The sequence below is a fragment of the Paramormyrops kingsleyae genome, chromosome 12 (assembly GCF_048594095.1).
Source record: "Paramormyrops kingsleyae isolate MSU_618 chromosome 12, PKINGS_0.4, whole genome shotgun sequence".
NCBI lineage: Eukaryota > Metazoa > Chordata > Actinopteri > Osteoglossiformes > Mormyridae > Paramormyrops > Paramormyrops kingsleyae.
The window spans coordinates 15,512,028-15,638,998 of NC_132808.1; the positions used below are offsets into that span (position 1 = coordinate 15,512,028).

The 126,971-nt window shown below is 41.7% G+C and overlaps 1 protein-coding gene and 4 long non-coding RNA genes across 5 annotated transcripts; 1 reads left to right on the plus strand and 4 right to left on the minus strand.

Annotated features, from left to right (window-relative positions):
• Positions 1 to 18,146: 18,146 nt before the first annotated feature.
• LOC111839457 (uncharacterized) lies at positions 18,147 to 20,441 on the minus strand. The gene is made up of 3 exons (XR_011981794.1): positions 20,372 to 20,441; positions 18,811 to 18,882; positions 18,147 to 18,444 (listed from the first exon to the last, which is right to left on the minus strand). It is a non-coding gene; the product is annotated as an uncharacterized lncRNA (long non-coding RNA).
• A 1,157-nt stretch (positions 20,442 to 21,598) lies between these two features.
• Positions 21,599 to 40,771, minus strand: LOC140577662 (uncharacterized). Its single transcript, XR_011981793.1, has 4 exons — positions 40,475 to 40,771; positions 26,415 to 26,735; positions 23,102 to 23,359; positions 21,599 to 21,688 (listed from the first exon to the last, which is right to left on the minus strand). It is a non-coding gene; the product is annotated as an uncharacterized lncRNA (long non-coding RNA).
• A 26,217-nt stretch (positions 40,772 to 66,988) lies between these two features.
• On the plus strand, positions 66,989 to 68,857 carry LOC140577661 (uncharacterized). The gene is made up of 2 exons (XR_011981791.1): positions 66,989 to 67,624; positions 68,537 to 68,857. It is a non-coding gene; the product is annotated as an uncharacterized lncRNA (long non-coding RNA).
• An 850-nt stretch (positions 68,858 to 69,707) lies between these two features.
• LOC111840160 (uncharacterized) lies at positions 69,708 to 81,784 on the minus strand. Its single transcript, XR_011981792.1, has 3 exons — positions 81,643 to 81,784; positions 71,126 to 71,795; positions 69,708 to 70,666 (listed from the first exon to the last, which is right to left on the minus strand). It is a non-coding gene; the product is annotated as an uncharacterized lncRNA (long non-coding RNA).
• Positions 81,785 to 87,412: 5,628 nt separating this feature from the next.
• On the minus strand, positions 87,413 to 94,441 carry LOC111840158 (CD48 antigen-like). The gene is made up of 5 exons (XM_072697565.1): positions 94,294 to 94,441; positions 91,562 to 91,876; positions 91,207 to 91,464; positions 90,581 to 90,720; positions 87,413 to 90,355 (listed from the first exon to the last, which is right to left on the minus strand). Exons 1-5 carry the CDS (start codon positions 94,352 to 94,354, stop codon positions 90,164 to 90,166), a joined length of 966 nt encoding a protein of 321 aa, XP_072553666.1. The 5' UTR covers positions 94,355 to 94,441; the 3' UTR covers positions 87,413 to 90,163.
• Positions 94,442 to 126,971: the final 32,530 nt, after the last annotated feature.

Consider the following 126,971-nt stretch of genomic DNA (forward strand, 5'->3'; position numbering starts at 1 on the left):
AGGCGGGGGACATTGAGTCCGAATAGGCCATGTTCCGCGCCTCCATTGTGGAGGCGGCTGACCGGAGCTGTGGCCGTAAGGTAGTCGGTGCCTGTCGCGGCGGCAATCCGCGAACCCGCTGGGGGACACCAGTGGTGAGGGATGCCGTCAAGCTGAAGAAGGAGTCTTATCGGGCCTATTTAGCCTGTGGGACTCCAGAGGCAGCTGACGGGTACCGGCAGGCCAAGCGGGATGCGGCTTCGGCGGTCGCTGAGGCAAAAACTCAGGTTTGGGAGGAGTTTGGTGAGGCCATGGAAAACGACTTCCGGACGGCTTCGAGGCGATTCTGGTCCACCATCCGGCGGCTCCGGGTGGGAAAGCGGTGCAACATCAACACTGTTTATGGTGGGGATGGGGTGCTGCTGACCTCAACCCGGGACGTTTTGGGTCGGTGGAAGGAATACTTCGAAGACCTCCTCAATCCCACCGACACGCCTTCTGATGTGGAAGCAGAGTATGGGGACTTGGGTGTGGACTCCCCTATCTCGGGGGCGGAGGTCGCTGAGGTGGTTAAAAAGCTCCTCGGTGGCCGAGCCCCGGGGGTGGATGAGATCCACCCAGAGTTCCTGAAGGCTCTGGATGCTGTAGGGCTGTCTTGGTTGACACGCATCTGCAGCATCGCGTGGACATCGGGGGCAGTGCCTCTGGATTGGGAGACCGGGGTGGTGGTCCCCCTCTTCAAGAAAGGGGACCAGAGGGTGTGCTCCAACTATAGGGGGATCACACTCCTCGGCCTCCCTGGTAAGGTCTATTCGGGGGTTCTGGAGAGGAGGGTCCGCCGGATTGTCGAACCTCGGATTCAGGAGGAGCAGTGTGGTTTTCGCCCCGGCCGTGGAACAGTGGACCAGCTCTATACTCTCCGCAGGGTTCTGGAGGGTTCATGGGAGTTTGCCCAACCAGTCTACATGTGTTTTGTGGACTTGGAGAAGGCATTCGACCGTGTCCCTCGGGCAGTCCTGTGGGGGGTGCTCCGGGAGTATGGGGTGCCGGGCTTCCTTTTAAGGGCTGTTCGGTCCCTGTATGACCGGTGCCAGAGTCTGGTCCGCATGAGCGGCAATAAGTCGGACTTGTTTCCGGTGAGGGTTGGACTCCGTCAGGGCTGTCCTTTGTCACCGATTCTGTTCATAACTTTTATGGACAGAATTTCTAGGCGCAGCCAGGGCGTTGAGGGTGTCCGGTTTGGTGACCTCAGGATTAGGTCTCTGCTTTTTGCAGATGATGTGGTCCTGTTGGTCTCATCAGACCGTGACCTTCGGCTCTCGCTGGGACAGTTCGCAGCCGAATGTGAATCGGCTGGGATGAGAATCAGCACCTCCAAATCCGAGACCATGGTCCTCAGCCGGAAAAGGGTAGAATGCTCTCTCCGGGTCGGGGATGGGATCCTTCCCCAAGTGGAGGAGTTTAAGTATCTCGGGGTCTTGTTCACGAGTGGGGGGACGATGGAGCGGGAGGTCGACAGGCGGATCGGTGCGGCATCCGCAGTGATGCGGGCGCTGCATCGGTCTGTCATGGTGAAGAAGGAGATGAGCCAAAAGGCGAAGCTCTCGATTTACCAGTCGATCTACGTTCCTACCCTCACCTATGGTCACGAGCTGTGGGTAGTGACCGAAAGAACGAGATCGCGAGTGCAAGCGGCCGAAATGAGTTTCCTCCGCAGGGTGGCTGGGCTCTCCCTTAGAGATAGGGTGAGGAGCTCGGTCATTCGGGAGGGACTCAGAGTAGAGCCGCTGCTCCTCCGCATTGAGAGGAGTCAGATGAGGTGGCTCGGGCATCTGATTAGGATGCCTCCTGGACGCCTCCCTGGTGAGGTGTTCCAGGCATGTCCCACTGGGAGGAGGCCCCGGGGAAGACCCAGGACACGCTGGAGGGACTATGTCTCTCGGCTGGCCTGGGAACGCCTCGGGATTCCCCCAGAGGAGCTGGATGAAGTGGCCGGGGAGAGGGAAGTCTGGGTTTCCCTGCTGAGACTGCTGCCCCCGCGACCCGACCTCGGATAAGCGGGAGAAAATGGATGGATGGATGGATGGTTTTTCAATCCAAGTTGTGGTCTATAGACAAAAGGTACTGTTTCTGGCCACTGTATCTTGTTTATAGCTATTTATGCAAGGATGCAACAATGTGTTGTAATGAAGTGGACTGTTGCAGTAAACTGGCTTTTGGGTTATTTAGTTGTTTCAAATTATATTCATTAGTTGAGCATGAACAGTTTTATTGGTTTTAAGTGCAAAAATCTAATGTATTATATTGACTACTTAAAGTTGAACTGACTTGAAAAAATTATATTAACCAAACTTGAAAAAAGTTTGAAAAAATGAAGTAATTTTTGAAGCTAAATGAATCGGAAGCTGTAGCTAGTAGCTAACTTAAGCCGCGTGTGACTTTGCCATTAATTTGGGCGACACGGGCGACACGGGCAAGAAACACAAGAAGAAAGGAATCGGCAAACGCACTGAGAAGCGCAGCAGTGATCAGTAGCTCCGCCCACCGCCCCGCTCCGATTAACATATATTTCCATGTAGCGAACTTGAAAATGAAAAGCCAAAATAAGAAATGAAAAGTCAAATTGGAAAATGAAAAGACAAAAATGGTTTTTGATTTTATTTTTCAATTTTTCACATCTGACTCATACATGAGTGGAAAATTAAAATGCAAATAGTGCTATTTCATTTTAATTTTAATTTGTGCAGGATTTTTACGCACAGACTTTGGGAAGTAAATGGCAAAGTGGAGATTGTATTTTCTTTTTATCATTTTCATTTTAATTTTATTTTTTGCAGAAAATACCTCCCATACTAAACAAGGCATGTTTATTTAAATTTAATTTGACTCCTCAAACAAAGTTGACTAAACCTCTGTACCTATGTTAATAGAACTTGCAAAATAGTGTTGACAATTTAACAATCCAAGTTTATTGAAACTTTGTACCTAGGTTAATCTAAATTGTATTAGTGTTGCCTTAACTCTTAAGTCAAAGTTAGCTGAACCGCTGTCTATAGGTTTGTTGAACTTTTGTAACTGAGTTGACTTAACTCAAAAATGTATTGCAGCATGTTGCCTTGAATTTTTGAGTTGGCTGAACATTTTTTTTTACAGTGTAGGTTAATCTAACTTGTATTAGAGTTGCCTTAACTCTTAAGTCAAAGTTAGCTGAACCTCTGTCTATAGGTAATTTGTTGAACTTTTGTAACTGAGTTGACTTAACTCAAAAATGTATTGCAGCATGTTGTGTTGAATTTTTGAGTTGGCTGAACATTTATTTATTTTTTTACAGTGTACAGACTGTGCCTCCTTGCCCGTTACAGTTGCTAGGGAAGATAGAAAGCTGACTTCCTGTTTCTTCTTACCGACTATATGGTAGAAGAATACGGAAGTTAGTGTTCAGCCATGTATAGAAGAATTACTGCCTCGTGTATCATCCTGTTCATGTTATTTTCTGGTAAGATGGTTTTTTGTTTAACTGTCCTTGTGGGTGAGCAGAGAACCATTGACTATGGAGCATGAATTCTGTTACAGGCCTTATTTAAAAAGGCCATTTATGCCTCTGTGTTTGTCAAAGTCATTCCGCTCAAACTTCCGGTTTTAAGTATTTTAATGGTGCAGTGAACTCTTCCTTGAGAAATGGTTGGATGGTAGAAGTTAATTGAGTAAAAAAGAGAATGTTTTGCTTAAAGTTTTTATTTTGTTATGGATTATGGGTTAATTAATTTCTTCTTCATATTACACCATCATGTGGAAAGAGGCATATTGTTTTTAAAAAATTGAACATAATAACTGATAAATGACAAAAAAAACCCACACAGACTGAATCCAATAATTTTTTCATGACCTTTACTTGTAATTGTTTTTAATATTTTTACTCTCTTTCAATTTGTTGAGCACATTTACATATGTTGAAAAGAAAAGTGTCTCGAAGTAAGTTTCAGGTATGATTATGAAAATTTTGTATGCAGCGCACATTCAGATGAAATATCTTAATCATATTTTTCAGGCAATGGAATTTTGTGCATAATGCAGTTCTGAAGATATATCACAAGTCATACAGTAACTGCCCTCAGTACAGAATGATGCATTACTTTTATGTAAAAAACACATATGTGTCTGTGTGTGTTTAATGTTTATGGCTCTTTTTTGACAAAAAACAGAAGACAATACTGTTTCACTTTTCTTTTTAGGGTTTAGAAATGAAAACTAGGAAAAACTAAACACTAAAAATGCCAAAAGCCTTTACTTATGGTTTAGGTTAGGGCTGGGTCGGGGTTAAGGTCATCATGTTGTGATTAGAGTTTTCCACATAAAAATCAATGGAGAGTCCCCACAAAGGTATAATTACAAACCTATGTGTGTGTGTGTGTGTGTGTGCTAAATGTTTATGGCTCTTTTTTGCCAAAGAACAGATGACAGTACTGTTCTCAACAATTTGCTTTTCTTTTAGGCTTTAGAAATGAAGACCTTGAACGGACAGGATTTTTGGGGAAATCCGTCACTTTACCATCTGGAGTGACTGAGCCTGGAACTATTACCATAATTGAATGGTCAATCTTCACCAATCAAACCTACATTGCAGGGTTTTCTGGAGGCCATGTAAATGTCCCTAACAGCCCACGTATGGAGCTCAACAAAATAACTGGGGATTTACTGATCATGAACCTGCGCAAGGAAGACAGTGGCACATATACAGTCCGTGTAAGGAATACAGAAGGTGGTCGCTGGGTTAATAAAATCACCCTCTTTGTAAAAGGTAAGTGAACAGAAAAGGGTGAACAGTGGTAAATTATATGGCCTATAAATTACAGAACAAAACATAATTTTAGGCAACACATTTAAAAATACCATTGCATCCATAAATGTGATGTGATGTGTTTTTATTAAAATGTGTTTCAGTTATTTTTAATACTTTAATTTTTAATCAATATAAACAATATGTATACTCTCCATGCATTAGTTGCTGACCTACAACTAATTTTAGTAAGCATACCGAGTGTGTTTAATTTACCCTGAAGCCTTCCAGTAAGTTGGGAAAATGTTAGTGAAGATCCACTTCTGTTTTCCAGTAAGTCATCATGCTTTCACAAATGTTTTGTTTTAAACAGCTGTGCAGTTTTCTGAAATGTTGCATTTCAGGGGTAACATTGCAAACCCCCAGCAGAGTATTGTAAAAACAATAATAACATTATGTCGACGTGTGTGTGTGTGTGTGTGTGTGTGTGTGTGTGAACAGTGCCCTCCACAATTATTGGCACTCCTTGTAAAGATTTGTAAAAACGGTTAGAAAAATAATTAGAAAAATCCAACCTTTTGTTAAAATAAATTTATTGAAAGAAAAACAAATCAAATCCTCTGTCAAGAAATAATTATTTTCAACAAAAGCACATGTGCCATGATTATTGGCACCCCAGCATTTAATACTTTGTAAAACCTCCCTTTGCCAGTATAGCAGCACTGAGTCTTCTCCTATAACATTTTATAAGGTTGGAGAATACAGAGCAGGGTGTCACGTCCAGCTCTGTCTGATCCTCATGTGTGCCACGCCCACCTCGTTACCTCCTGTTTCTGCCTGATTGTTCTCACCTGTTGTTCGTTACCCTCAGCTTGTCTTGTGTATTTAGTCCATGTCTCGTTTAGTTTCCCCAGTTCTATCATTGATGTTGTCCTGTGTAGTGCCTGATCCTGTTCTGTCTGCCCGTCTGTAACCATTAAAACCACACTTATTGGACTACCTGGCTTCTCCGCTCGCCTGCACCACGCAACGTGACACAGGGCATCTGAGTCCATTCCTCTTTACAGAATCTCTCCAGATCACCCAGGGTCCGAGGCCCTCTCTTGTCCACTCTCCTCTTCAGCTCAGCCCCCAGGTTTTCAGTGGGGTTCAGGTCAGGGGACTGAGATGGCCATGGCAGAAACTTGATTCTGTGGTTTTTGTGTTGATTTGGACATGTGCTTAGGATCACTGTCCCACTGGAAGATCCAGTGATGGCCCAGCTTGAGTTTCCTGGAAGTGGGAGCCAAATTTTGATGTAAAATGTCCTGGTATTTTATGCAGTCTATAATGCCATGCACCCTAGCAAGGTTTCCAGGGCCTTTGGAGGAAAAACAGCCCCACAACATCACAGAACCTCCACCATATTTTACAGTTGGGATAAGGTTCATTTCATTATAGCCATCTTTCTTTTTTATGCCAAACCCATATGCTAATGTTTATTGCTAAAAAGCTCCATTTTTGTTTCATCAGACCATTGAATTTGGTTCCATTCAAAGTTGTAGTAGTGGTTTGCAAACTCCAGGTGCTTAAGTTTGTGGTGACTGACAGAAAAAGCTTCTGTCTGGCATACGTTCTAAATAATATCTTAGCATGAAGGTGGTGTCTGATGGTTTTTTTCGGAGACATATTTACCCCAATATTTTACTTGGTCTTGTAATTTACCAATAGTGATCCTTGGGGATTTTTTTGCCTCTCTTACAATCTTCCACACTATCCGTGGGGGCATGGGCGTCGCTGCCATTAAATCTGAGGGGGACGTGTCCCCCTCATATTTCATAATTATTCGTTTGGACCCCCCCACATTTAACATAAAATATTGGTCCATCCAGCATTGTTGTCCACTTATTTTATTATTGTCCCAACATTAGAAATGGGCATTTTCAGGCTAGTAGCTATTTAATATCCATTCTCTGACCTATGAAGGTCAACACACTTCTCCCTCATTTGGTTTGTATGTCCTCTTACCTTTCCCATGTTGATGGATGACTAAGGGTATTTGGGCTCTGTGTTACCTCATGTTTGTATCCCTGTTAACCAGGAAGTCATGGATGACAGCTTGAAGGTTCCTATTCACTCCAATAAGTGTGGCACATGTGTTTTTGTTAAAAATAATTATTTATTGATGGAAGGATTTGTTTTTATTTCAATAAATTTATTTCAATGAAAGGTTGGATTTTTCTCATTTTTTTCAGTGTGAGATGAAGCTACTTCACTGAAGGGTAGATTTCACTGAAGCTTTTTAACAGATCTTTACAAGGGGTGTCAATAATTATGAAGAGCACTGTATATGGGCTGGGTAAATACAGGTGTTAGTTATTTTTAATGGGTGGGCCATTAGCCTATGGGAGGTATAAATGAAAATGATAATGATAAAATGTGCAAGGATCCTGCAAAAATGAAAAAGATAAAATGAAATAACACCATTTGCATTTTAATTTTCTACTCATGTATGAGTCATTTGTGAAAATTAAAACATAAAATTAAAAAAAAAACTTTTTGTTTTTTAAATATCTCTTTTCATTTTTCAATTTGACTTTTGATTTCATACTTGGCTTTTTGATTTCCCAATTTGCTTTTTCATTTTCAAGTTCATACCATGCAAATATTTGTTAATTGGACTGGTGCAGTGGACAGGGTTAAGACTCAGCGAGTCTCAGGCACTCCTCTGCTTTTGCAGTGCAGTTGCCAATCCATTTTTGTTGTGTACCTTGTAGATGGGCACCAGTGTCGCCCAAACTAATAGCAAAGTCACACAAGATTTAAGTTATCTACTTAGTTGCAGCTTCCGATTCATTTAGCTCCATAATTAGCCAGCTCAGATGAAATGGACTGGCAATTAAAAAAAATAATTGCTGGTGTGGAAAGAAGTTCTGGTGAAGGCTGGTATTTCTTTGAATCCCTAAAAATAAACAGTTTGTTTTGCAAAGGATAGGAACTTGTTTTAGGTGTTATCTTACTGTTGGTAATCACAAATGTAATAGGAATTCAGAACAGACATAAACATGGCAGTGTGTGTGTGTGAGTGACTGGTATGTGAGTGTGCTCTGTGATGGGTTGGTGCCCCATTCTGGGTTGTTCCCTGCCTTGCACCTGTAGCCTCCGGGATAGGCTCCAGACCCCCCGCAACCCTGAATAAGACAAGTGGTTACAGGAGGTGGATGGATGGATGGACATACACATGGCACACTGATGTTCCTATCGCTGCTATTCTTGTCTACTAATACTACTGCTGTATTTCTTACAGAAGAGCTTCCAGAACCCAAAATAACTGTAATCAACAGCACAGTACAGCATGGCATGTGTAACATCTTCCTGATGTGTTCATTGAAAAGTAAAAACACTGTCACCATTACCTACGGTCCAGAGGGCTTTCCTCATGGCTGCGAATTCAAACCTCTGCGCTATGTTACCGCGGGACAGGAGGCAGAAGCATGGTGCAGTCCCACACAGGATGTGAACATCACCTGCACTGTTAATGACAGTGTGAGCACCACTGCTTCCACAGTGACAATTGGATGTTTAGGTAAAATTTTTTACAGTGTTGGTAATAAATAGCAGTATTCCTCAGGCTTCCTCAGCTATGTTATCCAGGTCCTTATTTTCTAAACATCGTAAGTTAGTCAGCTTAGGCAGGTTTTACTGCTTCATTTGGCATTTGCTCCATTGCTCTATCCAATAATCTATATCTATATTGTATTTTGTGTGTGTGTGTGTGTGTGTGTGTGTGTGTGAGCGGGTTTACCTATCCTTATGGGGACACAATGTGTGTGTGTGTGTGCGTGTGTGTGTGTGTGTTTAAACATGTTGTGTTTGAGGCTGTGTGTACCTGGGGGAATGTGTCTGAAACATTTGGCTGTATCTGAATTTTTATTTGACTGAAGTTGTAGCTTTACATGTGTGAAACTGGCTTCTGATAAACTGATGTTTAAATGAAACTCTTTCATCTTTAGATCCAGTTGAGTCCCCCTGCTCAAAGTGTCCTACCCATCTTGGAGTGATAATAATAATGATAATAATAATAATAATTCTTTGTTTCATTTTAATGTACATAAAACGAGGTAAGTAAATTCATTCTAAAAAGTAAAACTGTATTCATTTATCAAAGCAATACAAGGCACTTTTATATTTACAATAGACATTGCTTTCAGATGTGCTCCATTTTAAATGGATTTAGTAAATTAATACATAATTCATTGTGTTTTTATGTTAATATTCGTAATTTGCAGATGATCTCTATAAATTCACTAGAACATCAAGGGCATTAACAGGTATGTTTCTTTAAACTACAGGTAAAATTCATTTATGTACAATAGTACAAGTTGTCTGTTGGTGTGAATGGTGTATGTGTGTCCTGTGATGGGTTGGCATCCATCCTGGGTTATTCCTTGCCTTGTACCTTCCGGGATCGGCTCTGGACCCCTGCAACCCTGCAAACAGCAAGCAGGTTAAGAGATTAAAAGACAATATTATACTTATAGGAAAAAATACAGCTCATGAAAAATTATCAGTACATTAAGATGATTTAATATATTTTGAGGCTGAATGGATAAAGCATGGCACTAAGCTGAAATATTCATATTTTATTTTCTTAGAATGGCTACCTTTTCTGCCGCAGAGATCAGATGATGAAGGTAAGAGCCACACATTGCTGTTACAGTTGTTCTCGATTGCTTTGTCATATTTCGTGAAACATACTTAACATTCTCAATACTATAAGAGCATTTCTCCAAACAGTTCATGCATATACACTATGGTTTAGCTGCAAATGCCTGTAACTTACCCAAAATAATTTTCTCATGTCTCAAAAGCAAATAATGCCACCAATGAATTAGTCAGTGCCACCAAAATGAAAAGTACAATCAGCACTGAGTCAAAATGTTTAGATGTACTGGCAAAGTGTCAGTGTATGTTTGCTCCTGAGTGCCACAATTCTGAATGATAGTCAGTCGGTTCCCACTTTCTCATATTCACTCACTGATCATTTTTCTTTAGCAAACTGGTACTTATTCATGCAAAAGACACCAGTTTCACCATTGAAATGCTCCACATTGCAGTATGTAAAATTCACTGGAAAGAGAAAGCACTCGCATGCACATGTAACTTCCTCAGATCTCAAGACACAGTACAATAGCAACCAAAAAAGTCTGTATAACTGTATAAAACAGCAATACAAAAACAACAAAATGACAGCAAAATAGTGTACTGTTCGAACCAAAAACACAACAATGCCATATCACTGGAATTAAAGAAAAATATTTTTTACATATTTGAAAATAAGCCTAGTTAACAGTTTTGCATGTAGTGGCTAACACGATAGTCACATACATGTAACGTTTTGGGTGTAAATTGATTACAGTGGGAAACCCTAGAAGAAAATTTTCATGCTCATAGCTTGCTCTACTATGGATTGGGGAGACAAATTTGTGATTCGCATTTTAGCCTCATTTTAGTTTCTATTTTATCTGATATGTTTCTCGTAAAATTCACGAGGAGAAATAAAGTAGACACAGGTGAGCCAGAGGATAGGAGTCATATTTGAGACAAACAAGAAATCTTGCCAAACTTGACTCAGTCTCTTTAATGAGCAATACTGGAGCCAAAAGATTCCCCGACATACGGCCAGGGGAGAGACGCAAATCCTGGTCTCTGGAGCCATGAGGCGACATGGCAAATGGCCTGGACCTGACGGCAGACTTTCGTTTATGTCGATATGTGTGAGTTTTAAATGCTGCATATTTTTTGAAGGTTCTTTTACAATCAGCGAAATTACATTTAAAAACTACATTGCACTGTAAAAAACAAGTAGCGAAATTACATTTAAAAACTACATTGCACTGTAAAAAACAAGTAAACTTTGACTTAAGAGTTAAGGCAACACTAATACAAGTTAGATTAACCTACACTGTAAAAAAAACTCAAAAATTCAATGCAACATGCTGCAATACATTTTTGAGTTGTCAACTCAGTTACAAAAGTTCAACAAACCTATAGACAGAGGTTCAGCTAAGTTTTAACCAAGTAGTGGTCTAAAGACAAAAGGTACTGTTTCTGGCCACTGTATCTTGTTTATAGCTATTTATGCAAGGATGCAACAATGCGTTGTAATAAAGTGGACTGTTGCAATAAACTGGCTTTTGGGTTATTTAGTTGTTTCAAATTATATTCATTAGTTGAGTGTGAGCAGTTTTATTGGTTTTAATTGCAAAAATCTAATGTAGGCCTATTAGATTGACTACTTTAAGTTGAACTGACTTGAAAAAATTATATTAACCAAACTTGAAAAAAGTTTGAAAAAATGAAGTAATATTTTAAGTTTGTAAGACTTTGGTTTGGTGCGCCTGCGCATACTGTTGCTTGCTATACGGATAACTAACGTTCTTACGTTTCGAGAATTCCATGCCTCTGTCTCCAAGCAGCATGCACGCGGTATCAAGCCTCATATTCGATATTCAGTTTTCTAGCTTTAATAACTTTTCACAGAAGTAAGATGTGACGTTTTTAATTATGTATAATATGTGTATAATAAAATCTGAAAACAAAAGATTGTATACTTGACATTGCTGTTTTGTCACTGACATGGAAAAAACTTGTTCAACTTGCAATAACAGGTCTTTCTTATTCACAGTAATTGATGGCTCAAATAAATAAATGAACAGTAAAAATGTCGTGCTGTAAATGTATTTCATTTTTAAATAGAGGTTGGGGTTATTAGTCATATCTTTTGGTATTGTAGAATTTAAGCATTTATTATAAACTAAATTAAAACATATATATTATGTTAACCTAATTAAAATATTTATTGTTCAGTTTAATTAATAAATATGTATTAAACTTACATAATAAATGTATGTAAAACTTAGACATTTTTTATGTTAGAACTCCTTAATTAAATTAGATGGAAATAGGTGTCATAATAAAATTAATTAAATCTGTCAAATTATTTTTTTGAGTGTAGGCAGGGGCGCTGTAAAGGGGGGGGGTAAACGATGACGATTCTCGGGGCCCATGACTGAGAGGGGGCCCAGAGAAGCCCCCAATAAAATTGTGGTGCTGATAGTAAAAATTATTAACTTAAAATTATTCTATTTGCTGTTTCCTGGTGTCAAAAAATGTGTTTGTTTAGGAAACACAAACGTCCGTGAGCCCCTCTCCCCCTCTCGATTATCATAAAATGGTTCAGTCCGCCCAAATTGTATCCAGGCAACAGCTTGACTTCACTTATAGCGCCGGCAGAAGTGAAAATGCCTCAAAAATCTGGAAGCCAAAAACGGAAAGAGAAAAAAATAAGACAAGTGAAAGAGGCAAAGGGTCGACAGTATGTTACCCAATATTTCAGAAGAAAAGGTGGGTTTGTAAGTAGGACTAAATTGTTAGTGGACCGCCCGTGTGACAATGATCGTAGCCTACGGTTTAAATATTTATTTACACAAATATTTAAACTAGTTTTAATGAAAATTCATGTAGTTTTAGGAAAAGTCAGGGAGCAGCAAGGCTTTGTGATTTATTTAGACAGTTATTGAATATGCAAATTTCAAAACGGTCAAAATGACGCCTTGTTCGTTCTAGTGTTAAAGATAATTACCCTAAGTTTAAATGTTGCGGTTAAAATGACTGCTGGTGGCCGTTCTAGTGTTAAAAGTGCATGATAAGGGAACTCAGTTTTCTCCCCATGTTAGATCAAGAAAACGCTGGAAAAAATAACAATACACAGTTTTAGTTAAACGTTCAATGCAGTCAAACGCACTTTGTGAAAATCATGCCTCGTTCCAAACAGAGTCAAATGAACCAGCAGCAGCAACTGGTCCGGCTGTCTCCCAACCCCTAACTTCAGCATCCCCTGAATCAGCCCCTGCGCTCCCACATGAAGAAGAAGGTGAGCGGCTATTAGTATTAGTTTAATGGCAACACATTAATGTCTGAAAGTGATACACACAAAATATAAGAGGCAACTGTAGAGGGGAAAAGATTGGCTATAGGAAATGCTATATACTTTGTCAGTTCCAGGACCCTCTTCCTGTTTGTCAGAGAGAACTGAGGAAGTGGAGGAAGAGATGGAAGAGGGTACAGATGCAAGTGAGAGACAGGCAGAGACTTAAATATATGAGAATGATAGTCAAAATACCATAAAAGTGCATGATGTAAATTAATGTAAATTAATATGAAAAAAGTCTCAGCTGTGTTTGGGGCCCTGTCAAGATTCTTTTCATGGGGCCCAAAATCCTTAGCAGCGCCCCTGAGTGTAGGTGCTAATGTGTTGATGGTATGAGTCTCTTTTGAGGCATGGATTAACTGTTTTGATGGCCGTAGTACATTTTGGAGGAGATTCAAAATCAATAGCAATGCTGGGGATTAACTCATCCAATACCCCCCCCCAGTTACATAGGGACTCTGATCCCCCCACTTTTGAGGGGGAAGAAACTAAACTTTGGTGAGTAGCATCAAACAGTTCTGGACACCTAGATATTTGGACTAGTGCATTCAAAACTGAATGACTGCATTTTGCTACAGTACTATCAAGACCCTTCCAAAATATATTGTAAAACTGGGTCCCTATATAATTGAGCGGGGGAGGAGATGGGGGGATGGATGACTGGGATGACTTCCAGAGTTAATGCCCAACATCTCTGCAGATTTTGCTGGTGATTTCAATATCCATATTGACAATACTAGTGATATAGTTGCCAAAGATCTGTTTGGGTTGTTTGAGTAGTTTGATGGTAGTGCAGCATGTAAACAAGCCAACTCATTTTCGTGGGCATACGCTGGACTTGGTCATTACAAAGAGTCTTACAATTCATATGAAAAGTTTTCCTCGCAAGAATTTACAAATATTTTTCATGAATGAGGTCCTAGTTCTCTAGTTAACTGTGCTACTGACACCTAGTTGTAAATTTTAATGGGACACACATATGTTTTGACTAGAGATGCACCGATTGCAAATTTCTTGGCCGATTCCGATTTCCGATTTTACAGTAAGTGTGACCTGCCGATTCCGATTTTTGCCGATTCCGATTTTTTTAAAGAACTGTAATGAAAGCATATGACATTCATTTAAATTTATTTTATAATAAAATAAATAATGAAACATGACAGGATCTTCTCACAACAAAATAAAAATATAAAATAAAGTGTGTTGTAAGGTATAAAATAAATTCCGGTATATAACATTAGTATAGTTATACTAACAAAAATCTTTTCCCCAATGAAATTTTTTATAATAAAAGAAATCCATAAACATTTCAGATCTTCTCACAACAGAATAAAGTGCTCTGCACCTTGAAAATGTAGAAATATATAACTAACAACTTACTAACAAATATCTACTTTTCCTCAATGACTATTATTATGGAAGAATTTTTTAAACATTAAATACACTTTCCCCTTTTCAAACTGGGCATATTCAGCTAAATTATAGCGTTTTAAGTGTCTTATTAGGTTTGTTGTTCCGAACATTTTTGAGCTTGTTCCCCCACGATGTATTTTTGCTTTACAAACGTTACAAACTGCGATCTTTGTGTCATCTCCACTCACAGAAAAGAACTTCCACACCAACGACATGTTATCACCAGACTGTGAGGACGTAATTGCCTGCGCTGCTGCTGGCAATAAAATTGGATCGGCAGACGTGAGACTGACCTGTTTCACCGATCTGGGTCGATCATACAAAAAATCAGCCAATTCCGATCACTAGCCGGTCAATCGGTGCATCTCTAGTTTTGACAGTAATAAACACATTATCATTGCTCACTGTTTGCTTTATAGGACATTAAATATTAAGTATATGCCAGCCTAAAAAAGTGAAGTTAATAAAATAATTAAAGTTGTTAAAGCTTTGAATGTGTCATATGGGTTTCGGGATGAGGGTACTGTATGTGTTTGTGGCATTTGCACATGACTGGATTGGTCTTGGTTGGGGGAGCAATGAATTGCTTTCATGGGGCCCAAAATGTGTAGGAGTGCCCCTGCCAATGACTCACGTATTGTGTGCTACCAATGTTCACCTGAACAGTCCAATGGTAATTACTCATTGCTATACCTAGAAAGTACGTTTCTTCACCACACTTCTCCATGCTCTTTGACTTCACTCACCAGTTTGCTTTTGCACATCCTTCCGCAGTGACTTGTCTTCCTGCACCTGCCACACATGGACTTGAGTGCAGGGCAGCGTTCCTGCTTCCTGTACATTACTTTCCTGTATCTGATGCACATTCTGCCGTGGTTATCATTTTTATTTTTCTGTTGTGTTTCTCTGTATTGCTTGCTCTCTGTTGTGTGTTTTTGTGCCACTGTTGTCTTCCTGTACATTACAGCCTCTCTTTGTGAGCTAAAAATCGTACTTGGTGTGAAAAGGCCTAAACATAGGCTTTTGCCTTCTTCTGCTGGTGGGCTTCCTGACGTGGCAGAAGGTTTTTATTGAGCAATTTCTTATGTATTATATATATATATATATATATATATATATAAACTTGAAGTCCTTACACTGTAAGCGCTGTTGTTATTATGCAGCACGACAGTTTATATTAAACTTCTTTGTCCATTCAGAATGTATCTTGCTATCCTACTATCTACAAAAATGAAGAAAGAGAAATGTCAAACCAAGTAGCAGATATGGGGTTATTCAATAGTTTGTAATTTGTTTATTTATAGGCAAGGATGCAAACCACATGAACATGGTAGCAACTGAAGAGGTGCCCGGACAAGTTTCTACAGGCTCGGAATTGCAGGCATTGCAGATCTGTGGTGGGTAGTGTTCCACTAATCCGATAACCACTAATCAGTGAAGCTAACTTTTTTGTATACAAGATATTTGAAAATCATTATCAGACCATTTACTATACCTTAATGTAATGTCAGACCCAACAACACCAGTGACTAAAATATCAAATGTGACAAATGTATTTTTAAAATAAATTACATATTTTTTCAATGTATTCGAATGGTAATGTTGTATATAGTAAAATGATACTCTTTTACAGAATTTTATGAGGCTTTAAAAATTGTATTTTAGTAACAGTAATTTTTAAATTCATGCTGAGATTTTTTTTAAAGCCTCATAAACTTTGAATTCCTTACACTATAGAGTATTGTAGACATAATGTTTCTTATGTTAAAAACCATATAGGACATGATCTACTACCACCCATAAGAGGGGAGAAAGGACCCCAGACACTATTAACTGGGGAAATGGAATAATTGAGCCACAGGCTTTACCCCCCCTCCTTCCCGCTCCAAATCAGACTAAAAAGCAGATCAGTGCTATCACCCAATCTTACTTTGTACTGTTGGTTTTGTGTTGTCACTGTGCTGTTGTTATTATGCAGCACGACAGTTTATATTACATTCTGAATGGACAAAGAAGTTTATCTTGCTATCCTACTATCTACACAAATGAAGAAAGAGAAATAACAAACCAAGTAGCAGATATGGGGTTATCAAATAGTTTGTAATTTGTTTATTTATAGACGATTCAAACCACATGAACATGGTACCACCTGAAGAGGCGCCCGGCCAAGTCTCCACAGACCAGGAATCGCAGCGATTGCAGATCTGTGGTGGGTAGTGTTCCACTAATCCGATAACCACTAATCAGTGAAGCTAACTTTTCTGTTCACAAGTTAGCGTTTCCACTAACTTTGAAAATCATTATCAGACCATTTATTATGCCTTAATGTAATGTCAGACCCAACAACACCAGTGACTAAAATATCAAATGTGACAAATGTATTTTTAAAATAAACTTCTTTGCCCATTCAGAATGTATCTTGCTATCCTACTTCCTATGCAAATTAAGAAAGAGAAGTGTCACACCAAATTGCAGATATGGGATTACTGGATGGTTTGTAATTTGTTTATTTATAGATGAGGTTATAATGGACAACAACGTGGCACCGCCTGAAGAGGAGTCCAGCAAAAAAAAAGAAAACTGTGATGATACACAACCAAAGGAAGCTGCCAAGGAGCAATGCGGCCAAGTCTCCATAGAACCGGAGCCGGCGGGGAGCGGCTGTTGCTGCGACACTACCCTCTCAGGAAACCCCGAGAGCACGAATGGGAATCCCTGAGTAAACGGGGCTTCCTCAGAGCGGTCCATCACAATTACAATCTTATATGCTATCCTACAAAAGCAAGATATATATAGTAAAATGGTACTCTTTTACAGAATTTTATGAGACTTTAAAAATACCGTTTTGTATTATTTTTTTTACGCTATTTCTTTTATATTTTATATTTTCGTTGCAGTATTTTCCATTTCATAAAAATGGTTTCTCAAATAGAGTGGTACCTTGGCTCACAAACTTAATTCATTCGAGGACTCAGTTCCTGACCCGAAAAGTTTGCGACCTGAATCATTTTTTCCATTTAAAATAATGTAAATATAAATAATTCATTCAAACCTCAGAAACACTGATTTTTTTTCAATTTTTTATTTTTTCCTGTGACCAAGAATATAGACTTAAATTAATATAACCTGAATCATACACAAATAATGCTAAATTAAATAAATCAGTACAACTGATCGATGAGCATACGTTTGTCGGTGGGCTGGTCGCTCAAAAGACGCCAAAACACGAAAATGAACCCCAAAACATCCTCCCAAATAAACTAAACAATTAACATTAAAAGACTGAGTAACAGTCAAAAACAATATAGTAATTTCGAAAATGTGTTTTTTTATTATACTATACATAATTTTCATATGCCTAAATTTTTTACGTACGTTTCGTGATGCAATGCGTTGTACGGCAATTAACTTCTTTGTTTGTACTGTAAATAAACAATACTCCATTATGTGTGAATGGAGAATATAACGCTTAAATAGGAGTTATTTAATAATTTAAATTATTAATGAAGTATTGTAATTTTATGTATAGATATGTGACTGTTAAAAACCATCACAAACATGTTAATCAATCACTGAAATTTCAGGTACCGCTATAACAGAACGTTCTCTCTCTATTTTTCTTTTGTCAGATATTCAACCTCTGAAGAGATATAATAAAGACATACATAGGTAGCATACAACAAGTTTTTTTATACATCCCACAGCCGTTCTTTGGCATAATGTACAAAATTTTTTCGAACATCTGGTTCGTAACCCAGTTTGTTCATGAACAGGACTGTTCGTGGGTCAAGGTACCACTGTATTGAAATTTGTTTGTGTGACATGCTGTAGGAAATTCAATCAAACATCGACTGTGTGAATGTATACAGTACATGCTGAATCTTGGAGCTGCGCCTAATAACTCTTTTGGTTATAATAATCTAGTGAAATGTGAAAACATGATGTTTAGCTTAATTTGCTTTAGAAATACCATTACATATCATAATCAGTATTTTGACTTTGGCAACCCTGAACAGGATAAGTGGTTGAAGATGGATGGATACTTTTATAAAATGGACAATAAACATATCTTGAAAATGTTTCTCCTGTCTCAGTCTTATCTGTCTGATTTAGGTTTCAGGCTTATTGTAAGCTTGTATTGGATAAGCAGTTTTCAGTCCACATGGATGGATGAATGTATGGTTACATAGATGTCTTAAGTTTTGGAATTCACATGTAGGGTTTTCAGTCTTCAAAGCACTTTCTTCAGGGGAGATGGAGCAGGTGCACAGCTACGATTCAAATCCACTCGGTCATATACCGTCTGAGGAGTGAAACATAACAACAGATCAATGTAATAAAAGGACCAGGAAAACCCATTCACACAGACTATAGGGGGATTTGTCAAAATGGTGGATGTTCAAATTATTACTTGATCACAGCCTACTCTGAGACGCCGACAATGACAACTCAATGGGTTTTGTATTTATTTAGCTCATTTCACCCTCACAGAAACCATGTCATCTCAATGTGGTGGCAAAATGATAAGCCCAAGGCCAGTGAATATTTATTATAAAAGTTACTTGGAAGAGAATGTTGAGTTTTAGTTGTTATAGTTAAGAAAGTTTACAAAAACGTTACAGGTGCATAACTAATGGTGTTAACGTTTCATAAAGTCATAAATTCTTACCTCTGCTCTTATATTCCATTCCCCAATGGTCTCATAGAGTGTTACAGGAGAACTCTGGCTCTCTGACCCATGCTAAAATACAGGGAGGGTTGGGGCGGGGGATCAGAACCAGAACACAGTTTTATAGAAATGTAAGTACATTTCCCAAACATGCAGAAATATTAACAAAACATGCAAATAACGGCCTTTCTGATATTTGCCAATAAAATGCCAAAAATATTGGCACACTAGTAGTTTTTTTCAGATTCCACCAATTCTTTCACAAAAATGTTGACATTACAATTTTTTTGATGGTAACATGTAGCCATGCATGAGCTTCTCGACTGGCATTCTGGGCTACTCTTCTGCTCACTGCTCCAGATATCAAAGACTTGATGGGCGCCTTCTCCCACTTGCTCTTTTCAGATCTCTCCACAGGTGTTCTATGTGATTTAGATCCGGATTCATTGCTGGCCACTTCAGAATAGTCCAGCATTGGTTTGAAACCATTTCTGGGTGTTTTTGAAGTATGCTTTGGATCATTTACCTACTAAAGAGTCATGACAATTGATGGAGCTCCATTCTTTGAATTTCATCATGCCATACGCAGTTTCAAGTGCCAGAGGCGGCAAAGCAATTCTGAAACATCTGTGAACATCCTCGCCCGTTTCACTGCAGCGATACTGTCCTTTTCTTTGAAGGCTTCCTTTTGTATTCTATAAACGTAAAGATCATGTGCTTCAGCAAAAAGTTCTAATTTGGTCACATAGCATTCTCCCAAAAGGAGCTTGGTTCATTCAGGATTGTTTTCAGGACTCCAGTCTGGCTTTTTATGTCTTTGCCTCAGCAGTGAGGTCCTACTGGGTCTTATACCATACAGCTCTTTCACTGAGATGCGATGAATAGGGTGAGTTGAAACTGTTATATCTTGCATCCAAAGGTCAGCTTGAATATGTTTGGCATTTGATTAAGCTTCTTTCTCCACCATTGGGGCAATCTTCTGCTGTAGTTTTTCATCAGCTTTGATGAAAAGTGACATGAACCTTATACTTCGATATGAACAGTGGACACAGGAACATTAACATCTCTGGAGATGAACTTGTAGCCATAGTCCATGACAGTTCTTTACTTATCTTTTTTTATGCTCAGTGTGGTACATGCAGACACACAAGTTGGATCAAATTTTCTATAAAACTGGTTGAAAGTGTACTTTTAAATTTCACCACACCTCACACTTTGAAAAGTTGCACATTTTTGATTTTTGTTTTTCCTTCCTTTCTATGTCTCCACTGTATGTTATGCCCGAAACATTTGTAATATCAACATTTTTGTGAAAGAATTGGTGCATTATCTAAAAAAACTGACCCATATTATCAAAATATCTCATCATTCTTTACTTAACAATGTCATCAAAATTGTCTTTTTGCTTTTCAGTTATTGGCACAGAGTGCTCAGAGCAGACTAATAAAACACACAGCAGATATACTGAAATACAACAAATGCAGAGATGACTGTACAATGATACCCACTCCCTCCTATTGAAGATGCCGTCTATCTACATGAGTGAACATGCAGGACTTACGCTTTGCCTTATACCTCCGTCATTGACTGTAGAATACACTGTTGACTCATCCCTATCCACATCTGCAGCTGTCAAAACACATCACAGAAAATCGCCCATCAACCGATCTTAAAACAGAATTTCATGTGGTGAATTTCAATCATGTTATGCAGTTTCCACAAAAAATCCATTATCACCTCCTATAGTATCAAAGTTGCCAAACAAAGTGTTAAATTCCGTTACTTTTTGTTCAATGTAAAACTCAAAAAATGTCAATTTGTTTAATTTTGGAAGTTATAATAAACACATTTATTAGTTCTTTTTTTCTCAAGATTTCACCAAATTTAGATCAGTCATGAGCCTCTGTCGGTACTCATAAGAGGGTTTTGTGCTTTTCTCAGTCAAGAGGCAATTTTGCAGAGTACTTGTCACAATTTGTGATTGAAGTTCAGCACTTCTGACAGATAAAATTCAAACTGTATGATGTTTCTGAAGCTGAGAAAGCCTGACTTTCAGCCCTCATTCCCTCAAAGGAAACACGTCCACCTCTTTAGCTTCCACCAGTGGGCTAAGCTCTGTGCCTGTGATTGAAAGGTTGATGGTCCACACTCAGCTTTGGTAGAATAGTCACATGTCAGTGGGATCTTGAGCAAGGCCTTTAACTCCCAACAGTGGGGCTGCCACTGCTGGTGGCTGCCCATTGCTGCCAAGTTTACTCTCACTCACATATGTCTGGGTGTTATGGAGAGCAAGATGGGGTAGGAGAAAAGAGAATTTCACCACTGGAATAATAAAGTGTCATCGTCGTCATCATCATCATCATCATTATTATTATTATTATTATGTGGATTTTCAGTGTTAAAAGCTAAATGCAGTTATGAATGCTTCATGAGGCTTGCTAAGATGTTCCAAGAAAGCATCCTGGGAGCAGCCCTGTGGCTCAGTGGGTAGCAAAGTTGATTCATGCCTCTGTGGTTGGGGGCTCGCATTGTGAGTCATGATCTTTTGGACTAATCAGACATGCAGCTGGACTAGTTGGCATCCCTACAGTTCTGCTAATGTGTGTGAACCAGAAGTATGTGCATGTGGCCTGTGATGGAGCGGCTCTTTGTTGCCTGGGGTAGGGTCCCCCCTTCACCCTGCCCAGAATAGGCAGCTGGTGGATGAATTGAAGAGCCTATCTTGATTTTAATATTTCTAGAGGTGGATATATTACTATTCTAATGAAAAAAGCATGTCACAGACCTCGACGTCTTCTACAGCAGCAGTACACAGCCAGAAAAATGACACTCAGGAAAACTGCTGCTGATAAGCCAATGTAGAGGTACAGCTTCCAGTCTGTAAAACACAAGGAATTGTTTTGCAAACAATGGCTGCATTGCTATTTGTGCAAAAAATAACTGGGCATTACAATAATGACAATTATCTATGTACAGTCCCGTGATACCTTGAGTAATCTTTATATCTCATGTTTCTTGTATCTTTGCATCGTACACAAGCTAATGTCACTCGCCGATGGGACAAAAAACTTTTATATGATTTTTCCAGATTGCAGGGGGCCTGCACCCCTAAACCCTGTGATGTGGAAGGGATGACTGTATTTAGTTAATATATGCTGCTTATAATGTAATATGAATCACAGGTGGGTCTAAGTGGCAGCCAGGGGTCACCACTGCCACCTAGATTAAATACATGGCCATCCCTGTTATCATCAAAATAATAAAAACAGAACATGTATTATTTTGTTTTATAAGCAAAGCCTTTGAACAGACACAGTGAGGTGCAGCCACTCCCAAAAACATAACTGGCCCCTGATGGCCAAAATTCAAAATTTTCTGGTGAAGCCACTGACATGAATGCAAGGCATTGAGTGACTTGAGGCTCATTCGAGGACCCTTTGGCTTATTTGGACACAAAGAATTCAAATGTGCTTATACAACACTTACTGTAGTTCGGACCAAGAAATCTGATTGGACAAGAGGCGTTCTATGAGTGCGGTTATCAGAGTAATAACTGCACTCGGACTTTCACATCAGATGTATCACTCTGCTTTACAGGTGTATCTAAAAACCATTACTTAGTCAGATGTAAATGATGCAAAGTTGTTCAGAGTGTATGAGCTGTATTGCAGAGGAATGTTTGTGTTGCTTGGCAACAGGCAACAGTTGGCTGGCGGGAACGATTTATTTATTTATTTATTTATTTGTTTGTTTGTTTGTTTGTTTTTCATGGAGGCCCATAAATGTTTAAATAAATAATCAGGCGAAGTATTACCTGTTGTGGCTTATTACTGTTAACTTATAAATGCTACTCGATGTACTGTTGTATAAAACAATAACGTTCCCGAAGCCTTTCAGTTGTACTCCGATATACCACAATATATCAACCTGTGGCCTTCGTGCCTCTGCCCAAATCACAGTTGTGATATATTTGGAGTACAACCGCACTCCTTCTTGCATACTATTCCTTAATAATTCATCACATTTCAATACCGCCAAAAAGCGATGACTTTCTACTCAATCTGACTTTGAATAAAAATTAACCGGAGTTTACATATGGAAATAGAGCAGTTACAATTTGAAAGGTACACAGTTCTGCTCAATAGGAATTTACAATATTAAATCAGCATGTATTGCTACATTGCAGCGGTTTTGGTTATATATACAACACTCATAATTCACTACAATGGCACTGTACAGCATAACTTAGAATGATCCTGCAGGACAGGCAGAATGTGTGCATTTCTTTTACCTGTAGGGCTGCATCCTATGGTCACATTGGTGGCCTTCTGACTGACAGCATTAACAGCAGTGCATGTAATGGAGATGTCACCTTCTTCTGGAGAGAGAAAGAAGTGCATCTCCTTGCTGTTCTCAGTGTGAGTCCCATTTCTCCAAGAAAAGGAGGATTCTGGATTTCCTGATGAGCTGCACACCAGATGAACGACACAACTGTGGTTCACTTGAAGCCAGGTGACCTTTGATTGGATGTTTACAACTGTTATGTTCTCTGGTAAATATAAAGAAAGACAGAAAGTCATTTATATTAATTATAGAAATTAAAAAAAAGATTTTATTGACACATCATAAAAGACTCATTACAACATTACTCATCATTACAATGCTTATTTGCTCATAAATAATAAACATATTCTGTATACCATCCATCTATTTTCCTCTAATCTTATCCTCTGACAGTATCAAACAATAAACGAACCCAATTATAAAACTGTGATAAATTCTTCTGAATTCATCCATCCATCGATCCTTCCCTCCATTTTTTTGTAATCAGCATTTTCCAGCATGGGGTGGTGTGATGGTGCTGCTATGTCATACTTCAGGAGACCAGGATTTGAATCTCTGCTCCAGTTCTACATGTGTGGAGTTTTCATGCCACCTTCCCTCAAAGAAAGACACACACACAGCTTGCACAGGACTTTGTCGTGCCGCCATCTATGTCTGCCCTGTGCCAGTGCTGGATCTGCTAGAGGCCTGGCTTTGGGGAGCTGCAGAGGTAGCAGGGTTCTTCTGAGCCATACCAGGCTGGGGAGTGTGTCATAAGTGGCCCTGATGAGGAAGCTCAGCCTTGCCTGGGCTGAGCTCCACATCTCCACCCAGGTAATGGTCCTGCTGGTCACAGCATCCCAGGTGGACCATTTGCCTCGCTGTTGTTGGCTCACTGCTGTAACTTTGTAGTGCTCCTCATCCATTTTGGTCACCTCGGAGATGATGAGATCTTTCCTCTCCTTCTTATTAGCTTTAGACCATCTTAGCACTGGTTCTCTCCATCCTGATCCAGCTCTACCAGGCAGCGTAAAGCCCACGATCTCCTGGTGTTTCAGCCTCTCTGTGGCCATTTCTACTGCTTGTGCTACATTCCACTTTCGTCCAGTCTGGACTTGTACGTCTTCATTTCAGAATAGTCAGGTCTGGCGAGTCTCTTAGCTCGAATAGGAGTCTCACCTTCTCCTTCTTGTAGCCCAGGCTGATTGACTGAAGTGGGAGCTGTAGCATATTTTTGCCAAAGAGTGCTGCATTGGAGAGGCAGTGGGGGAGGCCAAGCCATTTCCTGAGGTAAGGGACCTGCGTTAAGTTGGACCCCCATATGTTTCAGATTTCAACCAAACTGGTCTCAATCGTATGTCTCGCCTTTGTACCGGATTGTGCCGTTAAATTTTTTGTTTGTGCTGTTTTAGCTTCAGAGATATAAATGTTTGTTTACATGGTGACGTCATCAGCGTGAAGTATTAGCCCCCCATTTGTGTCTGATTTCCACCAGACCGATCGCAATCGTGTGTGCTGTGTTTGTGCTGGTTTGTGCCATTAAAACTGTCCTTTGTGCTACTTTCGTTTTTGAGATATTAATATTTGTAAGGTTGCCCCCCCTCCCATTTGTGCCTGATTTTGACCAAACCGATCACAATCGTTTGTGCGGCACAGCGGGAAAATACTGACAGGAACAACGTAAATGTTACTCTGATTAAGGTAATATAGTTATGGTTCACGCCATCTTCCTCCTCCATCGCAACAGAATGCAATGAATCATGGGATTGTTCTTGTTTGGCAAGGATGCACCCAATGCATCCTTGATATTTGGGGCAGAGCAAGACCAACATCCAGGGATTTTTACTGTCCTCTGATCTGGTGATCTTAGTATTGAAACTGGTCTTCGACAATGGAAGATGACGTAAAATGGGTACACAAGAGCACACATTCAGTCAAGTACGTGTATTGAGATTCAGCTAGTGTTTGCCAGCCAGAGCAGGAGTTTAGACTAAAACATTTTAACAGACGACAGGGGTTTTAGAGGTGAAAACTGTCAGGAAAAAAACTTTAAATATTAGTATATTAAATAAATATTAATATAACGATATTAATATAACGATATTAATATCGTTTTTAACGACAGGATACTGTGCTGCTTTTTCAGTATCGTATACTGTGCAACACTACACTTACCCATAGAAAGGTTTATTTGTACTATTCTCTGTATTTTAGAATAATTAAAAAGACATCAGAACTATAAAATAACATATATGGAATTATGCACTGACCAAGAAAAATTTTAACAAAAAAGATTCATCTGTTCGGGGAGTCAGCTGTAGAGTCTGTGGGTTGAGACTCAGAAGGTTCAAATCCCGAGATCAGCAGAGTGATGCCAGCATTGGGCCCTTTAGCAAGGCCCTTAACCCCAATTGCTACAGTGACTGGCTGAATCTACTTCCTCACTTTCTCCTCTATATCAGTTTCATAAGATAGTCTCCTGGGATGCTTTTCCAGCTGTCCTGTAGGAGTATGCTGAGCACTAAGATTCAAGATTCTTTATTGTCCATGTGCAATTGGGGCTAAGAAATGCTATGTCATTCAATACACATGGTACATAGGGATATGTACCATGTGTACTCAGACTTGATGCCAACATGCTATAAAACCACAGCTCTCTAAGCTCCAAGATCAGTAAGAACTGAGCCAGCAAAGCTTCAATATAAAATAAGAAAAAGCTGTAACGTCCTTTTTGGTCAGAGTCTTTCTCATGATGGTGGGTAAATCTGGGAAGGCTCTTCTAATCCTCATGACTTGTGCGCATATTAAAATGGGGCAGATGTGTGGAGGTGGAGACTCATTCACTCAACACCCTATGGTGTAAATTGAACACTATTAGAGTTAATAAATATTAACACTGTAATAACAACACTCACTGCACACTGTAAAGTGTTAAAGGTAACACTAAATGGTGTGGACCCATATAGACACCATGCTGTGTTAATTTAACACTGGCACATTTGCTGTGTAGAAGGTACATCCTACCTTGGCTCCTCTGCTTCCTAGGATACCTTAAACAGAACTCAAACTGAATAAACGATTTGAATGAATGTTAATGAGTGTATCCAAAAAAAATATACATTGTGTATAACTGTCATGTTAATTAACAATTAGGATTAAAAAATAATTTTTGAAAACATAAGATCTACAATCCCAATTTGTTATCATTACATTTTTGTCACATACTGAAATGTGACATTGTGATTATCGAAAACTCAAATAAATTACATTAATTTTCTTACCATAAACCTGCAGCTGGATTTTATATGTAGGAATCTGTGAACCATCTTTCTTCCTTCCTACACGCTGATACTCCCCACTGTCCTCCAGTCTCAGCTCCTTAACTGTCAGACTGAAATCAGGGCTCAACTGCAGTCGTCCTTTGAACTTAGTTTGATTATCTACTTCTATTTGGTCACTGAACTTTTCAGCAATGTCCATATCATTAAAAGTCCACCTCAGAGACTGAAAATCTTCCACTTTCAAACTCCCCAGGGCTGAAGGCAGCTCCACTGTCCCTCCCACGCCACCATATACTGTCAGATCAGCAGCAACACAAACACCTGAAAGAGAAAAAAAATTACCATACAAACAAAACAATAACACAAAAAGACCAAAGAATATGTTAATTTTTATATTAAGATAAATTTAATGGTGACAGCCATGGATTGATATCCTTAGATACATCCATATGAAATAATCATGCACATTCACTTTTACAATGAATGCAATTATAAAGTGACGCTTGTCTCTGAGTAGCAGAGTACTGGCAACTTCTGAGAAGTGGTGGTACAATAAAGATTAAAATATAGCAGTGCTGGTACGGCTTAATTTTTATTACGTATATGATCCCGCATTTGCACTTGCGACACCCCGGCACACACCTCCTGTTTACCCCGACCTGCAGAACTGTCGTAAACGTGGAAATGAGTTGCGTTGTGAACCTGCGGTCGGGTACTTTTCCTCAAGGACTTCCTCAAAGTTGAAATTGCATTGGCGAACTGAATTCAGATTCAACTAATAAATACAGATTAAAAGTAATAAATTCAGATTCAAACTCATAAATTCAGATTGAAACGTAAGAACATTTACAAATTTACAAATGAGAGGAGGCCATTCGGCCAATCAAGCTTGTTTGGGGAGAACTTATCTAATAGCTCAAAGTTGTTAAAATCTTATCTAGCTCCAGGTGATTTAAAGGAACCCAGGGTTTTAGCTTCCGCTACACTAGCAGGAAGACTATTCCATACTCTAACTACACGCTGTGTAAAGAAGTGCTTCCTCAAATTTGTTTTGAAATTTCCACTTATGGCCAAACTAATAAATTCAGATTCAGTTTCTAGTCACACAAATATCAGCCCATAGGATCCATCCATAATATTGGTATTTGGATTTTTTTTCCTTCCATTTTTTTCCTGTATAGATAGATAGATAGATAGATAGATAGAGACAGAGGGGGAAGGCAGAGAGGGGGGAGGCCTACACATAGTTTCTGTATTTCCATCACATGGGTGCATTTGGAGCATGTAGCATATCACTGCCAATATGACCATGCTATTGCTAGCATCATGTATATGTATGTCATGGTTTCTTAAAATATGTTGTGATATTGGCATTTCTAAAATATTCAGAAGGGTAAACTATGCTGTTCCTTGTGGTAAAATGATTCTATAAACTTATTAGCATCAATTGTACCATAAAACTATAACATGCATGGTTTCAGGGCATCTCTTATCTCTGATTTGCTTCTGTAGCATGTTGTCTTCTTTAACTCTCATTATTTTCAATTAGCACTTTCAGCTGTTTAAGCCACTAATCTCCTCAAAGTTTTAAAATAGGGAATGAAAAAATGAGATAAAGACATGCCAAGTTAGGCACTTTCCTGTAACCTCAGACCCATCCAAGGCAGTGTGAAAAATATGCAAAAGTATAAGCAGACACAGGGATGCATTTTACAACTTTGCCTTACATGATCACTTACATTTTAAGAATGCCGGCCTTTTCACTAAAAAAACTCACAAAAGTGCATCCACGACTAGCTGACCATGTCTTACTCCCTCATCTGTTCCCTCTTTCACACCTATCTTAGCCATTTTGAATGCCAAGGGACCATTCCCGCTAAATGAACCAAATGCAAAGGAAATTACCAATGCCTTAGAAGAGATGGTTTGTCATGATTTCATGCCTTCTTCTCTAGTGGACAAATGGCTTCCATTGGCTCCCATGAAACCCGATGCTCTCACTCTGCACTTTCCCTGCACTGTTGTACAGGGAAGTTTTATGAGCAGACTGAAGCAAGCCTATGCCCAACTATGCTGTGGGCACAGAAATGGATTTAGGAGACACATTTTCATCCCATCAGTGGTGTTTGGTTGAGGCCTCAATCAAACTATGCTCTTTGCCATGAAAATGAACTTAATCCCAAAAAAAACATTTCCATTACATTTCAGCCCTGCCACAAAAGGACCTGCTGACATCATTTCAGTGATTCTTTTATTAACTCAGGTGACAGTGTTGATAAGGACAAGGCTGGAGATCACTCTGTTATACTGATTGAGTTAGAATAGCAGACTGGATGCTTTAAAAGGAGGGTGGTGCTTGAAATCATTGTTCTTCCTCTGGTAACCATGGTTACCTGCATGTCATCATTGCTTTGCACAAAAAGGGCTTCACAGGCAATGATATTGCTGCTAGTAAGATCACACTTAAATCAACCATTTATCGGATTATCAAGAACTTCAAGGAGGTTCAGTTGTTATGAAGAAAGCTTCAGGGCACCCAAGAAAGTCCAGCAAGTGCCAGGACCGTCTCCTAAAGTTGATCCAGCTGCAGGATCGGGGCACCACCAGTGCAGAGCTCGCTCAGGAATGGCAGCAGGCAGGTGTGACGCACAGTGAGATGAAGACTTTTGGAGGATGGACTGGTATCAAGAAGGGCAGCAAAGAGGCCACTTCTCTCCAAGAAAAACATCAGGGACAGACTAATATTCTGCAAAAGGTCCAGGGATTGGACTGCTGAGGACTGGGGTAAAGTCATATTCTTTGATGAATTCCCTTTACAATTGTTTGGGGCATCTAGAGAAAATATTGTCTGGAGAAGAAAAGGTGAGTGCTACCATCAGTCCCGTGTCATGCCAACAGTAAAGCATCCTGAGACCATTCAGGTGTGGGGTTGCTTCTCAGCCAAGGGAGTGTGCTCTCTCACAATTTTGCCTAAGAACACAGCCATGAATAAAGAATGGCACCAAAACATCCTCCGAGAGCAACTTCTCCCAACCATCCAAGAACAGTTTAGTGATGAACAATGCCATTTCCAGCATGATGGAGCACCGTGCCATAATGCAAAAGTGATAACTACAGTAAGTGGCTCAGGGAACAAAACATCGACATTTTAGGTCCATGGCCAGGAAACTCCCCAGACCTTAATCCCATTGAGAATTTGTGGTCAATCCTCAAAAGGCGCGTGGACAAACAAAAACCCCAAAATTCTGAACTTCAAGCATTGATTATGCAAGATTGGGCTGCCATCAGTCAGAATTTGACCCAAAAGTCGATTGACAGCATGCAAGGGTGAATTGGAGAGGGTGAGGCCTTGAAAAAGATGGGCAAATGCTACAAATATTGACTCATTGCATAAACCTAATGTAATTGTCAATAAAAGCCTTTGATACTTATGAAATGCTTGTAATTATACTTCAGTTTACCATAGAAACATCTGACAAAAAGATCTACAAATGATTGTAGCATGGGGATGTTTTGGTGTTTTATTTTGTTCTATTCTACTGCTGGTTAATTAGTTAGGCATTCGTCTTTTTTTTTTTCTGTTGCTCTCTCACGGACGTACGCTCTTGTTACGTCACTAATTGGGGCTCAAAGTGCTGATTGAGTAGGTGATGTTTTTGAGAATAGGTATTTGGCCCTGGTAGAGAGATCATTGGAGTGTCGCTAGCTTCGCTATTGCGCGTGTCAGCGTGTTTTTATGGGTGCTGTGACCAGCGGTAAGCGTTCCATGGTGTAGTGTGTTCCGATGGAGGGGGGGTGGATTGCTGGAGCAGCGTCCACTGAACGCAGGCTACTGAAATGGCAACAGTGTTCTGTGTAGTGCGCTAGCTGCTGTTCTCTATGGTGTATGTCTGTGTGATGTTTGCGGTTTGAAAGGGTATAATATCGTTGCATGTGTTTGGTCCTCCAACCTGTGGGCTGTGTGTTACAAGTACTAGGGTGTTGTGAGCCAAGGGTTGGAGGGTTTCTTTTTGTTTTGTTTCTTTCTTTTCCCCTCTCCCCCTTTGCTTGCTTGGTTGTGGTCGTGCCAAGCCTGTTTAACTGCAGGGTGTTTAACGCTAAATCACCTGAATGGTGAGTTTGATGTGCGGTGAAGCTTGAGGCCAGTTTCTTTTTCACTATTCACTAGCGTGAGCATTATTGTTGAGGTTGCAGTGCATGGGTTTGATTTTTTTTTTTTTGCGTGTAGTGGTCTGAGTGCCTGCAGTTCACGTGTGGTATGGAGACTAATAGTGTTTCATCTTAGCAGTTGAACTGGCTTGGACCTGGTAGCTTGGCAAGTCCCATATGTTTTTGTTTAATGCTTTTGATCTGCTGAATGACTAACCTGTCTGACCTCCTTGTGTATGTATTTAATAAAGTCTTGTATTTTTTATAAATAAAACCTGTGTAATTCAATTTTAGGGGCCTAATTCCACCCTGTTTTGATATGCCACATTAGTTGTAGTTTACGGGGTGGTGTGGTCAGCTGTTTGCAAGGGGGTGTTACACACTGAAGCAGCAAATTTTGTGAAAACTAATACTTGTGTCATTCTCAAAACTTTTGGCCACAACTGTATATGAAGAAAGGTTGTAAAGGTCAAGCAGAGATAGGATGGTATACACTCACCTAAAGGATTATTAGGAACACCATACTAATACGATGTTTGACCCCCTTTCGCCTTCAGAACTGCCTTAATTCTACGTGGCATTGATTCAACAAGGTGCTGAAAGCATTCTTTAGAAATGTTGGCCCATATTGATAGGATAGCATCTTGCAGTTGATGGAGATTTGTGGGATGCACATCCAGGGCACGAAGCTCCCGTTCCACCACATCCCAAAGATGCTCTATTGGGTTGAGATCTGGTGACTGTGGGGGCCATTTTAGTACAATGAACTCATTGTCATGTTCAAGAAACCAATATGAAATGATTCGAGCTTTGTGACATGGTGCATTATCCTGCTGGAAGTAGCCATCAGAGGATGGGTACATGGTGGTCATAAAGGGATGGACATGGTCAGAATCAATGCTCAGGTAGGCCGTGGCATTTAAACGATGCCCAATTGGCACTAAGGGGCCTAAAGTGTGCCAAGAAAACATCCCTCACACCATTATACCACCACCACCAGCCTGCACAGTGGTAACAAGGCATGATGGATCCATGTTCTCATTCTGTTTACGCCAAATTCTGACTCTACCATTTGAATGTCTCAACAGAAATCGAGACTCATCAGACCAGGCAACATTTTTCCAGTCTTCAACTGTCCAATTTTGGTGAGCTCCTGCAAATTGTAGCCTCTTTTTCCTATTTGTAGTGGAGATGAGTGGTACCCGGTGGGGTCTTCTGCTTTGTAGCCCATCCGCCTCAAGGTTGTGCGTGTTGTGGCTTCACAAATGCTTTGCTGCATACCTCGGTTGTAACGAGTGGTTATTTCAGTCAAAGTTGCTCTTCTATCAGCTTGAATCAGTCGGCCCATTCTCCTCTGACCTCTAGCATCAACAAGGCATTTTCGCCCAAAGGACTGCCGCATACTGGATGTTTTTCCCTTTGCACACCATTCTTTGTAAACCCTAGAAATGGTTGTGCGTGAAAATCCCAGTAACTGAGCAGATTGTGAAATACTCAGACCGGCCCGTCTGGCACCAACAACCATGCCACGCTCAAAATTGCTTAAATCACCTTTCTTTCCCATTCTGACATTCAGTTTGGAGTTCAGGAGATTGTCTTGACCAGGACCACACCCCTAAATGCATTGAAGCAACTGCCATGTGATTGGTTGATTAGATAATTGCATTAATGAGAAATTGAACAGGTGTTCCTAATAATCCTTTAGGTGAGTGTATATGTACTGATGTACTGAGAGATATTTAAGATGACATGTGACATGACTATTCTCAGTGGTTCCTTATGTGCTGTTCAGGCTACAGTGAGCATCTAAAGGAAGATGAGAGTATAAGTGTTCTGGTCTGTGGCACCAGTTCAGAGCTGCTCCGTTGGATCCTAGATGTCAGAACTTGCCATAGTTGCTTCTCAGACTATCTGGCTGAAAGACTGAAGGCAGAAGTGGTTTTACAGTTATTAAATCAGACAGGTAAGGAACCTGCAGCTGCAACTACACCATCAACTGGGGAGACAACACAGTTTGAAGCAGGCCCACAGCCATCTGTGGAGAACTTCCTAATGGAATTAATCACAGACTCACTCACCTCAGATCTAGAATTAAATAATAATAATAATATACTAGAAAATGCTCATTTGCATTATATAAAAATGAAATTGACTCCAATTTGATTTGTATTCAGTAACTATTATACCCATTTCAGGTTTACATCTTACCCACTTCCAGATTATACATTTGTGCTGAACACGTACAAATGCAAATATTAGTACAAGTAGTACTGTCTTTGAACACCCATATAATGCATACAACAGGTTCCATTCACTATACAGTATAGCAAGTAACAATCACACTCATGTATATGCTTATCCTAAACAAAAAGCCTCAAAAACAATGTACTGTAGTTAAACCATGTAATAATAAAATCATTTTAAAACGATTTACCTGTATAATATTAATAAAAGTTATTGCTTAAATTCAGGTAAATACTCAAATAAAATTGCCAGTTCAGTCTAAGAGTATGTGTATATGCAAGTGCTTCAACACAGGTGCCGTTCCTGATTAGATAATCATGCTTAACATTATGTATAAAGTGGATGAATGGTTGCATTATTAATGTGAAAGTGATTCCAAACATATAATCAGTGTTATAGTTGAATCACCCTCACCCTGTTTTCAGGGTGATTGTGTGTGTAGCACATTCCCAAATAACCTGTACATTGGGGTTTTAATTTGTAACATTGAAGGGTTCTAATACACTGCTCAAAAAAATTCAAGGAACACTTTTTCAGCTGCTTTGATGTTAATGAAATTAACAACAGGTGTACTTCAGGAGCAACAATGAGACGACCCCCAAAACAGGAATGGTTTAACAGGTGGACGCCACTGACATTTTTCCCTCCTCATCTTTTCTGACATCTTCACTAGTTTTGCATTTGGCTACAGTCAGTGTCACTACTGGTAGCATGAGGCGATACCTGGACCCTACAGACAGTACAGAGGTTGCACAGGCAGTCCGACTCCTCCATGATGGCACATTAATACGCGCCATTGGCAGAAGGTTTGCTGTGTCTCAAGGGCAAGGAGGAGATTCCAGGAGACAGGCAGTTACTCTAGAAGAGCTGGACAGGGCTGTGGAAGGTCCTTATCTCATCAGCAGGATTGGTATCTGCTCTTTTGTGGAAGGAGGAACAGGATGAGCACTGCCAGAGCCCTACAAAATGACCTCCAGCAGGACACTGGTGTGAATGTCTCTGGACAAACAGACTTCATGCGGGTGGCCTGAGGCTCACTGCCTGGTACCGTGGAGCTCGATTGGCATTTGCCATAGAAGACCAGAATTGGCAGGTCCGCCACTGGCATCCTGTGCTTTTCACATATAAGAGCAGGTTCACCCTGAGCATATGTGACAGACGTAAAAGGGTCTGGAGAAGCTGCGGAGAACATTATGCTGCCTGTAACATTGTTCAGCATGACCGGTTTGGTGGGGGGTCAGTGATGGTCTGAGGAGGCATATCCATCCACAGACCTCTATAGGCTAGACAGCGGCACCTTGACTGTCATTAGGTATCGGGATGAAATCCTTGGACCCATTGTCAGACCCTATGCTGGTGCAGTGGGTCCTGGGTTCGTCCTGGTGCACGACAATGCCCGGCCTCATGTGGCAAGAGTATGCAGGAAGTTCCTGGAAGATGAAGGAATTGATACCATTGACTGGCCCACACACTCGCCTAACCTAAATCCTAAATTCAATAGAATACCTCTGGTTAATAATTTTCATTTCCGTCCAACAATGTAGCATCCTTTTGTTTCTAACACATTACCCAGTCCATATCAGTATAGATATCCAGCATGATTTTTTCCCCATTGAGATCTGATGTGGTTTCAAAGTGTTCCTTTAATTTTTTGAGCAGTGTAGTTCTGCTATAAGATGGCATATTTCAGTTAAACTCAACCCCCTAAAGAGCAAATGACAATAAATATAAAGCCAGGCTGGCAATTAATAAATATACAAAGGACGATCAATTAAAGATTTATTTTGGAAATGTTCTTGCTATTTTTTTCAGATATCTATCAGTTTATACTGATGAACCAAGACATTATGACTACCCCTATGTGAAGTGAATGTTGACTACCTTACAAAAGGCCTAGGATATATTATACGGTACAGTGTTTCCCATAGGTGTGAAATATACTTGTGGTGGTGTAGCTGGAGTAAAATGGCCGGCATTACCAAAACAAGGATGCATTTCTAGACCACATTTGAAGGAGCCTTCGAAACAGGACAGCCTTGTCACATGGCTGTCATGTATTTGGTCTATGAACATTGCCCTTGAGGGATGCAGTCCCTGAATTTGGACACAGCCAGTGACGCTCTCTCTCTGTTTCTCTACAGAACGCATGTGTGATTGTTGGTACCTTTCTCACGATAGCAGAGGGCACAGAAAGAGAATGGACAGAGTTGAGATTGTCCACAAGCAATGTAATGTTTTGTAATGACAGCTCTTCATAGCAACAATTTTGCGTCCTGCTTTTTAAAATTTATACAGTAATAGAAAAAACAGCATAATTTATCACTTTTTTAAATAACAATGTGAGATCAAAGGGTAAGAATTATAGTAAAACTTAAAAATTCCATTACCATTACCTGCCATTTTCCCAGGTTGATACCTGGCCAACTCTTAAGTCACATCTAGAATTAAGGGATTGATTAATGTCCAAAGTTCACACAGTTCAGATTTTGACCAGATTTTATGTGCCATTCAAGAACGTTTTGTGTACTTAATCAACGTGCACTATAGTTTCAGACAGACTAAGTGTGTGATTTCAGATGCAGCATGTGGTTTCCTTGCTCCCAGTTGCCATATTGTCTTGTGCCCAGGTCAAGCTCTCCCAAGCTTGTTACTCCGTACTCCTGTTCTGATGTTTGATCCTCGACTGTTTTCCTGTTTCTGATTTTTGCCCTGCGCTCTCGACACCTTTGTCTGTGATTGTTTGCCTCCTGTGTATTGAACCACTGCCTGTCTACTGAATTTGCCCATGTGAATTTTGTACTTCAGCCCTATTTGAAGATTCTGGAGTTATTGATCCGTAGTCCTTATCCTTCTTGGATTTTCCCTTTACTTGCCTCTACTGCAGTGTCTTTTTTTTTTGGCCTTATTAATAAACTGCCTCCATGCTGCCTATCTCCATCTGAGTCCAGCCCCGAACCGCACCCATGACAAAAGCACTGTTGAATTCTCAAATATCATCGATTAGAAGAGTGTTGATTAAGTTTCACTAACCACACACATAGTGCTATAGCCAGACAAATCAGAAATTTAAAGTGATAAATCAATGAGCTGTTAATATTTAATAATTAATGCACAACAAACTGAGGATTGTATGTTGTCAAACACATGGATGCAGAAGCAGAGAACCACCTGAAGCTTATACCACTATCACTACACATTTGGCTTAAACGTACATTTGTACCTAAAGACATTATTCTAACGGTTACAATTACGATTTCGATTGTTGATTGTTCTCACCTGTATTGTGTTTCCTTGTTAACCCTCTATATTTCAGTACCTAATCCTGCTCTGTTCCTTGTGGAGTCATTGACTGTGTTTTTTTGATGATTACTGTGATGTATGTATTACGTTTCCGTGCTAATGGTGCTCTGCTTGGTTTACCTAGTCCTGCTCCCTAGTTGTGTTTAGTTATTGTTTCTTTAATTGGTTAATCTGTGTTTTTTTCCCAGTTTTTGTTTTGACCCCTCATAGTTCTGTTATTTTGAGTTTCTCTCCAGCGTTCTTGTTTAATTCAATGAACCCTTGGTTGTCTCTGGAGCCACAAGTAGATCGTCACCTTCCTTCCCGCCTGCACCATGCCTGGAGCCGATGACAAGAACCTTTGAGTTCATGAGACATGGCTATAAATATTTATCAAAAGGTATAACACATTATAGCCATGTGTATTATGCATTATGAATGCTTAATGAAGCTATCATCTATTATTAACCATTATAAACATTAAAGATGTTGTTGCATTATGAATGTGTTTATAAATTACTAAAAACATGACTTTAAGCAGTTTTACAGAGTTTTGCAGTGCAAATGAAGAGTTTTGGCAAACATTATTGTTTTGCAGGTTCTTTCAATGGTTGAGAATGTGGTTACTGCTACCACCACTGTGGAAAAGCAACAGTGGAAAAACTGTGAAGGCTTGTGAAATAAGTCTCTTATCTGGAGTAATGGATGGATGGATGGATGGATCAATGGATGGGCCCTATTTTCCACTGGCAGACTTTAAAAAGCGTGATGCTGAACTGCATGTGTCGATGCCAACAAAGGAGAGTACGCTGGCAGCAGCGCGGGCAAGGAGGGATCAGCTGGCAGAAGAGCGGGCAAGGAGGGATCAGCTGGCAGAAGAGCAGGCAAGGAGGGATCAGTTGGCAGAAGAGCTGAATCACCTGTAGCCTGGTAAGGAATCTAAACTGTCAGATGTGATAACAGCCCTATTGCCTTTTATTTAAACATTTTAAAACACCTTAAAAACCGTAGGTTCTATTTTGTTTGAATAAAGATTGCACTTTTATATTTTGTGAATTGCAGACCCAAAATTAAAATAAAAACACACAAGCATAATTAAGTTCCCATTCCCAGCCGCTGCTCTTGTTCAGCAGCAGGCTTTTGTTTTCCTTGTTTTCTGTTCTATCGTGCTTGTGGGAGTTTTAATTGCACAAAAATGTTCTGAGAGCAGCAAAAATGGTTGGTTCAGAGAGAAGATCAATCCGATTGTAGAAGAGGTGGGTCCAATCAACTAGAGGAGGTGGGACCAAGACATCTGGCCCCACCTCCTCTAGTTACTTGGACCCACACTGAAGGTGATACGCCACACTGATTGGTTTATTGCATGTTACACCCAAAATATGCCTCTGAGTAAATAAGAGAGTGAGGACAACCTTTTTGCACCTTATGCTAGCGCAAAGTCTGGTTTTTCCACTGTCAAAATAACTAAATGGATTTGGATACGCCCATAAATGTAAGTTAGGCTTTGCGTTACATACAGCCCGATATGTTATGCCAAAAACTACAGCTGGGTCATAAGATACATACAAATGATAATTATACACAACCAAAAAGTCCAATGTGCAATAATATAGAGGACAAATAGTCTATCATCTTCTACATGGGGTGAGACACTCCTTGTAGAGTCTAATGGTTCGCAATAAAGTCCTCAGCTAGCACTCCCGAGTACAGTGCAGTAGTATGAGTATCCTACTGAATATGCTCTTTTGCTTCCTGTGATATAATAATAGTAATTTTACCTTAAGAGGAGGTTTTCTAGCATAATAGTAGGGCTGCATGATATCACCAGGATTTTAGATGCCAAGCAGAAACATTTTTCCCAATGCCAGCTTATTGGTACTATATGGACGTTTACTTACATCCACAATTTGGTAAGCAGGTTTTAAATAGTACACCTAAAATCTTAATGATATGCGTATTGTGACTCCCAAAAGTTAATAATCTGTAAATTCGGCTTATCCTTATGTTTATGGTCTTTCTGGGTTGCTTTGGAGCATTGCTGAAATGACAGTTAACATTTGCTAAACAACTGTAATCCCCACACCATAATGTCACTTCTGCTTGATATATAAGCAGTTACTGAAATGACAAGTTTGAAACCCTTATGAAATTTGCTTCCGCTCCCTGTCAGTGAAACTACCAAGGGGGACACGCCCTGGATGGGGAAATCCAGCGAGGGCCCCCCCTCCCACCAACTACAGGCCTGGGTGTCAGTAGTGTTTCGTAGAGGTTACATTGAGGCAATTATTACTGAATGTTTACATTCTGTACAGATACGTTTTGTTACATTACATCTCTATACAGTGAATACAGTTTTTCTTGATTGATTTGGTGAATTTGTCAAATGACAATTAACATTTGCAAATGAACGTGTAATCCCCACACCACAATGTCACTTCTGCACAGCAGAATGTAATTTCTCATTGCTTCACACATTTCCAGATGTTTTAGTACATATATGCCAATGGTTTAGTACATTTTTCATCATTTGGCACAATATTCAGTTGCTTTAGTCATGTTGGTTATGTAGTTTCTCATTGTAATAATTTTACACCCAGAACTATATCTGTACAAGATCATTGTGTTAGTCACCACATACAAAACCATTACCCAAGCTTTTAAAATGATTTAAAAATATATTCCACAAATTGCAGTGATATGTGCTTTTGGTTCCTACAGCCAGGGCTGCCGTAAAGGGGGGAGGGAGTTAGGATGTTCAAAAACAATTTGGAACATAGTTGGATTGGTCTGGGTTGGGGGCCTAGTGTGATAGACTTTCATTTTCATTGCCTGTAAACTTTACATACTGTAATGCAGAGCTCTGCAATGTTAAAACAGGTGTCTTGAATGCCCAGTAATATGAATAAGTAACAGTTTGCTAAAGGAAAACAGTCAGTGACAATGAGAAAGTGGGAAAAAATGAAATCATTCAGAACCATGGCGATCAGGAGCAGACTTACACTGACATTTTGACAATATATCTAAGCATTTTGAGTCTCATGCTTAAAGCGATGCTGATTATACTTTTCATTTTGGTGGCACTAATTCATTGGTGGAATTATATGCTTTTGTGACATGATTTAATTTATTTTGGATAAGTTACAGGCTTTTGCAGGCAAACCTTAGTATTGTGCTATATGCATGAAAGGATTTGAGAAATACCCTTATAGTCTTGAGAATGGTAAGTATGTTTCATGAAATGTGCAAAATCAATCGAGGGAAAACTTTAATAAATGTGTTGGACTTTACATTACAAAAAGTACTGCCACACCACTACCATATTTTTACTTTGTTTATGCACAATATCTCCTTATTCAAAAGATGGCACTGGCATGTCAGTGCCATCAAACAGCAGTTCTTGGCATCGCTGTCTAGCAACTGCATTGCTCACAGCCATTGGCTAAAAAGCTTCCCAAACGCAGGTGCTTTCAGGCCCTCAACCTGCACTTCAAAGTGACGCCATGAGGAGAGGTGAGCAGGATTAAATGAGACTACTAACTATGAGGACTCACCCTGAGTCAGATACCACTGAAGATGGTTGTTGCTACAAACCTATCCCATTATGAAGCTAGTGGTCCACTACATGGACAAAGCACAGTCTCCAAGATACCTGCCTTGATCTACTGTAGAGCACTTCTCTAAGTGAACAGTCCTCCTTGTATTTTGTAGTATAATAAGGCCTCCTGCACATAAGCCTGCGCTCCACTTCACCTCAGACCAGTCCCATATCCCACCACAATACAAAGGAAAACGATAGCAAAACTCGCCAGATAGCTCTTCTTCTTTTAAAGCATAGAGTAATGTACATATAACAACACCTAACAACACCATTTAGTGGACATGAAATTAAGAACTGTTTTTTGTTTTACTTATTTGTTGCTCATAAAAACTGTCTAATATAGTTTTCTGATTAGTTGCTAACTGTAAGTACCTAAAAATCTGTAATTACTCGAACAATATTGAACACAGGCACAAGAATACAATGACAAAGCCAAAACTGCTTTTTATGGGGAGTAACTCTTATTGGCACCATTTGCTTAAAAGAAACAAGTAAATTAAATGTGTATGTTTATGCACAAAGGATTTCCCAAGCTCTTTGCTACATCTTGGTAAATTTTCTATATAATACATACATTTGTTTCCTTATTATGAAATTGACTCTACCTGAAGATGCACTCAAAATACAACATTAGCTAACTTGGCCTAATGCAGATGCTTAATTTGTCCCTGTAGAACAACAGCAGCTACCGAATATTTCACACAATATACGATCAACAAGCAGAAGTTGCTAATACAGTTCAGAATACGGGCAATCTGTGCACAATGTGGAAGTTGCCCAGAACACTTACCACATATGATTATGAATAGGAGAGTCCTGATCCAGAGCATGTTTGCATGTCACTGGACTTTACACAGTTTTCTACGCTTAGCTCTGTCTCCACTAGGTGTGGCTTCTCATGATCAGCATAAGAAGAGCCACTTCCCTTGGTCTTTTGGTCAAAAGCTCATAGTTACTGATCTATAAATACCATGCAAGGAAGACTATTTTTTTTAATGGTTTGGGGTAAAGCAAAATAATGCACAGTAATACACAGCAATGCATAAAAATAAACCTGAAAAGCTGAACAACTGCAGCACAAAGTGCAGACAACTGAGGAAGTAAAACGTCTGAAGGAAGTTGAGCAACATGAGACAGTAGATCTTTAAACAGTGACTGGATATAATTCTGAAAAATGACCAGGGCAGGAAATCAAAGCTGCACTACGTTGGCCCTGAAGTTCAAAACACATTTAAGAAAATGCAAAAAAGAAAAATAATAAGAAGAAAACAATAACCAAGTTTTTGTTTTCTCAATGATTTTGTATTCTCTTGATTTTAGTGTTATTTATTTGATAGGTTGACAGGAATTATGCTACTTGACTCTCTTAGCATGACAAACCTACAGTATAAGAAAGCCAGACCAGACAATCCCTGGCTTTGCTCAAGGGCTCAGTGATGGCAGATATGCCCTATAAATGATGAAATCACCCTGCCATCCTCGGGATTTGAACCAATGACTTGCCGATCGCAGAATTGGAATGAGGTTTATTTAGCAAAGTATCTTTACATGCACAAGAAATTTGTCTCCAGTTGCCAGTGCTCACATACATGCAGTAGGTACAGACACAGCTAAGATAAGACAATGGTCACATACAATTATATTGATAAATACAATTCAAATCAATACTGAGTTGTATATGCAACACTGAAAAGGGGAAGACAGAAAGAAGGAAGAAAAGCGTGTCAGAAGGTCCCCATGGTAGAATGGAGGAGAGGAACCAAAGACAAGTAGGGGGAAGGAAAACCACAGCCAACCCCCACCCTCCCCAGGAGCAGCAGCCCATCTCCAATACAATAGTGACTGGAAACATAGTCGTGCCCATAGCAATGCCTGACTTTACACAGGAAGTTACTGTGAGAGCGTGAGTGTTTCTGTGTGGGCTTGTGGTTTCACTGTATTAGCAGAGCCATGTCTTAGATGTCTTAGCAGCATGCTTCGGATTCCCCCCCCACCGCCACTGCAGAAACTTTTTATGGTCACTAAGGCCCCCATCGACCTCGCAACAGGCATGGTGTCTTCAGCAGGCCCTTCAGCTTTTTTTCTCAACTGCTTTGCCGCATTTCTTGAAACATGCTTGTCATTCTCTGGACGATCAGAGCATTTCTCAAAACAGTTCATGCACACGGCACAACAGTATGGTTTAGCTGCAAAAGCAAAACCCCTATGAAATTTGCTTCCGCTCCCTGTCAGTGAAACTACCAAGGGGGACACGCCCTGGATTGCGAAATCCAGCGAGGGCCCCCCCTCCCACCAACTACAGGCCTAGGTGTCAGTAGTGTTTCGTAGAGGTTACATTACCCAAAAACTTACCCAAAACAATTAACTCATGCTTCAAAAGCAAGTTATTCTACCAATGAATTAGTCAAAATGAAAAGAACAATCTGCACCATTTTAACCATGAGAGCCAAAATGCTTAGATATATCCTCAGTATGTCGGTGTAAGTATGTCAGTGTAAGTGTGTCAGTGTAAGTGTGTCAGTGTAAGTGTGTCAGTGTAAGTGTGCTCATGAGCTCCACAATTCAGAATGATTCTGCTGTGCAGAAGTGACATTGTGGTGTGGGGATTACACGTTCTTTTGCAAATGTTAATTGTCATTTGACAAATTCTCCAAATCAATCGAGACAAACTGTATTCACTGTATAGAGATGTAATGTAACAAAACGTATCTGTACAGAATGTAAACATTCAGTAATAATTGTCTCAATGTAACCTCTACGATACACTACTGACACCCAGGCCTGTAGTTGGTGGGAGGGGGGGGGGCCCTCGCTGGATTTCGCAATCCAGGGCGTGTCCCCCTTGGTAGTTTCACTGACAGGGAGCGGAAGCAAATTTCATAAGGGTTTCAAACTTGTCATTTCAGTAACTGCTTATATGCCTGATCGTTAGCAAGCAAATTTCGAGGGGGAGGGCTTCAAGTTTTACTTTTACACAAAGACTTATGACATTTACAGTAACCTGCAAAATTATTGAAAATAATATGTCCACAGATATTTTGCAGCTTTCATTACCCAAGGTTAACAGAGCCTGAGGCTAAAACCCGGACACCAAATGCCCCATACCACCTACACAAACCCACTTCCTTACTCAGGATGCCACCTTGCCATCCCTGCACTCAAACAACTTTTGGAGGTATTTGCTCCAAACATGACACACTAGTTTTCAGGGAATTTGCTCCATGTATTTCAAGCATGTTGGATGGCATTTATGATCATTTATTTTCAAAATAAGCCACAGACTCTGAGATCAGGGACCTCATGTATAAAAACTACATAAGGAGTAAACTCACACCTGTCCTTCATGTAGCCCTCATTGGTAGTGATTACAATCCTCACCTGTGTCTATTTAACCCAAGTCCTAATATAAGATCTCACACTCACACTTAGTGTGTGTGTGTGTGTGTGTGTGTGTGTGTGTGTGTGTGTGTGTGCGTGCGTGCGTGCGTGCGTGCGTGCGTGCGCGCGCGCGCGCGCGCGCGCTTGCTTGCTTGCTTGCTTGCTTGCTTGCTTGCCATTGCCTGTTTCTGTGTTCCCCTCCCTGGCATTATAATCCACCCCCCCATGGTAGATTCACACAAGGACCTTGTTAGCCCTTGCACTCCTGGAATAAAGTCCCCTTCAGGGGTTTTCTTGACCCCTTGGCCCCATCCCGCACTGTGGAGGACCCCCGAAGCGCAGCACTTCTCCTTCACTTTGGTAAACTGCTGGTGGAACTCAACCTGGACACGCATCCCCCAGAGGCGGAGAAGGCCTGACACATTTTGGGAGAGGTGCAGCAGCTGCTTAAGGCTGGCTGAGCTTCTTTCCAAGAGCAGCCCGCATTCCCCGTTGTTCAGCCTGTCCACTTCTCGCAGTTCACAGCAGATCAATACACTGCATTCCTGCAGTGAAAAGCCGCTAAGCCTGCCACTTCTCCATAGTGAGATGCTGCTCAGTCCGCAGTTGTCCTGCAGCAGATCCTCCCGTCCTCCCGCCGACTCTTGCAGCAAGCACTGGCAGAAACATTGAACGGAACTGCAGAGCCAGTCAGTGTCTAACTTGCCCAAGGCCAACCTCATGTCCAAGTGGTCTGTTTCACCCACTGCTGTCCCATAGTTTGCCACCACTCAGTCTGCTGGCTTCCCAAAGCTCATTGCTGTTTCACCTGCTGCTATCCTGTAGCTGGCCACCGATCAGCCTACCGGTTCCCCGTAGCTCACAGCTGCTCCCCGCACTGCAGGCCTGCAGCCAGGAGGCGATGCATCTCCTGCACTCAGCCCTGGAGAAGCCACCAGCACCTTCTAATGACCCACTCATCTGCCGTTATGTCAGCGTCCTCCTCAACAGCCTTTCCTGGCCTCCCATTGCTGCCCTGTTTCGCCTGACCTTGCTTTGGTGCCCTCTGTCTTGCTTGAAGTCTCGTTTGGCACCTCCTGCCATCCTATCGGCACTTCATGCCATCCCTTCGGTACCTTCTACCTGTTTTCTCAGGTGCACCAGCCACCTCACTTGCCCCTGAAGCACCGGCTGTCTCACCTGCGGTTGAAGCCCCAGCTGCTCTGCCGGTTCCTGACTGCATGACCTTCACAGTGGGGGGTGGGCTGGAGGAAGCTCCACTGGAGGATCTAGAGTGGGCCTCTGGGCACTTCTCTGGACCTGCTGCCTCTGGTCCTGCATCCCCATTTACCAGATGGCATGGAAAAACAGGGCTGTCAAGCTTCCCGGGCTCCAGGCATTCAACCACCCCAAGATCGATTCTAGACAAGAATGGGAAGGACCTCCATCTCCCGGTGGAGCTGCCAGGTCACAAACCCCGCTTACATTGTCAGGATGTCCGGCGGTCCAGTGCCACTCATTCCTCTAACCCATCCATGGTCATCTCAGTGCACCCAGACATCAAGCCGTTCCAGTCCACCCTATTAACCAAGCCTGGCCTGGCCATTAACCCCAGTCTTCGATCAGCTCTACAAGGCTCTGGACACACCTGAACCACTCTCCGCTTGCCAGTGTCATGCCCAAGTTCTGCCCCCAGAGTCCATTTGTTTCCCTGTCTTTTCCCAATCCAAGCCCTTTGCTTCTGTCTCCATGTCTCATGTCCTGATCCCACTCTGTGTCTTCTACCCGAGTCTGTCTTCCCTGTTGTTGCTTGTCCCAGTTTTATCTATGTTGCTCAGGTGCTTGCTGTTCCACTGGTCCGTCCTTTTTCCCTTGTGGTTGGTCCAGTCTTTTCCGGTTCCCATAGTTTTCTTATAGTCTGGTGTCCCTGGCCTGTTGTCCTGTCTATTTGGTATGGACTGTCTCTGGTCCCTCATCTCATGTGTTCAGTCCCATCTTGGCAGTACCCCCTGTGCCCCGAGCGCATGCCTCTGGGGGGGCACAGTCTCCCTCGGTCCTGTCCTGCACCCATTTGGATAGCATACCTTATTAACTCTTGCATTCCTGGAATAAAGACCTCCTCAGACAGTTTCATATGGGTTTTTTTTTTTTACTCCTCCTCACTTCCTCAGATGTGACACCTATAATTTCAAATCCTCACAAATCTGCTTGATTGTCTAGGTAAGCGTGATGTAATTAACATAGCGTAAGCTTGTTGGGTTGCGTTGTGTGTATGGTTGACCCCAAGTTGGCAACTTTCCCACAGTCTTTCAAGAAGATAGCTAGCTTAGTTTATCTAGCTATTAACAAACAAAACAGACATCTGAAAATGTATTTTTTTAAAAACTCACAACAGAAGGCCCTGGGAGTAGCAAATCAAGCAGCACTAACCAGGACAGTATGCATCTACTACTGGCACTTTTCCACTGACATACAGGAACCATATATATAGCTGACCCAAACCACGAAGATACCTTAGATACAGCTCGATTCCAGCTTGTTTCGTTTTTCTACTGCAGAAGAGTAACCTCGGTAATGGTGTTGTTGGCTTTGGACAATGACAGTGACATAAAACCGAAGAGATGCTTGCTTTTACTGTTCACATGGTGTACATCATGTGTTAATTTCCACCAGCATGTCTGTGAGAATCCCCTTGTTATATTAGCATCAAGAGGTAGCAGAATTAACATTAGTTTGTGTAAATTTTCATTATGAATCCATTTCATTCGGCCATTCTATAGTACCTTTTCAAGTAGGAGGTTGGAAATTTTCAAATTCCGAGTTAACAAGACTGGATCGATACATCGTGATGTAATAACATAAGAACATAAGACATTTACAAATGAGAGGGGGCCATTCGGCCCATCAAGCTCGTTTGGGGAGAACTCAACTAATAGGTCAGAGTTGTTAAAATCTTATCTAGCTCTGATTTGAAGGAATCCAGGGTTTTAGCTTCCGCTACACTAGCAGGAAGACTATTCCATACTCTAACTATACGCTGTATAAAGAAGTGCTTTCATAAATTCATTTTAAAATGTTCTCCCGCTAATTTCCACTTATGGCCACGAGTTCTAATATTTAAACTAATATTGAAATTTGGCTAAACAGTATCCAGACCTGTTAGAGTCTTATTCGCCTGGATCATGTCCCCCCTTAGTCTCCTTTGCTCGAGGCTGAACAGATTCAGCTCAGCTAACCTCTCTTCATAAGACATTCCTCTAAGACCAGGGGTCTGTACTACAAAGCGGGGTTAGTGGCTTATTGGGGTAACTTGTCGGATTTGAGGTACCACAGTTTAAATGGACTTCATATTCGTTCACTTACATTTTGCCCAGACTACCTTAAATCTGACAAGTTACCCCGATAAGCCAGTAACCTCGCTTCGTAGTACAGGCCACAAGAATCATTCTGTATGTTTACTGTATGTATTGATGTCAATATCATTAAATATGATTAATGTAAATTAGGAACAACAGTGGTTCTAAAATTGAACCATGCGGTACCCCACTATGAACGCAGGTCCACTGTGACATTGTGCCTCTGATAACTACTCGCTGCTTCCTGTCTGTTAACCAGTTTCCGATCCAAGCTGCTACAGTTCCTAAAACCCCTGCAGCTTTGAGCTTAAGCAAGAGCCGTTTGTGGGGGACAATCTAAGTAGATCATGTCGTAGGCCTTTTTGCTCTACTACTAAGAATGAATAATATATTCCTTCAGATAATACAGGCATTTCAACACAAATGACCAGTCCTTTCTTGTCTCTGTGCATTTTGACCAATCAGATGGTGGTGATACAACTAGTTTAGTTTAGTCACACTATTAAGCAGGGCCACGTCAACATGAGCACAGGTTGGGTATGGTTTGTATAATATACAATGGAAAACCATCTTTCGCTGTATGGGTCAGGTACGGCTCGGTTCTTGGTGGCAGTGGAAAAGCACCATGCATTGCACTGCCTGTGTTAGACTCTGTTCTTCAGTAGAGACTGATTCTCAGCTTCCAGTTGCATGTGTTTACAGTACTAACAGAGGCTTCTTCCAAGTCTTGTATGGGTGACTTGATCTGGTGTTTTTTTTATTTGTCAGGTCTTTCTCTTTTTTTTTTTTTTATATTCCCTCCTCCACCCCCCCTCTGCGGGGGACTACTTTATCTGTATCTATTTATTTATTTAATAATTTATTTTATTATTTTTTTTATTTTTTTATTTTTATTTTTTTATTTATTTATTTTTTATTTTTTATTTTATTTTATATTTTTATTTACTTCCTCAAAAGAAGGAGAGGGAGGGGGGGGGGACAAAGGAGAAGGAGGGAAGAGAGAGAGAGGGAGAGAGAGGAATGGAAAGAAAACAGAAAAAAAACTAAAGAAAAAAAAAAAACAAGAAAAAAACAAAACAGATAATCTGCTTCCATGTCTGTTGAAAAGAGAAAGACAACATACAACATCTGTACTAATCACAACGACCATCAAACGTTAAATGTTGTTGAACAGCACACACAACCAGCATTACAACACATGCCCAGAAACAACAGCCGATCAAGACAGTGTGTGTCCGTGAGCACGTGTCCGTGAACACCTGTGTGCACACCTGTGTGTGTCAGCGTGCTGGTGTTCCTAAGGTTTCTCCATGTAATTGTCTAGTAGTGTGTGTGGGGAGCCACAGCCCCGCCCACCCAGGACATGAAGTCGACACGGAGGAGACCCGGGCCCCAGATATCCAGAGGCCCCCCAGGGCACGGGAACCCCAGGAGGACCACCACAGGGACAATTGCAGCCCCCACCGAGAAAAGGGCAGAGGAGCGCTCCGGAGGGGGGCCATCCGGCAGCCACATCGCAGGAGCCCCAGGGGGCCGTGGCGGCGAGCACGCAGGCCCTGCCGGCGGCCAGCCACACCAGGGCAGACCGGACCCCGGGCCCAGAGGTCCAAGGGCCCCCCCACCCCCCAGCCGGGGCCCCGACAGAGCCGGAAGGACCAGGCCCCGACAGGCAACTGCCGAGAGTGAGCCAGCACACACCAGAGCATCCAGCCCCGGACATCGAGAACCACCAACGCATCGGCAGCCGGGGGCCTCATCCACCAGCAGGGAGTGTGGCGGGGGGGAATAGAACCTGAGATGTTATTCCAGGTGGAGTGTAAGACCCAACCTGACACATACGTATAGACAAACAGGCGTACACATACACAAGCATAGGTTCCCACCCTCATGCACACATAAACAAATATTCACCCATTCGCCCAACATGAAGACACAGAAATGAACGCCGTACACACATTCACACTCCCCATATATACTCTATACTCCGAGATCTAGGCACCACCGCCCCCAGAGGGGCAATCCGCCACCAGACCTCGGAGATGGATCCCTTTTTTCCTCTGGTGTGGGGACAAGAAGACCACCCCGGACCCCACAGCAGCTGAGAAGCCCACCAGCCCAGACCCCGACCGGACGGCCAGCTCCTCCCAGCCCCCGGCCCCAGATGGTGAACAGAGAACGGGGGTGTGAAAAGACCCCATGCTTCCCTCCACCCGCTCATGTGTGGTGTTGGTGCGTGTTGTTCTAAAGTGCTTTAAAACAGGGGAAGGGCATGGTGCTAACCACCCTCTGCCAATCAGCAGCTGGTGTCAGCTCGGCCCCTCCCCAGAACCCTCAATGTCTATGTGCAACTTAAAATTGAGAAGTGGGCACTGGCACCAGAGGTAAGGCTGAATGAACAGACCGCCCTCTGGACGCCATTCCTTGTGCCCACCCCCAAGGCCCTAAATGTATGTGTCATGAGAGAGTAAGTAATGAGAGTGTCTAAGTTGTGATGTGTGATTGAGACACAGGTGGCCACGGGGGGACAGAGGAGGAATACCTCCCCTGCATCCCAGCGACGCACCTGCACCTCAGAGCCCTATGTGTGTGTTGGAGTGACGGAGCGGGAGGAGGGAAGCACTTAGGGATGGGGAGGAAAGGACTGGGGGGGGGGGGCAAGTACCCCCCCTCTTGAGCCAGCTCCCCTGCTGACCCCCATAAGCACCCCCATTCCCTGGAATCCACCCAGGGCGGGGGGTCCAGGCCCATCCAGACCGGGGCCCAGAGCAGCGGTACCACCGGGCACCACAGAGCCCGGGGCAGCCAACCAGACCCCACCACAGAGGGAAAAACTACACCCACCCCACCATTCAGTCAACTCCCAGACTACATAAGACAACAGACACCCAGGTTGGGTCCATTCTCCTACTCTATTGGATTCCCCCCCACCCCCGCAGAGTGGATACCCCTAAGGCAGGGACCACCTGCGGACAGATGGTAACAACCTCCCCACCAGCTAAAGAGGCCCCCAGCCCCTCCAATGCGCCGAAGGTCCCCGCGCCGGGGCCGGGCCCCAGTGCACGCGCCAGCCCACACCCCGGCGACCCACCCACCAGGACCCAAGCCCCCCCAGCCCAGCCGGAACCCCAGCCCGGAGGCAGAGCGCCCCCAGAACCCCAAGCCCGCCCCGGACCCACCCAGGAGCAGCACGGCCGCCAGGCCGGCAACCTACGTCCGCCGGCACAGGCTACCCCAGCCAGAAATACGCCACCCAAGAGCCACCAAAGCCCCATCCAGGCCAGGACCGCAGTCCCAGCGCCGAACCCCCCCAGAAACCCCCCCCCCCCCCCCCAGGGAACCCCCAGACACCCCAAGCCCATAGGCCCCCCCCCACACCAACAACAAAGACCGAAGCGGGACAAACCTGCGACCCCCCACCGCCACTAGGTGATGGAGCTGATCAAAGGAGCCCAGAGAGACTGATCTAATATGGCGGCAGAAGCTGTATCAAGACTAATATGGTCCAGCAAACTCTCTCTATATTGGTTGATATTAAGGTTATTTTTATTTTTCCAGTTCATGAGGACAGTCTTCTTAGCAATGCATAAAGCGGTGAAAGCCATGTGGGTTGTGTTAATCTCTGTAGTGACACCATCTAGGTCGCCCAACAAGCAGACTGAAGGAGAGGCTGGAATGGTACATTTCAGACACTTTGATAAGTCCTCACAAATCCTGCGCCAAAACATCTGAACAGGTGGACAGAACCAAAGAGCATGGATGTAATTGTCAGGTGTATCCCCTTGACAGTGTGAGCAGTTGTTAGAAGATGTAAAACCCATCCTGAACATCCGATGCCCTGTATAGTGCACTCTATGCAGGATTTTGTATTGTATTAATTGTAAATTGGGACTTCTAATCAGTTCAAAGGTTTTTAAGCATGTCTTAGACCAGAAATTGTGGTCCCAGCTGATTGATAAATCTGCCTCCCATTTTGCAATAGGAAGGGATATTGAATCATCCATTTTGGAAAGTGTCCTGTATATTTTAGACAGTAATTTGGGGGTTTTGAGATTAAGGAATTCTGCCACCCTTGGTGGTATTTGTAATTTGATTTGATTAGACTTGAATTTCCTTTTTACTATAGATTTAACTTGTTGATATTCTAAAAATCTATTCTTGTTAATCCCATGTCTTTTAACTAATAAGTCAAAGGGGATAAAGTCTATTTCTTCGAATATATGTTCCAAGTATTTAATACCTTTACAACTCCAATCCGGGAAATTTATCATATTATTGTTTAGTAGTATGTCAGGGTTGTTCCAGATGGGAGTACGTTTGCATGGGATTAATGAAGACTCAGTCATTTTAAGAAACTCCCACCATGCTGTCAGAGAAGAGCTGATACTGATGCTTTTGAAGCATTCATGTCGTTTAATGTTTGAGCTAATGAATGGTAGATCCGAAATCTCTATGTTATTGCATAGAGCCTGTTCTACGTCTAGCCAAGGTTCATCTAAGAGGGTATGTTTTAGCCACCTTGAGATGTTTTGAAGCCTGTTGGCTAAGAAGTAGTGGTGAAAGTTAGGCAGATCTAGTCCTCCTTTGTCCTTGGTCCTTTGCAGCGTTTTTAAGCTAATACGCGGTGGTTTATCTTTCCAAAGGAATTTAGAGATGGCGGAGTCCAGAGATCTAAACCAGTCAGGTGATGGTTTACTTGGAATCATTGCAAATAAATAATTAATTCTTGGTAACACCATCATTTTTAGTGATATGGGCAGGGACTTCCATCTAACCAGATCATCCTCTACCTTCTTTAAAAGTGGGATGTGGTTTAATTTAGTTAGGTCTGCCAGCCTAGGTGAAACATTAATGCCTAAATATTTAATATCCCCAGATTGCAGTGGAGTGGAGGAAGAGTTCTGAAAGGAGCAGTTAATTGGAAGAACTGTAGATTTTAACCAGTTTATTGAATAATCTGAGACTCTTGAGAAAGAGTTTATTAATGTAATTACCTCAGAGAGAGTGGTTTGTGAATGCTGGAGAAAGAGTAACACATCATCCGCATAAAGACTGACCTTATGTTCTACATTCTTGCATTTGATGCCTTTAATCACTATAGCCTGTCTAATTGCTGCTGCTAGTGGTTGAATAAAAATTGCAAACAGTGAGGGGGAGAGAGAGCATCCCTGCCTGGTGCCCCTCTTGAGACAGAAGCTAGAGGATGTTTGGTCATTTGTCCTAACACATGCTGTTGGGGAACTATATAATATTTTTAACCAGTTTATAAAAGAGGTTCCAAAACCAAATTTGTGTAATGTTGCAAATAAAAAACTCCAACTAACTCTATCGAATGTTTTTTCTGCATCTAGAGACAATATTATGATTTGATGGTTTTTATTGCACGAATAGTCTATCAGATTGAGTAATCTACGTGTGTTTGTTGATGAGTGCCTCCCTTTTATGAAACCAGTTTGGTCAGGAAGAATTATGTGAGGGGTTATCTTCTCTATTCTTTTTGAGAGAGCTTTGCAGATTATTTTAAGGTCTTTCTCAAGTGCAAATTTACTTTATTTCTACTATGCAACATTTTTTTCTGCTGCGCAACTGGCATTTATTTCTGCTGTTGCAGTCTGTGCAAACCTAGGAACACATATGGGGGGAGCACTGGACTGTTGATGGGGGGGGGGGGGTGCAGGCTCCCCTGCCCCCCCCCCCATAACACTGGGCCTGGAATGACTTCTTCCCATATGACAGTTCCTCCTGAGTTATGTGCTGTTGCAATGCTGCACGCTTCAACAGGAAGTCACAAATTAAGGACACAGGACAAAGTAACAAATTAAATGTTTTTTAGCTTTCAACTCAGGAATGACAACCTTTCTTTTTCTTGCCTTATTTCTTAAAGTTTGCAACTAAAAGCAACATTTGAAATTTCTGTATTTCCTGGTAACAGTTTCTGTATCACAATTTAATATGAGTAGTTTGGCCACTAAAATAGCCCCTACAAGTATCAACATAGGTAGTTTGGTATCTGCCCACTACATTGTTTTTAATAACACAGAGTGCTATGGACAGGAGCATTGAGAATATAAAGTAAATTACAACCTGGCTTTCCATCCAAAATTATTAAGTTATATTTAATTTATTTATATACTTTACATAATTCAGTCCCCAATGTTTATCTATAAGAGCTGCAATACATTTTGAAATAACCTATTCAGTCTAGCTTGTGGAGGGCAGAATAACTGTTACTTCCTATCTGATAGTTCCTCCTGTTGTAAGTACCATTAAAACGCTACATGCTTCAGGAAGTCCGCTGTGTAAGTCTGTTTTTATAACGGCCACTTCTAAAATGTCAAGCGCCCTGCTAATTTGCTGGATTACTCTCTTTGTGAAGATAGGTAATTTGCATGACAACTTCTGGGTTAATTTTCTAGAATTTGTGACTGCTTTGATGTGAATTATTAGACGTGTGTATTGCTTTGACTATAACAGCAATTTAATGTGTCCAAACTGTCTGCAGAATATCAGTAGAAAATCTATGTGATACAATGTAATGATTTTTTTCGCACTGCAGTACCAGTACAGCTACAGCTGAATGCTTCTTTTCGCATGTCCCACGTCGGCCTCCTCTGGCCCATATACACACATGTACACAGACGAGAGCAAAGCTTGGGGTGGGACTGCAGGGTCAGACATTTATCTGGCTGCAAATGACTCAATGTAATAAGTGTATGATGAAGTGACCATTTTGGGTGGGGCTAAGGGCCATGCTCAAGGATTCAATGGACATGTGACTGAGTAGGACAGAGGCCATTGCACCACTGGGACAATAATTTACTCTTATTTCTGTTCCATTGTTTCTTCTTATCAATCAGTTCACACTCAGCAACCCATAACATCATAAGAATGAAAAGTAGGAAGCTTTTTATGCACATACTCCATAACAATACAGTTAAGCAATCTGTAGTTCATGTCCATGATTGTTTTATTCATAGTGAAAGCTAAGACAGCATTCGTGTTTCCTGTTTCTATATGTGCACCAAACACCCCACCTCCTGGAGATAATATGTAAAGTCAATGTGTGCAGGAAGACATGAGGAAGTGAGACAAGGATAAAAGTGGTTACATAGATGATATGTAAACATATTTAACTTTTGATTTGATACAGGTGATGGCTGCTACAGAGCAGCAGTCTGTAATCCTGTCATGGTGGGGTCCTTATCTGAATTACACCTCTGTCAAACATGGGGGCATGTGGATGATTGGGGGGAGGGGAAAAGTCAAGGGATGAGCCCCTCTACTCATGTGTTTCCTCAGGCTTATAAAACATAGGAGGCCAGACACTTATCTGCATGTCATTCAGTTCATCTACTCACTCACACCATGAAATGCCAAATTTAATCCTCAATTCAACCTTTCAATTCCCTATACATGGATCTTTTCACCAACTAAAACCTCTTGAGTCATTTACTACCAGTAAATATCTAAATACATAAAATGTATGTAGCACTTCAAACTGAAATTGCTTTATTATAACATCAAGTCTGTTTGTAGATAGACTCAAAATACAAGAGGGGGATGCAGGGACGGATTATGGGTTGTGTGGGCCCCTGGGCAAAACGTTCGCGAGCCCCCCCTCAAAAAACAAACAAAAAAAAAAAAACGCCAGCATTGTCTGGGATGGGTAGTTGCTACGTCATCATGCCACTTGTGGGTCCAAACTAGTGCGGCATACCGTGTTGTAAAAGCAGAATGATGTTGACAAAACTATCTTTTGCCGCTTTTTACCTCGGAAAAAGTGAAAAGAAGGTGGCTTAAGTTGATACAGTAAGTTGGATCTCAAATTATAATCAGTACAGCCTAATGCCATTACCTCACGTTAATGTTAGCACCAGGTTACCCATCTCTGTTTATAGAGACAGGTACCAACGTAGCACAACCAGATCGTACCATAACAAACATTATTTGTTTGAATAATCCAGAATGTGCTAGTTCGAAATAGAAATGGAAATGTCTATAAAAGTGAGAGCCATGTTGGGGCACGGTTAGTGATCACACTACATGTGTACCGTGTCCAGCTGAACCATGCCAGAATCCACCTGTGTACCATATCCCCTTACAGAACGGAGTGATCAGGGGTGTAGTGGTAAAATAAGAGGTGGGTGAACTACGAATTCTGTGATCACATTTTGTGCATAAACTATACTATGATGTGCATTTAGATCAATTGAGAAGTGGGTAAACTCTAATTCTGAAATTTCAGAGGTGGGTAAACCGTGTTTACTTGCGTTTAGCCTCCACTACAGCCCTGGGAGTGATTACACTGGTCAAACTCTTACACTGCTACACTGGTCTGGGAGCCACTCAGCGGGCAGGTTAACCGCCTCCATCCCACCATGCTACTGCTCCCTAGTCAGAGGGCCTTCTGTAAGGCTGTTAACACGCCCCCCTCCCCTCCCCCCAGAAGCCAGGGGCCCCATGGTAGGGGCCCTTGTAATCAGATGGCCCTCTAAAGGTACACTACACCCTCCTCCCTAGGGCCTCCTAGTAGGGCCCTCATAATCAGAGGGCCCTTTAAAAGCCCCCAAAACCCCCATCCTCCCTAGGACCCCCTGGTAGCCAGAAGCCAGGACCATAATAGGAGGGCCTAAGAGGGCCTTCTAAAAGTAGGCTCCCATGCACCCATTTCCCTTTAAAGTTCCTATAGCAGGGCCGGGAGCCCCCTGAAAGCACCGACCCCCCCCCACCAGCACCACCACCACCACAATTCAAGGGCCCTTGGCAGCCAAACGCCCTCCCTCCATGTTTCCATCAGAGGCCCTATAGGGTCAGGGGCCCTTGTAGGCAGAGGATCAAAGAATGTAGGCCCTCTAAAATAGACAAACGAAAATACATTGTTGATAAGCGTTGCAAATTGTTTTGGGCTAGGGGCCCCATGGGCCCCCTGCACCCCAAGGGCCCCTGGGCAGCGGCCCCGCTGGCCCGGTCCGTAATCCGTCCCTGGGGGGATGGTATTCTACAAAACAATAGTAACCTACAGTAATAATGTAGACTTAGCCCTATTCTGTGTACATAAAGGGGTGGAACTTAAGCATTTTTGCTACCAAACAACTGGGCTAGTTCAGTAAAATAAAATGTAGTCTGACATAGATTTTTATTTAATGTTTTAACCAGCAGGGTTCAGTTTTCTGTTTTAAACCTTTGTCTAAATTACTCTGCCTGAAGCCAGCAGGTGAGCTTAATTTTCTTTAAAAGGTAAATGCCCCTTAATACACTTGCAAAACATAAACCTGATAAGTTGAACAGCTGCAGCACAAGGTGGAGACAAGTGAGGAAGTAAACAGGCTGAAGGAAGCTGAGCAACATGCAGAGATAATACACTATATTGGGACATCTGAATTCAATGATTTGGAGGGGTGTCCCAGTGCTTTTGGCAATATAGTGTATATCTTTAAATAGAGGGTGACTGAACAGAATTTCTTAAAAATTACACTTTCAGAACAGGAAGTCACAGCTGTACTGTGGTGCCCCTGAAGTACAAAGCACATTAAGAAAGCACAAAAAAAAGAAAAATATTTGTGTTTTCTATTTGTTATGCTTTCTTGTGCTTTTTGCATTTCCTTTTTTGCTGTTCTCATAATGTGTTTTACACTTAAGGTTCATTGTGCCATACTCATGTTTTAAAGTTTTCGGCAGTGAATTTCCACATAACTATTATTAATTTACTGTCAAAAATTATATCTGTGTTTTGAAAGCTGAAAGCTGCAGTGAAACAAGGTGACCCATCTAACTAAGATGAAGGTTAAAAGAAGTTGTCCCACTTGACCAGCTAACACAATTTTAATTTAATAATGACTGTAAACGAGGCCATTGCAGTGCCTGACTTTAAAGTTTTATACAGGAAGTATGAGTGTGAGAGGTGTTTCTGCGTGGGCTTGTGGTTTCCTTGTAAGTGTTAGCAGAGCCAGGACTCAGCAGCAAGCTTCACCTCAGCCCCCCCTTGCAGAAACTTCTTATGATCACTTAGACCCCCGTGGGCCCAGCAACAGGCATGGTGTCTGCAGCTGACCCCTGAGCAGCCTCTGTGGCTGATCCACACATGCGGTGGCACTTCCTGTGGCTTTCAGCTTCAACTGCAGAGTGTGGTACCTTTTACAACAAATATGTGAGGTTATATATAAAAGAATGTGAACATCCAGGTATAACTGCATGCTCTAAATGTTTCTTTATAGCACCGTAACCATAATAACCTCTATGATGCATTACTGTGTATCCACTGCTGGACCCGGGGGGCAGTGCCTCCAGGGTCGAACAAAACGTTGTTAAAATGCCCACTAGGGAGGAAAAAATGCTGCTATCGGCTGCCATTCACATGAAAAGAAAATACAAAAAGACGATTTAGTGCCATCTATAGGGTGCCCAAGGACTGGTTTGAGAAACACTGCAGTAAAGGGTACTGCAAAACCATGGGAAAACAGGATGAAGTGCCCAAATAGGTGCCCCTCCAGTGGGTAAAATGTGATGCATTGCTGTATGGGGTGTCTGTCCATGTGTGAGAATGAGGGGAATTGTCCTAATGGATGCCCCTCCAGTGGAGATGGCCCTATGAAGGCTGCCCATGCAAGTAGGAAAATATGATGACGTACCTTTGTAATGGAGAGAAAAATATCTCTGATCGGTGCTGTTGACTTGGCTTCCAAATTCCACAAAACTCGATCGAGTATCTGTAGGATGTGCTTGAGAAACAAGTCCGATCCATGGAGGCTCCACCATCTTGCAGTAGAAACAAGTCCGATCCATGGAGGCTCCACCATCTTGCAGTAGAAACAAGTCCGATCCATGGAGGCTCCACCATCTTGCAGTAGGTGCCCTTCTTGTATTTTTGCCCCTGCCCTGTTTATATATATCTGCTACATTCAGAGATTGTGTGTGACAGATAAAGGCTTGTGGCATCTAAAGTGTCCTGCAAGTATTCAGATTACTAGAAAAAGTTTTTTATTCATCCATCTATTTCCTTACTATTTCTCCTGGTCAGGATCACACAGCAGCCTGGAGTCTAGCACAGGCAGCACAGGGCTGGGATACACCCTGGATGGGATGCCTGTCCACTGCAGGGCGCATACAGTCACACACAGTCACACACTCACATTCAACATGCAGACAGACACACACAGTCACACACTCACATTCAACATGCAGACAGTCACACACAGTCACACACTCACATTCAACATGCAGACAGTCACACACAGTCACACACTCACATTCAACATGCAGACAGTCACACACAGTCACACACTCACATTCAACATGCAGACAGTCACACACAGTCACACACTCACATTCAACATGCAGACAGTCACACACAGTCACACACTCATATTCAACATGCAGACAGTCACACACAGTCACACACTCACATTCAACATGCACACACCTACAAGCTGGTCAGATGGCATCTGTGATCAGTAATTATCAAATTAAGATACAGATTCTGAGATCAGGGGCCTGACATATAAAAACTGCATAAAAGTAAATTTGATGTGATAATGTACTAACCATCTCACAAACCTATGTCACGCACACGGACATCTTCCTGATTCTGCAAACTGGCAACACCAGACTAGTAGTGAAGCTATTAACTGTTTGGTTACTGTTGTAGATAATCTATAATTATTTGTGATTATGAATTGAAAAAGGTGATAAAAGGAGTACCAGGAAAATTCACATTTGGAATTTTGGCGCTTTTGGAAGGCACGTTTAAGAGTTCAGAGGGAGACTCTATTCAAGATCTGTGTTGATTTAGTGGCCAATGAGACAATTTAGATTTCCAAGAGATCCTAATACAGTAATGCTGAGTTTGGGCTGGCTTTGAAAGGCGGCACAAGGTACCACACATCATCTGCTGCAGGTTCTTAGCAGAATGGGATTTTAAGCAATAGGACCTTTTCAATGGGAATTGGCTGACTAGTCAGGTATCTCCAATATTCTCTGAGCTGTCCTGTACCCTCCATATGGGACAGTTTAAAGTGTATGTCACCCCGAAGCGTAACATTTCATCAAAAATATAACACAACCAAAACAACTGGATGTTAAATTCAGTTATCGCTGAGTCTGCTGCCATCTACTGCCAATATGACAGATTGCCACTCCGCCATCTTTGTTTTGTTACTGAAACCAGGGGACAAAATAACAAATTAAATGTTTTTTCTAGTCTTAACCTCAGGAATGACAACCTTTCTTTTCTTTCTTTTTTCCTTAAATTTGCAACTTAAAGAAACTTTTGAAACTTCTGTATTTCCTGGTAACCATTTCTGTATCACAATTTAATATGAGTAGTTTGGCCACTAAAATTGCCCCCTACAAGTATCAACATAGGTAGTTTGGTATCTGCCCACTACATTGTTTTTAATAACACAGAGTGCTATGTACAGGAGCATTGAGAATGTAAAGTGAATCACAACCTGGCTTTCCCTCCAAAAAATATTAAGTTATATTTAATTAATTTATATACTTTACATAATTCAGCCCCCAATGTTTATTTATAAGAATTGTAAGAAATTTTGAAAAAGATCTATTCAAACTTGCTTGTGGAGGACAGAATAACTGTTACTTCCTATCTGATAGTTCCTCCTGTTGTAAGTACGCTACATGCTTCAGGAAGTCCGCTGTGTAAGTCTGTTTTTATAACGGCCACTTCTAAAATGTCAAGCGTGCTGCTGATGTGCTGGATTACTCTCTTTGTGACGACGGGTAATGTGCATGACAACAGCCTCTAATTTAATTTCCTATTATTTTTGAGTGCTTTGATCTGAATTATTAGATATGAGAAGTGCTATAAATATAACAATCATTAAAACAGTAGAGCTGTGGAACAGGGGCGGTTCTAAGGTCAGAGGATATCATGGACGCAGGTCAAAAGTATCCATAAATCATAATATGCTGGTGGTCACTGTACAGCCAGGGCTTCATTATAAACATGTATGACCACTGCTAACACTGCTGGGGTTCTTATTAAATAAAATGGTAGCGCTTTACAATACGCTTCCTTACTAACTTAGCAGTAACTCATTTACTACTCAAGTACAAATCATGTACAATTATAGTAGCTACTTGAGGTAAAAGGTGTTATAATTCATTAATGATGAACAGACATGAATTCAGTATACTACTTTATTTGTTCATTCATCGTTATATAAAATTAACATATATAGTAACAAACATAGTAACTGCTTGAAATAATTCATCTGTCATGATTCATTAATGATGATTTTTTTGTGTGATTCATTATTTGTTCTCAGTAATTCGCAAAGGTTTATTTATAGATTGATAAATGTAGTAATTAATACAGCAGCAGATCCCATTATTAACATAATAAGGACCACCCATCCATCCTACTCAGGGTTATGGGGGGTCCTCAGCATGTTATTGGACTGTATAGAGTATCCAGAGGAAACCCCACAATGACACGGTGAGAATAGCAAACTCCACACACAGGGAGCCATGGCAGAGACTCAAACCCTGGGCCAAGGAGTGTGAGGCAGCGGTGCTACCCACCCCACCCCACATAAAAATGAGCCAACAGGAAATGATTAATTAATAAGTACGGTAAAATCCCGTTATAGTGGACTCACTTATAATGGAATATCGTCTATAACAGACAAGGTCCGCTGGTCCCGGCCGTGCACAAATGTTTTTCATACCAGCATGGAAAGATCAACATGTATGCTGTGCCTTTTCTTGCCAAATTTGATCCCATGATTCGGCCAGTGCATGCTTCCTTACAGCAAATTTAAATCCATAATTGTGAAATCAAGAATGAATTACTATCATTACTATAATGAATGGCATTTCAAAAACTAAACCATTATTTAAGGATGAGGAGGTATAGTTTTCTATATATCTGTATATGATAGTATGTTTTTGCTTGTTAAATTCCTGTGATTTTTCTTTAAAAAATTTTTTAAAACATGCATATATCAGCTACCTGCTAACGGTACATCAGTTTTGCCTTGAATGGCAGCATCCGATATGTGTCACATCCAGCCCCACCCTGCATGTCCAATCCCTGTGTGTCCCTCAGGCGTGTTCCCGCCCTCTTGCTAACCACCCACAGCTTGCCCCTCTGTATATTAGCATCTCCTAGTCCTGCGCTCCCTGTGCGGTGAACCTGCCCTATGTGCTGTAATAAACACTCCTACGTGGGATTGTTTGGCATACAGCCTGATTAGGGTCGTGCTTCGTCAAAACGTCGTGACAATATGTTATTACAATTTTAAAGAAAGAAGACAGTGTATCTACTTAAAACACTGGCAAAAAGATGGTTCACACAGCTTCCATAGTAACATGAATCCATGCAAAGAAGATAAGCTTAATCATAGTATCACAGGTAGGTCCTCCTAAATGTAATGAACATGACTAATGAGAAGCATTAGGTGAAAGTAGCCAATGACATTAATTCTTTGTTTGTCTCAGTCTCATTTAGAACTCTGTTCTTGTACAGTGTGCCCCCCTGGACGAGCCAAGCCGGCGTGTTCAGCAATTTTATACGTTTAAAATACATTCACCTTCTGTACCGGCTTGTCCTGTGCTGGGTCACAGGCACCCTATCCCAGAAGCTATGGGCACCAGAACCCAGGCTAGGGTGCTGACCCCCCACAGGGCCCACACACCATTCACACCTACAGATGGTTTGGCAACAATGGATGGATGGATGGTTGGATGGATGGATAGATAGATAGATAAAATGTAAATGTGCAAATTGTCCATATTTGATAGTGCAGACATGTCACTGTTTATCAGGAACATAGAATCGACAGACATCCATACTGCCGCAATAGCTGAAAAACTTTGTTTGCTTTACAGTACATGTGAGAAACTTAATTAAAAATTAAAATAAATTAATGTACGCCCTAGATGTTCCTATTTGCAAAAAAACGTGATATCTAGGTTGCCTCTGTAGGTCAACAAAACATTTGTTGAAATAGTTGAATATTTTTTATATTTTTAATCTTTTGGCCTGCCCTTCAAACAGCCTGAGTCTGTACTCATGTGAATGTTAATTTGACACATACCACCGACTTACAGAACAAGCACATCCCCTCATGGCAACATAAATCTGATGTGATAATGTGCCAACTATCTCACAAACCTATGTCACACACGGACATCTTACTAATTCTGCAAACTGGCAACACCAGACTAGTAGTGAAGCTAATCTGATGAATGACCATAACTGTTTGGTTACTGGTGTAGATAATATATAATTATTTGTGATTATGAATTTAAGTTTAGGCAATAAAAGTAGTATAAATAAAATGATGCTCAAAAGTGATGGCCTGCGAATTAAGTATCGATTGGTGCTTTAGTGCTTTTGAAAGGGATATTTAAGTGTTAAACACCCCCACCATCAAAACCGGCCAATACAACCCCCCCAAACCCCCAATAATTTACGCCCAGGGTGAAGGCCTCAACCCCCCCAATGTTACTCCCCTGGGTCACCCAGAAACGTAATATTTCATCTAAACAAGCCAAAAATAGAACACATCAAGCAGTTTTTTATATTTAATACAAACAACTGGATATTAAATTCAATTGTCTTTCAGTCTGCTGCCATCTACTGCCAATATGACAGAATGCCACTCCACCATCTTTCTTATGTTACTGACACCAGAGGACAAAGTACAAAATTAAATGTTTTTTCTAGTCTTTTTGTGCCTTTTTTTCTTAAAGATTGCAACTCAAAGCATCATGTGGGTCTAATAATCACAGCTGCCTCTTATTTGATCCTCATTAGTCCATGTATATCAGTGCCTGCTTGTCTTGTGCTCCCCAGTCCAGTCAATGTTGTCATTCATGTTGTTTTCTGTGCCATTCCCTGGGTCAGTTCTCCCATATGTCAGTACAATCCTAGCCCCCCCTTTGGTGCTGTCAGTTCCTTGGTTGTACCCCTTGTGGTCCATTTGTTTACTACTTGAGTTTGCTAACGGTGAAAAAAAGCCTCGATTTTGTTAACTTTCCGGCTGCCTTTGAGCTGTCCTTTCCTCTGATGTGACAATATACTGTATATAATTCAGTCTCCGATGTTTATTTATAAGAAGTATAATACATTTTGATGAGATCTATTCAAACTAGCTTGTGGAGGGCAGAGTAACTGTTACTTCCTATCTGATAGTTCCTCCTGTTGTAAGTACCATTAAAACGCTACATGCTTCAGGAAGTCCGCTTTGTAACTCTGTTTTTATAACGGCCACTTCTAAAATGTCAAGCGTGCTGCTGATGTGCTGGATTACTCTCTTTGTGAAGACAGGTAATGTGCATGACAACAGCCTCTAATTTAATTTCCTATAATACTTGAGTGCTTTGATCTGAATTATTAGATATGAGAACTGCTATACTTGGTTGATGAACCATTCATATGGCACCAGACATTAATATTGTAGCGCCGGTGAGATCTGTGCATCCCGGCAAACCTCATGAACGCTCGTGTATATAGCCCTGTGTCTGTGTAATTGTAAATAGCCCTTGTATTGTTGTTGTTATGGCTATAGTTGCCTTCCCAATCGGGCCGTGTATGTTTATCCGCGTCTTGCATGTACCCTGTTCGATCCTCATGTCTTCTTAGCTTGTATAAATCTCCCACCATTTGTGCACCTTACAGTTCAACATCTGACCACCTTGTGTTTCCGCTCTGTGTATTTGGGGCTTGGTGCTCGTTGGGCGCCTGCTACAGTCCTTTTCAGGACTAGAATGAAGAGCATGTTCTGTCCCAGCAAGCAAGTCTCCTCGTCCTTCACTATGCTTGTGATGCCTCGGTTCGCCCGACGCTACAATATGTGTATTAGTTGCATTAACATTAGGCAGTGTTCCTCCCATTTATGCATTTTGTGTGACCTGAGACAGGTGGCAGAGGAACAGGAAGAGAGGGGCTAGAGGGAGGTTTATGATCAGAAGCTCTGTGAGAGCCTGCAGTCGGCCACTTCTTGCTCAGAGGGGGTGAGGTCATCGGCTGAGGTCACGCTATCAGCTCTCTGTTGAGAAGTTGGGCCTCATTATTTAAAATGGAGTACAGTGTGACCTCTATTCACAAGGAGTCCAGCCTATTTAACAGAACTAGCTTTCCTCTAAAGTTTGTTCTGCCTTCTAGCCTTTGTCACCTTGATATAATCACACAGCTGCAAAAAAATTTGCCAAGAATGAAATGGTAAAAAAATCCTAGTTTTCTCAAGAAAGATACCACAGACCCTCCTGCAGCCATAACCTCCACCATGTTCCACGGATGTGGTGATCGTAGGAGGATTCTGTCTCTCGTACAGCTGAATCTTCATGGTATCAGTCCATAAGTCATTATTACAAAACTGTTAGCAAACTGAAACCTATCATTTCTGTTCTTATACCTTTTCAGTGGCTTGCATCTTGTGGTAAACCCTCTGATTACATGCTAATGCAACTGTTTATGGTTATTTGGAAACAGCTGCACTTACATCCTGGAGAGTGTTTTTGATTGGGGTGACAGTTCTGAAGGGCTTTTTCTTTACAAGTGAAAGTATTCTTCTGTCATCGACTGTGATAGTCTTCCTACGTCTATAAAGTTGTTTGGTATTTATTTTAATAATATATGTATAATGTTATTTCTGATAATCTAGACTTTGGCACACCTAATGTTTTCTCTGTGATTGGATTCATTTTTCCTGACTGTTCAGCCTCACGATGGCCTGCTTTACTGACATTGACACCTATTTGGTCCTCATATTGAGTGACAACAGAAATCAAAATACCACACTAGGCTTTTTATCAGCTTAATTGTGTATTAATTGATGATACAGTAACATACATCTGGCCAAGAAACAGCTAAGCAGATAATTGTCCAAATATTTTCCTCCTTGCAGTGGGGTTGGGGGTATGTATAGAAAACATAATTCTTATAGTTAGTTAGAAATCTCACACAGTTCACCCAACATAGCTGTTCATAGGCTTAAATTAAAGCTGACAGCCAAAATACTGAAAATTGTGTCTCTGTCCAAATACTTAAGGTCTGTGTGTCACGCGCTGACCAGGGAAGCAGAGGCGAGGAGGCGTAGGATCAGGGAAAATGCGGGGTTTAAAGGGATTGAACACGAAGGAACAGGCAACAAAGCAGATTGACATTACAATGACCGGACTGGGGAAACAAACTGAAACGCGGACTAAATACACTGAACTAATGACAGTAACCGGAAACAGCTGACGAACACGGGGAATCCACATGGGGTTAATGAGGGGGCGTGACACACGAGAGGAGCGGACGATCGGGGCATGACACTGTCATATACAAGAAACAGTGTGTGTTTACATTTGAGCCAAGTTATTTCTTCAAAAGCACTTGTGGGTTGATGCCCCGATATCATGCCATGGAAAGATGAAATGCCATTTTCTCTCTGCTTTGGAAAGTAAATCACTATTGTAATATTGTAAAATGTATTTTTTTTTTTATCTCCTGGTGCTGAACAAACATTAGACAAAAGCACAGAACTAAATTACAAAAGTGTACAGTAGCACAGCATGTTCTATAGTCATGGGGATTGGGCCAGAAGCCTATGCCAGGCCATACAGGGCACAAGGCAGGGAAACACTGGGCAGGATGGCAGTATAAGATCCAGAGTTCCTGGGTTAAGGGGCAGCGTGTGGTTCAGTGGGCTAAGCCTGTGTGCCTGTAATCACAAGGTCGCCAGTTCAGTCTCAGCACATCTGCGGCTCCTTGCCCTTAACCCCCAGCTCCCTGGGCGCCGCTACGGGTGGCTGCCCTTCACAGACAACTTACTCTACAAAGAGCAAGTTGAGGGAGGCGTAAAGACAATTTCCCCACAGGGATTAATAAAGTATCAATTATTATTATTATTATTATTGTTATTCCTCTGCCCTGTGCTGTCTGGGAGAGGCTCTCTGTACTCAGTCAGCTGCTGGAAGGTAGATGGGCACCTTCTAGGGGTCTTCGGTGGTGAAATGTTATCTAACATGAAAGCAGAGGTTTGTGCAGAAACCTGCATGTCAGGCTCTGAAAGCACTGGGGATGGCAGTGACCTGCATCAAGCCCACAAGAAACTTGGAGTTTTACCTTTTAAGTGAAGTAGCACCTACAGTATAATAGTATTTTAGGCGCTAACATGGACCAAAGTGTTCTTTTGTGTTGAATGGATAATTTAAGTTAGTGGTTCTCGGTCCTGTTCCTGGTGCCCCCCCGCTAGATTGTTTTCATTCCAACCTTAATCAGCCTCAGATGGTCCTTAATGGGCTAATAATGACTGTGGCAGGTTGAAAGCAGTGTGGGTTGGAATCCAAATATTCTGGCAGCGGGGGCTCTAGGAACAGGATTGAGAACCACTGATTTAAGCTGTATATATTAAATACTGTGAAACTAATTCACAGAATGTACACCATATAATTTGTATCTTCTATAAGCCTAAATAAAGCATTAATGCAGAAAAGATCACAAGTTAATTCTGTGTCAGCACAGTGTTACTTGGCCCATCAATTGCAATATGATTGTAGCAGAGTTAAGGTCATACCCTCAGGAATGTTTGGTGCTAATTAAGAAGCATGCACTACCAGCAATGTGTCCAATTGATATTTCTTCCTTGATATGTGTTAGATATTTAAGATGCCTGCTCTTGCATTCAGTACATTATGTAATTGGTTAATCATTTGGGGGTCAATTATATTAAAAATGTGCTCCATCTCTCTCCAGACTCCAGCCCTACAGAGTCTCCTGTTTATGGCCAAAGGGGAGCATCTGTTCATCTCACAGTGGAGGGTCTTCGGGATCCACAGATCATAAGAATAACATGGAAATATAATAATACAGACATACTGGAACACTCAATGGATAGTAGTTCTTCATATTGCAACACAAATTATACAGAGAAGATACAGTTTGACAGTAGCGACTTCTCTTTGCTCATTAAGAAACTAGACGAGACAAACCGGGGCATCTATACTGCCACAATAAAAGATAAAAATAGGAAGGACTTTGTAAAAGCCAAATACCATTTACATGTACTAGGTAAGAACAGAATTTTAGAATGTTAATTTGTGTCTCTGCTGCACTATAAAAAAAATTATCTCTGGGGTGAAATATGCATTGGTTCTGCTTTGCAGAGGCTGTTTCCAAACCAGTTATTCAGATGAAGCCACTTTCATTAAGCTCTGCTGAAGGATTCTGCACTGTGTCAGTGAACTGCTCTGTGAGGGACAGCTGGGTCTATTACACCTGTGACCAAACCCAGTGCTCACAGACAGAGCCCCAGTCCTGGCCAGATGTGAACATCACTGTCACTGTTTATCATGGAAACATCATCTGCACAGGCAGCAACCGGGTCAGCAAGGAGACCCAGTCAGAACCACTGGGAAATGCATGTGAGGGTATGATGGTGAATTTGATTATTACTTATATTAGGACACTGAAACACAACTGTCACTTGCATTTTAAACTGTCTGGTGTTTGAAGCTGATGTATGTTGTGCTGAAATTAAAAACAGCAGTTTTGCATCTTAACTGGATTATAATCACCTTGGGCCACAATGTTTATTTTCTCTCTTTTTTGTGTTAATTTACCCATTATTATTATTATTATTATTATTATTATTATTATTATTATTATTATCACTTTTCATAAAATGCTGTTACGGAAATGATCCAGTCTTTTAGAAACTGTCTGTCTGACAAACCAGCATGACCTCATATGACTATGATGAAGGATCATCTCCAGTAACAGATAAAACACTGCAGACTGTAAAAGCTCAGCAGGATGTTCATGATTTTCAGTTTTTCCCATGAGCTGCCCCAGGTATACCTACAGAATTCATAAGATATCATATAGCAACTAGCAACATAAAACATTGAGTTTATAAGATTCCATTTAGAAAGCAACACAAAAATTACGTAGATTAACAGTGCCTGAGTAGGTCTGCCATATTAAGTACAGCCACAAACATTTTCTGTTTGTTTTGAGAAAAACTTGGTTATCTTTAACAGCTTTTTGCAAATGAAAATGTAATTTTTTAAGTAAATGCAGACATTCATATATCGTACCGTGCTGTTGTCTGTCTTCAGCTAATATGATAATATTAAATCCTTGAAGGTGGCCAATACTCCACTCTGCTACCCACTAGTGGCCTCTCACCCTGTTTGCTGAAGATGCTGCTGTTCTCTGTGGGTCTGGTCATCATGATATCAGCTGTCATCACTGTGCACCTCAAGGACAGGTTCTGCAGGTTAGTCCAAGTCATTTAGCTGTAGTTCAGACTATCTTAAGCATTCAGAATGCAGATGGTCAGACTTAGTCATGAAGCAGCAAAGCAGATGCATTAGCACTGTGGGTGCTGATCAATGTGTGACTGCAGGTTAGGCCTCTGTGACTGTGGTCATACGGTTGCTGGTTCCAATCCCATGATCGGCCCTTAAGCAAGTCAGTAAAACCTGAAAAACTGATCCAGGGGTGCAGGACAAACAGCTGACCCTGTACCAGAACCCAAACTGTGCTCTTACCTGTATATTCATGTACGTCTTAAAGGAGAGCAAGATGGCATGTACAGGAACTGTAGGATTCCAGTGTACTTGTGAAAATGGCAAATAATACCTCATTTGAATTTGGTTTCTCAAAATAACACATTAATTTCAGTCAAAAAAATTTTAATTTTTGTAAATATGGAAGCAAACACAAAAACATTGCTTGGCCCATTCAATTGAAATTTTACATTTAAAAAACACCCAGATGGAATTTTAGATTGGAGCACCGTTCTGTGCAAATTTCTGCAGTAAGGAATCTTTGTACCATCAGAGTAGTTCAAGCCTGAAATTCCACCTCAATGCAAAACACTTAGCAGTGAACTAAGAGGTCAGACCATCATGATGCTGCTGTGAGGTACCAATATGTAATTAAAGAGATGTTTAAGTTTAAAGTCTATAATGTCTATCACTGATTCACTCATCTATCAAAATCAATTTGACTTGAAATATTTAAAAAAATGCTTCTCACGTCAAATGTATATGGATTAATTAATCACTAAGCCTGTACTTTTAAAAATTGCTTGACAGCCCTAATTTGAATTTAAAAAACCAGAGATAAATAACAAAAACCCTCTGTCTACCCTTCTCTCTTCTCTGTGTACTTTCCTGTCTTTCAGAAGAGAAGAAACAGAGAAGACATTGGAAAAAATACAGATTCAGGAAATGGAGGCTTAATATGTGAACTATATATCATTGTATTATTTTGTGCTAAGATTAAATGTCATCTATTACATAGAATAAATCTAAACTTGTCTGGTAAATAAAGCATTTTTATACTCCTATTGTGTTTAGTCTACCAGTAATGGGTTATGTACTAAGGCTTTCCTAGTAAGATATACTAAGTAGTCACTGCATGTCTGGTTATAATTTCAATTCTCTTTTGGTATCTGCATGCTTTGTAATAAGAGCGTCTCACAAATAAAAGAAAAAATAATTCAGTATTATTAATTTAATTCCTATAGTAGCTGGCTTTAAGAAACACTGCTAGATGTTATCTAATCACATTCTGTTTGTTTAATTTCACTTTATTACAATATTATCGAAAATACATGACATATTGTTTTAATGCATCCATCCTTTCTCCTTCCACTTGCCCAGTGCAGGGTTGCAGTGAGCCTGGTGTTACTGTAAGAGCACTGGGCATTAAAGTCTAATGACTGTAGCTTTCTTATGGCTTTGGTCAGTTACAGGGTAACCTGCCTTGTAGTATCTGAGTCAGTCATACATACTGATGTTGTGTAGCTGATTGACCAAACACACTAATATTATTCCGGTTTGTTGCTGCCCTACAGTTCCTGAGCCGAGATAAAACAGGTTTACATTGTGTCTGTCAGTGGTGGCAGTTAGCTAAAAAATCAAGGAGATAAAAAATAATACATTTTGTAATATTATAGTGATTTTTTTCTGCCAAAGGAAACAAAATGGCATTACAATTCATAATTTTGTTCAAATATTTGTCCCCTGCATAAGCCAAGCTTAGCTTGTTCAGCAAATTTGTATTTTTAAGCAATAACATACGAGAAGCAGTGCGGTTGGACTCCAGTATATCATGGCTGTGATTTGGTCATGGGCACGAGGCCACAGGCAATCACAGCCAGGATATATCGGAGTACAACCACATGGCTTCGGGAACGTTATTGCTTTTATACAACAGTTCATCTAGTAGCATTTATAAGGTAACAGTAATAAGATATAGCATATGCTGTTTATTTATCTAGCCACTGCACCACCCTGGAGATTTAGCATCTTTATTGAAATTCCTTCCATTTTTATTAATGTTGAGCTGCATTTTAATGATTTGCTGCATTTATTCCTCTATGGGATCTTTCCACCTTCTCAAAGATCTCAAGTCTTTTACCACCAGTAAATATCAAAATATGTAACATGGATGAAGAACTTCAAACTGACATTGCATTAGAGTGCCAGCCAGCACACACTGCTAAATTCGGTAAATACCAGTGTGGAAAAATTGCTTATTATTGGTCTGTTGGTAACTGTGACAACAAAATAAAAGAGGAAGTTGCTGCTGAACTTGTTTCCTGTATCACAGATTAAAAAGAGTAAGACATCACATATTTTCCATCCATTCAGTGGGCATATATGAAACGTGTAGAGCCCTCGTTTCATCTGATAACATGAATATTGTACAGTGCACACAGACCCACTGCAAAGGAAGTGGCATCACAGGCATGAGCTAAAAAGTTCCAGCCAGCAGTCATTCTGTAGAAAAGTCCATGTTATTTTTTCACCTGACTGTAAATACTTGTGTCATCACAGTGAGCTGGTGGGGGTGTTCCTGGGGGCAGGTCCTTTGGGTGTCCCACAGTGCAGTACACAGTGTTATCCTGGGGGGTATTTGGGGAAAATGCTCTGTTTGCGGCCCGTGGCACCATGTATGTAGCATTTACTCCATCCGGGCTTAGCTCCCCCTGCAGGTTAACAGGCGTTATTACACTGCTAATGCAGATGTGTTTGCATCACAATACAGCACTTTACAGGTCAACATGCATTACAGGGTACAAAGGCGTCATTTTTATCTCTGTATCTTTATACATGTAGTGTTTCATTAATTAATTGCTAAATAATTGCATGAAAATATTAAGTTACCTCTGAATTTCTTGTATGCCTTTTACGGCGCATTTTAAAACAGATGAAACCAATGCAAACAAGGCAGAGGCAGACAATGCCGAGTATCAGCACAATGTACCATAATGATGGAGGCACAATAATGCCATCAGACTTCATACCTGTAACAGACATTGTGTTTACAGTCAATTATTCTGCCGACCATCACTGAACTCAGATAAACACAATTTTCAAACCAATCCTGTATCCCCATCAGCTCAAAACCTGAATGGGTTTGACACTTTCTTGGTCAAAACAGAGCTTGTGCATGAAAAAAATTTAAATCAGGACTGATACTTATATAGCACTTAATATGCAAATATTTGCACATGTATTTGATAAAATAAGCATATAAATCGTACATGAGGTTACAAATGAAATCACTTTTCTGTGTATATTAACACATTTGAGTATCAGACAGGAGAGCTACCAACACAGTAAATGATCACGGTGACCAAGGTGATTATGATCCAGTTAAGAGCCACATCAGCTTCAAACACCAGACAGTTAAAAATGCAAGTAGCAAGTAGTGTTCAGTGTCCTGATATAAGTAATAATCAAATTCACCATCATACACTCACATGCATGTCCCAGTGGTTCTGACTGGGTCTCCTTGCTGACCCGGTTGCTGCCTGTGCAGATGATGTTTCCATTATAAACAGTGACAGTGATGTTCACATCTGGCCAGGACTGGGGCTCTGTCTGTGAGCACTGGGTTTGGTCACAGGTGTAATAGACCCAGCTGTCCCTCACAGAGCAGTTCACTGACACAGTGCAGAATCCTTCAGCAGAGTCTAATGTCAAATTATTCATCTGTATAATGGGTTTGGCAACGGCTTCTGCAAAGCAGAACCAATGCATGTTTCATAGACAGGTTATGATCAGTTTGACAGCACAGCAGAGACACTAATAAACATACTCAAATTCCCTGCTTACCTTGGACATACAAACGGTACTTGGCTTTTTCAGAATCAGCCCCACCTGTTCCAGTTATTACAGCAGTATAGGTGCCCTGGTCAGTCTCGTTTACGTTCTTAATGAGCAAGGAGAAATTTCTACTGTCAAACTGCATCTTCTCTTTATACTCTGGGTAGTAATATGTATGATTAGTATCCAGTGTGTGTTCCAGCATTGCTGTAGAGTTGAGTCGCCATGTAATTCTTCTGATCTGTGGATGTTGAAGACCCTCCACTGTGAGATGAACAGACACCCCCTTTAATCTATAATCGGGAGACTCTGTAGGGCTGGAGTCTGGAGAGAAATGGAGCATGTTTTAAATATAATTTACCCCCAATTGATTAACTAATTACATAATGTACTGAATGCAAGAGCAGACATTTTAAATATCTAACATATATCAAGGAAGAAATATCAATAGGACACATTGCTGGTAGTGCATGCTTCTTAATTTGCACCAAACATTCCTGAGGGTATGACCTTAACTCTGCTACAGTCATGTTACAATTGATGGGCCAAGTATCAACGTGCTGACACAGAATGAACTTGTCATCTTCTCTATGTTAATGGTTCATTTGGGCTCATAGCAGATACAAATTATATCATGTACACGCTGTAAATTAGTTTTACAGTATTTAATATATAATATATACAGCTTAAATCAGTGGTTCTCAGTCCTGTTCCTGGAGTCGTTCCTGCCAGAATATTTTCATTCCAACTAGGGCTGCAACAACTAATCGATTTAATCGATTAAAATCGATTATTAAAATAGTTGCCAACTAATTTAATAATCGATTAGTTGGGTCTACGTTATTATACACATAAGTACAGCGGCAACCTCCTAATTTGGGAGCAGTAAGCTAACCAAAGCCGCGGTGGATGCCGACCGCCATAAAAGAAAAAAGTAAATGCACATAAACGCCATTTACGCACCTTTTAAATTTACAAAACAGCTTTTACTCACCTTTTTTAAGATCACTAATGTTAATGATATAGTTACCCACCGTTTTTACTGCTGTGCATATAGTTTACCCACCTTAAATTTCTTGTTACCACTACAACACTGCTTCATTTCTTCACGATAGAAATTTATAGTAATATCAAATGTTGTAGTATTCAAGACCAGTTTTTGAAGGTCTCGATCTTGTCTTTGAATCAGCCGTATTTCTACTCGTTCTTGTCATGGACTCGGGATTTTATTTCGAGACCATAACTCTGAGAATATTCTTATTAATGAGCCGTTTACTGTCGGATTGGATAACTAATAACTGCAACCAATGGCGTTACTGCCGGCCGCGTTACCCACCCCGTCCCTTCACACACGCACATGTGTTTAAATGAACGCAAGGGAAGTCGTGGTTGTCAACACAATCAGCTATTATGGGGCTAGAAATGCGGCTACATATACCACAACGTGTTTACCCTACCATTCTATTAGGTGGGCGCCCCAAGTAAATTTTATTTAATTTCATTTTCTGTATAGCTCCAGATCGCAACAGAAACCGCGGTTAAGTTAGCCTCATATTCGATATTCAGTTTTCTAGCTTCAATAACTTTTCACGGAAGTAAGGTGGGGCGTTTTTAGTGATAAAATCGTGTTGTCCAGTCCACAGACAACAATGCACACCGGTTATTTTGTCGCTTCAAACCATTTCGTGATTTGTGCAAAATCGCGTTAATAGCTCATAAAATAGGTCCTGTCAGCTGTAATGACATGGTCGGTTAGCATTTTGGGCTCATGGCGACTGTTGCACACCCCTTTGTTTCCCAGATTACTTTACGTACGATTTTTAATTAATTTTTGAATGTTCGAACGTATCCGTATAATGTGCTATGGGACAATACATGAATGGGTTAATAACTTTAAAACTAGACGAGATAGGCACATCTAGTGAAGTGTGCTTTTATCAGTGGACTACAGGGAACAATGCACACCCCTTAGATTTTCAGAATAACTTTCACTCTAACAGCTATTAATTAATACATTGTATGCATATTACATGGCTTAGGGGCAATGCACTAAAGGGTTAATAGCTCAGGAACAAAATGGGACAGCCATATCCCATGAAGTGTGCCTTGATCAGGGGACTCTGGGGCACAATGCACACCCCTTAGATTTTCAGAATAACTTTCACTCTAACAGTTATTAATTAATACATTGTATGCATATTACATGGCATAGGGGCAATGCAATAAAGGGTTAATAGCTCTGGAACAAAATGGGACAGCCATGTCCCATGAAGTGTGCATGGATCAGTGGACTCTGGGGGACAATGCACACCCCTTAGATTTTCAGAATAACTTTCACTCTAACAGCTATTAATTAATACATTGTATGCATATTACATGGCATAGGGGCAATGCACTAAAGGGTTAATAGCTCAGGAACAAAATGGAACAGCCATGTCCCATGAAGTGTGCCTTGATCAGGGGACTCTGGGGCACAATGCACACCCCTTAGATTTTCAGAATAACTTTCACTCTAACAGTTATTAATTAATACATTGTATGCATATTACATGGCATAGGGGCAATGCACTAAAGGGTTAATAGCCTTGGAACAAGATGGGACAGCCATGTCCCATGAAGTGTGCTTTGATCAGGGGACTCTGGGGCACAATGCACACCCCTTAGATTTTCAGAATAACTTTCACTCTAACAGTTATTAATTAATACATTGTATGCATATTACATGGCATAGGGGCAATGCACTAAAGGGTTAATAGCCTTGGAACAAGATGGGACAGCCATGTCCCATGAAGTGTGCTTTGATCAGGGGACTCTGGGGCACAATGCACACCCCTTAGATTTTCAGAATAACTTTCACTCTAACAGTTATTAATTAATACATTGTATGCATATTACATGGCATAGGGGCAATGCACTAAAGGGTTAATAGCTTTGGAACAAAATGGGACAGCCATGTCCCATGAAGTGTGCCTTGATGAGGGGACTCTGGGGGACAATGCACACCCCTTAGCTTTTCAGAATAACTTTCACTCTAACAGCTATTAATTAATACATTGTATGCATATTACATGGCATAGGGGCAGTGCAATAAAGGGTTAATAGCTCTGGAACCAATTGAGACAGCCATGTCCTGTGAAGTGTGCATTGATCAGGGGAACTTGGGGGACAATGCACACCCCTCACTTTTTCAGATTAGTTTTGTCTGTAATAGTTATTTTTTAATATATTGCATCCACTTAAAGTGCAATGGGGCAACACACTAAAGGGGTAATATCTCTGAAACAAAATGGGACAGCCATGTCCAATTGAGTGTGCTTTCATCAGTGGAGTCTGGGGGACAATGCACACCTCTTGGATTTTCAAGATCACTTTCTGTCTAGCAGTTATTAATTATTACATTGCATCCATTTTACATGCCATTGCTCCATTTCATACATATTGACAGTTAATTGATAACACAAATTTATCCATAAGTAAGTTGTAAAGTGTGAATTAGGCAGTGCACCGTGGGACAAAGCAAATGTATCGCAGCTGAATTGCTTGATTACGTGTTTCGTCACAATTAATACATTAGCATTAAGCATTTATCCATTGAACAAAAAAGAAAACAATAATTAAGGCACCATTTGAATCCTGGCTTCTTATATACAAAGACAATTACTCTCCTTATAAAAATTAACTTGGAATAATGAACACATCAAATTTAAAAATTAAAACTTTTTTTTTACACAAAAGAGTTGACAATAACATTCTATTAATCTCCCCTGCTGATCAGTTGAGAGGGGCATTTGGTCACATAGTCAGATTTTTTAACTAAATTTAGTGTTCCAATTTCTCCTTGATAGTACTCTTTTCTTTTTAACACAATTTTTTTAGGTCTTCTTAAACTACTGCAAGATTGCAGCACACCTGACAGGATGCCAACATCTTGAAAAGATGTCACAATAAATGTTATTAACAAAAGATTAAATGTGGAATAATAAATACACCAGAATCCTGATGCATAATGAATGAATGAATTTTGTTTCAGAGATATTACCCCTTTAGTGTGTTGCCCCATTGCACTTTAAGTGGATGCAATATATTAAAAAATAACTATTACAGACAAAACTAATCTGAAAAAGTGAGGGGTGTGCATTGTCCCCCAAGTTCCCCTGATCAATGCACACTTCACAGGACATGGCTGTCTCAATTGGTTCCAGAGCTATTAACCCTTTATTGCACTGCCCCTATGCCATGTAATATGCATACAATGTATTAATTAATAGCTGTTAGAGTGAAAGTTATTCTGAAAAGCTAAGGGGTGTGCATTGTCCCCCAGAGTCCCCTCATCAAGGCACACTTCATGGGACATGGCTGTCCCATTTTGTTCCAGAGCTATTAACCCTTTATTGCAGTGCCCCTATGCCATGTAATATGCATACAATGTATTAATTAATAACTGTTAGAGAGAAAGTTATTCTGAAAATCCAAGGGGTGTGCATTGTCCCCCAGAGTCCCCTGATCCATGCACACTTCACTAGAAGTGCCTGTCTTGTCTAGTTTTAAAGTTATTAACCCATTCATGCATTGTCCGATTTCGCATTACACGGATACATTCGAACATTCAAAAATTAATTAAAAATCGTACGTAAAGCAATCTGGGAAACAAAGGGGTGTGCATCAGTCGCCATGAGCCCAAAATGCTAAAGCACCATGTCATTACAGCTGACAGCACCTAATTTATTAGCTATTAACACGATTTTGCACAAATCACGAAATGGTTTGAAGCGCAAAAATAATCGGTGTGCATCTTAGCCTGCGTACTGGACAACACGATTCTGTGATTAATAACGCCCCACCTTACTTCCGTGAAAAGTTATTGAAGCTAGAAAACTGAATATCGAATATGAGGCTAACTTAACCGCGGTCGCAAACACCAGTCATTTAAGGCTACCTTTCCGATAGAACAGGTTTATATCTTGTCCTTTTATTAAACAAACTAAATAGCCTTATGTTATTTATCTTATTTACAGTTCATCACTGTAGTATGCTGAAACAACCGGACACGTTTTAAAACAAAATTTGCCGCCTGCCGTTCACGGGTTTTTCGTCACCAATCGTCTTATTTGCGTTGCTCAATAATTTTTAGCGTAAGATGCGGAAAAGGCTTTTTCTTCGCAATAAATGTTTACTTTATTTGTCCGTAATAAATGCAGACAGACTCGCTGGCGTGCTCTCTCCCCCTGTCATATATGTGTATCAACATTAAATAACATTAGACAATTATTTAATAATATTCTTAGTAGCAGCAGCGGTAGTCTGTGCTTTTACATTAAAAAACTGGAGTACTGAATACATTATCTAAAGCACCATGCTGGTTGCACTTTATAAAACAAGATTTTGTGTATTTCATTACGTTGATTCAGCTGCTACAAATTATTAATTTTTTTTGTATACTCTTAATGTAGCATATATTTGTTTTTTATGTGAGTTGCTGGAAACAACTTTTGTACAAGGACAGACTGGGTTATTAAAAATTGCTGGAAATCAAATTGTTTTTTGCCCCCCCCGCCCCCATCCGATTAATCGAAAAAGTAATCGACAGATTAATCGATTATCAAAATAATCGTTAGTTGCAGCCCTAATTCCAACCCACACTCCTTTCATCCTGCCACAGTCATTATTAGCCCATTAAGGACCATCTGAGCCTGATTAAGGATGGAATGAAAACTATCTGGCAGATGTTCCTCCAGCAACAGGATGGAGAACCATGAGCTTAAATCACCCAATAAACACACAAAGGTTCCTTTGGTCCATGTTAGCGCCTAAAATACTATTATAGGTGCTACTTCTCTTAAAAGGCAAAACTCCAGGTTTCTGAGTTTCCTGTGAGCCTGATGCAGGTCACTGCCACCCCCAGTGCTTTCAGAGCCTGACATGCAGGTTTCTGCACAAACCTTAACTTTCATGCTAAATAACATTTCACCACCAAAGACCCCTAGAAGGTGCCCATCTACCTTCAGACAGCCTCTCCCAGACAGCCCAGGGCACAGGGCAGAGGAATAACAATAATAATAATTGATACTTTATTAATCCTTGTGGGGAAATTGTCTTCACACCTCCCTCAACTTGCTCTTTGTGGAGTAAGTTGTCCGCGAAGGGCAGCCACCTGTAGCGGCACCCAGTGAGCTGGGGGTTAAGGGCAAGGAGCCGCAGATGTGCTGAGGCTGAACCAGCAACCTTGTGATTACAGGCACACAGGCTTAGCCCACTGAACCACACGCTGCCCCTTAACCCAGGAACTCTGGATCTTATACTGCCATCCTGCCCAGTGAACCCCTGCCTTGTGCCCTGTGATGGACTGGCATCCTGCCCAATGTACCCCTGCCTTGTGCCCTGTATGGCCTGGCATAGGCTTCTGGCCCAATCCCCATGACTATAGAGCATCCTGAGCCCATGTACACTTTTGTAATTTAGTTCTGTGCTTTAGTCTAATGTTTGTTCAGCACCAGAAAGCTATCTTTCCATGGCATGATATCGCGGCATCAACCCATAAACAGAAACAAAGTGCTTTTGATCAAATAATTTGGCTCAAATGTAAACACACACTGTTTCTTGTACATTACAGACCTTAAGTATTTGGACAGAGACACAATTTTCAGTATTTTGGCTGTCAGCTTTAATTTAAGCCTATGAACAGCTATGTTGGATGACCTGTGTGAGATTTCTAACTTTTAGAATTCTGTTTTCTATACATACCTACCCCCCCACCCCCACCCCCCACTGCAACGGAGGAAAAATATTTGGACAATTATCTGCTTAGCTGTTCCTTGGCCAGATGTATGCTACTGCATCATCAATTAATACACAATTAAGCTGATAAAAAGCCTAGTGTGGTATTTTCATTTCTGTTGCTATTGTCACTCAATATGAGGACCAAATAGGTGTCAATGTCAGTAAAGCAGGCCATCATGAGGCTGAAAATCAGAAAAAATCAATCTGAGACACAGAGAAAACATTAGGTGTGCCAAAGCCTACATTATCAGAAATAACATTACACATACATTATTATAATAAATACCAAACAACTTTATAGACGTAGGAAGACTATCACAGTCGATGACAGAAGAATACTTTCACTTGTAAAGAAAAAACCCTTCAGAACTGTCAGCCCAATCAAAAACAACCCCCAGGATGTAGGTGCAGCTGTTTCCAAATAACCATAAACAGTTGCATTAGCATGTAATCAGAGGGTTTACCACAAGATGCAAGCCACTGAAAAGGTATAAGAAAAGAAATTCCAGGTTACAGTTTGCTAACAGAATTGTAATAACGATTTATGGACTGATACCATGAAGATTCAGCTGTACGAGAGAGATAGAATCCTCCTACGATCACCACATCTGTGGAACATGGTGGAGGTTATGGCTGCAGGAGGGTCTGTGGTATCTTTCTTGAGAAAACTAGAATTTTTTTACCATTTCATTCTTGGCAAAGTTTTTTGCAGCTGTGTGATTATATCAAGATGACGGAGGCTAGAAGGCAGAACAAACTTTAGAGGAAAGCTAGTTTTGTCAAATGGGCTGGACTCCTTGCGAATAGAGGTCACCCTGTACTCCGTTTTAAATAATGAGGCCCAACTTCTCAACAGAGAGCTGATAGCGTGACCTCAGCCGATGACCTCACCCCCTCTGAGCAAGAAGTAGCCGACTGCAGGCTCTCACAGAGCTTCTGATCATAAACCTCCCTCTAGCCCCTCTCTTCCTGTTCCTCTGCCACCTGTCCCAGGTCACACAAAATGCATAAATGGGAGCAACACTACCTAATGTTAATGCAACTGATATATGCAGGACAGACCGAGGCATCGCAAGCACAGCGAAGGACGAGGAGACTTGCTTGCCGGGACAGAACATGCTCTTCATTCTAGTCCTGAGCAGGACTGTAGCAGGCGCCCAATGAGCACCAAGCCCCAAATACACAGAGCAGAAACACACGGTGGTCAGATGTTGAATTGTAAGGTGATTTATACAAGCTAAGAAGACGTGAGGATTGAACAGGGTACATGCAAGACCCGGATAAACATACACGCCCCGATTGGGAAGGCAACTATAGCCATAACAACAACAATACAAGGGCTATTTACAATTACACAGACACAGGGCTATATACATGAGCGCTCGTGAGGTATGCGCAGATCTCACCGGTGTTACAATATTAACGTCTGGTGCCATTCGCATGGTCTCAGTGTAACTGGTATTTGAACTGGTATCAGGCCTTAAACTGTATATTGTAATCCCCGACATGCTCGGTCTCATTGGCACCCCCACGATCTGCAGCCTTTCCTGGGGAGACGCTCTGCAGCCAGAGCTCCCACATGGTACTGCGTGATTAACATCTGTAGCCAGATCTATCATGTATCATGGGTATGTACAGTATCACTCTGTGTGCTGTATCCTGTATGTATAAGGTAGTCCAGAAAATAAGTAGCCTTTTAGGTTCTAGGTAGGTTGATCTCTGTTTAGCTGGTTTTGAATTGTGATTGGTGTATGTTGTTTTTACCTGACAAATAAATTATATTTAGATTAATTCTTTGTTGTCTGAACTTGCTAAGTACGGAGGTGGTGTTAAATTCATACACAGCATTCCTAGATTGTTGCTTAATCATTTAATTTGGTTAAACTGCCAGGGAACAGCTGGTCAAGTCTATCACCCACACTGCTGTTGACCCATCTCCTGAGCTAACTAATCAAACATGCTGATTATTGCCTTGCAGCCTCTGAGATAGGTTTGTTAGATCCACTGACATTAGACTGTCCCTGAGTAACCATGTAGCCTTTGAGCTGAATCATCCAGATGTCCCCACTAACAATTTTTAATTCTAGGAGCATTTACAGAACAATTAAAATATGAAAAGTGTCCAGTTTTCCTCCTAGAATGTTATCCTACTACTACAACTACTGGTACGACTAAGACGAATTATATAACAATGAATGATGGGCAAGGTATAGCAGTAGATAACACTGTTGCTTCACACCTCAGAGGTCATGGGGTCAAGGCTGGATGATGTATTCATGATATGCACATATAGCACTGTTATAATGTAGTATTTTATTAGAAAACAATATTTTTCAACATTAATTTCAATAGAAGAATTTTTAGGTAATAATATTATTGTGCTGATGTTCCCACAACCTTTGTTAAAATATAAAATATGAAATCAAAAATAAAGGGTAAACATGCGCTCACTAGAGTCCTTCTCTATTAATATTTTAGTAGATGCAGCTACCAACCTAAATTACTTAAACAGCTACCAGTGTCAGGGTGAGCACTCAAATAGCTAGACTGGATACAATAAGTAACAAAAAAGGGTCAGACTCATATATTATTGCTCTCATTCTTTTGTGACGAAACATACTGAGTAATAAAGACATGTTTAGTCTTTATCTCATTTCACCAACAGACAATCCCGAGAATATGAAGAGCTTTAGAAAATAATTTATATGATTAAACATCATTCTATAGAACAGAACATCATCATTGTGTAGAAGGGAACTAAACAACATTATATAGAATAAAACATCATTGTATAATATTAATTCTTAATCTAAAAATGGTTGAGTAGTTTAAATTTTATTTTAGATATCAGTACACAGGGACTGGCAGCCTGCCCAGGGTGTACCCCTCCTCTCGCCCGAAGATGCTGGGATTGGCTCCAGCTTCCCCACGACCAAGATGGATTAAGCGGTATAGATAATGGATGGATGGATGGATGGATCTCAGTACACAGTAGCCCTATTACGAGAACTTTTGCATCATACTTTTTCAGCAGAGAGGATGTTTCTGTGATCTATGCCATTGCCCATTTTTGGTAAAAAATAATAATAATAATAATGCAGTTAAAGACAGAAATAATTCCGCTTACAGAGACAAATACATATTTATCACCACTGGTAAAGCGCATTTCTCTAAAGCAGTAACCTGCCTTTGCAAACAGTATCATGGTCACAGACCTGTTCTATTATTCTTAGAGAATCAGGCACTTCTGCAGCTTCACCGCCATATTTATCAACTTTACTGCCATCATCATAAATCAAACATCATTATTGCTACTATATTACATTTTAGGCAAGTTCTCTCTGACAAAGTTTCACCTCTGCCACAACACCTCCACATCACTGAAAAAACATACCTGTCTCCACAGTGAGAGTGACCCAGGCTACAAAAAATATTATCACACTGTATGTGATCATCTTAACAAGTAATGAAACACGTGTAGCTCTGTGATAGTTTCAGCAAAAATCACTGAAGCACTGAAGTCTTCCTGTTAAATGACACGGTGTTTCCTGTTCATGTGACACAAACTACTGCGCTGTATGCCAAAAGGAAAAAAAATGGTGTAATGTTCCTCTATATGGCAACCAAATGTTTGTCCTCCTACCATCCTACAGGTGCTACAGAACTATTCACACACATGCACACAAGCAAGTTCAGTAGTAGGTTATTTTCCCAAAGCCATCTCACACCTGATCTCTAGAACCAGAAGGACAAATCTCATAACAAGTGCAATAACAGACCATTTCACTATTTCTTGAATAGTTTTAATAACTTTATACTTTTTCATTTGCATTTCTGATTGCATTGACTTGGGTTGTCACTAATGTAATCTTGTTTATAAGTATAACTTTTGGATTTTGTCTCTTGAAACATTTCATTTTGAAACTGAATTGACATTAAATCAAGAACATAATGAAATAGGTGATTTTTTTTTTCTCGTATTTGAAGACATCTGTTTCCTATTTCCTGTGTTGTCTGTTGAACAACAACATTTACTCTCCAACCCACATTTCAGTGCAGTTTGACTAACAAAGCTAAAGTTCTTACAACCTGCAAAGAGAGCTGCAATGCACGATGTCCTGAGTTACTTTTAGGGTAAGAAAACTTACTAAAAGTAATTTCATTGCAAGCTTTGTTTTCAACAGAACTAAAGTTTTCTTGCCCTAAAAGAAGTTGAAGCCTGAGTTTGTTTGTTTTTTTATTTGATGGACCTCCATCCTGATACCAGGCAAACTTCACTCACTCTGATATCCTGTGCTGTAGGTCAAGCCTTTCTTCACTACAACATTGTTTTTTTTTTTTTTTTTTTTGGAAAGTCCACACTGAATTCCAGCATTTTATATTTTTGGGGAAATTGTAGAAGTTCACCAGGAGCTGCTGTGGAAGTTGTGCCTCTGGAGTCATTTTTTTGCTAGGACTGATGTTCGTGGTCTATGACAGGTCACAGCTGATCTGAACCCCGAGGAATCGAAAGCTCTGAACCACCTCCACCTTCTCACCAGCGATGCTGATGGGGTGGTGGCCCCCATGCTTCTGTCTCCTAAATTCCAGGATCAGTTCTTTTGTCTTTTTTGAGTTCAGGGTGAGGTTGGTGTCCTGGCTCCAGCGCTCAAGGTTCTCGACCTCTTCCCTGTTGTCTGACTCGTTGTTGTTCAAGATCAGACCTATCACAGTTGTATCGTCTGCAAACTTAATTATGATATTAGAATCATGGGTGGGTTTACAGTCGTGTGTGAAGAGGGAGTAGAGGAGAGGGCTGAGCACACAGCCCTGAGGTGCTCCTGTGTTGTGAGTGATGGAGGTGGAGGTGTGGTTACCCATGCGCACTGTCTGTGGTCTGTTGGTCAGAAAGTCCAAGGCCCAGTTGCACAGGTGTGTGTTTAGTCCAAGGCTGTACAGTTTGATGGGCAGCTTGATGGGGGGGGATGGTGTTAAAGGCGGAGCTGTAGTTGATAGACAGCATCCGCACGTAGCTGTCACGCTGCTCCAGGTGTGATAGGGCAGTGTGGAGGGCCAATGTAATGGCATCCTCAGCTGACCTGTTTGACCTTTAGGCAAACTGGTGTTGGTCCAGGGAGGGAGTGATGTTATTCTTGATGTGTGCTAAGACCAGCCGCTCAAAGCACTTCATAACAATGGGGGTCAGGACCACTGGACGGTAGTCATTCAGGGTCCTGACCGCTGCTTGTTCAGGGATGGGGATGATGGTGGCTTGTTTCAAGGGAGATGTTGAACAGGCTGGTGAGGACTGCAGACAGCTGACTTGCTGTTTCAGCATTCGTCCAGGGACAGGGAGCTGACTGGGTTGAACAATGGCCACTTTTATTGCCTTGCATTTAACAGCAGTTTGTAACTTTGTGCATAAGAAAAGGAAGAGCTTTTAGAAAAAATGATAGAAGAAATTGAAAGAAAATATCCCTCTCCCTGGTTCAGTCCTTTACTCAGGCAGGTGAGCCGACACAGGCCCCTGTCCCAGTCTGGGTGTGCACTGGCTGTAAACAATTATATCCCTTATTACAGTTAAGGGGAGTTTCTACTAGGGCTGGGTATTGTGACCAATTCTGCGATTCGATTCGATTCTTATTTTTATGGTTTCGATTCGATTCGATTTCGATTCGATTCGATATCGATTAGCTATCAATATTTCATTTAAAATGTTAGTTTTGCAGACATGGGATCCATATTTTGATATAAATGCTGGTAACTGAAACTCTCCTATACTTAAGTTTATTACTGGAATACACATCTACATTAATAATAGGGTGCACACAGTTGTTTGTTTTAAACAACTTTTATTTTAAATGAACACTGTAACAAGAAGTCATAAATATGTTTTTAGTGGAGCAATTCGAAAGATGGTGACACCTTCAGGACGAGAGGTGAATATTCATATCCTCTTACGTGAAGCACGCGCATTAAGAATCGATTCGGGGATTTCCCGAATCGATATCGTTGCGTTAAACTGAAGATCGATTAAAATCGGAGAATCGATATTTTTTACCCAGCCCTAGTTTCTACCCCCAGGCCATAAGGTTTCTGAACCTGGACATGCCATTGCATCTCACACCCTGATGTACATTGTATAATGTGCTTTGTACCCCTCACCGCTACACTAGTCACTTTTACGTCTGGTTACGTTCATATTGAACGTACTCCTCTGCTTGTATTTTTAGCTGCTTTCTGCACTTTTGCACTTTATAAATTTAACTTTAGCAGCTTGCACAGTCTACAAAAGAGCGGTTCAGGGTGCATTTCACTATGTGTTGTACTTTGTATAACTATGTACGTGACAATTAAAGAATCATGAATCTTGAAACATGAGTAAGAAATGGCAGAGAGAATGAGTCTTATCTGCAGTCTGGACGGGTGAAGAAATCGAGCCCTTTTCCCAGCAGCATGTCTCCCTGGGTGCATCTCTCGGTGAAGGAAGAGAAAAAATTTGCGAGAGAACATAACTTATCGGTCTATCCTAATGGATTGTTTGGGGCGCCCTCTGTTGGCGCCACCGTACCACTGCACCTCAGTCTAGTACCCCGTTTTTTCCACAGGGGTTATACATTGAATGGATGAAGGTTTATGGCTGGTTACCTTTTTAGACAAATTGTATGGGCTGATATTTGTGCCACTAGAAACTGAATAGGAATTTTGCATATTTGAATCTGTAGTTATCCGCATTACAAAACTGAATCTGAATTTAATAGTTTGAATCTGAATTCCAGTAACTCGAAATAGCATTTATCCTACCTCGAAAAATTCAGTTCGCGAATTCAATTTCAATTTCAATCTAGTGTGACACACATAACTCGAGATAGCATTTATCTTACCTCGAAAAATTCAGTTCGCAAATTCAATTTCAATCTAGTGTGACACACATCCGGGTCCTTGAGAAAAAGTAATCGACCGCAGATTCACAACGCAACTCATTTCCACTTTTACGACAGTTCTGCAGGTTGGGGTGAAGAAGAGGCGTGTGCCGGGGTGTCGCAAGCGCAAATGCGGGATCATATACTGTACGTAATAAAAATTAAGCAGTACCGGCACTGCTATATCTTAATCTTTATCGTACCACCACTTCTCACAAGTTCTAAGTACTCTGCTACTCAGAGACAAGCATCACGCGAGAGTGGCGGGGCACCGCGCGCCGTACCGTCAGTGCTGTTGAGGCGCTCCTGTTGTTCCCAACACCCCCGCCGCCGTTCTCACGGTCAATACAGTAGCGACACTTTTATTTCTCCACTTAGAGCACTGCTTATACAGATCACCGTATTAAACGCCAGTCCAATTGATATTTCCGGTTATTAGCACAATACACATAGAGCGCTGTAGACATGCAGCAGACAAGACGCATAGCACCTCAAATCCGCTTTATAACTTTACATTTAGATCGATACAGGGGGGTATGTGTATCGATGCATTCGTGTTGTGTTTTTTTCTTTCCCGCCAGTCAGGAGCCGCTTGTGTAGATCTTCAGATTCAGCCTTCATTGCCACAGTGAGGTTACAGCCAAGGCTGGACACCCTGCAGGAGTGTGTCCAATATTGTTTTACACTAATTTTTATAATTTTTTTTATCGTGTAACAATATCTCGTCACTTAAGCATCATAATTTCTTCAACCATTCACCATCGTTGTTTTCTCCCTTGATCAACACCCCTAGATGATGTTTACGTACTATTTGGTCCCTCGGCTGAACATAATGGTGGCATGACCATGTCTAGTTGAGTTTTTTTAAACACCCAGCCGTGAAATTTTGCGAATCCCTTCAGTAGCAAACCTTGCATCGGTCTTTGTCAGTCACGTTTCTGCACTGTCTAACACGCCCCCATTCGCCATTTTGAGTGTATCGCGGATGTAAACTCATTTGCTTAATATTTCATATTCAGTGTTTTTTCTCCACAAAAATGTAAAGTTTTATGTAATCAATTATAGGCAATTTTCATTACCAAAACACGCTAGTAATGCAGGTGTTTAAGAAAGGAAAAGAGTCACGAACACCACAAAAATGTCATTGCATGGACATAACTTTACTGGTCATATTTACATTCTCTATGCATTATGAAGTTCTAAATAATATTACATACTCACATAAAATTAATACTGATTTCCGCCTCATATCGGCGAGATGAATATTTTAAAAAATATTTAGCATAAACACTGCTAGAAAGCCACATGAGATGAACAGGCGAGCCATAACTTAAACTAAACTAGAAGTAAAATTCATATCCCTAGCTAGTTTTGCGTTAGTCTACCATATTAACATAAACTAGAAGTGCCAGAAATCGTTCATTTAACCACATATACTACCATATACTAACCAGACGTATGGTTAATGTTTATGTTATCGCTCGTGTATATAAAGCTTATTCTCATATGTATCATAAGGTAATGACAAACCTGCGAATCCAGCATTTGTTTTTCTGACATCCCGGCACACGCCTCCTCTTTACCCCGACCTGCAGAACTGCCGTAAACGTGGAAATGAGTTGCGTTGTGAATCTGCGGTGGATTACTTTTTCTCAAGGACCTGGATGTGTGTCACACTAGATTGAAATTGAATTTGCGAACTGAATTTTTCGAGGTAGGATAAATGCTATCTCGAGTTAGGTGTGTCACACTAGATTGAAATTGAATTCGCAAACTGAATTTACTGGAATTCAAATTCAAACTATTAAATTCAGATTCAGTTTTGTAATGCGTGCTGCTGTGAGGAACCAGTATGTAATAAAAGAGATGTTTAAGTTTAAAGTCTATAATTTGTCATAGATTTTGTTAGATGAGTGAATCAACTTGAACTGAAATATTTAGAAGTGCTTTTCACGTCAAATATTGACATATATCATTAATTTAGTGTCTGCCAGTGGTGGCAGTTAGCAAAAAAATCAAGGAGATAAGAAAATAATACATTCTATAATATTACAATAGGGATTTTTTTCCCAAGAGAGAAAATGATTTTTTAAATGACCAGCTGACTGTGCTGTCTGTGGATATTGTTTAATCAGCCAAAAACAAACCTTTTCAGTATGACAGTCCAGAATGAACAAGCTCAGTTAACAGTAAGAGAAATCCCAGAGGAATCAGTATAACCCTGATTATAAAGTGATCCACATAGTAATATTTGGAGACAAATTTAACTTTTAATTTGAAGTTTAATGTTTTTCATAACAACATGGAAAGGTCAACATGTTTGCTTCAAGTTTTTGCTTGTTTAATTCCTGTGATTTTTCTTTAATAAATACCTGATCAACAAAAATATGTACATGTCAGCTACCTACTAACTGTACATCAGTAAACAATTTTAAAGCGAGAAGACAATGTATCTACTTAGAACACTTGCAAAAAGACAGTTCACACAGCTTCCATAGTAACATGAATCCATGCAAAGAAGATAAGCTTAATCACAGTATCACAGGTAGGTCCTGGTAGTGGCTAATGAACATGACTAATGACAGGTGTTAGGTGAAAGTAGCCAATGGCATTAATTCCTTCTAAGTCCGAGTTCCTTAATTTTGGAAACCTTTTGTTCAGAAATTGCTGCACTGTTTGGCCGCTGGACGAGCCAAGCCGACTTGTTCAGCAATTTTGTATATTTAAAATACATTCACCTTCTGTACCGGCTTGTCCTATGCATGGAAACCCATTCCATGAAGTTCTCTACGCACTGTTCTTGAGTTAATCTGAAGGCCACATGAAGTTTGGAGGCCCGTAGCTACTGACTCTGCAGACAGTTGGTGACTTCAGCACACTGTGCACCTCAGCATGCGTTGTCCCTGCTCTGTGATTTTACATGGCCTACCACTTTGTGGCTGAGTTGCTGTTGTTCCCAATTGCTTTCACTTTGTCATATAACCACTAACAGTTGACCATGGAATATTTAGTAGCGAGGAAATTTCACGAATGGACTTATTGCCCAGGTGACATCCTATCATAGTACCATGCTTGAATTCACTGAGCTCCTGAGAGCAACTCAATCTTTTGTAAATGTTTGTACAAGCAGTCTGCATGTCTAGGTGCTTGATTTTATACACCTGTGGCTATGGATGTGATTGGAACACCTGAATTCAATGATTTGAAGGGGTGTCCCAATATTTTTGGCAATATAGCGTATTTTAGGATGCACATTTTATGATAGCGTATTTCCCCTAGTGATCGGTACAGTGATGCAATGAAACTACTGCATGAATTTTATTTGCAGAAGTACAGGTAGCCTGTAATGCTTCTTTTTGCATGCAGTATCCCATCTTGGTCTTCTTTAAATTTAAAAAGTGAATAGCCATATTTAAATTTACAAAGTGACTGGCTATGCGGTGGCCCGGGAAACAGGAGACAACATTAGGAGGTAACCAAGGGACACCAGAGAAACACTGAACAGGATGACCAGCGGCCAAACAAGGAAACAACAGACAAGACCGGGACGGATCCTGACATTTATTGCTGAGCTGCATTTTAACAATTTGCTGTATTTATTCCTCTGAACAGGAGGACAAATTACACTTTGTAAAAACAAGCAGTCACTGTGTCGCAGATTTAATACGATGAAGTATTTTTCTCGTAGCTCATGATATTTGACTGCTCATGCAGCATTTTAGTATTCTTCTAAAAATGTCAACACTCCATCTAGTGGTCAGTAAGTAGAATATCTGTAAATGATGCAATGAAATGATGCTTTTTACATGTACATCGGAATGCTTCTTTGTGCATATCCCATCTTGGTCTCCTTTTGCATATATACACACATATATACAGGCAAGAGCAAAGCTTTGGGGTCAGATTCCAGGGTCACAGCATTTGGGGGGGGGAGGTTGGTTTTATTATATCTTCATGTCAATCTATTCAGAGGAGAGTTTAACAGTCAGAAACCAATAAAAGTATAACGATTCTCCATAACAATAATTTTAAGCAACCTGTAGTTCATGTCCATGATTGTTTTATTCATAGTGAAAGCTAAGTCAGCATTTGTGTTTCCTGTGTCTTTATGTGTCCCAGACACCCCACCTCCTGGAGATAATATTTAAAGTCAGTGTTTTCAGGAACACATGAGGAAGTGAGACAAGGAAACAGAAGTGATTACACAGGTCAGTGTTTCTCAAACCAGTCCCTGGACACCTCCTACTGGTTCTTATCTGTATTACACCTCTATGAATCGTGTGGGCATGTGGATATTTGGGGGGAGGGGCAAGGTCAATGGATGAGCCCCTCTGATCATGTGTAATAAAACGATAGTTTCCTAGTATAAAATCAGTTTGCTTGGTATGAGCAAGAGAGAGTCCAGGACCACTGGTCCAACTCAGGTGTGCTTATGTATATCTCAGAGGAGAGCATGATGGGATACGCGAAAACTAAAGAATTCCAGTGTACCTGAACTCCTATTTGTGCAAGTGGTATAATAAAGCATCGTTTCATTTTAAATTAAACCCCAAATGCCATCCTCCAATTCCCTGCATCCCATTGATCTTTCCACCTTCTCAAAGGTCTCAAGTCTTTTACCACCAGTAAATATCGAAATATATAAAATGGATGAAACACTTCAAACTGGCATTGCATTAGAGTGCCAGCCAGCACACACTGCTAAATTCGGTAAATACCAGTGTGGAAAAATTTCTTATTATTGGTCTGTGACAACAAAATAAAAGAGAAGTTGCTGCTGATTTTGTTTCCCGTATCACAGATTTTAAAAAGTACGTCAAAAAGAGCACTGGCAAAAGGACGCCACATTTTTTCCATCCATTCAACAGTCATATATATGAAACGTGTACAGCCGTCTTTTCATCTGATCACATGAATATTCTACAGTTCATACAGATTGTCTGCAAAGGCAGAATTATCACAGGCATGAGCTAAAAAGTTCCAGCCAGCAGTCATTCTGTAGAAAAGTCCATGTTATTTTTTCACCTGACTGTAAACACTCGTGTCATCACAGTGAGCTGGTGGGGGTGGTCCTGGGGGCAGGTCCTTTGGGTGTCCCACAGTGCAGTACACAGTGTTATCCTGGGGGGTATTTGGGGGAGATGCTCTGTTTGTGTTTGGTGGCACCACGTACATAGTGTTTGCTCCATCCGGGCCCATCGCCCCCTGCAGGTTAACATGCGTTATTACACTGCTAATGCAGATGTGTATGCATCACCATACAGCACTACACAGATCAACATGTATCACAGGGCACAAAGGTGTCATTTGGAATGCAGAAGTTAAAATTAATACAGGTATCATAATTTAGATAATTTTATCTCCGTATTTGTGCACATGTGCTGTTTCATTAATGAATTACTAAATATTTACATGAAAATATTAAGTTACCTCTGAATTTCTTATATACATGTTATGGCGTCTTTTAAAACAGATGAAACCAATGCAAACAAGGCAGAGACAGACAATGCCGAGTATCAGCCAAATGTACCATAATGATGGAGGCACAGTAATGCCATCAGACTTCATACCTGTAACAGACATTGTGTTTACAGTCAGTTATACTGCCGACCATCACTGAACTCAGATAAACACAATATTCAAACTGAAACTAACCAATCCTGTATTCCCATCAGCTCAAAACCTGAATGGGTTTGACACCTTCTTGGTCACAACAGAGCTTATGCATGAAAAAAATTGAAATCAGGACTGATAATTACATAGTTCTTAATATATGTAAATATTTGCACATGTATTTCATAAAATAAGCATATAAATTGTACATGAGGTTAGAAATTATAGCACTTTTCTGTGTATATTAACACAACCATTTGAGTATCACACAGGAGTTACTACCATTTGCTACCAACAGAGTAAATAATCACGGTGACCAAGGTGATTATGATCCATTTAAGAGCCACACCAGCTTCAAACACCAGACAGTTTAAAATGCAAATAGCAAGTAGTGTTCAGTGTCCTAATATAAGTAATAATCAAATTCACCATCATACACTCACATGCATGTCCCAGTGGTTCTGACTGGCTCTTGTTGCTGACCCGGTTACTGCCTGTGCAGATGATGTTTCCATTATAAACAGTGACAGTGATGTTCACATCTGGCCAGGACTGGGGCTCTGTCTGTGAGCACTGGGTTTGGTCACAGGTGTAATAGACCCAGCTGTCCTTCACAGAGCAGTTCACTGACACATTGCAGAATCCTTCAGCAGAGTCTAATGTCGAATTATTCATCTGTATAATGGGTTTGGCAACGGCTTCTGCAAAGTAGAACCAATGCATGTTTCATAGACAGGTTATGATCAGTTTGACAGCACAGCAGAGACACTAATAAACATGCTCAAATTCCCTGCTTACCTTGGACATGCAGACGGTACTTGGCTTTTTCAGATTGATTTCCATTTGTTTCAGTTATTTTGCCTGTATAGGTGCCCTGGTCAGTCTCTTCTAGGTTCTTAATGAGCAGAGAGAAGTCGCTACTGTCAAACTGCATCTTCTCTTTATACTCTGGGTAGTAATGTGGTTTGTCATGCCCCACTGTGTATTCCAGCATTAGTATAGAGTTGACACTCCATGTAATTCTTCTGATCTGTAAACGTTGAAGACCCTCCACTGTGAGATGGACAGATGCTCCCTTTAACTCATAAATGGGAGACACTGTAGGGCTGGAGTCTGGAGAGAGATGGATCATTTTTTAATAAAATGTTACCCTCAGATGATTAACCAATTACATAATGTACTGAATGCAAGAACAGGCATTTTAAATATATAACTCATATCAAGGGAGAAATATCAACTGGACACATTGCTGGTAGTGCATGCTTCTTAATTTGGACCAAACATTCCTGAGGGTATGACCTTAACTCTGCTACAGTTGTAAGGCTGGAGGCCTTGCAGGCCCCGTCGTTCTGAGCTCTGGCAAGCCTGTAATGTTCCACCCAGTGTATTGAAGCAAAGGTCCACCGGCTCCGACAAGACTGGACCAAAATCACCCGATCACTACATCAAAAGTGGGCAGCCAGAAACCTGCAGCCAAATTCCAGCGACAAGGCCTGGCTGCGTCAAGACTCAGATACATCCTACACTCGCTAACTCACACCAACACAGGAGGTATTACCCCAGACTCACATTAGGGACACATACACCCATGTTTGGTCTTGTTTGAATGGTCACAGTACGATGGGCACAATACTCTCACTGTTTTCACATAAGAGAAATATAGAATGTAAGAATAAACCCACCAAAGTGGAGGATCTTATCACCTGATAGAACAAAGGAATTGTCACATTCCTCCTAAAGCAATTTGATTGGCTGAGGGTCTGAGAATTGATAAGATCCGCAGGTCTCCAGGACACACACACAAGATCAGTGCAGGCCCTAAAATAATCAATCTCAATATTTGGTACAGTCTGTCACTTGGTTTGGAATACTTAAGGAAGAGCTCCAGAGTAGCACGGGGAGTCACTCTGTAATCAGAGCTCCCACATGGTAAATACGCCTGTAGCCGGATCTATTTTGCAGCTGCTCTGTATATCTTTTACTGGGGTATTTATCACTGTGTACTGTGTTGTATGAGTATAAGGTCATTCAGTAATGAAGTTGTGATTTAGGTTAGACGTAGGTTGATCTCTGTGTATTGGTTTTGATATGCGATTGGTGCATGTTATTTTTACTTAAGTTATGTTTCGATCAATCCTTAGTTGTCTGAACTTGCTAAGTAAGGTGGTGGTGTTAAATTCATACACAGCATTCCTAGCTTGCTGCTTAATTGCTTAATTTGGTTAAACTGCCGGGGAACAGCTGGTTAAGTCTATTAGCCATACTGCTGTTGACCCATCTCCTGAGCTAACTAATCAAACATGCTGATTATTGCCTTGCAGCCTCTGAGATAGGTTTGTTAGATCCACTGACATTAGACTGTCCCTGAGTAACCATGTAGCTGAATCATCCAGATATCTCTGCTAACAATTATTCATTATAGGAATATTTACAGAACAATTAAAGTATGAAAAGTGTCCAGTTTTCCTGATGTACCTAGAATGTTATCCTGCTACTTCAACTACTGCTACATCTAAGATGAATTATATAAAAATGAATGATGGGCATGGTATAGCAGTAGGTAACTGTAGCTTTACACCTCAGAGGTCATGGATTCAAGGCTGGATGGTGCATTCACAGTATACACATATAGGACTTATACATCATAGTACTATATTATAAAACAATATTTTTCAACAATAATTTCGGTCGAAGGAAGTAATATTATCATCATGCTGACATTCCCACAACCTTTGTTAAAATATAAAATATGAAATCAAAAATAAAGGGTAAACCTGTGCTCACTAGAGTCCTTTTCTATTAATATTTTAATAGGTGCAGCTACCAACCTAAATTACTTAAATAGCTACCAGTGTCAGGGTGAGCACTCAAATAGCTAGACTGGATACAATCTGGATACAAACAAAAAGGGTCAGACTCATATATTATTGCTCTCATCCTTCTGTGATGACATGTTTAGTCTTTATCTCATTTCACCAACAGACAATCCCAAGAATATGAAGATATTTACAAAATAATTTACATCATTAAACATTATAGTATGGAATAGAACATCATTGTATAATATTAATTCTTAATCTAAAATGGCTAAGTAGTTTAAATCATATTTTAGATATCAGTATGCAATAGGCCTACAACGAGAAGTGAAGTTTTGCATCATACTTTTTTATCAAATAGGATGTTTCTGTGATATATGATATTTCCCATTTTTGGTAAAAAAAATACTTTCATCTAGTTAAAGACATAATAATTCCGCTTACAGAGACAAATACATATTTATCACCACTGGTAAAGCGCATTTCTCTAATGCAGTAACCTGCCTTTGCAAACAGTATCATGGTCACAGACCTGTTCTATTATTCTTAGAGAATCAGGCACTTCTGCAGCTTCACCGCCATATTTATCAACTTTACTGCCATCATCATAAATCAAACATCATTATTGCTATTATTTTACAATTTAGGCAAGTTCTCTCTGACAAAGTTTCACTTCTGCTACAAAACCTCGACATCACCTCTGAAAAAACATACCTGTCTCCACAGTGAGAGTGACCCAGGCTACAAAAAATGTTATCACACTGTTTGTGATCATCTTAAGTAATGAAACACATGTAGCTCTGCGATAGTTTTAGCAAAATCACTGAAGTACCGAAGTCTCTTCCTGTTAAACGACACGGTGGTTCCCGTTCATGTGACTCAAAATTCTGGGCTGCGTGAGTCAGACCGAAAGAAAAAAAAGTGGGGTGATGTTCCACTACATGGCAAACAAATGTTTGGTGCTACAGAATTAACAAGTGCTGCAGAACTATTTACACCCACACAAGCAAGTTCAGTAATAACTTATTTTTCCAAAGCCATCTCACACCTGGAATCAAGAACCCAAAAAAGGACACAAGTGCAATAATTAACCATTTCACTATTTCTTGAATGATTTTGCTAACTTAATATATTGTTTATTTTGTACTTCTGATAGCATTGACTCAGGTAGTCACTAATGTAATCTTTTTTATAACTAGAACTTTTGGATCTGGACTCTTGAAATATTTCATTTTGAAACTGAATTGACATTCAACGAAGAACAGAATGAAATAAGACATCTGTTTCCTATTTCTTGTGTTGTCTGTTCTAAAAAAAACTTTCCGTTCCTTATGTAATGTTCTTCAAAATTCAAAATGCATTCCTTTTCTCAAGGCTAATTCATACTTCACTAATTTTGTCGCAAGGATTTGAAAATGCTGCAGTATGCCGTATAACCTAAAAGCTGCCGAAGCCCAGTAACAGCTTTAAAGATGCTCCTAGAAATATTACCCATTTCACTACACTGCTTGCAATTGTTTGTTGCATTGAATCTGCCCAGTCCTGGTTTAGTAGAAGATCACTGCTGTCTGCTTGCACTGACCGCATCCATCTGTGTCCACGGTCAAACGTAGTATGAACATGAGAATCTGTGTGCACAACTGTAAACACGATAAAGTGAAGTTTCAACGAGGCGTCACTCAGAGCACTCCAAGGTAGCTTTTGTTATTTCACTGATTGCTAGTGAAGCACTGAATAATGAAGCACTGAAATGGGCCACAGGACTTTTGGGTTATTAAGCCTCCTGATTGTAATAATTTTGATACTTTTGCATCTGAAATGCAAAGAGTATAAGGTTGTTCTACACAAAAGAGAGAAGCAGCAACCGAACTTTAGAAATTCCGCCAGCGAGATCACACTGTGTCCAGATGTACCATCTGCTTCTGAACCCTTGCTATGTCCAGGGGCTGAACCCCACTGTGCCTGCTGGACACTTTCAGATGGGGGCTCATCATTGGAGGAGCTTACTGATGTGGCCATTTAGATGGAAACAAATAATTATAGAATTGTGGCTGCACTTCTTACAGCACTTACATCCACAAAGTTTCTATGAAAATACCTTCCTAGACCTGAAAAGATGGTTCAGCATTCTGGTAAGTATGGAAAGGCATATTGTTGTTGTTATTGCTATTGTTGGTATTATAGCTTGGTATGATTATCATGAAAGAACATCCTCCAGAAACAAATGACCAGTCATCATGATATCAGCTGTCATTACTGTGCACCTCAAGATAGTTAGTCCAGGTCATTGCAGCTTTCATAAAGCTGAAGCACAGATTAGATTAAAAACTTAAACAGCAAATCTGGTTAAATCATATAGCAGTAATTGGTCAGTAAGATACAGAATGTTGTCCATAAACATGTCTTTCACCGAGGGGGGGCAATTTTCCCATTGGGGGGCGTCCCGACAGCTGAACCAGTGTTAATTTCATGTATGAAAACTCTGACGAGAACTATTTTCAACAAAGATTTTTCAGTGATGAAAGTCACATAATGAAAACACAATGTAAGCACAAATAATATATAAGATAATATATAAGATTATATAAGATTTCTTAGTGCAAGTGTTGGCTCTACGCATGTTGGCATGGGTACACCGCGCAAATTTGTCTTGACAACCAGCCTCACTCTGGAATTAGAGCATTATGATGGCCTATATGCCACCTCCATAGAGAATAGTGGGCATGAGGCAGATGAAAGATAATCTACAGGTTTCACAAGTGTCAAAGTGGATTAAATGAGTAGCTTTACTCATGTCCTTCTACCACAATGTCAAAAACTGTAGCTGCTGGGTTCTTTGGTGCATTAGGATATGGAGCAAAGAAGATATACACAAATATATGAATGAGGGCATTGCTTGTTTTTGTTTTAATAGAGTAAATACAGAGAAGATCCGTGAATTTCTGGTGGATATTGAATCCACTGTTAACTTCACTCCTGTTGTCTCTGTGATCGTGGGATCGTGCGTTGCTTGCAGTAACTTAAAAACTTCTTAATTTAGAATTTTTAATATTGGGTCCAAAACGTAGTGTTCCCAGTGCATACAGTAGTAACTTTGTACATACAGCAGCATCATTTAGATGGCTTGTATAATATTTCACATGGTCTAGATAGGAAATGACAAAGCAATTTAGCATGCAAAGTGTACAGAACAGTATATTACTGTACTATTTAAAAATTGAAGACTGTTATGGGTTGAAGTTAGGGATCTGAGTATTAGGCCTATTCATGGATTTCACATTCGTGGGTATGTTCCACCCTAATCCTCGTGAATGAGAAGTGGTGACTGCAGTGACTAATATATGATGCCAAGACCCATGACGGAATGTACTGACACTATCATCAAAGAATAAAAATGAGACGAAAATGTCATAAAGCAACAAATTTGAACTGATCCAATCACAACAAGTATCTTTAAGTGCTGATTATAGTTGCCCATGATTGGATAATGTCGATCTAACTGGCGTCCAGTGTGTAAAACACACACACCCCTCACAAGTATAATCCATGCAGTTATGTATGTACACTCTTGTGTCAGTTTGTCTGTGCTAGGCCCAGCCCCATGTACACCTGACTTAGCCCCTGTCCTTTACAACAGCTTGAGATGCCCCTGGTACTGCAGTGTTATGAAAGGCTGGCAAAAAGTTAGTGAATTAGTGAATCAATAGGTGAATTTTATTGGTGTATCCAATAAAATCTAGTTAAAGTATTTTAAATAAAAATGCATTAAATATGTTTATGTTACAGTAAAAATCTTTGAAAGTGCACAGAAAGATCGACATCTTTGACTGGCCTATTTGATTCCCTTGAGTTACTGGGTGAATCCTTACAGCATACATACAGCACCCTCCACAATTATTTGCACCCCTGGTAAAGATGAGTAAAAGGGTCATTGGAAATTCAACTTTTAGTAAATTAGTTTAATCTCACACTGAAAAAAAGAGAAAATCATATCTTTAATTGAAGTTAATTTATTCAGTGAAAAACAATCCCACATCAAGAAATAATTTTCAACCAAACAACTGGAACAGAAAACCCAAACACCACAATTACTGGCACCTGTATAAATTCTTTTGGACAAATTCTAACATATATTTTCTTCATTTAAATCTTACATTTCAACATTGATCAAAGTGTGTAGAAACCTTCAGACAGTAATCCGACTTCCTGTTTCACTGGGATATAAATATGAAATGACAGAGGTCGAATTCCCCTAGTAATTCATGAAAATGGGAAAGGAAAGAACACAACTCAAATGAGAGAGAAATGTGTTAGCCTTCTTAAGTCAGAGAATGGAAAATAAATGCTACTTGCCTTAAAATGCCTATCCGTACCATTTGGGGGCGTAAAACAACGTCACGTGGGTAAAAGGACCCAAGTCTATATTGCCCCCACACACAGTGAGGAGGATGGTAAGGGGCAAAAAATCCCCAAGTATAGCCAGGGGATTGGTTAGTAGATCAACAGGTACAGCTGTGTGTAATTTGGCCTAACCCCAACTACTTAAGTTCAGGCACATTGACAGACAGCTAAGTGTTGGGGTCTTTCAGTTACCAGGTACCTGGTTAGTGGTGACTGCTACACAAGAACAACGGGTACAAGGGTTTTTTTTTTTTAATGTGAGATAATTATCTAGTGTGTTATCGTTGTTATTGGCAACTACTGCAACAGACAGGAAGCATAGCAGATGGGGCAGATAAACGAAAGAGTTTATCTGCCCCGAGAGAGCGATGGCAGCACAGTAGTGCAAGCCAGCCGCAAACGATTGGGGTAATGTGATGTGCTTTTATATTGAACTCTGTGGCAGTTACATGCGGTTTCTTACATGGGTATTTTAATAGCATTTTAATGATTTTCTGTTTTTTATTATGAAGTCTATATTTTATTAAATTGATAATATTTTGGAGAGTTATTTTCTGCCTTTTGTATTTCAGAGTTTGGTGCATTGTCTTGGGTGTCAGCCGTTGTTTTTAAAGATATTTTATGTTTTGAATTTGCTTTTACTCTTGTTGGTTTTATTCTCTTATTAAAGCACCATTCAGGTTACCACGGTGTGGAAGACCGAGGCCTACCAGTGTGATTTATTCTGATTGCCTACTGTGTTACAAGGTCTGGCTCCTGATCAACTGTTGTGAATCCACCTGCCTGTTGAATACATTTTTTGAGATTACAAAGACATTGCTTGCTCTCCAAATTAGTTGTCTTTATTTATGGGCATCATCTGAGGTTGTACTAACTTGAGGCAGTGAAAAGTAAGCTAACCCGCACATTCCCCTAACCCGTGGGTGCTGTACAATGATCACTGTTAGAGACTTACAGTAAATACTAGCATCATGGGGTCACCAGATCTTCAAAACCATCATCAGACACCACCTCCATGCCAACAGATTAATTTGGACGTCATGCCAAAAAAAGCCTTTACTGTCACTAAGCCCCAAACATCAGTGCATGGAGTTTGCAAAACACTACTGGGACTTTGACTGGAACCAGATTCTGTGGTCAGTTGAAACAAAAATAGAGTTTTTTGGCAACAAAAGTAAGTGAGTATAGTATGTAAGCTCCGGCAGATATGGCTATAGCAGCGTAAGTAGGCAGGTGGGAATGCAGGCATGGGGAGTCCCTGAAGTAAAATTAATTGGTTTAAGAGCATGACTGTTTTACAGGCATTTAAACATTGAATTGTGACGTTTCATGTACTCTTCTTTCAAAACCTGAAGAGAGACTGGAGAAAATATGCATTGACAATGTTGAAAAGACGAAATGCCTTTTATATAAATGACTCAGGAATTCAAGAAAGACTGAATGGAGTCTTTAACTATTTATTGTATGTTAAAGAGCAGAAAATTACGGAAGCCCTGAAGTACGCTGGCCCCTAGAGACAAAACACAAACAAAAGAAAAAGCAGAAACAAAATGAAAATGCGCTGCAAATTAAAAAACACAAACAAAAGAAAAAGCAGAAACAAAATGAAAATGTGCTGCAATTCAAAAAAGACACACAAAAGAAAAAGCAGAAGCAAAATGAAAATGCGCTGCAAATTAAAAAAGACAAACAACGCGGTGTTTTGTCTCTAGGGGCCACCGTACTGAAGGGCAAAAGACACCAACAAATTCAAAAACATGCCAGCAGAAGCGAAAACACATCAGCAAATAAGAAAACTCACCAGCAAATTCAAAAACACACCAGCAAATATGGTCGTGGCTCCTGGGCCTGAGCGCGTAGTGTTCTTCTCTAGGGATAGGAAATGCCCCATGTTTAGCGGTAGGTCAGGGCTAAGTACATATGAGTGTGTGGAGGAGGTCCAAGCCTGCATTTGTGCTCATCAGGTAGCCCTCACCGGCCAGGCCCTCTTTATGATGGATCATCTTGAAGGGGAGGCTAGAGAAGAGATTAAATATTCAATATTTAATCTCTTCTCTAGCCTCCCCTTCAAGATGATCCATCTAGGGAAGATAAGGAAAACCCAGAGAGGATTATTGCCATCTTGCAGGAATTGTATGGGTGTACACAGTCCTATGTGGCATTGCAGGAGGCCTTTTTCTCGAGGCGGGAAGGGTTGCAAGAGTTCTCCTTAGCTTTGCTGAGTTTGATGGGGAAGGTTACCCAGGCCGCCCCCAGTGTTGTACCTAATGCTGTGGTCCTGTTGCGTGAACAGTTTACTGAACATGTCAGGGATGGTGCACTGCTGAAACATCAGCCGACTGCCACCCTGTTAGATCCTCGAAGTGAAGCTATTAGATGGGAGCAGGAGGGTATGCCTAGTGTTCCTCGAGGGCGGAGTTACTCGCTCCGTTCGGTGAGCGGCATTCAGTATGAGGTGCGCGGGGCAGCGGTTAGTAGCCCTAGTCCGTCTTGGGTGGCTGAGGTAGGGGAGCTTAAGGAGATGGTAAAGCGACAACAGGACCAGCTCAGCCAACTTACCCAAAGCTTAAAAGCTTTGCAGAGCCAGCATGGTCATTCCTCCCTTAGAGCCAGGTCATATGTCGCAGGTGTCATAAACCGGGCCATTATGCCAGGGAATGTGAGGGGGAGAGGGCTCCTCCTCGTTCAGTGCCGTTCGGGGATGCTAGGTCCCAGGGCTCTAAGCAAATGGAAAACTAGCACCCGCCGTACTGTCGAGCCTCAGTGCGGTCGGGGCTGGTGTGGGCTCAGAAGTTACACGGAGTAGGGGATTTCCCCGGTCTAGGTTAATGTCAAATTGTCCCAACATAGAGGTGTTAATAGGCGGGGTTCAGGTCCCCTGTTTACTGGATACTAGTTCCATGGTATCTACCTTCCGGGAGAGCTTTTTTAGGGAGCGGTTTGAGCCATGGGGCCCGGCTCGCCTCCAACTGCAGGCAGCGAACGGGCTTGCCATTCCGTATGTGGGGTATTTGTAACTGGATGTAGAACTGGGCGGCACTGTGACCCCCCAGGTACCCTACCTCCCCAGGCTCCTGGAGTGCAGGGGATGAATGTGATTAGTAGGTGTTATCAGGAACTATTCGGGCAGCATGGGGCTGATTTGTTCAGTCAATGCTCAGTGTCCAGGTTTGATGGTGGCCTTGTCCAGGCTCTCCAGCAGTGTCACTAGAACCGCCGTTTCCCACACAAATGGGCGTCTATGGCGTTAAATTAGTGCCAAAACTCGTGCGCATAAAAACCACGCGCGCGTATGCGCTCGCGAGCAGAAAACCATCCTCTCTACGCGCTCGCGTTTGCACAGCACTCGCTTGCTCGCTCGATCGGCGTTACATTAGTGCCAAAAGTCGAACCACGCGCGCGTGTGCGCTCGTGAGCTGAAGACCCATCCTCTTTACGCGCTCGCGTTCGCTGGACCCTATCTCTGCACAGCACTCGCTCGCTTGACAGAATGAATTTTGACACTTTGGAGGCGGGAACAGTGCCTAATATCTCCGCTCCTTTGATTGGTTTTTTAAAATATTGACTACGATTGGCTATTTGCTTTGGTAGAAGATGAAGATAACGTGTCACTGACCGCAGTTAAGTTAGCCTCATATTCGATATCCAGTTTTAGGGCTTTAATAACTTTTAACGGAAGGTGGGGCGTTTTTAATGACAGAATCGTGATGTCCAGTACATAGACAACGATGCACACCGATTATTTTTGTGCTTCAAACCATTTCGTGACTTGTGCAAAATCGTGTTAATAGCTAATATTATATGTTCTTTCAGCTGTAATGACATGGTGGTTTAGCATTTTGGGCTTAATGTTCGAATGTATCCGTATAATGTGCAATGGGACAATACATGAATGGGTTAGTAACTTTAAAACTAGACAAGACAGGCACTTCTAGTGGAGTGTGCTTTGATCAGTGGACTACAGGGAACAATGCACACCCCTTGGATTTTCAGAATAACTTTCTCTCTAACAGTTATTAACACATTGTATGCATATTACATGCCATTGCTCCATTTCATACATATTGACAGTTAATTGATAACACAAATTAATCCATAAATTAGTTGTAAAGTGTGATTTAGGCAGTGCACTATGGGACAAAGCAAATGTACCGCAGTTGAATTGTTTGATTACGTGTTTCGTCACATTAAAGTGATCTTGAAAATCCAAGGGGTGTGCATTATCCCCCAGAGTCCACTGATGAAAGCACACTCCATAGGACATGGCTGTCCCATTTTGTTTTAGAGCTATTAACCCCTTAGTTGTTGCTCCATTGCACTTTAAGTGGATGCAATATAATAATTAATAACTATTACAGACAAAAATAATATGAAAATCCATATGAGGCTAACTTAACCGCGGTCAGTGACAAGTTATCTTCATCTTCTACCAAAGCAAATAGCCAATCTTAGTCAATATTTTAAAAAACCAATCAAAGGAGCGGAGATATTAGCCACTGATCCCGCCTCCAAAGTGTCAAAATTCATCCTGTCGAGCGAGCGAGTGCTGTGCAGACGCGAGCGCATAGATAGGGTCCAGCGAACGCGAGCGCGTAGAGAGGATGGGTCTTCAGCTCGCGAGCGCACACGCGCGCGTGGTTCGATTTTTGGCACTAATGTAACGCCGATCGAGCGAGCGAGCGAGTGCTGTGCAAACGCGAGCGCGTAGAGAGGATGGGTTTTCTGCTCGCGAGCACATACGCGCGCGTGGTTTTTATGCGCGCGAGTTTTGGCACTAATTTAACGCCATAGGCGTCACACTCCTTTAACCGCCAAGCAAGACGTTCTTCGGCATATGCAGCCCTTTGTTTGTGTTAATGTGCCTTTAGTGTTAATAGCAGCAGCGAAGCTATCACCCGCAACCAAAAAGCCGTAATGTTCCTAACAGAGTGGCTGCTTAATAACAGCAGCGAAGCTAACACCCGCAAACAAAAAGCCGTAATGTTCCTAACAGAGTGAATTCTCTGTCGTGAAATCGTAAACCTGAAACGTGCAATGGCAGTATTTTATAAAATGTTAAATAGATAGTTTATTAGTGATTTTATATTTGTTGCAGTGTCCGCTGTTTAACAACTGCAATAAACTATCGCTATTTTTATACAAATCAACCCAGGCGCAATACTTGATTAAAAAAAGTTTTATTTGAAATGTGCACGGAAATATTCCAGAAAATCCAATTTCCTGTGATGTAGACAAAGTTCTCTGTCCTGACCCAGCCCTTATGAGGCAGAATGAATATTCTTCCTTGTATCTGGCTTGACAGTTGCATAATATTTTACTGTAATATCCCTCTCATCTGGATTTGTTACTTTGTCCTTTACAGTAACCTTTATGGAGTACTGAATACTGAAAACATTACATATTGGTTTAGTATAATTGTATACAAACATTTTTGGTAGACAACAATTTTTGGTTTTACTATAGTTTTCTGGTTTCTATTTTTACAGTTCAACGAACAAGAAAACCACATACCCTGAGTGATACAACTCACAGATAATAACAGAAAGTTACTAAAAGTAATTTTATTGCAAGCAAAATTAAAGTTTTCTTACCCTAAAAGAACTTGAAGTTTGCATGTGTTTTTTATGGACCTCCAGCCTGATATCAGGCAAACTTCACTTTTTCTGATATCCTGTGCTGTAGGTGAAGCCTTTCTTCACTACTTCACTGTTTTGTGTTTTTAAGTCACTTCACACCTGTATTTCCTGTATTTTAGATTTACAGGCTTGAGAAAGCAAGACACAGTACAACAGCAAACAGTCCTACAGCACTGTAACATAAAACAGCAAAATGGCAACAAAATGATGTACTGTGGGAACCAAAACCATGTTGTGTCACTGCAATTTATGGAATATATTTTTAAATCATTTTGAAAACGTGATTAACTGTTTTGCATGTGGTGGCAAACACAATGATCACATTCATATATAGTTTTGGGTGTAAAATTATTACAGTGGGAAACTACATAATCTATTTTGACCAACTATATTAAAGCAACTGAAAAATGTGCCAAATGATGACAATTTTACAAAACCATTTGCATATATCTATTAAAACATTTGGAAATTTCTGTGAAACAATGGAAAGATATGTTCTGCTGTACATTATGTAAATTATGGTGTGGGAATTATACATGTTGTTTTGCAAATGTTAACGGAAATGTTCCAAAGCAATTGAGAAAAACTGTAAGTCTCCTGATTGTAATAATTTGATACTTTTTCAATTGAAATGCAAACAGTATTAGATTGTTCTATACAAGGGAGAGAAGCAGCAACTGAACTTCAGAAATTCCGCCAGCAAGATCACAGTGTGTCCAGATGTACATTCTGCTTCTGAACTCGCCCTGTCCAGGGGCTGAACCCCACTGTGCCTGCTGGACACTTTCAGATGGGGGCTCATCATTGGAGGAGCTTACTGATGTGGTCGTCTCTATTGACAGGTGGAGACAGATAATTAGAGAATTGTGGCTGCATTTCTTATAGCACTTACATGCACAAAGTCATAGTTTCAATGTAACTCCCAGGCAGACAGCACCTTCCTGGACCTGAAAAGATGATTCACTGCAGCCCCAGTTCTGACTGCTCCAGATGTGATAAGATGTGATGATCAGATGATGGTGAAGGTGGATGCATCACAGACTGGAGTCAGAGGCAGGGTGTCCCAGCATTCTGGTAGAGATGGGAAGGTGCATCCATGTGCTTTTTGCTCGCATTGCCGCACCCCCCCCCCCCCCCCCCCCCCCCAGAAAGAAACAGGGCAAGTCTTAATGCCCACTCTTGAAGAATAGAGATGCTGGTTAGAGGGGGCTCAGTGGCCAGTTTTTGGTTTTCACAGATCACAGAAATCAGGAATATCTTAGCAGCGCTGAGCTCCTCAATTCATGCCAGGCTCATTTTAACTTCATGCTTTCATACCGGCCCCGGTCCAAGATTGTTAAACCCAATGCTTTGTCTTGCCTGTTTCATAATGTACCTGGACAGATGATGGTTGAATCCATATTACCCCCCCCCCCCCTTCTTAACCATTGTGTCACTTACCTGGGAATGTGAGGAGATGGTAAGAAAAGCCAGTGAAGGTGATTCTCTGCCATGTTTGCCTCTGCTTGTTTGTTCTGTTTGCATGGAAGGGTCCTACAATGAGGTCACAGCTCCAGTCTGGCTTGCCATCCCATGATAACATGCACGCTGGCTTTTGTCTAGCAGTACTTCTGGTGGCCTGTGGTTAATGAGGATGTGAGGGTGTACAGTAATGCCTGTCTTACATTTGCACAGAACCAGGGGCATCAGAGTGCAGGTAATGGTGGACCTGACTAAGACCCCGCCTTGATTGGGGGGGGGGGGGGGGGCTTCCAACCCTCTTGGAAATAATTAGATTTTGGTTTCTAATTTGAATACTTTCTGTTTTTATATACATAAAAAAAAAACTCAAATGATAAACGAAACAACAGGCAAAACTTATCTTCTTATCTGCCTGCGTCCTGGGAGAAGAGTGTTTGCCTTCATGGAAATAAAATATAGCTACTTGCCTTAAAATGGCCTTTTCTACCATTTGGGCAGTAATATAAAAGTTCAGATCATCTGGGATTGTGACAAACTTCCAGGTTTATTTTGCCCCCATGCACAGTGAAGAGGATTGTAAGAGAGATAAAAAAAAATCCCCAAGGATCACTGTTAAAGAATTACAGCAAAAATTAGCATCATGGAGATTCCAAGTCTACAAAACCACCATCAGATGCCACCTCCATACCAACAGATTTTTTGGAAGACATGACAGGAAAAGCCTTTCCTGATATTTAACCCCAAACGTAAGTTCATGGAGTTTGCTGAACGCTACTGGAACTTTGACTGGAACCAAATTCTGTGGTCAGATGAAATGAAAATTGAGCTTTGTGGCAACAATCACTTAAGCTGGGTTTAGCATTAAAAGAAGGATGGCTATACTGAAATGAACCTTATCCCAACTGTAAAATATGGTGGAGGTTCTGTGATGATGTGGGACTGTTTATCGTCTAAAGTCCTTGGAAACATTGTTACAGTACATGGCATCAGGGACTCCATGAAATACCGGGCATTTCAAATCTAAACCTGACTGCCTTTGCCAAGAACCTAAAACTGGGTCGTCATTGAATCTTCCAGCAGGACAATGATCTGAAACGTGTGCAAATCAACACAAAAAGAAGACTGTGCTATTTTATTGGCAAAGAGCGGTTGTACAATGTACTGGATGCAGGGGTGCCAATAATCCTGGCATGTGGTTTTGGTAAAACATAATTATATCTTGATAAGGGTTTTTTTCTCAGAATAAATTTACTTCAGTTAAATGTTGGATTTTTCTATTTGTTTTTCAGTATGAGATTAAGATAATTCACTAATAGGTAAATTGCTTATAACCCCTTTTACTCATCTTTACCAGAGGTGCCAGTGCTTGTGGAGGGGACTGTATATCCATCCACCCCTCCTTCTTCTGAACCCACTTGTCCAATTTAGGGTTGCAGGGGGTCCAGACCCTATGACCACAAGGTAGAGAACATCCCAGGGGTGGGCACACACACCTATGGGCAATTTGGTAACTCCAATACACCTTGGCTTGTTTTTGGTCTGTGGGGGGAGACCCCATGACAACACGGATAGAACATGCAAACTCCACACATACAGAGCCATGGTGGAGACTCAAATCCTGGTCCCAGAGGTGTGAGCCAACAGTGCTAACCATTGTACTACCCCACATACGTATATAACAATTTAAATACGAAACAAATTAATCACAAATTAATTACTATGTAGTGCTGGGGGTATGCGTGTACTGGGGGACAGCGAGGCTTGTTGGACTGATGCCAACTTTGTAAATAGTTCCCTATAGTCGTCATGCGTGCAATATCATTGTGGTGTATTGTAATGTCATATGCAGTGTAGCCGGTAATCGCTGTATATAGCGTGTGTGTATATGTGTAGCCACCGTGTGTTAGGATTAAGCAGGGTGACGCACACGGTGGACAGTGTGAGTGGATAGTCAGTACGCCTGGTACGGGTGCAGCAAACCCCACCTGGTGGTTAAACCCTGAACTGCGAGAGTGTTGATTACCGTATTTTTCGGACCATAAGATGCACCGGACCATAAGACGCACCTAGTTGTACGGGAGGGAAATGAAGAAAAAAAAGATTCTGAACCCAATAGTGTCCTACAATATTTTACGTCAACCATGTACAGTGAACAGTAGTCAACAGCAGCATTAAGAACCATTATCACTGTTATTAACAAATAAAGTCAGTAAAAAACAATAAAAGTACAAAGAAACAATTCCCAGATAGCAGCGGACTGCGAGGCGGATCCGCCCTCAAGTCGGTAGATCCGCCCGACAGTCGCATTCATTTTTATTAACCTGCCAGAGTGAGGCCCCGCCCACAGAAAACACCCAGTCCAAACACGGACTCGTTACAGAGGCTGGGCGGATCAACACACCTAACGCGTGTTTTTCATTTTGAAGCTTCGTGGAAGATTCATCTGCAGGCACAAACGCAGTGAAGTAAATGCCGTTAAATATACTTAAAGTTACTTAATTATTACTTAAATAACTTAACTAAACGTAACATCAACTTCATTCAAATACATTTTAAAAGCTCAAATTGGTAAACGGGCCGCTACATTATCAGACAGGTACGTTAACGCTAACATAATTGGCTAAGGGGGTAGCTGAATCTCTGTGAGGAGGAATTGGGTATCGTGACCGCTCCGAAACTGCATGGGATCAGCCGCAGATTGTGGCGGTAATAATTAAACAACTGAACGCGACTTTTTGCTTTAAAATTTGTTTAAAAATGTAAGTTAATTTACGTTCAGTGTGGTAAACTGGTCGTGATTTAGCACATTAGCCTGAAATATATCAAACGGTGCTGCCAGCATTCCTTGACGTACAACATGAACATGTCTTTTGTGTTGTATTTCTTTTAGATAAAATGAATAGGAAGACTGTGCCTGTGTCCCGCTCCACATTAAGACGAAGGATCCGTATAGACGTAGATAAACGACTTAAACAAATTAGGGGTGACTGCGCAAATTTGACTAACGTCCAAAAGACTATGGAGATTTCAAGGCATGCCATAAGATGGTTTAACCTTGCTGCTGATAGGAGCACCGGGAGGCGTGGCAGCGTTCCTCAAAATGTCTGAGTGCCCAGTGATTGTTTTTGTTGTTAAAATAAAGCTATGTTATATAAGTTTAAATATGAAGTTCTGATTCTTAAATAAATTATGTTTGTACAATTTGAAGTCTCATTTTTTAAATGAATCAATATATTGGCGGATATGGGGCGAGTCTGTACCGGATCCGGTTTGAATCCGTGATTTTTAGCTGTTCCGGATCCGTCCCGTTGTGCAATTGGACTCTGTTCCGGACCTGTTGTGTGGATCTGTTCCGGAGCTCGTGATACGTCTGGCGCGGATCCGGCGCGGAGTCATTTTGCTATCTGGGAAGGAGACACTTCAGTAACAAAAAACTTTCATGTGTATGAATGATCCATTGACACCTGGCCACATCCCTCCCCCCTTTTATGGCGCTGATGGGGATGTATTTGGATCGTGTTTCACCGTTGTTTTGTTCACCAAATTACCATGCGAATGCGATTTGAATACGCGCTAATGCGGCTATTTAGAATGTGAATAACGATCTTCGGGTGACAGCGGTACTACACGCCCCCGATGCAGGTAAAACAAAGTAAGGGGACATAGTTTAATTTTTTGCCGATTTAACCTAATTTTAAAAACTGTAATACTTCCGACAATGGACGTTTTGAAAAGAAGACAGATTACGGATTTAGCCAGCGTTTTTTCATGATTCTACATTAAGATTTCAGCGAGAGATAAACTGAAATAGACGCGAGAAGTACGCTGCGTCGCCAACTATGCATTCGACCCCAGAGGGTTAAACTTAAAGCATGTGAGCAGAGCCATATTCGGACCATAAGACGCAGTGACTTTTTCTCCCCTCTTTTGGGGGAGGAAAAGGTGCGTCTTATGGTCCGAAAAATACGGTAATTGAGCAGCATAGTTCAGCGACCCACCCTTACAATGATGTCAGAAGTGGGATCGGAGGAAGACTACGGCCACTTCCTACAATAACCTGATGACTTCCTACTGTGGTGGCGGGGAGCACCAGTCTGTGGGATGGGAACCCCAGAAACCGAGCAGCGTGCCTTCCTGCGGCAACCTGATGGATCCATCATGACCCACCCACATCACCACCAGGAAGTGCAGGCAGAAGCCTCCCACCAGCACTCAAGATTGGGAGTAAAGGCAGCTATGAGGCTCCCACGGGAAGGAGCCTCTGGAGACCTACCTCAGCCAGGGGCACCTGGTAGACCGGCACAGCGTCTGGAGCGAGGAGGAGATGGCGGTGCACCTGGCATTGGCATTGGAGGGGGAAGCGCTACAGGCTCTCCTCAGCTTGACCCCCGGCGGGCAACAAAATTCTGCCACAGTGGTGGAAGCACTGGAGCAGCGATTAGGCCGCCGGTGGTCAGTGGATGCGGAGCGAGAAAAACTGGTGAACCAGTGAAGGTGGGACTAGGAAACCCTGGGGGCACTCATGGACCTCTGCATCCTTGCATGGGGGGGCTACCCACAGTTCCCTGGGGACGCACAGGAAGAGCTGGCTCTCCAAGCCTTTGTTAAGGCTCTAACACTAGCTTGGCAGTTACGGCAACACATCCAGCTGCAGATGCCAGCCACTCTCTGCGAGATCTTGGCTGAGGCTGAGCAGGACCAGGCCACCTGCAACGCATGCCAGTTCAACCCCAACAGCTGCCCCCACAGTGGGCCGACTTGGCGAGGCTACTGGCCTGTACATCGACTGCTTGGTAGATAAGACACCTTGCCAGGCCCTGGAGCACACGGGGGTCCAGGCACAGGTCAAGCCATGCCAACCAGCACCAGACAATCAAGCCCACCAGGATTTCGATCACCATCAGCTCATCACAGAGCAGCACAGTGACCTGCTGGCCAGGGTGGAGTGACTGGGTGAGAGCAGGCATCCGGCCTAGAAACCAAGCCTACCACTCCCAGAGGGACACCCTGGAAGAGCATGGAGGGCTGCGGTATCAGCACAGGGGAGCTGCTGCAGCTGCTGGTTGGTGTGAGGGTGGACATCCTGGGCCCCTTCCCCTGCACCGAGGCTGGGAACCGGTACATACTCATGGCCATGGACTATTTCACGAAGTGGCCTGAGACCACATACTGTAGTGCCACCACCACCAACACCATAGCTTATGGAGGAGTTTTTTTGCAGGTTTGGGACCCACAAAGACCTGCACAGGGTCCAGGGAAGGAACTTGGAGGCGCAGATGTTTGCCAAGATCTGCTGGCAGTTGGGGATCGTGAAGACCCACATCATCCCCCTTCACCCTCAGAGTGACAGGCTGCTGGAGGGGTTTCACCACACAGGCAGTGTGAGAGGGCTGTCAGTAAGCCTGGTGCAATAAACACATGGCTCAGTGACCCATCCTAACAGCTATAATAGATAACAGCTAAGAAAAGCTTGTTGTTGCTGCTCAGTGTTGTTTTATTTGTATATTTTTTTAAATTTTATTTTATGTTTCTTTGTGTTTTTTTCTTCAATGGAAATTATGAATAAAGCAGTCCTCCATAGAGGGGGGTGGTGGAGGGATTTTTTTTAAAAAGAAGAAAGAGAAAAGAGAAAAAAGCGAAGACAGGTTAAAGGTAAGGGGGTATAATTTTGTATATGTCAGCAACCTATTCACTGTATGTGCTGCTGTTGAATCATAGTGTGTTCAGTTATGACGAGCAAAAAATGTTCCACACAGCTTCCAGAATAAGATTAAAGTACATGTACAGAAGATAAGCTTAATCATGATGCTTTATTTGCTATCGCTATTGTACATTGGAATGCTTCTTTTTGCATATCTCATGCTTCTTCTTGAGATATATACAGGTGAAAGCAAAGCACAGAGGGGCAAGGTCAAAGGATGAGCCCCTATACTCATGTAATCACTTAATAGTTAAAATCAGTTTTCTTGGTGTAAGTGGAAGAAAGGCCAGGACCAATGGTCCGAATCAGGTGTGTTTATGTTTGGCTTATATAACACAAGAGGCCAGATGCTTTGTATGTCAGTGAGTTCATGTTCTCACACCATGAAATGGCAAATTAAATCCCCTAATTCCATCTTCCAGTTCTTTGCATCCCATGGATCTTTTCACCTCTGTAGGATCACACACAAATGTGCACAGGTGCGCACGCACGCACACATACACATACGCACACACACACGCACATATACACACACACAAATGTGCACAGGTGCACACGCGCACACACGCACACACACACACACGCACACATACACACACACACGCACACATACAGTACACACACACATACAGTACACACACGCACACATACAGTACACACACACACACATACAGTACATACACACACGCACACATACACACACACACGCACGCACATACACACGCACACACACATACACACTCAAGGAGATTCAGATTCCAAGGCAAAGGAAGGCCTTGATTTAAGACTAAAGCAGGCTGGTGCCCCGAGTCTAAGGGGGGTGCACACCGCAAGGGGGGATGCAAGTGATAAGGGTGAAAAGAGTGCTGGTGTTTTAGGGAATCCAACTTGCACCCCCCCTCCTCACACATAGTACAGTTGTGGTCAGAAGTTTACATTCACTCATCAGGGGCATGAATGTCATATTAATTTTGGGCTTTTAATGATTTATTTGTACCATTATTTTCACAGGGTGGAAAGATTATATAATATATATCTTCAGTGATTTTTAAAGACAAGAATTTGGTGTACAAGTTTGAATATAGTATCAAAATTATATAAACAGGCTCAAATATATACATACATCCACCTAAATCATTCCTAACCTCGTACATCTTGACTCTGGAATCTGTGAAACGGATGAAATACTTCCGATTGACCTTGTATTGAAAATGTCAGCCTGCATCCATCCATTAACTTCCGCTTATCCGAGGTCGGGTCGCGGGGGCAGCAGTCTCAGCAGGGAAACCCAGACTTCCCTCTCCCCAGCCACTTCATCCAGCTCCTCTGGGGGAATCTGGGGCGTTCCCAGGCCAGCCAAGAGACATAGTCCCTCCAGCGTGTCCTGGGTCTTCCCCGGGGCCTCTTCCCAGTGGGACATGCCCGGAACACCTCACCAGGGAGGCGTCCAGGAGGCATCCTAATCAGATGCCCGAGCCACCTCATCTGGCTCCTCTCAATGCGGAGGAGCAGCGGCTCTACTCTGAGTCCCTCCCGAATGACCGAGCTTCTCACCCTATCTCTAAGGGAGAGCCCAGCCACCCTGCGGAGGAAACTCATTTCGGCCACTTGCATTTGCGATCTCGTTCTTTCTGTCACTACCCACAGCTCGTGACCATAGATGAGGGTAGGAACGTAGGTCGACTGGTAAATCGAGAGCTTTGTCTTTTGGCTCAGCTCCTTCTTCACCATGACAGACCGATGCAGTGCCCACATCACTGCTGACGCCGCACCGATCCGCCTGTCGATCTCCCGCTCCATCCTTCCCTCACTCGTGAACAAGACCCTGAGATACTTAAACTTCCACTTGGGGAAGGATCTCCTCCCCGACCCGGAGAGAGCACTCCACCCTTTTCCGGCTGAAGACAATGGTCTCGGATTTGGAGGTGCTGATTTTCATCCCAGCCGCTTCACACTCAGCTGCGAACTGTTCCAGTGAGAGCCGAAGGTCACGGTCTGATGAGGCCAACAGAACCACATCATCTGCAAAAAGCAGAGACCTAATCCTGAGGTCACCAAACCGGACACCCTCAACGCCTTGGCTGCGCCTAGAAATTCTGTCCATAAATGTTATGAACAGAATCGGTGATAAAGGGCAGTCCTGGCGGAGTCCAACCCTCACCGGGAACGAGTCCGACTTACTGCCGGCAATGCGGACCAAGCTCTGACACCGGTCGTACAGGGACCGAACAGCCCTTATAAGGCAGTCCGGCACCCCATACTCCCGGAGCACCCCCCACAGGACTCCCCGAGGGACATGGTCGAATGCCTTCGCCAAGTCCACAAAGCACATGTAGACTGGTTGGGCAAACTCCCACGCACCCTCCAGGACCCTGCCGAGAGTATAGAGCTGGTCCACTGTTCCACGGCCAGGGCGAAAACCACACTGTTCCTCCTGAATCCGAGTTTTGACTATCCGACGGACCGTCCTCTCCAGTACCCCTGAATAGACCTTACCAGGGAGGCTGAGGAGTGTGCAGTGTTGGGCAAGCTACGTGTAAAGTGTAGTGAGCTAAGCTATCACTTACTCAACAGTAAATTAAGCTTCACTACACAAAAGCTACCACCCATAGAAATATAGCAAGCTAAGTTACACAAATATGGCAGAAGTAGCTTACTACATCAGAAGCTACTTCAAGTTGTACCAACCTAATGCCAGATCAGTGCAAAATATGAGTCAGATACACATGGTTAAGACATTAAAGAACAACCCATGATTTAACATTGACATTGTGTTATGTGAAGCATCGAGACATAAATAAAACCTTACTTTTGTGAATAAAACAAAAAAAAAGTTATTGGCCTACTACTAGGTAAGCCAGTACTATAGTAAACAAATTATTTAGTGCCAAATGAAAGCTACTGTGTAGTGTTCGATGGGCAAGAGAAGGCTATAGGTTTAAATCAATTTAAAATTTCTAGGGAAAAGAAAAACCATATTAATAGCCATCTTATTTCCTCAGGGCCTCCCTTAACGAGAAAACTTCTTCAGACCCCAATTAAACAAGTCGATTGAAGTTACAAATGAACTTTGTGTTTATGAACCGTGTTAAACTGTGTTTACGGACGACATGCAACACCATGATTAATAAGCATGGCTCAGAGAGTGATCACTGGGACTATAGCAAATGAACTGGTCCAAACTGAAATGAGAATCAAAGTCCTGAATTACATGTTTTAGAGCTGGGGAAATGGGATGGAAGGGGAGGGGGGGGGAGAGGGGTAATGGTGCATGGGTGGGCTCTTATTGTTCTAACAAGTGTTTGTTTACACGGCACAAGAGAAGCTTTTCAAAAGTGGCATCAGAAAGGCGGTTTCTCTTTGGTCTGATAATATCTTTTCCAATGCTGAACAGTCTTTCACAGGCTGCACTTGCTGGGACCCCTGTGTTGTATCTATACTTTTTAATAACTAAGGTGGATGCATCATCAAATTGCTAAAGCTGGATTCATTTTCATTACTTTGAAGTGTTTTTTATTTATTAATTAGTTAAAACCCAGGACAGAATTTGGGCAAAGTTTATAAGTAAATGAATACTGTAGCGCGGAGGTACCAGCGGGCAGTGCAGCATGTTGGACTGATGCCAGCTTGTAAATAGCTCTCAGTAACCGCTTGTGCACGGTGGGCAGTGCCAGTGTGTGGGTTATAGTAATACGGGTGTAATAAACGCCAACTGATGATTAAACCCCGAACTATCGCTACTGTTTAATTGTTGCGAGAATGGTTCGGGGGCCCACTAATTCAGTACTTTATTGTAAATATTATACTGCACAGACAGCCGCAGTGCATTCAGGACAGAAATTGAAACTGAAGTATCGATCTCATGACGCTGCCATACACATGCGTGTTTCGATAGGCAGGCAGCAGAAGCAGAGTACAAGGTCGCGCATGAATATATTTTTATTTCTGTCTGATTGTTGCGTTTCACAATCATACTGTAGAGCAGGGGTCATCAACTATATTTGTCAGAGGGTCAGAGTTTTACCAGACAGTCTCCTTGGGGGCCGGACCCCCAAGAAGAAAATCAAATAAAAATCTAATTTTGGCTTAACATTATGTTTAATGTTTATACTTTTTCCATTTCATAGCCTAAATATAGTCATAAATGGTGGTTATTCTGACAAGAGACTCAGTTGTTGTTATTTTTAGTTGCTTTAATAGTGTGGACCACTATTTTCTTTTTGATCCTCACAATTTTGGAATCCAGTCGCGGGCCGGATTGAACGGCTCAGCGGGCCGGATTCGGCCCGCGGGCCGCCAGTTGATGATCAGTGCTGTAGAGGAAACCTCTGCTTTTCTCAGACATGTCCTGGAAATTAAAGCTTTTCTACTTGATCATTACTTGATCAAAAAAAATAACGTAACTACTGGAATGTTATTTGATTCAGAAATCAGCGACGCTACAGGCAAGCTACTAGAAAATGTAGTTAAACTAATAGCTTCGCTACATGTAGCGGCGCTACCGCCCATCAATGGGAGTGTGATCCCCCTATAGTTGGAGCACATCCTCCGGTCCCCCTTCTTGAAGAGAGGGACCACCACCCCGGTCTGCCAGTCCAGAGGCACTACCCCCGATGTCCCGCAGATGCGTGTCAACCAAGACAGCCCTGCAACATCCAGAGCCTTGAGGAACTCCGGGCGGATCTCATCCACCCCCGGGGCCCGGCCACCGAGGAGCTTTTTAACCACCTCAGCCACCTCTGCCCCAGAGATAGGCGAGTCCAACCCCAAGTCGTCAGCATACGCTGCTAAATCGGTAATCAGATTGAAGAACTGCTTATTGGTCTGTGTCTGCAAATGTGGCAATAAAATAAAAGAGGAAGTAGCTGCTGGTTTGTTTTCTGTGACAGCTTAAAAAAATTAAAATATCAGTTTTTCCCAATTTCCACCAATTTAGCAGTAATGTATGAAGAACACGAATATTTTACAGGCATTTAAGCACTAAATAGTAAAGTTTAATTTTGCTTTACACTTGAAGAGAGACAGAAGGATATGTACATTGACAATGTTGAAAACAGAAAATGAATTTTATATAAATGACCCAAGAAACTCAACAAAGACTGAACAGAGTCCTTAATAACCATTTAATGAATGTTGAAGAGCACAAAATAAATATTAGCTGCAAAATGAAATACTGAAATTAACTTTTTTCCACCATAAACAGAACTTGCAGTCATTTGCCCCAGCAACGCTAGCAGATTTTCTTACACATTAATAGTCACACAGCTTGGTGTATAAACTCCTAGTCAGACAAGCTCACTCCCTGACACACGAACATGCTGTTGGTGTGATCCACACCAACAGCATCACCGCCAGCACCCCCTGCTTGAGGCAAAGTGAAATTTGCTGGCAGTTCGGCGCCCCCTCAGAAGTTGGCGCCCTAGGCAGTCGCCTATGTCGCCTATAGAATTGACCGGCTCTGTTGGCAGGTAACACATCACAGTTTTACACTCTGATCCATCGCAATGTGCACACAGACTCTTTGCTAATTAGCAGTTGTCACATGTATGAGCTGAAAAGTGCATGAATATTCACAGTACAGACAGACCCACTGCAAAGGAAGCCACATCACAGGCATGAGCTGAAAATTTCCAGCAAGCAGTCATTCTGCAGAAACGTCCATGTTATTTTTTCACCTGACTGTAAATACTCATGTCATCACAGTGAGCTGGTGGGGGTGTTCTTGGGGGCAGGTCCTTTGGGTGTCCCACGGTGCAGTACACAGTGTTATCTTGGGGGGTATTTGGGGGAAATGCTCTGTTTGCGTTCGGTGGCACCATGTACATAGTGTTTGCTCCATCCGGGCTCAGCTCCCCCTGCAGGTTAACATGCATTATTACACTGCTAATGCAGATGTGTTTGCATCACAATACAGCACTTTACAGGTCAACATGCATTGTATGGCACAAAGGCGTCATTTGAAGTGCATGACTTAGAATTAATAAAAGTATTAAAATTTTGATAATTTTATCTCTGTATCTTTGTACATGTAGTGTTTCATTAATTAATTGCTAAATATTTGCATGAAAATATTGTTACCTCTGAATTTCTTGGATGCCTTTTACGGCGCATTTTAAAACAGATGAAACCAATGCAAACAAGGCAGAGGCAGACAATGCCGAGTATCAGCACAATGTACCATAATGATGGAGACTCAGAAGTGCCGTCAGACTTCATACCTGTAACAGACATTGTGTTTACAGTCAGTTATACTGCCAACAATCACTGAACTCAGATAAACACAATATTCAAACTGAAACTAACCAATCCTATATCCCCATCAGCTCAAAACCTGAATGGGTTTGACACCTTCTTGGTCAAAACAGAGCTTGTTAATGAAATTAAAAATTGAAATCAGGACTTATAATTACATACAGCATATGCAAATATTGCCACATATATTTGATAAAATAAGCAGTTAAGCTGTACTTGAGGTTAGAAATTATATCACTTTTCTGTGTATATTAACACAACCATTTGAGTATCAGACAGAAGAGCTACCATCAGAGTAAATAATCACGGTGACCAAGGTGATTATGATCCAGTTAAGAGCCACATCAGCTTCAAACACCAGACAGTTTGAAATGCAAGTAGGAAGTAGTGTTCAGTGTCCTGATATAAGTAATAATCAAATTCCCCATCATACCCTCACATGCATGTCCCAGTGGTTCTGACTGGGTCTTGTTGCTGACCCGGTTGCTGCCTGTGCAGGTGATGTTTCCATTATCAACAGTGACAGTGATGTTCACATCTGGCCAGGACTGGGGCTCTGTCTGTGAGCACTGGGTTTGGTTACAGGTGTAATAGACCCAGCTGTCTCTCACAGAGCAGTTCACTGACACATTGCAGAATCCTACAGAATATTTTATCTGTATAACTGGTTTGGAAACAGCATCTGCAAGGCAGAACCAATGCATATTTCATAGACAGGTTATAATCAGTTTGACAGCACAGCAGAGACACTAATAAACATACTCAAATTCCCTGCTTACCTTGGACATGCAAACGGTACTTGGCTTTTTCAGATAAAACCCCATTTTTTTCAGTTATTATGGCAGTATAGGTGCCCTGGTTTGTCTCATCTAGGTTCTTAATGAGCAGGGAGAAGTCGCTACTGTCAAACTGTATCTTCTCTTTATTATCTGAGTAGTACTCTGTATAATTAACAGCCACTGTGTGATCCAGCATTGCTGTAGAGTTGAATCTCCATATCATTTTTCCGATCTTTAGATCCCGAAGACCCTCCACTGTGAGATGAACAGACGCTCCCTTTAACCTATAAACAGGAGACTCTGCAGGGCTGGAATCTGGAGAGAGATAAAATATATTTTACCTCCAAATGATTAACTACAGTAAAACCGGTCTAAGTCGACACTCGCGGGACCAGCTTAAAAGTGACGACTTAGAGAATTGACGAGATACACCTACGTCGACACTTTGGCGACTTATGTCTATCTCGCTGTTTTGTCGACTAGTAAATATAACACCATACCTCTACTCATCACGGCCTCGGCATCCTTCCTTGACCAGTCAGTACATGCAGTATGGGTTCCTATAAAGCCATCCAAGTCTTTTACAGACTGCCATGATGTTATTACCCCCCGGTCTGTCCAATTTCAGCTGAATGTTGAACCCTCAAAACAATCTATTGTGCTCTGTCATGGATTGCTAACGGAAGAACTGACAGGTCTGCTGCACGCATTGGATGAATCATGCTCTGCCGTTAATTGTATGGAGCGCTATAGCAAGCATAATTGCATCACACTACTCTTCGAGTGCAGCGTTCATGTCAGGGTCTTGACATGACGGTGTGAATCAGGCGGCGGGAATGCAGCGATTGGGGTGTCGACTTACAGGTAGGAAAATCCATTCATTTGTGTTGTTCGGGACCGGGATTTAGGTGACGGCTAAGGGAATTTGACGACTTACAAGCGACAAGGAATTTTAAAGGAAACATCATTAGGAAAAATCGGGACTTTTGCTTGAGCGTCGACTTGTGCACATTGACGAGTTACAAGCCGGCGACTTAGACCAGTTTTACTGTAATTACATAATGTACTGGATGCAAGAGCAGGCAGTTTGAATATCTACCACATATCAAGAGAGAAAGAAATACCCATTGACAGGAAACTGCAGTTCTGGTGTCTGGTAACAGGTTCAACATAATAGACCTACATTTATTTACTGCATTATAATACTGAATATATTATTTTCCCCTTACTTTTAAATAAAACTTTACCCTCAGATGGTTAACCAATAATATAACATACTGAATGCAAGTACAAACAGTTTAAAAATCAAATCCATAAGAGAGAAATAAATACCCATTTCCAGTAGCTGAATAGTAAAATTATTTGAAGGGGTCAAATAGTGGGGGTCAAACCTATGTGGGGGAAGGGGAGGGGGGTGATCATGTGGCCTGTTGACTCCGCCCTGATATAGGCAGAGAAATTACAGTGAACATCTTTTTTTTTTCTTTTTCGGGTGGGCTGGGGGGGGGGGTGCAGTATATTGTCAGAGGGGATGGTTTCTACCATTTTTCCCCAAAGGGGAAATGGCATTCAAGTTCATCCCATTACAGCACATTAGGCAGTGCACTCTTCTTAATAATCTACACTGTTCATTCCTGTAGGTATGACCTCAACTCAGTCATCATCATGTAAATCAATGGGTCAAGTAACACTGTGCTGGTACACCATGGCCCTCTTTTGTGTGGAAATATTTTACTTGCAGTGATACATGATACATGAATTTATATGGTGCACATGCTGTGAAATGTTGTTTTTTCAATCCTTGACATAATCAGCAGGAATGACCCAATCCAATCAACACAAAAAGAAATGCTTTGGTACATGTTAGTGCCTAAAATACTATTATAGGTGCTATTTCTCTTAAAAGGCAAAAAATCCAGGTTTCTGAGTTTCCTGTGGGCCTGATGCAGGTCACTGCCACCCCCAGTGCTTTCAGAGCCTGACATGCAGGTTTCTGAGTTTCCTGTGGGCCTGATGCAGGTCACTGCCACCCCCAGTGCTTTCAGAGCCTGACATGCAGGTTTCTGAGTTTCCTGTGGGCCTGATGCAGGTCACTGCCACCCCCAGTGCTTTCAGAGCCTGACATGCAGGTTTCTGAGTTTCCGGTGGGCCTGATACAGGTCACTGCCACCCCCAGTGCTTTCAGAGCCTGACATGCAGGTTTCTGAGTTTCCTGTGGGCCTGATACAGGTCACTGCCACCCCCAGTGCTTTCAGAGACTGACATGCAGGTTTCTGAGTTTCCGGTGGGCCTGATGCAGGTCACTGCAACCCCCAGTCCTTTCAGAGCCTGACATGCAGGTTTCTGAGTTTCCTGTGGGCCTGATGCAGGTCACTGCAACCCCCTGTGCTTTCAGAGACTGACATGCAGGTTTCTGAGTTTCCTGTGGGCCTGATGCAGGTCACTGCAACCCCTAGTCCTTTCAGAGCCTGACATGCAGGTTTCTGAGTTTCCTGTGGGCCTGATGCAGGTCACTGCAACCCCCAGTGCTTTCAGAGCCTGACATGCAGGTTTCTGAGTTTCCGGTGGGCCTGATGCAGGTCACTGCAACCCCCAGTGCTTTCAGAGCCTGACATGCAGGTTTCTGAGTTTCCGGTGGGCCTGATGCAGGTCACTGCAACCCCCAGTCCTTTCAGAGCCTGACATGCAGGTTTCTGAGTTTCCTGTGGGCCTGATGCAGGTCACTGCAACCCCCAGTGCTTTCAGAGACTGACATGCAGGTTTCTGAGTTTCCTGTGGGCCTGATGCAGGTCACTGCAACCCCCAGTCCTTTCAGAGCCTGACATGCAGGTTTCTGAGTTTCCTGTGGGCCTGATGCAGGTCACTGCCACCGCCAGTGCTTTCAGAGACTGACATGCAGGTTTCTGAGTTTCCTGTGGGCCTGATGCAGGTCACTGCAACCCCCAGTCCTTTCAGAGCCTGACATGCAGGTTTCTGAGTTTCCTGTGGGCCTGATGCAGGTCACTGCAACCCCCAGTGCTTTCAGAGCCTGACATGCAGGTTTCTGAGTTTCCGGTTGGCCTGATGCAGGTCACTGCAACCCCCAGTGCTTTCAGAGCCTGACATGCAGGTTTCAGAGTTTCCGGTGGGCCTGATGCAGGTCACTGCAACCCCCAGTCCTTTCAGAGCCTGACATGCAGGTTTCTGAGTTTCCTGTGGGCCTGATGCAGGTCACTGCAACCCCCAGTGCTTTCAGAGACTGACATGCAGGTTTCTGAGTTTCCTGTGGGCCTGATGCAGGTCACTGCAACCCCCAGTCCTTTCAGAGCCTGACATGCAGGTTTCTGAGTTTCCTGTGGGCCTGATGCAGGTCACTGCAACCCCCAGTGCTTTCAGAGCCTGACATGCAGGTTTCTGAGTTTCCTGTGGGCCTGATGCAGGTCACTGCAACCCCCAGTGCTTTCAGAGCCTGACATGCAGGTTTCTGAGTTTCCTGTGGGCCTGATGCAGGTCACTGCCACCCCCAGTGCTTTCAGAGCCTGACATGCAGGTTTCTGAGTTTCCGGTGGGCCTCATGCAGGTCACTGCCACCCCCAGTGCTTTCAGAGCCTGACATGCAGGTTTCTGAGTTTCCTGTGGGCCTGATGCAGGTCACTGCCACCCCCAGTGCTTTCAGAGCCTGACATGCAGGTTTCTGAGTTTCCGGTGGGCCTGATGCAGGTCACTGCAACCCCCTGTGCTTTCAGAGACTGACATGCAGGTTTCTGAGTTTCCTGTGGGCCTGATGCAGGTCACTGCAACCCCTAGTCCTTTCAGAGCCTGACATGCAGGTTTCTGAGTTTCCTGTGGGCCTGATGCAGGTCACTGCAACCCCCAGTGCTTTCAGAGCCTGACATGCAGGTTTCTGAGTTTCCGGTGGGCCTGATGCAGGTCACTGCAACCCCCAGTGCTTTCAGAGCCTGACATGCAGGTTTCTGAGTTTCCGGTGGGCCTGATGCAGGTCACTGCAACCCCCAGTCCTTTCAGAGCCTGACATGCAGGTTTCTGAGTTTCCTGTGGGCCTGATGCAGGTCACTGCAACCCCCAGTGCTTTCAGAGACTGACATGCAGGTTTCTGAGTTTCCTGTGGGCCTGATGCAGGTCACTGCAACCCCCAGTCCTTTCAGAGCCTGACATGCAGGTTTCTGAGTTTCCTGTGGGCCTGATGCAGGTCACTGCCACCGCCAGTGCTTTCAGAGACTGACATGCAGGTTTCTGAGTTTCCTGTGGGCCTGATGCAGGTCACTGCAACCCCCAGTCCTTTCAGAGCCTGACATGCAGGTTTCTGAGTTTCCTGTGGGCCTGATGCAGGTCACTGCAACCCCCAGTGCTTTCAGAGCCTGACATGCAGGTTTCTGAGTTTCCGGTTGGCCTGATGCAGGTCACTGCAACCCCCAGTGCTTTCAGAGCCTGACATGCAGGTTTCTGAGTTTCCGGTGGGCCTGATGCAGGTCACTGCAACCCCCAGTCCTTTCAGAGCCTGACATGCAGGTTTCTGAGTTTCCTGTGGGCCTGATGCAGGTCACTGCAACCCCCAGTGCTTTCAGAGACTGACATGCAGGTTTCTGAGTTTCCTGTGGGCCTGATGCAGGTCACTGCAACCCCCAGTCCTTTCAGAGCCTGACATGCAGGTTTCTGAGTTTCCTGTGGGCCTGATGCAGGTCACTGCAACCCCCAGTGCTTTCAGAGCCTGACATGCAGGTTTCTGAGTTTCCTGTGGGCCTGATGCAGGTCACTGCAACCCCCAGTGCTTTCAGAGCCTGACATGCAGGTTTCTGAGTTTCCTGTGGGCCTGATGCAGGTCACTGCCACCCCCAGTGCTTTCAGAGCCTGACATGCAGGTTTCTGAGTTTCCGGTGGGCCTCATGCAGGTCACTGCCACCCCCAGTGCTTTCAGAGCCTGACATGCAGGTTTCTGAGTTTCCGGTGGGCCTGATGCAGGTCACTGCAACCCCCAGTGCTTTCAGAGCCTGACATGCAGGTTTCTGAGTTTCCGGTGGGCCTGATGCAGGTCACTGCAACCCCCAGTCCTTTCAGAGCCTGACATGCAGGTTTCTGAGTTTCCTGTGGGCCTGATGCAGGTCACTGCAACCCCCAGTGCTTTCAGAGACTGACATGCAGGTTTCTGAGTTTCCTGTGGGCCTGATGCAGGTCACTGCAACCCCCAGTCCTTTCAGAGCCTGACATGCAGGTTTCTGAGTTTCCTGTGGGCCTGATGCAGGTCACTGCAACCCCCAGTGCTTTCAGAGCCTGACATGCAGGTTTCTGAGTTTCCTGTGAGCCTGATGCAGGTCACTGCAACCCCCAGTCCTTTCAGAGCCTGACATGCAGGTTTCTGAGTTTCCTGTGGGCCTGATGCAGGTCACTGCAACCCCCAGTGCTTTCAGAGCCTGACATGCAGGTTTCTGCACAAACCTCTGCTTTCATGTTAGATAACATTTCACCACCAAAGATCCCTAGAAGGTGCCCATCTACCTTCAAATGGTTTACTGAGTACAGAGAGCCTCTCCCAGACAGCCCAGGGCACAGGGCAGAGGAACTCTGGATCCTATACTGCCATCCTGCCCAGTGAACCCCTGCCTTGCCTGTATGGACTGGCATTGGCTTCAGGTCCAACCTCAATGACTCTAGAATATATTTTGACCCCACTACATGGTGGTCTTGGTTTGCTTTGGGCAGTGGCGCCATCATGCGGTGGCCAGGGGGGGCCATGGCCCCCCTGATAAATTTGTTGCCCCCCCCATCGGTCGCATATGCCAGATATGCTTCTATGTTTAATTATGCGTTTCAACAAATGCACGGTCAGCAAAGCGCTCTCCAGTCACACAGGGGGTGGGGGTGCTCACAGGAAGCAGCAGCTCAGCGCGTCTCTGGTCATCTTCAACAAACGCCGGTCGCGCTCGGAGTTAAGGAAGAAGACTACCGTGACTGAGTAAGTCATAATTTCTAAAAAGAAGAGTGGAAACTATTTATTCAATAAACTTTGGAGGCTGTAGTGACGTTTTTTTAGTGCCGAATTTAATTACCTTGCTATCGTTAGCTGGTGCTACATGCTATTTAACTTGCTTTTTGGCATGATAAATTTATCTACTTTAACGTTAGCTGGTGCTATATGCTATTTAACTTGCTTTTTGGCATGATAAATTTATCTACTTTAACGTTAGCTGGTGCTATATGCTATTTAACTTGCTTTTTGGCATGATAAATTTAATTACTTAACTAACGTTAGCTGGTGCTACATGCTATTTAACTTGCTTTTTGGCATGATAAATTTATCTACTTTAACGTTAGCTGGTGCTATATGCTATTTAACTTGCTTTTTGGCATGATAAATTTAATTACTTAACTAATGTTAGCTGGTGCTGGTATATATGTTATGTCAGAATTCCTGAAATTCAGCTCGACTTTTGGTTTTGGTGTGCCACCCCAACATTTTCAGTGGCCCCATCTGGCCACCCCTATGAAAATTTTCTGGAGGCGCCACTGGCTTTGGGTCGTGCTTTGTGCCCTTTTTTGAACAGAGAACAAAAAATACAGCAAATGGGCCATGAAGCATCATTTTGTCCATCACTACAGAAAAAGGTTCTGGTTCTTGAAATAAGTTCCTGTGGAGTGAAAGCACCCATTGATATGACTATATACAGTAAATTGCCACATTTGGCGAACAAAACACATACATTTATGCTATATAGGGATAAGAAAAAAAAGTTTTCTCTTTTGTCATGAATGTAATCTTAATATATACATAAATTTGTGATGTCCAGAGATGAGCTCATGGTCATGATGAGCTGCTGCAGGTGTTACGATCCACTGGAGAAAATGGTATTTGTGTGTGTGTAGGGGGGAGGGTGGTTGTGTGGGTGCGTGTGTGTGTGAGAGAGAGAGGGGAACTTGACAGAGATCTTTATATGATCATGCTATACCTCCCATCTTTTTAGGCTATTTTCATTGGCCATGTTCCTCATTATACGCTACCAGTCAAACGTTTTTGCACATACTGAGATTTTATACATTTACATGTTACTGACTTAACATTTACAAAACATATACTCAATATTCTTGGCTAACATTTTCTCAATATTCTTTGCTAACAAATTTATAGTATGTTCACCATTTGAGTGCCTTTATTAGCAAGAAATTAAAGTAACCTTATCTAATAGTCATAACATCAGAGAAAATTTGAGACATTCATTCTACAAGGGACATTAAATACTGCTCTGCTTTGTGGGATGAAACAGTTAACTGGTGCATTTAAAGTTAATGGACAGCCTAGAATGTGACTATGTCATCACCACACAACCAGTTAATATGATGTCAGACATGCACTGTTACATGCTCTTTCCATATTACAAAGGAAACTTGTTTTATTTGACTTATCTTTTCATTCATAGTTGTTCACTCAACTTTCCAATGCTTAACAAAAATAAAAAAATCTGCAGCTTATGAAATAAATGACAAGTGGTAAAAACCTGTGGTGTGCAAGAACTTTTGTAGTGTATATCCATCTACCCATTTCCTGTACTCGCTTGTCCTGTTTAGGGTCATGGGTGTCCGGAGCCTATTCCGGAGGTTAGAGATGCAAGGCAGGGAATAACTCAGGATGGAATGATCATTTAGATCTACGTGAAATGGAATATCATCTGCAATTTTGGACATTGTAATATAATAATGTAGTGTAGAATTTGTATCTTCATGGTCCTAAAGCTGAGATGTGAGAAATTATTTATTTTGATTAAATGATAATCTGATGATAAATTATACTAGTGATATTTCAATGGTGAAATGCCTGTTTACTTGAACATTACATGCATGATGATAATAACTTATGTGTCTCAATAAAAGACAAGCGCCAGGCAAACCTGACTTAGCCCCTGATAGCTAGAAACGCCCCTGACCTCACATCTTGAAATATGAATGTGGATTTGCCTGTTTTTTTTTTCTTCTTCTACTAATGCCATTTAAGCTAAAATTGAAATATAATGCAAATATTTTCTTTTTCGGAGTGAGCGGTGAGCGATTTCTTTGGAGCGGGTGAAAAATGTGTGGAGTGATGCGTGATATTGAGCAGAGCGGTCTGCAGTGGCTGTGAGCGGGGGAGCAAGAGGAACGTACTGTACAGCTCTGATGCTGGCAAATTCTCATCGCTCCGCTCCTGGGGCGGGTCTAGGGGGGAGCCAAGGGGGGCCAGTACCCCCGTGACAACATGCATGCCTCCCTGTGGCCCCCTAAATACATGTGCTATTTGGGTCTGAAATTAATGTATTATTATTATTATTATTATTACAGGTAATTTCTCAGAATTTTCCCATAAGGTATAAACAAGTGTTATACCTTCTAAAAGGCAAGGTCCCAACCTAATTTTGAACAAAATTTGGTCAACTTTTACTGTACCATTTTCAAGAAAATGTAGCTTGACATCCATGGTTTTTTGCAAATTTGCTTATCGAGGTAACTTGTCGGATTTAAGGTAGTCTGGCCAAAATGTAAGTGAACGAATATGAAGTCCATTTAAACTGTGGTACCTTAAATCCGACAAGTTACCCCGATAAGCCAGTAACCCCGCTTCGTAGTACAGGCCACTGGTGTTGACCCCAGTATTGAGCTTCCCTGCGATCCCTTTGTTTTCCTGCCATTGTGAGTGGATAAACCCATCTTGCTTTGCCCTGATTCTGACTCCCTTGTCTTTTGTCCCACAGCCTCACAACATTCTCTCCTCTGGATTTGAGGTCTTATTAATTCCTTGCCTAGTTGTAGCAACTGCAAAAAAGCCCTATGCTGGGTACTTGTACTATTGTTTAACATCTTGGACGTCTCCACTTATAATGCATTTGTCATCTGGATGGCACTGAATCCACATTGGAATAAAGGAAAGCTCCAGAGATAACTGTCATCAAAAACTGGGGAAGAAATTGATAAGACCTCAAATCCAAAGTGCAATTTAGTGAAAACGGTATGGTAAAAGCTAAACAAATTTTGTCAGAAAATAAATTGGGACCTTGCTTTTCAGAAGGTATAGGACTTGTTTATACATTATGGAAAAGTTCTGAGAAATGCCCTTTCAAATTTGGCTCATAACACAAAATGACATGGATTTCAAAGTGGTACAGTAAAAGTTGACCAAATTTTGTCTGGAAATAGCCTAGC

Bases quoted from the DNA above. Each gene is read 5' to 3' on its own strand.
- LOC111840158 (XM_072697565.1), bottom strand. From the start codon at position 94,354: ATGATCACAAACAGTGTGATAACATTTTTTGTAGCCTGGGTCACTCTC. The intron at 91,465-91,561 runs GTAAGCAGGGAA...TCTACTTTGCAG, and splicing joins GTACCGTCTGCATGTCCAAG to AAGCCGTTGCCAAACCCATT. The intron at 90,356-90,580 runs GTAACTTAATAT...GTTAACCTGCAG, and splicing joins TGTATATAAGAAATTCAGAG to GGGGCGATGGGCCCGGATGG.